This window comes from Pinus tabuliformis, chromosome 9 (assembly GCF_031772625.1).
Source record: "Pinus tabuliformis cultivar Carrire ecotype Pingquan chromosome 9, CPIR1, whole genome shotgun sequence".
In the NCBI taxonomy this organism is placed as follows: Eukaryota; Viridiplantae; Streptophyta; class Pinopsida; order Pinales; family Pinaceae; genus Pinus; species Pinus tabuliformis.
Window position 1 is genome coordinate 1,310,923,873 of NC_142307.1, and position 144,179 is coordinate 1,311,068,051.

Genomic DNA, 144,179 nt, shown 5'->3' on the forward strand with positions numbered 1-144,179 from the left:
CACCTCGTTCAGGAGGAAAACCATGTATACGATGTGACTGACGACGAATAAATTAAGCCAGGGTGAAAATTTATAAATTAGCACAATTATGTTAGTGCAAAAGCTCTATGTCCAAAACTACTGACTCAGAACAAACAAAACACACTAGAAAATTCCTAAGACGTAGTCACACACAAACCAAATAGAAATAAGTTGGTGGTGTGACAGTTATACTAGTGACCTACTTCCCAGCCCTTTTAGTTCTGAAATCGGTGCAAGTGCCCTTATTAGCCATGGGGCAACCTTCGAAAGTACTGAGAGAGTATGAACAATATTTATCCCAGGTATAGAGAAGGTGACCCCGACCCTGCACCTGTGTATGAGCCCTAAAAATATTAGCCACTATTGTTACCACTGACAATAATACATCCTAGGGGACACTCGCAGGCCAAATTTACACACAAGGGTAGGACACTTAGTTTATAAAGCTAACACTAAAACCCCTTTGAGAGTTGCCTCCCAAGTGGCCCCCAAGTGCTACAGCAAAATGTTAATAACATCGTTTATAATACGTGCAAATTCTATTATATCGCACCACCCAAAACTAAGTGAAATGGGTGATGTCACCTTGCCCAGCCCAAGCGTGACCTCATCCTTAACCCTCTTGTGAGAAGGGCTTCCGAGATTGCACTACTACAAGTGGATTTGTCTCCCTACTGCAAGATGCTAATTTTTTTTTGTAGTCTTGGAGCAGTTGACTTGCACACCTATCTCCAAGATCCTAGCCTAAACTAATGTTGGTGTACTACCAGTACAAAGAAAAGGATGAGTCTAGTTGCTTTTATTATCGCGTTAATTTTAAGTGGTTGTTTTTTACACAGTTGGGATGCGGCGTGAAACTTAGATGGTGTGAATGAATCTTGTTAGTAACCCTGATGCAGCTATATGCAAATTCTTCTTTTCACTTTAATGAATTCTAACTACAGGAGGGTAAGAGTTTTTCACAACACACCAATGCTTATGATAATGCACCTCTCACTAAATTATTAAATGCAAAAATCTCAAACTTATAAATATTTTGACCCAAAAACAAACCAAAAGCAAAGCAACTGAAAAGAGGCCAAAGAAAAGTCCCCAAGCTAGAACGCCAAGCACTTCAAAAGCGTCAAAGCTAGGAAAACAAAACCAAAGAAGCAAACACACTCAAGCAATGATAAAGAAAGCCAGGAGTGCAAGAGGAACACAATGTCAACAAGCTAGGGCTGTAGCACAATGGCTCACCAAAGGCCAATGTTCTACAAAGGTCAAAACCAGACCCTAGAGGCAGGAAGGCCTAAACAAGATTAAATGAGAGTGATAAAAAGAAATGGAAACACACTCACATGAAATTTTCTAGATGAAAATTGCACAATCAATCACAACACCACTAATTGTAACAAATTTAAACAAGAGAAGAACAAGATCACTTAGAAATAAGTGACAAATCCACACAAAGGCAAAAAGACCCGAAAGTGGAATATGAAATAGGTCTAAACAGTCACTGAAAATAGCCAAACATATCTGAAGATGAGATGTAGAGAAAAAAGACAAGTCTCAACCAAAACACCTAAAAGATCTTCAAGAATACCTTGAAAGACACTAGCTATGGAAGACCTCAAACCAAATGTTCAAAAATTGATCAGATCAAATAGAAACCAGTCACTAATCAGCAACATAAAATCATAAACAATGTAAACTTTGAAACGGGAACTGCTACGATTACTCGTTTCGTTGAGGTAGCAAAAAAGTCAACTGATTTTGAAAAGTGGTGATGCAGAATACACTTCTTCTTTTTTCAGAGCATATTTTTGACACTTTAAATTTTCTTATGTATCAAATATAAATATTTGTTTTTAAATGTTAGTGATTTTCATGTTGATTTTGAAACGTGTTGATGCAGCATCAACCCTTTTTTTTTAGAGGGCTTATTTTTGACACTTTAAATTTTCTAATGTATTAAGTGTGGATATTTTTTTTAAATGTTATATTTTTTGACACTTTAAATTTTTTTATGTCCAATTGTTTTTTAAATCATGATTACTTAACAAATTTTCTTGTTATCTTTTTTTTTTTTAAATGTTGATTACTTGAAAAAATGAATATAAATATATATATAACAAAAAAAAACAACAACAACATAAAAATTGTAAAAGAAAAAAAAATCTGGTAAATGATAAATCAAATAAAAATAAAAATAATTTAAAAAAAAAAAACTATAAAATTAAATAGATAAAAAAAGAAAAAATTTAAAGAAGAAGAAGAAAAGAAATAAATAAATAAAAGAAGAAGAAGAAGAAAAGAAAAGAAAAAAGAAAGTTAAAAACAAACTAGATTAACAAAAAAAAAAAACTAGAAAATTAACAAACAAACCAAAAAATTAAAAAGTTTTAAATAATTTAAAAACAAAATTAAAAAAACAAAAATTAAAAAAAAAAATACTAAAATTAAACCTTCAAATTACATTTAACTAAAATTAGGGCTGGTTCTCAGAATTGGCTCTTGGCCGCCCGGCAACCTGTGGGGGCGCATTTTTTTTCTAATGGTTTATTTTATTTTTATTTTTTTTAAATTTGAGTTTTTTTTTTAGGTTTATTATAATTTTTTTGTATCTTTTTAAATGTTTTTAATTTAATTTTAGTAGTTTTTTAATTTTTGTTTGTTTGTTTTTTAGTTTTGTTTATGAATTATTTAAGACGTTTTTTGGTTGTTTAAACCCGTCGGCCAAACTAGCAGGGCCTAACCCCAAGGGCATCGAGGGGAATTGACCCTGTAACCTCCCAATCGGCGAAGTACTTAACAACGGGGACTCAATCAGTTGAGCTAACCCTTGGGGCTGTGTTTTTATTTACTTAATTTTATAGTGTTTACGAGATTTATAGTATATATATATATATTATATATATATATATATATATAATAAAAAAACAGTTTTTGTTATTATTTATTTCTTAAGTTTTTTAATTCTTAATTTTATTTTTCTTTTTTAACATTTTTATGATTGATTTTTTCCTTGTTTTTTTTTAATCTTTTTTTTTAAGATATATTTTTATTTATCTTTTGTTATTTTATTTTTTTAACTTTTTTTTTGTTTTTTTTCATTGTTTTAATTTTTAAATTTATGTTTTCATTATTCTTTTGAAATTTTAATGTTTTTCGAAGTCATGATAAAATATTTTATGCCATTATTTCAAAATGTATAAAATTTATCCTAAAAAGAAAACCCCAAAGCTTATTTTATCAACACATGTTGAAAATTTACCCCAGGAAAAAAAGTGTTATTCCAACATCAACACTTTTTGTTTTCAGGGTGTTTTTTGCACAACTTTTTCACAAAAAATTGGTTTTCACAACCATTTTTAAAACATGTTGAAAATTTACCATAGAAAAAAAAAGTGTTATTCCAGCATCACCACTTTTCTTTTTTAGCACTATTTTTCGTGTTTTTTGGCTAGAGTTCCCATTTTGAGTTTATGGTTCCCGTTTCAAAGTTTACATTGTTCATAGACCCTATATATCTCTAATAGACTGAAAAAGGATAAGAGAATTAAGGCTTAAAACAAACCAGAAACTTGCCTTCACAAAACGAATCCAAATGAATGAAATGAGACACTAGAAGACAAATATGGGCCAAAACCAGTAAGCAGATAGAAAGCCAACATAGATCCAAAGTTCAAACAAAAATTTGTAAAGGATAAATTTAGTTTTCAAAGCTAGAATTCTAGTCACACATATCGGTCGTGCATCCAGAGACCGGTCGCTTGAATGAAACAACAAGTCAGTGACTAGAAAGTTACAGTCGCTTGTATGCAGTGTTATGCCAACACCATTTCTATTATGGGAAAATTTTACCAAAGCAAGCTTATTACTTTTAACCCAGTAGATCAGAGAATGATCTACCCAAATTTGTGTGTGATCATGAAAAAGATCTAAGATTTAAATCATAATCCTTTGTTATACGAACAAATACATTTAACACTTGCACATGATAAGATGGAGATCAGAATCTAAAACCTGGTATCCTTGCAGATCAGTGAAGTCTCTTGAGTCTGATGCAGAGAAGCACACTTACACTTGAATATTTCGTTCCACCTACAATAAAATAAGACCCTACACACAACACCATCAAAAAAGCAAACATTGACCTTTCTATAGAGGGCTTGTCAGCTTAAAACCAACGTATGCAAGCATAAAGCATATTCAAAACATGGAAATAGAAAAGGAACAAGTATCTATTAATCCAAAATGAAAGTACATCAAATGTATACCTTCCAGCAAAGGAGATCATATCCTCAAACTTGTAGTATGTGATGAGCCTCATTATTGAGTAATTATATGGGCCTTAATTCGCCTTAATCCACCTCCTAGCTTAGTCAAACCAACTATTCTCACAACTTCTTGCATACTTTTGATTATATTTCGTTTATGAAATGAGTTAGAGTTGGATATTTGGCTTTGTGGTCTAATGTGCATGTAATACAAGAATAAATGATAAAAGCAAGGAAAAATGCAGGTATAAAGGATAAAAACAAGGAACTATGGCAAAGACCTTGGTAAAGACTCGAATGGGACAAGGGAAAGTAACTATAGGAGGTAAATCCTCCTCATTTACTACCCCTCCATTCGAATATTCCACCATCAGCTCGGAATGCACACAACCATCACTTTGAAGACTAAAAGACAGCCAAGCAAGGGAAAGGGATAGAAAACAGATTATCTTAAGTTGAGAGCCAAGCCTCCTTAATGGAAAGGAAGTCGTTAGAGACTTCAAATGTATAAATAGAGAGGGTTAGGACCTCAATAGGATTCGGACTTCTATTGTAAAACTCTGTTTTATTTCTGAGCTGCAAAGACTTGTGCTAGTTTGCTCTGTAATCCATGGTTTTTATAAAAAGAATGAGTTATGTTTTAGCCGTCTCTGAGTTAACTCCGAGGGCTGAAGCTCTTAGGTTAGGGCCCAACCCAAGCAGCCAAATCTCCTCTTCATTGTATATATCTGCTAGCATAAGAGTTCTGTTTTGTTTATTTGCTTAAGTAGTTTCATGGTTTGCTGATCCATTTGCTCAAGTAGTCTTCTGGTTCTGATTCATTTGTTTAAGTAGCTTTCTGGTTCTGGTCATTTGTTTGAATAGCTTAATGTTTCTATTCATTTGCTTCAGTAGATGCATTGGCTTTAAGTTTACTTCCATTTGTGTTTTTTAATTCACATGTTAGTTAGAGAAAAAGATTACTATCAGGTTGTGCTTATGTGTCTCGGCCTCATCTCCTCCCTTTGGGACCATGACTTGAGGCAGAGACCCTTCAGCAACCCCAAAAACATAGGTCTCTAGTTCTCACATGGGCTATGGAGTTCGTTGTTTAAAACAGTTGTTTGTTCACCCACACTGGTTTTCTCTGTCATTTTCATTTGAAACTGCCTCCAGCACGTTCCTCATGCATCACTTCATCATCGTCTGATCACCAACAAACATTCTCAATCACCGTCTGATTCACTACTTTCTCCAATTTTTGCCTCGTGTGGATTCCACCTCTCACTTTATGAACTTTAAGGCCCCACCATTGATCTTCCTCACCTGATCTGACGACCATCGTGTCACCTCCACACCTTTAGGCGCTTTAAACCCCCACCGTTAATATGCCTTGCCTGATCCAATCACTTGATCGCCAACTAGTTTGGCTGATCTCCACCGTTGATCAACCCCGCCTGATCCAATGACTATCGCGCAATCTCGTGTGGATTAGTGCACGAATGTTATCCGCCCGAGAGCACATGAGAAAAATGGTTTTCTCATGCTATGTGTCACGCAGTAAGGCTAATCGTGTGAAATTTCCAAAAAATTACTTACAGCCTGAAGGGCATGTGAGAAACTACTTACTGCCTTAGAAACCTGCTCCCTCATTTCTGCACGTTTCTTTTCCCCGCGATATGATCTACGTTGTCCATCTCTTGACTTCACTTGCACGATAAGATCTCAGCCATCCATCACTCTTGTTAGCCTTGTACGTCTATCTCTTGAATTCACTCCCGCGATTAGATCTCGACCATTCATCTCCTTTGTTAGCCTTGTCCGTCCATCCCTTGACTTAACCCACGTGATATGATCTCCACCGTTCATCATGTGTGTTCATCTTGTTCATCCATCTAGTTGCTTAAGCCTTCGCGATAAGACCTCAATCGTTCATCCTGTTCATTAACCCTATTCACCCATCTATCTACGTAACCTCCTGCGTTCCAATCTTCGCCGTTCATTTTCCTTTCACCTGACTGATCCAACGGTTCTTATGCATTGTTGCTCCCTCACGTCCTACTTTCACTAATTTCAACCTCTGATTTCTTTTTCCGCTTAAAACCCAATTTAGCCTAAGTTTCTTTGTTACACCTTAGCCTAGTTTTGATGCTCTTTACTTCTGCAACTTAGATAATTAGCATTAGGTTAGTGTTAATTTAGCAATTTTGCTTAGCATAGATGTTTAATTGGTTAGTTAGGTTATGGTGTAAGTTTATCATTTCATGCTATTTTCTTCATTACTGCAGTAGAGTAGCTCTCTCTTAGAATAGGTTTGCTCTCCTTCCATCAAAGAATTAAGCTTCTTCTGACCCTATAGAAGTTTGGCTTGGAACCCCTGGGGTCTCTTGCTAGACAAATAGTGACAACAGGCAGGACCTTCACTTCTACTTGTGCATATAGCACTGTCACCTCCAAGTTTGTACGAACCCCGAGTTGATAAGTAAAGTTGGTAGCCCTGGGAGTTGCAGCATTATTGTTGCAATACCTAGGCTCATCACTTTTTGGTGTCGTTGCCGGGGAGGTGTCTAAGTAGAAGTAATTATTTCTTTCTTCTATTTCTAGCCTCCAAACTTTCTTTTCTTCTACTTCTAGTCTTCAACTTTCTTCCATTAGTTTATTTCTGCAAAAGTAGTCTAGTTTCTTTCTTTCTTTCAGTTTTCATTATCTACTTTCCTTTCCATTCTGCAAGTACTTTCTAGCTTTAACAAAATCTTACAAAAACCAACCAAAAACATTTCCTTTCATGCCTCGTAGGATTAGGGACACTTCAGGGAAATTCTTGTCAAATACCCCCACTGCATCCAATAGACAACCTTCTCTCTTCTTTAGTGACGGTGAATTGGAGGACCCATTAGGTGAGAAACCTTACCTATTTGAGGAACCTACAGAAGAAAAAGAAGAGGAAGAACCCATTCCTACTGAACCAATGGCTGGAAACCAAAATGACAGGAGAGATAGAGAAAGAATTGAGAGTGCCTTCCCCATCAGGGAAACCAATGGAGACACCAAGATGAAGAATATAAGCCCCTCTGCTCTACCTCATTTCCATGGCCTGACCACAGAGGACCCTAACACTTTCTTATTTGAATTTTTTGTTATATGTCAAACCTATGACTATATAGATGATGGTCAAAAGTTAAAACTATTCCCATCTACCCTCAAGGATGGATCATTGCGCTGGTTCATGGGTTTACCTAGAGATAGCATCACAACTTAGGCTCAAATGCAGCAGAATTTTAACAACAAATATAGGGACTATTGTAGGTCAAAGGACACTAAAGAAGAGATTTTTAGGATGACCATAGGCCAGGATGAATCCCTAGAAGACTATGAAGAAAGATTCCAACTTAGTTACAAAAGGGCCAGGTGCACACTTGACCCTGAGTCACTAAAGCTAGTCTTGCTTAGAGGAGTAAGGGAAGATCTTATAGATAACTTAACTATGATAGCAGGAGGAGATGTCTACCAATTACCCTATGAGGATATTAAGACTATCTTTAGAAACCATTCTAGGGCAGCCAGGAAAAGGGTAGGGGTAGTCAACGTATGGCCAGTACATCATCCTCTAACTTATCCATCAAGGGTGAAATTGGAAATATGCTGGAAGATTTCAAAAGCGACATGATGTAAACCCTTTCCTTGCAATTGGACACCGTGAACATCAAAAGGAAGCAAGAGGAAGTAGAGAGAGCCTTGGCCATCTTTTGTCCTAGATGCACCAGGAGGCATCCTAGGGACGAATGTCCATTGAATTGTATTAATATTTTTTTCAATCTATGAAGAAAACCACTCCACAAACAAGTTCCCTTCTTTACCTGGACTCAAAGCTATATATCAACAAGCTGAAGGGGTCACTGAGCAGCTTTGCTATATCAACCAAAGGAGACCTCTTGGGCCTAGACCATACCAGTAGGGTATGCAAGGGCCATCCCATGCATATTACAACCCCAACCAAACCGCAACTATACCTTCTTGGGGACCCCCTTCTCATCCTTCCTAGTATACACCCCCTCCTTGGTCCTATGCATCTCAGTATCAATCCTAGCCCGCCAGCCAATCATTTCAACCTTATGTTCAGCCACAACATCAGTGGAATACCCCACCTCAGGGGTGGAGGCCCCAATTCAACAATGTTCCAGCCCTATTGCCTCCACCACCTTCCCAACCACAACTACTGCACACTGCTCCACCTAAGCAACCCTAGATGTCTGCCCAAAAAAATCCAAACCCAAACAATAGGCAAGCTAAACAAGCATACAGTGGAGAGACATCATACCCAACTTATGTTGTAGAAATGTAGGAGATCAACCTAAGATTAGGGAGAATTCTCCCTGATAACCAACCTCCCTCTCCACATAGGGAGGTTGAGGAAGAAAAAGAGGAAAGAAACCTTAAAGTAAATCCACCTTTTCCTTAGAGATTAACCCAACCACTCTAACCTACCCCAGAAGAAACTAAACTTCTAGGAGAATTGAAAAATCTATGTGTAAAGATCCCCCTTCTCCAAGCAATCAAAGATGTTCCCATTTATAATAAGTTGATAAAGGAGAAGTGCTTCAAGCATCCAGGAAGAAGAAAAAGGTATGCCCCTACCATCAATGTCATTGGGCAGTTGTCTGACTTAATGCCGGGGCAGGTAATATGTCCAAAATATATAGACCTTGGAAGCCCTGTGGTAGATGTGCAAATCAATGGCACCATTTTCCTACACACTCTGATTGATCTTGGGGTTGCCATTAATGTTATAACCAAGGACACCATGCTCAAGCTCAACCTCCAAGGGTCATTAAGGAAGACCACAACAGTTCTTCAACTTGCAGACCGTTCCACAGTCACCCCTGAGGGAATTGTGGAGGATGTGATGGTCTCCATTGACTCTTGGGAATAACCTACAAATTTCCTAGTTCTACAGCCTAAGGCTAAAGTTACTGGTTACCCTATCATCCTTGGGAGGCCATGGTTGGCCACAACTGATGCTTACATTAGCTGCAAAGCTGGGAATATGACCATCAAGAATGGGCATATGTCCAAACAATTAGTCATATACCCTCCTGCTCAACCTACCCTAGAGCATGATTTACCTTTATTGTTGGAGGAGGAGGAAGAGGATGAGGTATATTCTACCCGAATTTATACTTTCGAAGCAATCATAGGAGGAGGATAGCAAGATGAGGATGATTTAATTGAACACATGCTCCAAATTCCAACTCCTAGTTCACTACCATTAGAAGAATAAGTAAGGGAAACCTAGAACAATCATCCAATTGACTTATGCTTGGCCAATTCCAACCCACTCCGTGTCAAAACCATATAATTTGGCCCAGAGAAGACTTTCAACATTAACCCATCTCTTTCTGCTTTAGAAGAGGAAAAGCTATGCCACATGTTGAGAGAAAACCTAGAAGCCTTTGCTTGGAGTTATAAATAAATGAAGGGAGTACACCCCTCAGTGTGCACTCACCACATATACATCAAAGAAGGTTGTCGGCCAGTCAAGCAAACACAAAGGAGGATGAATGCATATCTCAAAGATATAGTCAAAGAATAACTGCAAAAACTACTAGATGCAGGATTCATTTACCCTATCTCAGACAATGAGTGGGTCTCTCCTTTAGTGTTAGTTCCCAAGAAAAATGGGAAGTGCAGGATTTGTGTTTATTATAGGGAGTTGAACAAAGACACAAAGAAGGATCATTTTCCCCTACCCTTCATTGACCAAGTGCTAGATGGCCTAGCAAGGAAGAAGTTCTTTTCTTTCCTATATGGATTTAGTGGGTACAACCAAACCCAAATCTACCCGGAAGACCAGGATAAGACCACCTTCACCTGTCCTTGGGGTACTTTTGCATATAGGGTCCTCCCTTTTCGCCTATGCAATTCTCCTGCCACTTTCCAGAGAGCAGTCTTATTTTTTTTGCTGAATTAGTACATGATGCTGTGGAAATCTATATGGATGATTTTACACCTTATGGTTGTGATTTCCAAGAGGCCTTGACTAACCTAGGCAAAGTATTACACAAATGCATTGAAATGAATTTGTCTCTCAGTCCAGAAAAGTGTGAATTCTTAATGACTGAAGGGACTGTGCTAGGTCATTCAATATCTCAACAAGGACTCCAGGTGGACCCAAACAAAATAGAAATCATCCAAAGGGTCCCACCTCCACAAAAGTAGAGAGATGTCATAATTTTCTTAGGATTGGATGGATACTACCGAATATTCATAAAGGACTTCAGCAAGTTGGCCTCTCCTTTGTTTGGATTGTTGGACAAATATTTTGAGTTTATATGATCAAAGAGCTTCCAAGATGCCTTAGACATTTTAAAGGGTAAGTTAACCACTGCACCAATCCTTAGAGGCCCAAATTGGGCCCTCCATTTTCATATTCATGCTAATACCTCACACAAAGCCATAGGAGCAGCCTTAGGGCAGGAAGAGGAGAAATTGCCCAATGCCATCTATTTTATCAATAAGAACTTATCAAAGGCTGAGCTAAACTATATTGTGACCGAAAAGGAACTCTTGGTTGTTGTGCATTCATTGAACAAATTTAGGCATTACATTACATGCTATCAAACATTTGTGCATAATGATCATGCTGCAATCAAATATTTAATGAACACACCAGATGTGAATGCTAGAATCATAAGATGGTTTATTCTATTAGAGCAGTTTGATCTAACTATTGTTGATAAGCCTGGCAAGGAAAATGTTGTTGTTGATTTTCTATCTAGAATGAATCTGCCTATAGGTGAAGAAGGAATGGTGGATGACCAGTTACCAGATGAGCATTTGTTTGATATTTCAGTTCTCTCCCCATGGTTTGCTGATATAGCAAACTATCTAGTATCAGCACAGTTCCCACCAAACTTGCCCTCCAAAGAAAACAGCAAGAGAGTCAAAAAGATTGCCCCCTTCACCTGGATTGGGGGAATCTGTTCAAACTTGGCCCAGATAAAATCTTAAGAAGGTTTGTAAGGGAAGAGGAAGTCTTTGACATCCTTCTGACATGTCATGATGGGCCTTGTGGAGGTCACTTTCCAGCAAAAAGGACAACATTCAAAGTGTTACAAGCAGGCTATTATTGGCCTACTCTTCGTCAGGATGTGAAAAATTATATTAGTTAATGCGATCGGTGCCAGAATATGGGAAAGCCTACTCCAAGAGATGAAATTCCCCTACAACCTCAAGTGACTTTCGAGCCATTTGACAAGTGGTGCATGAACTTCATTGGGCCTATCAACTCTCCTTTAAAGCAAAAACAACACATCATTGTGTGCATTGATTACTTGACTAAGTTCCTTGAAACCAAGGCAATTAAGGCAGCAACAGAAGAGAAGGTGGTTGAGTTCCTAAGGGAGAATATATTCTACAAATTTGGGTACCCTAGAGAGCTAGTCACAGACCAAGGCAACCAATTTACCTGCAACATGATTGAAGAACTTCTTATCCATCACAAAATCAAGCATAGGACCTCAACTCCTTATCATCCACAAGCTAATTGGCAAGTGGAGGTGACCAATATGGCACTAGAGAACATCTTAACCAAGGTAGTGAGTAGTAGGAGGAAGGATTGGGCAGAGAGACTAGTTGAGGTCACCTGGCCCTATAGTACAACATGGAATACCACCACTGGATTTACACCCTATGAGCTGGTCTATGGTAAGGGGTTGTGTTGTCCATTGAATTTGAATATAACACATTGAGGATGGAAGCCCAACTAGATTTATATCTCAATCATGCATAGAAAGAAAGGTTGTTACATTTTAATGGCTTGGATGAATTCAAAATGTAGGCCCTCCTACATACAGAGATAGTTCAACTTCAGAGGAAGATCTGGCATGACAAGCACATCAAGGAGAAACAATTTCAAGAAGGAGACTAGGCATTGTTATATGATTCCAGGTTTAAAGACTTCAAGGGAAAGCTAGGGACAAGTTGGCCCGAACCTTATGTGGTGGAAAGATGCCATGACAATGGTTCAGTGCAAATCAAAACTATTGATGAAGAAACCATTACGTTGCTAGTTAATGGACACGGATTGAAAATGTACAAGAGGCCTTTATCAAAACAAGAGTTCATTGACAGTATCAATAAGACAGTGATGATGGTAGAGCAAGTTCCAGCTCCTCCCTCATCAGGTCACTGAAAAAGGAAAAAACAAAAGAATAAGGATTCAGGTGAAAACCTCCATGAGGCGCCTGAGTCCCATCTTTGGGTTGAAAACCTCATAAGGCGGCCCAAGGATGAGAAAAATGAAAAAGAGTAAGAAGATCCCTGGGTGAAAACCTTCCTTGAGGTGCCCAGGGCAGATATCTAGGGTGAAAACCTCTCTGAGGTAGCCTAGGTTTTTCTCTAAAAAAAATATAATAATAAAAGAAAAAAACATAATTTTTATTTGCAGGTGGGTGAAAAAGACAAGAAAAGAGAAAAGAGAATATCTAGAGGGAACCCTGCCTCACATATATTCATCTCCTCCACTCCTTACCATGCATCCCTCCATCAATTCTATTGTTTTTCACTTCATTGCTTCAATTCGGGTGAAGATGTTGTTTTCTAACAGAATCACCACAACCATTACCATCATCCCTGCATCCATATACACTCCTACTCCCTCTATCCATTCATTACAGCATCCTCACAGCACTAGCCAGCAACATGATCAAGAAATTCTAAGGGAGACACCAAACATTGCCAAGTGGTAATCCAGGAGCTCCACAACAACAACATCATCAAATCCAAGAGCTCCATAGTAGCAACAACATCAAATATTCAGTCATAGACACCTGTAAAGGCTAATAAACCATCAACAGGAAGCAGAGGAGGAAGAAGAATAACCATCAGCAGCACCTTTGATCTTTGACAACTACAGAATGCATCAAGACCATAGGTAAGTATCCCACTCACTCACTCATATGCATCATTTGATCAAAAGTTGTGAAGGTTAAGAGGTAGTTGGTTTATAAGAAAAAAGGTGGCAAAAAGGAAATTCTTTGATAAGGCAAAAGAGAATGCAAGAGTCCATAGATACAGTATTGTTATGGCAACCATTTGAGAATGATTGAAGAACTAAGATTTGGGGTAGAAACACCAGCGCACCAAAGACTCAACATACCCTATTTCTTGATGCAATCACTCATAGACTCCAACAGCAAAGTAAAGGAAGGAAATTCCCAGCAATTAGTTCACCATGGGTTGATCAGGATCCTCATTGAGGATGCCCTCCAAAACCTCAGGATCCCTATAAAATGGTCAGTCTTCAGAGACTTACCAGCAGAGGATGACATCAAAACCCTCATCTATGATGTTATTCCTTTTTTCAGTGAGGAGGAGGAAAACCAGAAGAAGATACAGAGCTAGATGGGATGAGATGAATAAAGAAGAAACTAATACAGAGGAACATGTTGAAACACAAGGAGGATGATGTTGAAACAGAAGAAGAAACTGATGGAGATGAGAAAGAACAACAAAAGGAAGAAGATAAGAAAAACAGAGAGGACAGCTGTAGGAAAAGGAAAACCAGCTAGCATGTATGGCCAGCCTCTCATTGGAGGCCATCCAGTGTAGGATGCCAGCTAAATCCTATACTCCTTACCTTAGAGAACAATGGCTGCAATTTTAGATTAAAACACTAGCACAAAGGAGCACCATGCCATTTTAGGACTGTAGGTAGTTTATTGATCTTTGTGATCAAAGTGCACTAGAAGATAGGGCCAAAATGGTTGAGTTTTACTTGTACAACATGGCCCTCACAGACATGAATATTTTGGATCCTAATGCAGAGCTAAGAGATCTAAAATTAATAGCTTTGGCATCATAGAGGAACCATGAGGATTCAAGGGCTGCAAAGATGAAAAGAATATTGGCCTAAGAGAAAAATGAACCTCTTTTCATCAAAGCTAAACAATCAAATCCCATGGCCCTAATCAACACCCATAATCTAATTGCAAATAATCCCCAACTAGCACTTAGATAGCTTACTGCCCAAGAGCAAGCAATTTCACATTTTGAGGATATGTTTAGGCTACTAAGAGATGATAATATACATGCCTACTAAAGGAGATGAAACACTGCCACACAGTTTGAAGATCAAAGAATATCACTTCCCTCAAAGGTTGAGAGAGGCACTCAACAAGACACCTATTTATAAGAAATCAATGCAAAGGTTGAAGGTCAATTGGATAGGCCTAAAACTTAGTCCACCACTACTCCTAGCGATGCTAGAAGGGAGAAAAGAAGAAGAGGAACGAAGGCAGTGGGAAGAAGTAGAAAGGAAAACAGGCTTCTATAAACAAGAAGAAGAGACCACAGTAGAAGAATGGGATGTCAGAGAGGCTACCAGAGCCATGAAGGACATGGACATTGACTATGTTGCTCAAAGGATGAGCAACACTTTCAGTAGGGGGGTGATGACGAGCCTCATTATTGAGTAATTATATGGGCCTTAATTGGCCTTAATCCACCTCCTAACTTATTCAAACCAACTATTCTCACAACTTATTGCATACTTTTGATTATATTTTGTTTGTGAAATGAGTTAGAGTTGGATATTTGGCTTTGTGGTCTAATGTGCATGTAATACAGGAATAAAGGATAAAAGCAAGGAAAAATGCAGCTATAAAGGATAAAAGCACTATGACAAAGACCTTGGTAAAGACTCGAATGGGACAAGGGAAAGTAACTATAGGAGGTAAATCCTCCACATTTACTACCCCTCTATATTCCACCATCGGCTCAGAATGCACATAGCCATCACTTTGAAGACTAAAAGACAGCCAACTAAGGGAAAGGGATAGAAAACTGTTTATCTTAAGTTGGGAGCCAAGCCTCCCTAATGGGAAGGAAGTCGTTAGAGACTTCAAATGTATAAATAGAGAGGCTTAGGACCTCAATAGGATTCGGACTTCTATTGTAAAACTCTGTTTTATTTCTGAGCTGCAAAGGCTTGTGCCAGTTTTCTCTGTAATCCATGGTTTTTCTAATAAGAATGAGTTTTGTTTAAGCCATCTATGAGTTAAATCCGAGGATTGAAGCTCTTGGGTTAGGGCCCGACCCAAGCAGCCAAAGCTCCTCTTCATTGTACATATCTACTAGCATAAGAGTTTTGTTCTGTTTATTTGCTTAAGTAGTTTCATGGTTTGCTGATTCATTTGCTCAAGTAGTTTTATGGTTCTGATTCATTTGTTTAAGTAGATTTCTGGTTTTGTTCATTTGTTTGAATAGCTTCCTGTTTCTGCTCATTTGCTTCAGTAGCTCCATTGGCTTTAATTTTACTTCCATTTGTGTTTTTTTAATTCATAGATTAGTTAGAGGAAAATATTACTATCAAGTTGTGCGTACGTGTCTCGGCCTCATCTCCTCCATCTTGGACCATGGCTTGAGGCAGAGACCCTTCAGTAGCCCCAAAAACACAGGTCACTGGTACTCGCATGGGCTATGGAGTTCGTTGTTTAAAGCAGTTGTCTGTTCACCCACACTGGTTCTCTCTGTCATTTTCATTTCAAACTGCCTCTAGCACGTTCCTCATGCATCGCTTCATTGTCATTCGATCACCAACAAACCTTCACAATCACCGTTCGATTCACTATTTTCTCCAACTACTGCCACGTGTGGATTCCACCACTCACTTTATGAACTTTAAGTCCCCACCTTCGTTCTGCCTCGCCTAATCTGATGGCCATCGTGTCACCTCCACACCTTTAGGCACTTTAAACCCCCATCATCGATCTACCTTGTCTGATCCAACGGTTGTCGCGTCACCCGATCGCCAACTAGCTCGGATGATCTCCACCATTGATTAGCCCCGCTTGATCCAATGGCTATTGCACAATCTCGCGCAGATTAGTGCACAAACATTATCCACCTGAGAGCACGCAATAAAAGTGGTTTTCTTGTGCTATGTGTCACGCAGTAAGGCTAATCGCGTGAAATTTCCAAGAACTGCTTACAACCTGAAGGGCGCGCGAGAAACTACTTACTACCTTAGAAACCTTCTCCCTCATTCCCGCACGTTTCTTTTCCCCATGATATGATCTCTACTGTCCATTTCTTGACTTCACCCGCGCGATAAGATCTCAGTTGTCCATCGCTCCTGTTAGCCTCGTCCGTCTATCTCTTAACTTCACCCATGTGATTAGATCTCAGCCATTCAGCTGCTTTGTTAGCCTTGTCCATCCATCCCTTGACTTAACCTGCGCGATATGATCTCCATCGTTCATCATGTGCGTTCATCCTGTCCATCCATCTAGTTGCTTAAGCCTTCGCAATAATACCTCAGTCGTTCATCCTATTCATTAACCCTGTTCGCCCATCTATCTACGTAACCTCTTGCGTTCCAATCTTCGTTGTTCATTTGCCTTTCACCCGACTGATCCAACGGTTCTTATGCACTGTTGCTCCCTCATGTCCTCCTTTCACTAATTTCGACCTCTAATTACTTTTTCCACTTGAAACCCGATTTAGCCTAAGCTTCTTTGTTACACCTTAGTCTATTTGTGAAGCTCTTTACTTCTGCAACTTAGATAACTAGCATTAGGTTAGTGTTAATTTAGCAATTCTGCTTAGCATACCTGTTTAATTGGTTAGTTAGGTTATGGTGTAAGTTTAGCATTTCATGATGTTTTCTTCATTACTACAGCAAAGTAGCTCTCTCTTAGAATAGGTTTGCTCTCCTTCCATCAAAGAATTAAGCTTCTTCTGACCCTATAGAAGTTTGGCTTGGAACCCCTGGGGTCTCTTGCTAGACAAATAGTGGCAACAGGCAGGACCTTCACTTCTACTTGTGCATATAGCACTGTCACCTCCAAGTTTGTAGGAACCCCAGGTCGATAAGTAACGCTGGTAGCCCTAGGAGTTGTAGCATTATTGTTGCAATACCTAGGCTCATCAGTATGGTGTCCTCTCCTAATATAGTAGAGCTCTCGCGCTATAGTCCGAATACTAGATCTAACCCTCTTTCCTCTCAGTGAGATTATATAGGATCATTCTATCCTTTGGGGGAATGTATCTAGACACCTAGGGGCTTGAGAAGTTGGAAACTTCTACAATAATGGACCCCTAGCTAACTCATACACAAGTGGGTCAAGTTGAACTCCTTGGTAATAACAAACTCTAGAAACCTTTTTCATAATTATGAGTTTTTTCTCAATTATCTCAATTATCTCAATTATGAAATAATTATTATCTCGTAATTATAATATTTTGGTAGATTTATTATGAGAAATGACTTAATCATGTAATTCCACCTTTTAATCATAGGATAAATCTCACATAAGTAAAGTAAAAGGTGAAAATGGATGCATTTTAGCTAAACAACTAAGGTAAGCTGATATTGGGTTTCTCTACTACAATGGAGTGGTAAATAGGGTTATAATAATTGGCATTGGAAGACATTTCTACAAGGTAACCTTCATAAATAAACATTTATAGATGGAAAACCACTCATTTTCTTGAAACGTCTCCCTCCTCAAATAATAATATTATTATGAGGTGGTTATTTCTAGGAAAAACACCTTCATCGTGGCATTTTAGAGCTAGTATTCGTGCATGCCTATAGGAAAATTTCACTACCCTTTTATGATTATTTTTCTTGTGAGAAAGAAAAATGGCATCTAAATTTTTCCTTTACATGAAGACAAGGGTGGAGGAAGTTGACATGTGGCACTAGAATTATCTTGAACATGCATCCAATCACTTTTCTATGGGCTATTGACCTAATTTGCCCACTTGGTAATTGTAAGTATTTTAGTTTGTTTTTATGGGAGAAGCTCATGAGGAAATAATATTTATTTGAAGAAGAGTTAGATATCGAATCTACATAAGGATTTTCTCTCTCCATTTATATGATGGTTTGATTGGTTGGAGATAATGGAAAAAAAAATTGTCTCACCTTTTCAAACTTATTGTGTAATATCATATATTCTTTAGTGATGCCTCAAGGGTATAGTGGAAAATAATTTGTACATAGAAAGTCTTCATTAAGAAAGAAGCTAGTACAAAGAAAAAAATGCAAGTAAGGTATGATCTATTGCTATTTCATTTATTTTGAGTTTTAGGCTAGATCTATTGTAGTGGGGGTGAATATCTTAATGTTTTACTTCTTTACCCTAGGTTCTTGTCTAAATTTTTGAATTTTTAATACTTAGTCTAAGTCCTTTAAAACTAGCCTCCTTGTGATTCTTGTGTAGTTTAGGTTTCTTAGTTTGATGCTCACTAAGCAGACTTCCAAGATGTTTGCGGAATTTAAACAATGTGATAAGAGGACAAATACTCAAGAGCGGATTAGACCCCATAGCCTAAGCAAGATGAGAACATATTCCATTCACTCATCATCCCAAGCCCATGTTTTACATTTACATCATATTTCCATCACAATTGTGGCTAGCTTCTCTTTACTTCAATTCCTAGTATGTGAAGTAAGCCTAGTTGACCAATTGGGAAATCCCCATTGAAAAGGAAACTTTTTGAAAGTCTTAAGTGTAGGGTACAAAGGTAAAAATGGCCAATGTCTTGAGCTCCACAAGTTTGGCACTCATATTTGGGACTTTGAGCAAAGTTGACGATTTGTGTGGTAACAATAAAGATGGGTTTCATAGCCCAAACCATAGTTCAAGACCCATGAGCCTGAAATCATTATTAAGAGACCTACCCATATTGCATTCAATACTTGAAATTGGACGAACTTTTCTCTTATCATCTTTGAAGTCCTTATTTAGGGCATGTATTGTGGTTTGATACACCATGCGTGGTCCATGAGCCTAAGAAGTATTACTTGGAGATAAATACATAGTTCTATTTAAAGTAGTTCGATGGGATTGTTGGGAGGTAGGTGTCACATTCTCTCTGCTCATGCTCAAATTCTTGATGAGACTTTGGCCTATTGTGATAAGGCTAAAAGGGAAGACACCCTCCATTTGTGGGTCCATCCTTGCAAGTGTGTCTATGGATGCCTCAACGCTTGTTAAGTTACAAGTTTCCTACCAGGCATTGCCTTGCATGTTGTTGGTAATAACAAATAGTTTATAGTGGCATCTAGCCAAATTTTTAACTTAGGCCTCACCCAAATAAGCCAAACTAGATGTCAATTCCCCTAGATTAAAAAAACATAGATAAATACACAAATTTGATTCTAAATCATAGCATGAGTTACATAACCCATCCATATTACATTTGATCATTGAAATCAAGCTCCTCTCATAATTATGTCGATAGGCGTCCCTTCTTGAAAATGGTTAGGCTAACCTTCGTCTACCCTTTTCATCCACACTTGACATCTTTCTTAAGCCAATTGTAGGGAAAAACCAACACGGTTTTATTCTAGTAAACCTCATTCCCTGGTCTATTGCCGATTTTTACATTGATAAGCGCCTTGTTATGCATATCACTTATGATTTTAGTAACACCTTGTTACGACTATGGTTGGAAATGAAGTTGTACAACCCCACATCAAAAAATAGTGAACGCGAGAATATCAAAACAATAAAATACATAACAAAATACAAACTTGATGCCTAGTTTTAATTTTCTTTCATTTCCAAGTTCAATGTCTAGGTTCCATCCATATTATAGTCTTACTTGTAACATTTCTTGCGTGTGGAAGCCTTTTGTCGACTCTCAACTCTTCTTAAATCTTGGCTATCAAAAAAATTGTGGCATCTATACTTCTTCTCAACTCCCATATTTTGTGTAAGAATCGAAAAGGAATGAGTTCAGCTAAACTTCTGGTTTTCGGTCTACAAGCTATCGGTTAAGACTTAAAAATGAATGAGTTGGTTTTCATTGTTTCTTAAATATGATGTTGGGGTTACTAATTGGATCATTAACTACTGTGAAGTCTAGCATAAAATGGACTTTGTGAATATGCTAGATAAGTTTTACTTGGTATAGTTTAAATTTTCCTTTAATTAAATTAATAGTCCAGTTTGTGCTATATTGGAATCCATGAAGGACAACTATGTTATATTTCCCTCAATGCAATTTGTATATAGTTCCCTTTCAATTTTTAAATATAAATTCAACTTTGAACATATGAACATGAAGAGTTACTGTGTGGGATTGTATATAGCTTTATAGTGTTTCCCAATCCTTTGGATGTGTATTTGTTCTTCAAAAGTGAGACAACAATGATGGAAATGTCAATGTGTATGCACACCTACTAAGGTAAGGTAGCTGGAAACCTTCTCAATGTCATTGCAACTTTCACAAATAGAGGTAAGGAAATTATGTCTTTCATTTCAACCCCTTGTTCTCTTATTTCTTTCCAACCTATACTTAAGAGTGAATGTTCTTCATTTTAAAGATATTTTAACCTAAAATTGATTCTCCATGATATATAGTTTCAAAGCACTTATTCTCTTTTGTTTATGGGCTAAGGTAGAGGATTTATATGTATATAACACTTCCATGGTATTAATATGTTATTGGGTAGATTTTTCTGTATTTAGTTTTTTATTTTTGTGATTGCTATTTAAATACTAACTAGCATATCAAAAGGAGAAAAAAAGAGAGATTATTTATACTCAAAGTAATCTTGATGTGTTATAGTGTTAATTTAACTTTAACATAAATTAACATAGGGTAGATTCGATTTTGTGCATATTCAGATTCAGGATCAATTTTTGGTTTGTAAGTTCAATTTTTAATTTTGATTTGCCAATGGGTTCCATTTCACGATAAATATTTAATTTCAATTTGAGCCTTGCTCATGCTTTACATAATTTGTTTAAGTGGATACTTACATGCAGATTTTAAAACGCTATGGGATCCCCTTTCAGTGAACTTGTTTTGATACATAATGGAAAAAAAAAAAATATATATATATATATATATATATATATAGATATAATTCATAATGTAATTTTTCTATTCTTAAATTTCTGAAATGGGCGATATTCATTCTTCAAGTGGATAGCACCAACTTTAATTACTTTGATAAAGGCATTAATCAACATGTTAGATTCGCTAATAACATAATGACATGCCTTAAAAATAATTTAAACTTTCATTTTAAAAAAGTTTTAAATTATATATATATATATATATATATATATATATATATATAGATATAAAAGTTATAATTATATAATATTTAAATTTAGCTTTTGATAATAATATTAGGCTTTATAATACAATTATATTAGCTTTTACACTAATAATTAGTAAGTTTTATAATAACTTTAATAATACATATTTAATTATTTAAATAATATTCAAAAACAAATTAATAATAATTTTATTAATAATGTTATTATTAATCTTAATTATAAATTTTAATGTTACTAACATCATAAATAATATTAGTATTATTCCTTGATGGGGTGGATCAGTAAGGGAATAATGAACTTAACTTTGGGGATAACGTTCGTCTCACCCACGTCCCACCAAGCAATCAATGCAGGGTGGCATGGAGGATGAGAGTTAAGTTTCACATGTATATCCATGGAATTCAAAATGTATTGAGTTCTAAAGAGTTCAGGAGTAAATTGTCTTAAGGTGGTGAATTTAGGCTGAGACAAGTTTTTTTCTATACCAAAAGGAGAAACTTATTGTAGGAGACCAATCTAGATTGTAAACTTTGGCTAGATTTTCTAGAAATACAAGTTCGGTATATGCTTGTTGGAGTGGTTGGTGGTCTTTGATGGCCTCCTTTATATTTCCTATAAGCTCTAGCTTTGATTATGCTTGTTTTTATCGGTAAGTGGTAGTCTTTGGATCCTACCTACTTCTACCATTATTTGAAAGTCTTGGGCCACCCAACAACCCCCCTTTCCTTTTCCAAAATGAGAAGGGTCCCCACATGTACATACACAATTTGTGACGATTTCTTCTTGATTTGATGGGTTTAAATATCTTTCATATATTTTATTTACTTATTATAAGGTTCTCACTATTTTCATGTCATGACTTTGGTTATTTTACTTTTTCATGTGAATGTATTATACCTTGTGGACATTTTGATAGTTGCTTGTGATTTCATGACGATAATTTAGGATGCTTTAAATCCCTAAATGGCGATTCTAAGTTCTACACATATTCAAGGTTGAATGTTTAACTTGATGTTTATCCTATGACATAAAAATCCATTCTATAAACTTTTATAACCTACTGATTTTGTGATTTGAATGAAATACCATAAATATTGCCTGAGGTATTCCTTACCATTGTTGAAGTCCAGGTCTAATTTAAACATCTTTACTCAACTCAATTTCAAATAAAGAAAATGTATTTCAAAATAGAGATAATAACCACCACATAATTCGGTACTATTTTGATTGTATACCCATATTCATGGCAGTCATTGTTGATGTAAAGGAAATTGCTCAAGATCACTAAAAAAACAAAAGTTTTGGGAAAGAAACACATGCCATCTCTCATAAATTTCACCATAAAATTTATATTAACCCTCAGAAACATGACTTACATCATCACTACCTCAAGTGTTTCTGCTACATATATAGAGAAAGAGAGTACATTAATTCATTTGGTCGAAAAGGTTCAAATAGTTTAATTTCTTCAATTCTCTTGTCTTTCTTCTCTATTTTTGCCGTAATAAATGTTCGGGATTGAAGACAAACTCACATTTGATGCATATTAGTCTGTTATTGGTCTAAACTTTTCAAGTTTTCTTTGGCCAGAAAATTTGTGTTTACCAATATAAGCAACAGAACATAAAGAGCTTAAGATGCTCTAAGACAAGATTTTCATTTAGGTGCTTAAAAGGCCACCCAAAGTTTTGGTTGTTTCTCTTTTGCTAGTTGATATTTACTTGACTCTAATTTGAAACTGTTGACAATAAATCCAATTAAAATGCAGGAGCTTAATAGCCAATAATAATTTTCCCAAAGCTTGAAGATGAAATTGTTGTCAATTGCTTGATGTAATCAGGGAGAACCTTTGGCACAAATGACTAAATCATTCATGCTCGACTTGATTTCTAGAATTAACTGCAACATAGGAAAGGAATAATAAGTTGCTTCACTCACTACTCCTCATTGGAACAATATTTGGTTGTTCATTAGGATGTATTTCTAGCATAATTCCATTGTTCTTTCCCAAAGCATTTACAAGAGATGTAGTCATTATTAATGAAATGCTAGGAGTATAGTGCCCTATTTTTCTGAGTATGTTTATCACATCACACTCATCAATTATCTATCAAAGGGCTATTGGGAACTGGAAAATATAAAGTTGTTGTTCATCTAAAGATGGTGGTTGACAAAGATTTAAGCCAATTATGTTATAATCAAAACTATTGCAAGTAAACAAAATACACATTTATCAAAATTGTTGAAGAAGCTAACCAACAAGTGCGGTTAGATTGGATGGTTGTTTACAACTCATAGAACATTTGTGTGAGCACTTAATATTAGAAATATCATATTAGGGAAACTATCTGATTCTTTACAAGAATAAATTTGTTGCAAGGGCCTTCAAACTCAGTAATGTTATATACTGACGAGTCTGCGTGAGATCTATGGGAGGTCTAAGCTAACATAGACAAGAAACATCAAAGATGTTGAAATTTCTAAGAACTTTTTATTGTTTGTGTGGTGAGTGAAACATTTATGGTTTATACAATGCCCTAATAGTGTAGTTGTGAGGTCTCTAGTTCTATAGAAAGTAAATCATCAAAATCTCATATCTCCACCTTTTCTAGTGGAAACACACACCTAATCTATTTAGAATATTTTAAAAACCCTAAAATTTAGGTTTAGTGCCTAATATTGGTGTATCTGTATTTATTATTTTAATTCTTGATTAAGGCATTTTCCCTAAGTTTTATTTGTGAATTTGTCACGGGGTTGTAACTTAATTCCATGGGTACACATGAGACTAGGCACTCCCCATTTTTCCACAAGGAAAAAACACATTAAAAAAAATTGATTTGCACTCACCTTAGCCTAAACCTTGTTCACACATGGAAAGTCACTCATGTTTTATTCTTATCCTTTGACAAAATATTTGAGGAGTTAGTTGAGCCTTTAGGTGACTAGGAATATTATTTACCCATGAACCCTAGGGTTTTGACCCTCAACCTCACCCACCTTATCAACTCATGCACACCTCCTAGGTGGTGTGCTCCACTATGAGTATATATCCACTTCTTGCATAATATTGTTCATACCTTTAATGTATGTGAAATGACTACTGATGCCTTGACTTAGTCAAAGGGTTCTCATTTACACATATTTTGAGATTGCATTAAATTGATGAAGGCCCATTTTTGTTAAGAGCACCCCTTCTAGGGTGAGAACTTCAATATTGACTTGGTCAAAGCGTGCACAAATGCACATTATTCAAGGGTATACTCATTTTCTCTCTTTTAGGGTGAATTCATGCATGGTGAAGGTTTAAATGTGAACATGGAGAAAAATTCAAAGTGGTCCATAAGGAATAAGAACCCCTAATGCATGAGATCATAAGACTAATGGTTGAAATGCATTACAATGATACTTAAAGCTCAAAATGGGAGGAAGGAACCAAGACTACAAAGCTTGATCGAAGGAACTCAAGTGTTGAAGTCTCAATTTTGCCGATAACATCCCTGAGGTGGGCATACCCATGCTCGGTCATAAATAAATGATGAACATGGCCGCCACAAAAATACACTACGGATCCATGACATGAAATGCTAGAACATGGCCACGAAGACATATACAGTGGATCCATGTGACTCAATAGATAGAGCATAGCCACCAGAAAATACAATGTGGATCTATGTCACAATATACATCAGTAGGACTATGGACACATGACAGACATAGAAGAGTCTCAAGATAATGCTCAAAGTACATGAATGATACATAATTCCAACGCAGCCTGGGAAGGATGCCATAGAAGAGTGAGATGTCCCTAATCCATAGTATTCGACATAACCCTAATGGTACGAATCTACATCATGCAAATAGATGTGCTGAGGTCGAACATGGTCAAAACCGTCTGATTATCGGCCAATGAGGTAAACCAGTAACAGACACAAGGGAATCCACCAACGAGGAAAATGGACCCCAAGGTACCTATTATAGTCCACCAAGTGTGAATAAATGAGCTGACGTCGAAAACTAGTGAATTCAACCAATCAGAAGCCAATGATGTAAACCCACTGTCGATCATGAGATAGCCTGCCACTAAGGCCTGCTAGCTCCAAGGTACTATTGGTTCCTAGATCAAGCTCCTGGAAAATAAGCTTAAGTTGACAAGAGAATATTCATTGAAGGAGGGTCTTGATGTATCCCCCATCAATCGACATGGAATAGACCAGGATTATGTGATGTATGAATTCATGAAGTGATGAAGTACAATTGACACAGAGATGGCCACCTCAAAAATGTCAATGGGCTACTGTAGAAGGACGACACAAGTTGAGACTTACCTTGAACACATAGGGGCACGACACAAGAGTGACTTGGCAACATGACTAATGAGAACCATGTGATATCATGTAACAAAGTAGGAGGCATTGAGGCATGCTCCATGTGACTCAAAGAATAACGATCTGGAGGATTAAACATAATCATATGTATGGTACAATTCCTAGGCAAGTTAAAACCCAACTATAATATAATGAAACAAACAGGTGTCATGTCCAAGGGAGATGTAAAGGATGTTGTCTTTTGATAAATAATGGAAATAAATGTTCCCTCCCTTCTCTTTCTATAACTTCCTTTTTTGTAAAGTTGTCCCCCAAGCCCGAAAAAGAGATAAAAATATACAAGGGAGAACCTCCTATCCATAGTAGACTAGGGTATTCCTTTTTCGTAACTAGTCTATCCCAGTGCAGAAAAGGGTTAAACTTATACTGGGTAGATAGCCCTTCAGGTACTTTTATAAGTGTGAAGGAGACAAGTCCATTCGACAATCTTTTCTAAATTAAGGAGTCTGAAAAAATCTTAAAGGAAACTCATCTTAGAGGAATAAGTGGTATAGAGGATAACAACTAGTTCTTGTAATGGTGGAAATACTCATGATAAAGAGGAAAAGAGGCTGGCTAATAATACCACTCATTTAGTAGTTCCTCCAAGAAAGGGAAAAACACCAAGTGAAGGCAGATGATAGGCCAAGTAGGTGATGATGATGGGAGAGAAACCAAGGCACAAACTAAAAAAATAGGCTGATAAAAACTAGCAATCACAAGGGAAAAAGTGTGGAATTCTCTTCAAGTATGGATAGAAATATGATGAAGAAGAGGACATGAGGCGCAAATTCTAGGTCATGGCTGGTCAGAAGGAAGGAATTCCGAAACAGAGTAAGAATGACTACATGGACACCAATACAATAAAAGGATGCTAGCTAGGGTATCCACGATCAGGTAATTTCTACTGCCAAGTGATGACATGCATAAAGGAGAGTGGCTAAAGTCATAACTTGACGGGGTTGGACCTAAGGCATAAACATGGCACTGATGGTCAAAATGCAACGATTATGGAAAAATGACCTACTCCTATATGCCAATAAGAGGAAACATACCTTAGGCCCATTAGATGTTGCAATAAAAATGTCACCCTATCCTATAAAAACCATCCAGAAATACTAGACCCATGGCTAAATCACATAATGAAAGAAATAAACATGGATGGGGTGAAAGCAAGGCCATATATTTTTTGGTTTTTTGTTTTTTTTTTTAATTTTTTTTGGATTTTTTAAGGCATGACAAATACCCGCATCACACACCAAAACCTAAAAAAAAGAGATAAAGCATCACACTCCTATGTACAATATGTACAAGCACGACACATTCCATTAGGTCACACTAAAGTGTGCCCACAACCGAGCATAGGCCAAGGGTATCTACACACAAACTCATGGAGGAGTGGAGGTACCATATGGCTTACCAATGTGGGGCCATGCCAAAGGAAGTCAAACTGATCACTCCAGAAAGGTTGACCATGCCAAGGACATTCTAACATAGTCATGCTCTCAAAATTATCCAACGGACAAAAGGGAGGATCAAGACATAAAGGAGGTACAAGGCACTCATCAACAGGTGGTAAGGATTTGGACAATTCATTGGCATGTTCGTTAGTAGAATCCTAAGACTTTTCTCAGTCTATGGGTGGTATTTCCAAGGATCGCTGAGGAGGTTCCCTCTTAGTCGATCCAAGATTTATGTTGCCAAGCACTTCTTGTTCCAAATCACGGAGACTAGAGGAAAAAAGAGGAATAATGTTCCTAATATTTTCAATGGGTAGATCCATGAATGCCGAGTTAACTTTTTGGAGAGTTTTGTTATCAAGGGATTCATGTGGAACAAGTGGAGTAATTGGCCATGTAGGCAAAGGATCCTGGTCATAGTCCATATTTGGATGGATTTTTTTACCAACGTTTGGAGGTATTGATGGGACTACTAGAGGGGCAATCTCTTCCACAATGTGTGGAAAAGCATACTTACTAGCTTGACCAACTTCCATAAGAGCTAGTGACACCACGCAAGGATCAGGAGGTCTACGGGGTCTAGAGGTGTCGAAAGAGATCATATGCATAGGAGATTTAGAAGAGGATGAAGGAATTTCAAGCGATGGTAACTGAGGAAATAACCCAATAAGATATGACTTTTTAAAAAAGCATATGCCAACACTCTGATGTTCACCAAGGTTAATTCCAACAAGTGGGACTGAGTTCCCCATATTGGAAATTTGGGTTGATGGCATACAGTAGTCAAGTTGATCAATGGTAACAATATTTCCTTCATGAGGAAAGAAAAGTACACAGAAGATAAATGAGACAATGACGGTCACCCCATAGAACCAACTACACCCAAGGAGTAGGTTATAGTCCAACGCAGCATCGATGACTTCAACATCAACATAGGCAATTTCCCCCCCCTAACTCGATGGTGAACTTGGAAAGAACTTCCTTAGGAACAAATTTGTGTCCATCAAAGGATTGAAGAGTATAATTGGATGTGGCGAGTGCCCGAGAGCCAAGAGCTTTCCAGCATGATGTTGATATGATGCAAGTAGAAGATCCATCATCCCCCAAAGTGTGATTAATATTATTATGGAAGATATGCATAGTAATCTGAAAGGAAATCAGGTGGGAAAGTTTAATGGAAGCCTTGTAAACATTAAAGGTGATGAGGTTTGAGTTAGAAGGGTCGACTCCACCCATTGTAGACAAAAAGGCCTTGTGTTGTTGAGGAAAAATTTGCAAAACCTTCAAGGCAGACATGGCATATGGATCCTAGGAAATATCTTCAACAATATTGTATTTTTTAGTGGCTCAGGCATAGGGATTTTGTGTTGTCTTATGAGCGACACCCTTGGGGGGGGTAAATAGGTTCCATAGGATTATGTAATGTGAGAGGTCCAATGGAAGTAGGTGGAGTGAGTGAGTCCTTAGGAGAAGAAATTGACTGAGGAATATCATATGACTTGGCTCATGTGGCCACATTCACAACTTCTTTGCACATAAAGACAAACAAACTATTAGTAGGATTGAGAAAGGGCCCCTCATTTCCCCCTTGCAGAGGTGGAGGAGGCTGGGAAACCATATATTGTTGTGGTTGCATAGGAAATGGATGAGTTAAAACTACATGATGTTGGGTAGATTGCGGTGGTACAAGGAGCCTATGAACTTTATCCATCCAAGGGAATTTGTGAGTAAGATGTTCACCTTGACAAATGTTACAAGGGAATTTAATATTTTAACAACGCTCTCTAGTGGCCCCTCCCTGATTCTCAGGTTTGGTTGAGTTTCCTGAGCAGTTTTATTTTTCTGTTTATTCTTCTTATTCTTTTTACCACCAGTTTGTTGGTTGCTCTTAGATTTTGTGGACATCACCGTAATAACATTGATGGATATCTCAAAAGAAGGTGTTTTAGGAGAGCTAGACGCACTTGTCAGGGCTTGTGATGTAATGATCAAGTGCTCAAGTTGAGCAAAAAATTGGCTCATGGAATCAGAAACAAACCCAATCACACCATCAACATATGGGCTATGAGTAGGTTTCGGTGGGTCAATGAAAGGCCTAGGGGCATTGGGCATTACTTCATAAAGCATGCCCAACTGTGAATAAATCAAACCCGGTTGTTGGGCAACTAAAATAGCTTTCTCTTCAATGATGACCCTAAACATGGACACATCTTTATCAATATGAGGTCTTAAATATCAAATGCACCATTTGCGTAAAATCTCATTGGGAAGCGTGGTTCTCACCAACCTCTTGCAACGACACCACTCATGAATATGATCAGAAATCCACATGGAACCATCTTGTTTAAGTTTGACAAGAGATCATAATCGATATCGTACCACATAGGCAACTAAAAGTGTGTCAAAAAAATTTGGGCTAATGATGAAAAGTCACTGTAGGATGTTGTGTCCAATCAACGTACCATTTCGCAACATCCCCAGTTAAAATATGTTAGAACAGGAGTAGCTTAATTGAATCGTCCACTAAAGAATTAGATGAACAAAATAGGTGATACATGGTGATATGAGTAGATGAATTCTCCCCAGACTTTCCTTCAAATTTGGGTATGTCAGAAGGAAATTTTGTGGGTATAGGTGGCCACCAATGATCATGTCTAATGGGGTCGTTGGTCAACTTAGCCTAATTTGGTAAATCAAAATAAGATATAAATGGATTATGAAGTTGACTAAACAAGTCATAGGTAGGAGAACTACTTGACCAGCTTTGAGGTCCCCCCATATAAGGATTATGATGTAGAGATTCTTGACCTTTGTAAGGATTTGTCCCATCATATAAAGCATGTGGGCCAGCATAACTAGTAAAAGGAGTTTCCCCCCTAGGGTAAGTGCCCCCAGAGAACAATGGACCCATGAGAGCATGGTTGCTAGCAGGGTTGTATCCAGGAGGAAAGGATGGACTGGCCCGAGTGGTAGCACAGACATAAGGAGGATAACTCATAAAGGCGAAGATATTAGTAGCAAGGTTTCCCCCTAGTAAACTACCCACTCCTGGAAAAGTGTTGAAAGGTGGGGCCCCTCCAAATAACAAACTATACCAAGTTTGTGACATAATAGAAGCGATGTTGCCCCTAGGATGAATAGGAACAACTGATGACACCCCCCCCCACACACGCACACATTTCCAAAAGTAACCACACCTAACTAAGGAACATGAATGGTAGGTTGAGCAAAGCTAGGTGAAAAGCCTCTTGACCCTATCGATTGACTAGGGTGAATAACCATGGTCAACATAGAGGACGGAGTAGGCATGGAAACATTTGGGAAATTTGTGGGAGCTATAGATGAAATTAATGGGATGCTTTAAGAAGATGTGAGAGGTGTAGATGGAGGAGTAGTTATGTCTCCACTAAGAGGTGGAAATGGTGACATGGCAACTGACACTGCCAATGGATAAGGTAAAGAGGTCTTAGAATCCACCATAGGATAGAAAATGGACAAAAGGATGTGAGTATAGGTATGTGTAGAACTATCAAGGTTCAACTACAACAATTAAGGTTCTAAACGATCGGTCAAAGGTGGATTAGCAGGACTAGCAAAATCGTTTGCTAACATTTCAATGGAAATCAGATCACTACAAGAAGGACCAAGTATAGATTCCACAACTATGGGTTAGTCAGGGTCTTGAGCAATAACATGCACTCTCCATGCAGGAGTAAAAATTCTACCTCGTTCAGGAGGAAAACCATGTATACGATGTGACTGACGACGAATAAATTAAGCCAGGGTGAAAATTTATAAATTAGCACAATTATGTTAGTGCAAAAGCTCTATGTCCAAAACTACTGACTCAGAACAAACAAAACACACAAGAAAATTCCTAAGACGTAGTCACACACAAACCAAATATAAATAAGTTGGTGGTGTGACAGTTATACTAGTGACCTACTTCCCAGCCCTTTTAGTTCTGAAATCGGTGCAAGTGCCCTTATTAGCCATGGGGCACCCTCCGAAAGTACTGAGAGAGTATGAACAATATTTATCCCAGGTATAGAGAAGGTGACCCCGACCCTGCACCTGTGTATGAGCCCTAAAAATATTAGCCACTATTGTTACCACTGACAATAATACATCCTAGGGGACACTCACAGGCTAAATTTACACACAAGGGTAGGACACTTAGTTTATAAAGCTAACACTAAAACCCCTTTGAGAGTTGCCTCCCAAGTGGCCCCCAAGTGCTACAGCAAAATGTTAATAACATCATTTATAATACATGCAAATTCTATTATATCGCACCACCCAAAACTAAGTGAAATGGGTGATGTCACCTTGCCCAGCCCAAGCGTGACCTTATCCTTAACCCTCTTGTGAGAAGGGCTTCCGAGATTGCACTACTACAAGTGGATTTGTCTCCCTACTGCAAGATGCTAATTTTTTTTTGTAGTCTTGGAGCAGTTGACTTGCACACCTATCTCCAAGACCCTAGCCTAAACTAATGTTGGTGTACTACCAGTACAAAGAAAAGGATGAGTCTAGTTTCTTTTATTATCGCGTTAATTTTAAGTGGTTGTTATTTACACAGTTGGGATGCGGCGTGAAACTTAGATGGTGTGAATGAATCTTGTTAGTAACCCTGATGCAACTATATGCAAATTCTTCTATTCACTTTAATGAATTCTAACTAGAGGAAGGTAAGAGTTTTTCACTACACACCAATGCTTATGATAATGCACCTCTCACTAAATTATTAAATGCAAAAATCTCAAACTTATAAATATTTTGACCCAAAAACAAACCAAAAGCAAAGCAACTGAAAAGAGACCAAAGAAAAGTCCCCAAGCTAGAACGCCAAGCACTTCAAAAGCATCAAAGCTAGGAAAACAATACTAAAGAAACAAACACACTCAAGCAATGATAAAGAAAGCCAGGAGTGCAAGAGGAACACAATGTCAACAAGCTAGGGCTGTAGCACAATGGCTCAACAAAGGCCAATGTTCTACAAAGGTCAAAACCAGACCCTAGAGGCAGGAAGGCCTAAACAAGATCAAATGAGAGTGATAAAAAGCAATGGAAACACACTCACATGAAATTTTCTAGATGAAAATTGCACAATCAATCACAACACCACTAATTGTAACAAATTTAAACAAGAGAAGAACGAGATCACTTAGAAATAAGTGACAAATCCACACAAAGGCAAAAAGACCCGAAAGTGGAATATGAAATAGGTCTAAACAGTCACTGAAAATAGCCAAACATATCTGAAGATGAGATGTAGAGAAAAAAGACAAGTCTCAACCAAAACACCTAAAAGATCTTCAAGAATACCTTGAAAGACACTAGCTATGGAAGACCTCAAACCAAATGTTCAAAAATTGATCAGATCAAATAGAAACCAGTCACTAATCAGCAACATAAAATCATAAACAATGTAAACTTTGAAACGGGAACTGCTACGATTACTCGTTTCGTTGAGGTAGCAAAAAAGTCAACTGATTTTGAAAAGTGGTGATGCAAAATACACTTCTTCTTTTTTCGGAGCATATTTTTGACACCTTAAATTTTCTTATGTATCAAATATAAATATTTGTTTTTAAATGTTAGTGATTTTCATGTTGATTTTGAAACGTGTTGATGCAACATCAACCCTTTTTTTTAGAGGGCTTATTTTTGACACTTTAAATTTTCTAATGTATTAAGTGTAGATATTTTTTTAAATGTTATAATTTTTGACATTTTAAATTTTTTTATGTCCCATTATTTTTTAAATCATGATTACTTAACAAATTTTCTTGTTATCTTTTTTTTTTTAAATGTTGATTACTTGAAAAAATGAATATAAATATATATATAACAAAAAAAAACAACAACAACATAAAAATTGTAAAAGGAAAAAAAATCTGGTAAATGATAAATCAAATAAAAATAAAAATAATTTAAAAACTATAAAATTAAATATATAAAAATACAAAAAAAGAAGAAGAAGAAGAAGAAGAAAATAAATAAATAAAGAAAAGAAGAAGAAGAAGAAGTAAATAAATAAATAAAGAAAAGAAGAAGAAGAAGAAAAGAAAAGAAAAAAGAAAGAAGAAGTTAACAACAAACTAGATTAACAAAAAAAAAAAAAACTAGAAAATTAACAAACAAACCAAAAAATTAAAAAGTTTTAAATAATTTAAAAACAAAACTAAAAAAACAAAAATAAAAAAAAAAAATTATAATAAACCTAAAAAAACAAAAAAACTCAAATTTAAAAAAAGACATTTAAAATTTTAAAAACAAATAAATATACTCAAAAAAAAAAAATCACCCCCATGGGCCGTTGGGTGGCTTAGGGCCGGTTCTCAGAATTGGCTCTTGGCCGCCCGGCAACCTGTGGGGGCGCATTTTTTTTTGTAATGGTTTATTTTATTTTTATTTTTTTTAAATTTGAGTTTTTTTTTAGGTTTATTATAATTTTTTTGTATCTTTTTAAATGTTTTTAATTTAATTTTAGTAGTTTTTTAATTTTTGTTTGTTTGTTTTTTAGTTTTGTTTATGAATTATTTAAGACGTTTTTTGGTTTTTTAAACCCGTCGGCCAAACTAGCAGGGCCTAACCCCAAGGGCATCGAGGGGAATTGACCCTGTAACCTCCCAATCGGCGAAGTACTTAACAAAGGGGACTCAATCAATTGAGCTAACCCTTTGGGCTGTGTTTTTATTTACTTAATTTTATAGCTTTTTTCAATTTTTTCCCCAATTTTTTTTATCGTTTACGAGATAAAATACATACATATATATATATATATATATATATATATAGATAGATAGATAGATAATATGTTTTTGTTATTATTTATTTCATTATATTAAATAAAAACCAGTTTTTTAATTCTTAATTTTATTTTTCTTTTTTAACATTTTATGATTGATTTTTTTTTGTCTTTTTTAATCTTTTTTTTTAAGATATATTTTTATTTACCTTTTCTTATTTTATTTTTTTAACTTTTTTTTTTGTGTTTTTTCATTGTTTTAATTTTTAAATTTATGGTTTCATTATTCTTTTGAAATTTTAATGTTTTTCGAAGTCATGATAAAATATTGTATGCCATTATTTCAAAATGTATAAAATTTATCCTAAAAAAAAAAACCCAAAGCTTATTTTATCAACACATGTTGAAAATTTACCCTAGAAAAAAAAGTGTTATTCCGACATCAACACTTTTTGTTTTCAGGGTGTCTTTTGCACAATTTTTCAAAAAAAATTGGTTTTCACAACCATTTTTAAAACATGTTGAAAATTTACCATAGAAAAAAAAAAGTGTTATTTCAGCATCACCACTTTTCTTTTTTAGCACTATTTTTCGTGTTTTTTGGCTAGAGTTCCCGTTTTGAGTTTATGGTTCCCATTTCAAAGTTTACATTGTTCATAGACCTTATATATCTCTAATAGACTAAAAAAGGATAAGAGAATTAAGGCTTAAAACAAACCAGAAACTTGCCTTCACAAAACGAATCCAAGTGAGTGAAATGAGGCACTAGAAGACAAATATGGGCCAAAACCAGTAAGCAGATAGAAAGCCAACATAGATCCAAAGTTCAGACAAAAATTTGTAAAGGATAAATTTAGTTTTCAAAGCTAGAATTCTAGTCACACATATCGGTCGTGCATCCAGAGACCGGTCGCTTGAATGAAACAACAAGTCAGTGACTAGAAAGTTACGGTCGCTTGTATGCAGTGTTATGCCAACACCATTTCTATTATGGGTAAATTTTACCAAAGCAAGATGATTACTTTTAACCCAGTAGATCAGAGAATGATCTACCCAAATTTGTGTGTGATCATGAAAAAGATCTAAGATTTAAATCATAATCCTTTGTTATACGAACAAATACATTTAACACTTGCACATGATAAGATGGAGATCAGAATCTAAAACCTGGTATCCTTGCAGATCAGTGAAGTCTCTTGAGTCTGATGCAGAGAAGCACACTTACACTTGAATATTTCGTTCCACCTACAATAAAATAAGACCCTACACACAACACCATCAAACAAGCAAACATTGACCTTTCTATAGAGGGTTTTGTCAGCTTAAAACCAACATATGCAAGCAGAAAGCATATTCAAAACATGGAAATAGAAAAGGAACAAGTATCTATTAATCCAAAATGAAAGTACATCAAATGTATACTTTCCAGCAAAGGAGATCATATCCTCAAACTTGTAGTATGTGATGAGCCTCATTATTGAGTAATTATATGGGCCTTAATTCGCCTTAATCCACCTCCTAGCTTAGTCAAACCAACTATTCTCACAACTTCTTGCATACTTTTGATTATATTTTGTTTATGAAATGAGTTAGAGTTGGATATTTGGCTTTGTGGTCTAATGTGCATGTAATACAAGAATAAATGATAAAAGCAAAGAAAAATGCAGGTAAAAAGGATAAAAACAAGTAACTATGGCAAAGACCTTGGTAAAGACTCGAATGGGACAAGGGAAAGTAACTATAGGAGGTAAATCCTCCTCATTTACTACCCCTCCATTCGAATATTCCACCATCAGCTCGGAAAGCACACAGCCATCACTTTGAAAACTAAAAGACAGCCAAGCAAGGGAAAGGGATAGAAAACAGATTATCTTAAGTTGAGAGCCAAGCCTCCCTAATGGGAAGGAAGTCGTTAGAGACTTCAAATGTATAAATAGAGAGGGTTAGGACCTCAATAGGATTCAGACTTCTATTGTAAAACTTTGTTTTATTTCTGAGCTGCAAAGACTTGTGCCAGTTTGCTCTGTAATCCATGGTTTTTCTAATAAGAATGAGTTATGTTTTAGCCGTCTCTGAGTTAACTCCGAGGGCTGAAGCTCTTGGGTTAGGGCCCAACCCAAGCAGCCAAATCTCCTCTTCATTGTATATATCTGCTAGCATAAGAGTTCTGTTTTGTTTATTTGCTTAAGTAGTTTCATGGTTTGCTGATCCATTTGCTCAAGTAGTCTTCTGGTTCTGATTCATTTGTTTAAGTAGCTTTCTGGTTCTATTCATTTGTTTGAATAGCTTAATGTTTCTATTCATTTGCTTCAGTAGCTGCATTGGCTTTAAGTTTACTTCCATTTGTGTTTTTCTAATTCACATGTTAGTTAGAGAAAAAGATTACTATCAGGTTGTGCGCAGGTGTGTCGGCCTCATCTCCTCCCTTTGGGACCATGACTTGAGGCAAAGATCCTTCAGCAACCCCAAAAACATAGGTCTCTAGTTATCACATGGGCTATGGAGTTCGTTGTTTGAAACAATTGTTTGTTCACCCACACTGGTTTTCTCTGTCATTTTCATTTGAAACCACCTCCAGCACATTCCTCATGCATCACTTAATCATCGTTTGATCACCAACAAACATTCTCAATCACTGTTTGATTCACTACTTTCGCCAATTGTTGCCTCGTGTGGATTCCACCACTCACTTTATGAACTTTAAGGCTTCACCATTGATCTTCCTCACCTGATCTGACAACCATCGTGTCACCTCCACACCTTTAGGCGCTTTAAACCCCCACCGTTAATATGCCTTACCTGATCCAACGGTTGTCGCTTCACTCGATCGCCAACTAGTTTGGCTGATCTCCACCGTTGATCAACCCCGCCTGATCCAATGACTATCGCGCAATATCGCGTGGATTAATGCACGAATGTTATTCGCCCGAGAGCATATGAGAAAAATGGTTTTCTCATGCTATGTGTCATGCAGTAAGGCTAATCGTGTGAAATTTCCAAAAACTACTTATAGCCTGAAGGGCATGTGAGAAACTACTTACTGCCTTAGAAACCCGCTCCCTCATTTCTGCACGTTTCTTTTCCCCGCGATATGATCTACGTCGTCCATCTCTTGACTTCACTTGCACGATAAGATCTCAGCCATCCATCACTCTTGTTAGCCTTGTACGTCTATCTCTTGACTTCATGCCCGTGATTAGATCTCGGCCATTCATCTCCTTTGTTAGCCTTGTCCGTCCATCCCTTGACTTAACCCACGTGATATGATCTCCACCGTTCATCGTGTGTGTTCATCTTGTTCATCCATCTAGTTGCTTAAGCCTTCGTGATAAGACCTCAATCGTTCGTCCTGTTCATTAACCCTATTCACCCATCTATCTACGTAACTTCCTGCGTTTCAATCTTCGCCATTCATTTTCCTTTCACCTCACTGATCTAACGGTTCTTATGCATTGTTGCTCCCTCACGTCCTACTTTCACTAATTTCAACCTCTGATTGCTTTTTCCGCTTAAAACCAAATTTAGCCTAAGTTTCTTTGTTACACCTTAGCCTTGTTTTGATGCTCTTTACTTCTGAAACTTAGATAATTAGCATTAGGTTAGTGTTAATTTAGCAATTTTTCTTAGCATAGATGTTTAATTGGTTAGTTAGGTTATGGTGTAAGTTTATCATTTCATGCTATTTTCTTCATTACTGCAGTAGAGTAGCTCTCTCTTAGAATAGGTTTGCTCTCCTTCCATCAAAGAATTAAGCTTCTTCTAACCCTATAGAAGTTTGGCTTAGATCCCCTGGGGTCTCTTGCCAGACAAATAGTGACAACAGGGAGGACCTTCACTTCTACTTGTGCATATAGCACTGTCACCTCCAAGTTTGTATGAACCCCAAGTTGATAAGTAAAGCTGGTAGCCCTGGGAGTTGCAACATAATTGTTGCAATACCTAGGCTCATCACTTTTTGGTGTCGTTGCCGGGGAGGTGTCTAAGTAGAAGTAATTATTGCTTTCTTCTATTTCTAGCCTCCAAACTTTCTTTTCTTCTACTTCTAGTCTTCAACTTTCTTCCATTAGTTTATTTCTGCAAAAATAGTCAAGTTTCTTTCTTTCTTTCAGTTATCTGCTTTCCTTTCCATTCTGCAAGTACTTTCTAGCTTTAACAAAATCTTACAAAAACCAACCAAAAACATTTCCTTTCATGCCTCGTAGGATTAGGGACACTTCAGGGAAATTCTTGTCAAATACCCCCACTGCATCCAATAGACAACCTTCTCTCTTCTTTAGTGACAGTGAATTGGAGGACCCATTAGGTGAGAAACCTTACCTATTTGAGGAACCTACAGAAGAAAAAGAAGAGGAAGAACCCATTCCTACTGAACCAATGGCTAGAAACCAAAATGATAGGAGAGATAGAGAGAGAATTGAGAGTGCTTTCCCCATCAGGGAAAACAATGAAGACACCAAGATGAAGAATATAAGTCCCTCTGCTCTACCTCATTTCCATGGCCTGACCACAGAGGACCCTAACACTTTCCTATTTGAATTTTTTGTTATATGCCAAACCTATGACTATATAGATGATGGTCAAAGGTTAAAACTATTCCCATCTACCCTCAAGGATGGAGCATTTGCACTGGTTCATGGGTTTACCTAGAGATAGCGTCACAACTTAGGCTCAAATGCAGCAGAATTTTAACAACAAATATAAGGACTATTGTAGGTCAAAGGACACTAAAGAAGAGATTTTTAGGATGACCATAGGCCAGGATGAATCCCTAGAAGACTATGAAGAAAGATTCCAACTTAGTTACAAAAGGGTCAGGTGCACACTTGACCCTGAGTCACTAAAGCTGGTCTTGCTTAGAGGAGTAAGGGAAGATCTTCTGGATACCTTAAATATGATAGCAGGAGGAGATGTCTACCAATTACCCTATGAGGATATTAAGACTATCTTTAGAAACCATTCTAGGGCAGCCAGGAAAAAGGGTAGGGGTAGTCAACCTATGGCCAGTACATCATCCTCTAACTTATCCATCAAGGGTGAAATTGGAAATATGCTGGAAGATTTCAAAAGCGACATGATGCAAACCCTTTCCTTGCAATTGGACATCGTGAACATCAAAAGGAAGCAAGAGGAAGTAAGAGAGCCTTGGCCATCTTTTGTCCTAGATGCACCAGGAGGCATCCTAGCGACGAATGTCCATTGAATTGTATTAAGATTTTTCTCAATCTATGAAGAAAACCACTCCACAGACAAGTGCCCTTATTTACCTAGACTCAAAGCTATATATCAAGGAGCTGAAGGGGTCACTGAGCAGCTTTTTAACATCAACCAAAGGAGACATCCTGGGCCTAGACCATACCAGCAGGGTATGCAAGGGCCATCCCATGCATATTACAACCCCAACCAAACCACAACTATACCTTCTTGGGGACCCCCTTCTCATCCTTCCTAGTATACACCCCCTCCTTGGTCCTATGCATCTCAGTATTAATCCTAGCCCACCAGCCAATCATTTCAACCTTATGTTTAGCCACAACATCAGTGGAATACCCCACCTCAGGGGTGGAGGCCCCAATTCAATAATGTTCCAGCCCTATTGCCTCCACCACCTTCCCAACCACAACTCCTGCACACTGCTCCACCTAAGCAACCCTAGATGCCTGCCCAACAAAATTCAAACCCAAACAATAGGCAAGCTAAACAAGCATACAGTGGAGAGACATCATACCCAACTTATGTTGTAGAAATGTAGGAGATCAACCTAAGATTGGGGAGAATTCATTCTGATAACCAACCTCCCTCTCCACATAGGGAGGTTGAGGAAGAAAAAGAGGAAAGAAACCTTAAAGTAAATCCACCTTTTCCTAAGAGATTAACCCAACCACTCTAACCTACCCCGGAAGAAACTAGACTTCTAGGAGAATTGAAAAATCTATGTGTAAAGATCCCCCTTCTCCAAGCAATCAAAGATGTTCCCATTTATAATAAGTTGATAAAGGGGAAGTGCTTCAAGCATCCAGGAAGAAGAAAAAGGTATGCCCCTACCATCAATGTCATTGGGCAGTTGTCTGACTTAATGCCGGGGCAGGTAATATGTCCAAAATATATAGACCTTGGAAGCCCTGTGGTAGATGCGCAAATCAATGGCACCATTGTCCTACACACTCTGATTGATCTTGGGGCTGCCATTAATGTTATGACCAAGGACACCATGCTCAAGCTCAACCTCCAAGGGTCATTAAGGAAGACCACAACAGTTCTTCAACTTGCAGACCTTTCCACAGTCACCCCTGAGGGAATTGTGGAGGATGTGATGGTCTCCATTGACTCTTGGGAATAACCTACAGATTTCCTAGTTCTACAGCATAAGGCTAAAGTTACTGGTTACCCTATCATCCTTGGGAGGCCATGGTTGGCCACAACTAATGCTTACATTAGCTGCAAAGCTGGGAATATGACCATCAAGAATGGGCATATGTCCAAACAATTAGTCATATACCCTCCTGCTCAACCTACCCTAGAGCATGATTTACCTTTATGGTTGGAGGAGGAGGAAGGGGATGAGGTATATTCTACCCGAATTTATACTTTCGAAGCAATCATAGGAGGAGGATAGCAAGATGAGGATGATTTAATTGAACACCTGCTCCAAAGTCCAACTCCTAGTTCACTACCATTAGAAGAATAAGTAAGGGAAACCCAGAACAATCATCCAATTGACTTATGCTTGGCCAATTCCAACCCACTCCGTGTCAAAACCATAGAATTTGGCCCAGAGAAGACTTTGAACATTAACCCATCTCTTTCTGCTTTAGAAGAGGAAAAGCTATGCTACATGTTGAGAGAAAACCTAGAATCCTTTGCTTGGAGTTATAAATAAATGAAGGGAGTACACCCCTCAGTGTGTGCTCACCACATATACATCAAAGAAGGTTGTCGGCCAGTCACGCAAACACAAAGGAGGATGAATGCATCTCTCAAAGATATAGTCAAAGAATAACTGCAAAAACTACTAGATGCAGGATTCATTTACCCTATCTCAGACAATGAGTGGGTCTCTCCTTTAGTGTTAGTTCCCAAGAAAAATGGGAAGAGCAGGATTTGTGTTTATTATACGGAGTTGAACAAAGACACAAAGAAGGATCATTTTCCCCTACCCTTCATTGACCAAGTGCTAGATGGCCTAGCAAGGAAGAAGTTCTTTTCTTTCCTAGATGGATTCAATGGGTACAACCAAACCCAAATCTACCCGAAAGACCAGGATAAGACCACCTTCACCTGTCCTTCGGGTACTTTTGCATATAGGGTCCTCCCTTTTCGCCTATGCAATTCTCCTTCCACTTTCCAGAGAGCAGTCTTAAGTCTTTTGCTGAATTAGTACATGATGCTGTGGAAATCTATATGGATGATTTTACACCTTATGGTTGTGATTTCCAAGAGGCCCTGACTAACCTAGGCAAGGTATTACACAAATGCATTGAAATGAATTTGTCTCTCAGTCCAGAAAAGTGTGAATTCTTAATGACTAAAGGGACTATGCTAGGTCATTCAATATCTCAACAAGGACTCCAGGTGGACCCAAACAAAATAGAAATCATCCAAAGGGGCCCACCTCCACAAAAGTAGAGAGATATCATAATTTTCTTAGGATTGGATGGGTACTACCAAATATTCATAAAGGACTTCAGCAAGTTGGCCTCTCCTTTGTTTGGATTGTTGGACAAATATTTTGAGTTTATATGATCAAAGAGCTTCCAAGATGCCTTAGACATTCTAAAGGGTAAGTTAACCACTGCACCAATCCTTAGAGGCCCAAACTGGGCCCTCCATTTTCATATTCATGCTAATACCTCACACAAAGCCATAGGAGCAGCCTTAGGTCAGGAAGAGGAGAAATTGCCCTATGCCATTTATTTTATCAATAAAAACTTATCAAAGGTTGAGCTAAACTATATTGTGACCGAAAAGGAACTCTTGGTTGTTGTGCATTCATTGAACAAATTTAGGCATTACATTACATGCTATCAAACATTTGTGCATAATGATCATGCTGCAATCAAATATTTAATGAACACACCAGATGTGAATGCTAGAATCATAAGATGGTTTATTCTATTAGAGCAGTTTGATCTAACTATTGTTGATAAGCCTGGCAAGGAAAATGTTGTTGTTGATTTTCTATCTAGAATGAATCTGCCTATAGGTGAAGAAGGAATGGTGGATGACCAGTTACCAGATGAGCATTTGTTTGCTATTTCAGTTCTCTCCCCATGGTTTGCTGATATAGCAAACTATCTAGTATCAGCACAATTCCCACCAAACTTGCCCTCCAAAGAAAACAGCAAGATAGTCAAAAAGAGCGCCCCCTTCACCTGGATTGGGGGAATCTGTTCAAACTTGGCCCAGATAAAATCTTAAGAAGGTTTGTAAGGGAAGAGGAGGTCTTTGACATCCTTCTGACATGTCATGCCTTATGGAGGTCACTTTGCAGCAAAAAGGACAACATTCAAAGTGTTGCAAGCACTCTATTATTGGCCTACTCTTCATCAGGATATGAAAAATTATATTAGTCAATGCGATCGGTGCCAGAAGATGGGAAAGCCTACTCCAAGAGATGAAATTCCCCTACAACCTCAAGTGACTTTTGAGCCATTTGGCAAGTGGTGCATGAACTTCATTGGGCCTATCAACACTCCTTTAAAGCAAAAACAACACATCATTGTGTGCACTGATTACTTGACTAAGTGCCTTGAAACCAAGGAAATTAAGGCAACAACAGAATAGAAGGTGGTTGAGTTCCTAAGGGAGAATATATTCTACAAATTTGGGTACCCTAGAGAGCTAGTCACAGACCAAGGCAACCAATTTACCTCCAACATGATTGAAGAACTTCTTAGCCATCACAAAATCAAGCATAGGACCTCCACTCCTTATCATCCACAAGCTAATTGGCAAGTGGAGGTTACCAATATGGCACTAGAGAACATCTTAACCAAGGTAGTGAGTAGTAGCAGGAAGGATTGGGCAGAGAGACTAGTTGAGGTCACCTGGCCCTATAGTACAACATGGAAGACCACCACTGGATTTACATCCTATGAGCTGGTCTATGATAAAAGGTTGTGTTGTCCATTGAATTTGAATATAACACATTGAGGATGGAAGCCCAACTAGATTTAGATCTCAATCATGCATAGAAAGAAAGGTTGTTACATTTTAATGGCTTAGATGAATTCAGAATGTAGGCCCTCCTACATATAGAGATAGTTCAACTTCAGAGGAAGATCTTGCATGACAAGCACATCAAGGAGAAACAATTTCAAGAAGGAGACTGGGCATCGTTATATGATTCCAGGTTTAAATACTTCAAGCGAAAGCTAGGGACAAGTTGGCCCGAACCTTATGTGGTGGAAAGATGTCATGACAACGGTTCAGTGCAAATCAAAACTATTGATGAAGAAACCATTACGTTGCTAGTTAATGGACATGGATTGAAAATGTACAAGAGGCCTTTATCAAAACAAGAGTTCATTGACAGTATCAATAAGACAGTGATGATGATAGAGAAAGTTCCAGTTCCTCCCTCATCAGGTCACTGAAAAAGGAAAAAACAAAAGAATAAGGATTCAAGTGAAAACCTCCGTGAGGCGCCTGAGTCCCATCTTTGGGTTGAAAACATCATAAGGCGGCCCAAGGATGAGAAAAATGAAAAAGAGTAAGAAGATTCCTCGGTGAAAACCTTCCTTGAGGTGCCCAAGGCATATATCCAGGGTGAAAACCTCTCTGAGGTAACCTAGGTTTTTCTTTAAAAAAATATAATAATAAAAGAAAAAAACATAATTTGTATTTCCATGTGGGTGAGAAAGACAAGAAAAGAGAAAAGAGAATATCCAGAGGGAACCCTGCCTCACATATATTCATCTCCTCCACTCCTTACCATGCATCCCTCCATCAATTCTATTTTTTTTCACTTCATTGCTTTAATTCAGGTGAAGATTTTGTTTTCTAACAGAATCACCACAACCATTACCATCATCCCTGCATCCACATACACTCCTACTCCCTCTATCCATTCATTACAGCATCCTCACAGCACCATCCAGCAACATGATCAAGAAATTCTAAGGGAGACACCAAACATTGCCAAGTGGTAATCCAGGAGCTCCACAACAGCATCATCATAAAATCCAAGAGCTCCATAGTAGGAACAACATCAAATATTCAGTCACAGACACCTGTAAAGGCTAATAAACCATCAACAGGAAGCAGAGGAGGAAGAAGAATAACCATCAGCAGCACCTTTGATCTTTGACAACTACAGCATGGCATCAAGACCATAGGTAAGTATCCCACTCACTCACTCATATGCATCATTTGATCAAAAGTTGTAAAGGTTAAGAGGTAGTTGGTTTATAAGCAAAAAGGTGGCAAAAAGGAAATTCTTTGATAAGGCAAAAGAGAATTCAAGAGTCCATAGATATGTCTAGTCAATTTAACGTCTTAAATTGCTCTACATAAATTATCAATCCGGGTATCGTAAACTGATGAAGTGTGGTGCACCATATGTGCTTAGTTAACCTTTTCCTTACTTCGTTGTTTTATAGATTTTATTTTGTTTTGGGTTTTTGTTTTTGTTGGTTTCCTAAAGTGTCTAATGCAAATGGAAATCCTATTCTAAGGTCTTAAGAATACTTTTAAAGAACAAGTATGGATAGAGATTTCAAAACAAGGCCTATGTCCCTAATGGTAACTTCCAAAACTTAGCACTTCAAAAGATCTTGAAACGTGTTATTGATGGAATTAGTACTTAAACAAAAGTGTAAATATGTAGCTACTTCAATCAAAATAAAATGCAATAACCAATCAATGAGCTAGTGACTATGAGACCCAATATCTTTGCTGTTGTATAAAAAGAAAACTGAAAAAAAAAAAAGTGAAAACTGAACTTAAAGCAACTCAAAGACTGAAAGCAAAGCAACTAATTCACACTACTTCAACTCTTCTGATCCTTTACCCTTCAGCTCAATCTACCTTATGGGAAGCAATCATGAACAAGTTAAGCAATATGATATCTAAATTGCATAAAAGAAACTAATCACACTACTTCAACTCTTCTGATCATTTACCCTTCAGCTCAATCTACCTTATGGGAAGCAATCATGAATAAGTTAAGCAATATGATATCTAAATTTCATAAAGGAAACTAATCACACTACTTCAACTCTTCTGATCCTTTACCCTTCAGCTCAATCTACCTTATGGGAAGCAATCATGAATAAGTTAAGCAATATGATATCTAAATTGCATAAAGGAAACTAATCACACTACTTCAACTCTTCTGATCCTTTACCCTTCAACTCAATCTACCTTATGGGAAGCAATCATGAACAAGTTGACTAATATGATATCTAAATTGCATGAAAGTAAATGAGCAAAACAAAACTGAAAGAAATAACAATGCTGGAACTAGAACTCAGAAAATAAATCAGCAGGAGGACAAGATGATTCTATCATGTCATTAGTCATTAAAAGGCTATGTACATCACTAATCTACAATCAACCGGTTTAACACACTTGCATGAATTAAAATTGCATGAATGAAAAATCTAATCTACCAACTTGAAAGCAATCAAATGACATAATGAAATCAAAGCAAAATTACAAAATGAAATCTACTCTACCTTACATTCTAATGTGCTCCATGACATCTACTTCACATCTCCTTCCATGTTGAGAAAATCAAAGCTTTATTCAAATTCTTCAAAAGTACAAAGTACAACAAAGTTCTCCAAAGCTTTCAAAAGCCATCAAGGAAGAACTACAAACTTAAGAACTGGGGACTAAACACTAACAAATGAAGGAGAGAGATCTCCTATTTATACAAAAAGATGAGAGCCATCTTATTAATGATAGTCCATGAATCTCTCTCTCTACCTCTAGAGTCTTAATCAAAATAGGAACTGATAAGACACATGTCTTTTTAGAGTTACAATACAATTAGGAGATGTGACACATATCCTCATGATCCTATGATTCTTTCCAACCAAATTCGAATTTGGCCTTAGGGTGCCACATAAGGGTCTTCTAGAAGCCTCCTTTCAACCTACACATGTCAACAATCACAACCCATTTGTTAGGTATAAGCATATGCACATTATTTTCTAATGTTTAACCACAAATTCACTTAAAAGGCTTAGAAATAATAAAGATTGGAAAAACATAAAGGTGGCCCAATGATAATGAAAGTGGGATGAATGTGGTGACATAGTAGTGAAATGGAGGTGATATAATGGACATAATAGTGAAAGTGTAATGGAAATGAATGACATTTTCAAGACTCAACATACCCTCCAACTGAAGCTATTGCATGTCCTCATGCAATATATATTACATTAACTCTTTTGATCCTTGAGCTTTGGCTTAACTTTGCATGATATCATTTGATAACTTCATATTTCTGCAAAGTGTTTCACTTGAATTGCAACATGGTTGGTTCTTGTGTTACAACCATTTTTTTTTTTTCCTTCTATTTTGATCTTTGAACTTTGCACAATGATATTTTGATTATTGTTGCAAAATATATCTTTATTGGATTGCATGATGGTTGGTTCTTGTGTGACAACCATGATTTTGTTTGTATCCAATTTATCCTTTAAGCACTTTTTCAAAAGTCATTGTATGCTCATAATAGCAATGCAATAATTAATATATGTTGGAAGTATGTGAGCTCCTGAATATGATATGGACATGGAAAGATATGAATATGAATGTATTCCCCCCACCAACTGATGGTATTGGCAATTTTATGAAATGAGGAAGAAAAATGTTTTTCCAACAATTATCATTCTAGCATTTTATGGAATTCTATGGTCAAAAGTTAGAAAATGACGTGCCTTCACTTACCCTTTGGAATGGATGAGTTGTATGTGTGGTGGCTGAAAAATTCTTATCATATTCTTCTTCAAGTGGCTGAACAAGAGGAGTCATGGATAGAGAGATAAGATGACTTTTTATTGCTTCTACTAAAACTTGTTGAATCTGCTCCAAAATGCTGAAAATAATAGTCTTCACGTCTTCAAAACTCATTGCCACAATTCCTACTATGTGAAAAGATGTTCTGATGTCAAACATAGTAGGAAATTGTTGGCTTAGTGGCCATTAATGTATGCCACTAGTCAACACGAGAACTCTCACCATTGATGACAATGAGAGTCAAGATGCCCAAACACATCTTGCTAGGTACGAATGAATTTGCTGATGTCGAGTCACCTAGAAGATCTAACGAACAAGGGACATTAATGTATTCCCATTGTTTGTTAGCATGAGGACTTGCCATTAAGGCATGCAAGCCTCAAGGTGTTTTTACAAAGAAATTAGACTCAAAGGACTATGGACTCAATAATTTGCATTGAAGCAGGGCTTATTTGTGGAATGAAAATTACAGGAAATGGAAGATGACAATGGAGAGTAGAAATGGAAATGGGCAATAAGCATATGAATGAGCCTCTTGCTTTTATTTGTGGGTTATGAATGGACAAAAAGAGATGGAAAGTGTATGTGAATGTAAGTGGAAAGTATGGAGTGGAATGAGGTGAATGGTTTATTATGAAGTATGGATGTGATGGAGACGATAGTATCTGAAAGTTTTTTTTCAAGTGTTTGGATCTGATTTTGCATCAGCATATTTCCTCTTTGTTGCTGATCATCCTCTTATGAAACAAATTGGTCTCTTAGAGAGACACCATTCTCTTGTAGTCATTTGTCCTTCTTCCTGGAACCTGCAAAAAAAAACTAATACTTCTTCTGCAATGGAATGTAAGATTATCAAAGGAGAGAGATGGCCAATCTCTCTAGTTATGATATTTACACACAAAAACTAAGAATTTGTATTAGTGAAACAAGTTCTCAAAGGAAAAATCAAAAGAATTTATACCTGATTTGGAATTAGTGCCTCAAGTTGATGTTGCTACTTTTCAGCAATTTATTTCATTATTTGCCATTTCAAACTTAGATGATGGATTTCTCATTCTGTAGATATTGTTGAGATCTTTCCAATGGTACTTAAATCATCAAAATCTGATTTTGTATGAAAAAGTTAGGTTGATTTGAACAATGAGGTTTTTCTGGCTGCGGAATTGGAGAACAGCTGCGGAATTGGACTTTAGCTGCGGAATGTGCACAGTTTCTGTAGCTAAAAATCTTGAATAAAAAGTTAGCCATTCATCTTTCATCATCAGTCCAAAATTAATCAATACCTTCAGAAAAGTGAGAAAATAACTTATTCATTTCATTGATTCAAAATTATTATTTTTTCTTGACATGCAGCGACTTAGTGTGGCGACTCAGTGTGGCGACTTTGTGATAACACTCAACTTGACTTCCCTTTGACCGGGGTCTTTTTCATCAAATTTGATCGAATGAATAGGACACCATCCATGTACTGACATTCCCCCAGCTACCCATGTGGCTTGTTTTGCTTGATGACACCTGCAACCTAGAGTTTAACAAAACAGCTGCGGAAAGTTGAGCCAGTTGCGGAAAGTTAAGCTAAAACAGTCGATCATCAATTTTGAATTTTTTTTTTCATTGTCTGCATGTAGGAACTCTGTGAATGGAGCAAAACAGTTTTATTGATGGACTTATAGTTTGATAAACAGCCTATAACCATAACCATCCGGCCCTTCCACAAACTTGGGCCCTTCCGGTTCTGCCCTCAACAACAGACCCATTCTTTCCTTCTTGTTCTAACAATTCATCTGCGTGAATGATGGATGAAGAAGATTCATTATGTGTTAGCGGGGAATTGACATGGTTTTATGGAGAAAAATACAGTGATGGTAAATGGAGAAACAGAGAACAAGTGGCAGGAATGGAGCGGAGTAGTGAAGTTAGATAGAAATTGCCAGATCAGTTTGGACTGGTTCACGTAATGGAGAGTTGTCTTCAATTGGATTGATGTTAACAGGTGTTTTGTTTAATTGGAACTGTTATTAATCGAGAGGTGGCAGAGCAAGTGCTTAGACGGGTGGCAAAATCAACAAACGGTTTTTTTTTTTTAATGACAGAGAGTCGTCTTGGATTGGAACTGCTGTTTAACGGGTTTTAATAAATTACAACGAGTGGCATATGGGTAGAGGACGTGGTGGCAAAGGGTGGAAGATGTGGTAGAGGCAGAGTAGGTGCCAGCACATAACAAAATTGGAATTCCCCTTCTTCAAGCGCGCCGAATTCAATCACACTAGTTAATTAACTCAAATTCCGTTTTTCTTCACGCGGCGGCAAAAAAGAGGCTCTAAAGAACTGAGGATTTCTCCCAGACCGCCACAAATTTCTTCAAACGGTTTCTGGGTTATCTAATTAACCCACCTGGAAAAAAAACCCATGTTTTATTTTCTTGAAATTCGTCTCTGTTTGGGAAAATCGAACGTTTGAAGTTAGACGTTTTTTCAGCTATTACGTTTTTCTGAGTTTTACTGTTCTGCAGGTGTATTACACAGGTTCAATAATTACAAGAAGCTCAAAATCATCATCAATTATTGCTTCCTGAATCTCAGGTTCAGCCACAACATATTGTTTCAATAACCGATTGCCAAATGCCCTAGATACAGCAAGAACACCTCCTACTCTCCATGTTCCAGCCCACATAACATTGCCCCCGGCTTGCTCAATACGCTCCCGTTCATCAACCCTGTTAGGCTTGTGATCTTTAGACAAAGGGACAGAGTTGAAGAATTGGGGCGACTGATAGTCACAGGTTTTTTATCTGAAACGTTTCCAAACAATTGCTGTAGTGGTTGTTTTTAATAATGATACCTTGCATTTTTAAAACAACGACTTAAGAATTTTGTTGAACTTACAGCTCAGGTCGTTTATATCACAGGTTTTGTAGGTGGCGGAAATCTAAGTGGCAGCAATTGAGCTTATTGATTCATTCTAACTCAGATCAATCTCCAAATAATTATGGTGAATGCTGAACTCATCCCCTGAAGTAGATCTGCAATCTGATGGATATAATGGCAGAGGAACTTGGCTCCAACAGTAAGAGAATTTGACCCCTGAAATAAGATAAAATTCAACTAACAAATGTGTCCTTCTGTCAGCAAATGTAATCAGCTTACATGCTCTCGCTCTTGGAGAAAAATGACTACTCTGCCCTCAATAATTTAATGGATCACCAGAAGCTACCTTCAAGAATTCAACCCTCTGTTTCTAACTGATACTGTAGTTATCCAAAGGTGAAATCAACTCAAAAATCTGCCACTAAATGATGAATGCCTCCTACAGGAATCAACCTCCAAAAATGCACAATTCGGTCCTCAAACAAGGAGCACAATCCACCTGAACAATAATAAATTTCAGCCTCTAAAAAGAAATTTCGAGGCCCCTTGATGGAGTTATCATGGATTCTTCAAATTTTCATTCACCTCCTCATTGTTACCTAATCGTTTTAACATTCGATCCCTTTTTTTTCTCACATATACAGTGCATTTTTTTTTTTATGTTGCAGGTTTATTTCAGGCCAAAGCTTGAACAGGGAGGCAGATTTACTTGTTGAAGCCACAGTGAAAAGCTAGGATTCAAGATGGCCATAATTTTTCTTCTTTTTTTTCTTTCTCTGAAATTGTAAATTTTTATAATAAGAATTAATGATTTTCAATTTCAGGCAGCAAAGTCTTCAAGAAAAACATGTTAAAAACAGGACTTTGACTGAGGTCTTAGGCTGGTTTTTCATTGATCTGAGCTGGGTGACTAGGATAGGATCCATGTCGGGACAATTCTGGAGATGCCCATGTGGTCGGTTTTTTCAATGGATGCTTGTAACCTGCTAAACCTTAAAACAGCTGCGGAATTCTCAACTAGCTGCGGAATCAGGGCAGTTTCCGCAGCTAAGTTGCAAAACCTTATTAAAACAGGATACAGTGTTTTGAAGACCACTACAAACCATAACCAGATAATTTTGGACAATTTGAACCTATCAAAGCAGTTGAGTTTCATTTTTTTTTCTTTTTTTTTTTTTATTGAATCAATTGAAATGTTGAAGTTTATTTTGTCTCCTTTTTTTTTCTTTTTTTCTTTTTTTTACATAACAATTCTTTTTCTGATCCTCCAGATCACACAAAGTGCAAAAGGAGAGCATACTCAAGAATTATTAATTTTTTTTTCAGATGTAAGAAATAAGGTCTCCTAATTACACTTCCCCGGCAACGGCGCCAAAATGTCTAGTCAATTTAACGTCTTAAATTGCTCTACATAAATTATCAATCCGGGTATCGTAAACTGATGAAGTGTGGTGCACCATATGTGCTTAGTTAACCTTTTTCTTACTTCGTTGTTTTATAGATTTTATTTTGTTTTGGGTTTTTGTTTTTGTTGGTTTCCTAAAGTGTCTAATGCAAATGGAAATCATATTCTAAGGTCTTAAGAATACTTTTAAAGAACAAGTATGGATAGAGATTTCAAGACAAGGCCTATGTCCCTAATGGTAACTTCCAAAACTTAGCACTTCAAAAGATCTTAAAACATGTTATTGATGGAATTAGTACTTAAACAAAAGTGTAAATATGCAGCTACTTCATTCAAAATAAAATGCAATAACCAATCAATGAGCTAGTGACTATGAGACCCAGTATCCTTGCTGATGTATAAAAAGAAAACTGAAAAAAAAAAAGAAAAAAAAAAAAAAAAAAAAAGTAAAAACTGAACTTAAAGCAACTCAAAGACTGAAAGCAAAGCAACTAATTCACACTACTTCAACTCTTCTGATCCTTTACCCTTCAGCTCAATCTACCTTATGGGAAGCAATCATGAACAAGTTAAGCAATATGATATCTAAATTGCATAAAAGAAACTAATCACACTACTTCAACTCTTCTGATCCTTTACCCTTCAGCTCAATCTACCTTATGGGAAGCAATCATGAATAAGTTAAGCAATATGATATCTAAATTGCATAAAGGAAACTAATCACACTACTTCAACTCTTCTGATCCTTTACCCTTCAGCTCAATCTATCTTATGGGAAGCAATCATGAATAAGTTAAGCAATATGATATCTCAATTGCATAAAGGAAACTAATCACACTACTTCAACTCTTCTGATCCTTTACCCTTCAGCTCAATCTACCTTATGGGAAGCAATCATGAACAAGTTGACTAATATGATATCTAAATTGCATGAAAGTAAATGAGCAAAACAAAACTGAAAGAAATAACAATGCTGGAACTAAAACTCAGAAAATAAATCAGCAGGAGGACAAGATGATTCTATCATGTCATTAGTCATTAAAAGGCTATGTACATCACTAATCTACAATCAACCGGTTTAACACACTTGCATGAATTAAAATTGCATGAATGAAAAATCTAATCTACCAACTTGAAAGCAATCAAATGACATAATGAAATCAAAGCAAAATTACAAAATGAAATCTACTCTACCTTACATTCTAATGTGCTCCATGACATCTACTTCACATCTCCTTCCATGTTGAGAACATCAAAGCTTTATTCAAATTCTTCAAAAGTACAAAGTACAACAAAGTTCTCCAAAGCTTTCAAAAGCCATCAAGGAAGAACTACAAACTTAAGAACTAGGGACTAAAGACTAACAAATGAAGGAGAGAGACCTCCTATTTATACAAAAAGATGAGAACCATCTCATTAATGATAGTCCATGAATCTCTCTCTCTACCTCTAGAGTCCTAATCAAAATAGGAACTGATAAGACACATGTCTTTTTAGAGTTACAATACAATTAGGAGATGTGACACATATCCTCATGATCCCATGATTCTTTCCAACCAAATTCGAATTTGGCCTTAGGGTGCCACATAAGGGTCTTCTAGAAGCCTCCTTTCAACCTACACATGTCAACAATCTCAACCCATTTGTTAGGTATAAGCATATGCACATTATTTTCTAATGTTTAACCACAAATTCACTTAAAAGGCTTAAAATAATAAAGATTGGAAAAACATAAAGGTGGCCCAATGATAATGAAAGTGGGATGAATGTGGTGACATAGTAGTGAAATGGAGGTGATATAATGGACATAATAGTGAAAGTGTAATGGAAATGAATGACATTTTCAAGACTCAACAAGATACAGTATTGTTATGGAAACCATTTTAGAATGATTGAAGAACTAAGATTTGGGGTAGAAACACCAGCGCACCAGAGACTCAACATACCCTATTTCTTGATGCAATCACCCATAGACTCCAGCAGCAAAGTAAAGGAAGGAAATTCCCAGCAATTAGTTCACCATGGGTTGATCAGGATCCTCATTGAGGATGCCTTCCAAAACCTTAGGATCCCTATAAAATGGTCAGTCTTCAGAGACTTTCCAGCAGAGGATGACATCAAAACCCTCATCTATGATGTTAGTCATTTTTTCAGTGAGGAGGAGGAAAACCAGAAGAAGATACAGAGCTAGATGGGATGAGATGAATAAAGAAACTAATATAGAGGAACATGTTGAAACACAAGGAGGATGATGCTGAAATAGAAGAAGAAACTGATGGAAATGAGAAAGAACAACAAAAGGAAGAAGATAAGAAAAACAGAGAGGGCAGCTGTAGGAAAAGGAAAACCAGCTAGCATGTATGGCCAGCCTCTTATTGGAGGCCATCCAATGTAGGATGCCAGCTAAATCCTATACTCCTTACCTTAGAGAACAATGGCTGCAATTTTAGATTAAAACACTAGCACAAAGGAGAACCATGCCATTTTAGGACTGCAGGTAGTTTATTGATCTTTGTGATCAAAGTGCACTAGAAGATGGGGCCAAAATGGTTGAGTTTTACTTGCACAACATGGCCCTCACAGACATGAATATTTTGGATCCTAATGCAGAGCTAATAGATCTAAAATTAATAGCTTTGGCATCATAGAGGAACCATGAGGATTCAAGGGCTGCAGAGATGAAAATAATATTGGCCTAAGAGAAAAATGAACCTCTTTTCATTAAATCTGAACAATCAAATCCCATGGCCCTAATCATCACCCATAATCTAATTGCAAATAATCCCCATCTAGCACTTAGATAGCTTGCTGCCCAAGAGCAAGCAATTTCACATTTTGAGGATATGTTTAGCCTACTAAGAGATGATAATATACATGCCTACTAAAGGAGATGAAACACTGCCACACAGTTTGAAGATCAAAGAATATCACTTCCCTCAAAGGTTGAGAGAGGCACTCAACAAGACACCTATTTATAAGCAATCAATGCAAAGGTTGAAGGTAAATTGGATAGGCCTAAAACTTAGTCCACCACTACTCCTAGGGATGCTAGAAGGGAGAAAAGAAGAAGAGGAACGAAGGCAGTGGGAAGAAGTAGAAAGGAAAACAGGCTTCTATAAACAAGAAGAAGAGACCACAGTAGAAGAATGGGATGTCAGAGAGGCTACCAGAGCCATGAAGGACATGGACATTGACTATGTTGCTCAAAGGATGAGCAACACTTTCAGTAGGGGGTGATGACGAGCCTCATTATTGAGTAATTATATGGGCCTTAATTAGCCTTAATCCACCTCCTAGCTTATTCAAACCAACTATTCTCACAACTTATTGCATACTTTTGATTATATTTTGTTTGTGAAATGAGTTGGAGTTGGATATTTGGCTTTGTGGTCTAATGTGCATGTAATACAGGAATAAAGGATAAAAGCAAGGAAAAATGCAGCTATAAAGGATAAAAGCACTATGGCAAAGACCTTGGTAAAGACTCGAATGGGAAAAGGGAAAGTAACTATAGGAGGTAAATCCTCCACATTTACTACCCCTCTATATTCCACCATCGGCTCAGAATGCACATAGCCATCACTTTGAAGACTAAAAGACAGCCAAGCAAGGGAAAGGGATAGAAAACTGTTTATCTTAAGTTGGGAGCCGAGCCTCCCTAATGGGAAGGAAGTCGTTAGAGACTTCAAATGTATAAATAGAGAGGCTTAGGACCTCAATAGGATTCGGACTTCTATTGTAAAACTCTGTTTTATTTCTGAGCTGCAAAGGCTTGTGCCAATTTTCTCTGTAATCCATGGTTTTTCTAATAAGAATGAGTATTGTTTAAGCCATCTATGAGTTAAATCGGACGATTGAAGCTCTTGGGTTAGGGCGCAACCCAAGCAGCCAAAGCTCCTCTTCATTGTACATATCTACTAGCATACGAGTCTTGTTCTGTTTATTTACTTAAGTAGTTTCATGGTTTGTTGATTCATTTGCTCAAGTAGTTTTATGGTTCTGATTCATTTGTTTAAGTAGATTTCTGGTTTTGTTCATTTGTTTGAATAGCTTCTTGTTTCTGCTCATTTGCTTCAGTAGCTCCATTGGCTTTGATTTTACTCCCATTTGTGTTTTTTAAATTCATAGATTAGTTAGAGGAAAAGATTACTATCAGGTTGTGCGTACGTGTCTCGGCCTCATCTCCTCCATCTTGGACCATGGCTTGAGGCAGAGACCCTTCAATAGCCCCAAAAACACAGGTCTCTGGTTCTCGCATGGGCTATGGAGTTCGTTGTTTAAAGCAGTTGTTTGTTCACCCACACTGGTTCTCTCTGTCATTTTCATTTGAAACTGCCTCCAGCACGTTCCTCATGCATCGCTTCATTGTCATTCGATCACCAACAAACCTTCACAATCACCGTTAGATTCACTATTTTCTCCAACTACTGCCACGTGTGGAGTCCACCATTCACTTTATGAACTTTAAGTCCCCACCTTTGATCTGCCTCACCTAATCTGATGGCCATCGTGTCACCTCCACACCTTTAGGCACTTTAAACCCCCATCATAGATCTACCTTGCCTGATCCAACGGTTGTCACTTCACCCGATCGCTAACTAGCTTGGCTGATCTCCACGATTGATTAGCCCCGCTTGATCCAATGGCTATCGCACAATCTCGCGCAAATTAGTGCACAAACATTATCCACCTGAGATCACGCAATAAAAGTGGTTTTCTTGTGCTATGTGTCACGCAGTAAGGCTAATCGCGTGAAATTTCCAAAAACTGCTTACAACCTGAAGGGCACGCGAGAAACTACTTACTACCTTAGAAACCTGCTCCCTCATTCCCGCACGTTTCTTTTCCCCATGATATGATCTCTACTGTCCATTTCTTGACTTCACCCGCACGATAAGATCTCATTCGTCCATCGCTCCTGTTAGCCTCGTCCGTCTATCTCTTAACTTCACCCATGTGATTAGATCTCAACCATTCAGCTGCTTTGTTAGTCTTGTCCATCCATCCCTTGACTTAACCTGCGCGACATGATCTCCATCGTTCATCATGTGCGTTCATCCTGTCCATCCATCTAGTTGCTTAAGCCTTCGCGATAATACCTCAGTTGTTCATCCTATTCATTAACCCTGTTCGCCCATCTATCTACGTAACCTCTTGCATTCCAATCTTCGTCGTTCATTTGCCTTTCACCCGACTGATCCAACGGTTCTTATGCACTGTTGCTCCCTCGTGTCCTCCTTTCACTAATTTCGACCTCTAATTACTTTTTCCACTTGAAACCCGATTTAGCCTAAGTTTCTTTGTTACACCTTAGTCTATTTGTGAAGCTCTTTACTTCTGCAACTTAGATAACTAGCATTAGGTTAGTGTTAATTTAGCAATTCTGCTTAGCATACATGTTTAATTGGTTAGTTAGGTTATGGTGTAAGTTTAGCATTTCATGATGTTTTATTCATTACTACAGCAGAGTAGCTCTCTCTTAGAATAGGTTTTCTCTCCTTCCATCAAAGAATTAAGCTTCTTCTGACCCTATAGAAGTTTGGCTTGGAACCCCTGGGGTCTCTTGCTAGACAAATAGTGACAACAGGCAGGACCTTCACTTCTACTTGTGCATATAGCACTGTCACCTCCAAGTTTGTACGAACCCCGGGTCGATAAGTAAAGCTGGTAGCCCTAGGAGTTGTAGCATTATTGTTGCAATACCTAGGCTCATCAGTATGGTGTCCTCTCCTAATATAGTAGAGCTCTCGCGCTATAGTCTGAATACTAGATCTAACCCTCTTTCCTCTCAGTGAGATTATATAGGCTCATTCTATCCTTTGGGGGAATGTATCTAGACACCTAGGGGCTTGAGAAGTTGGAAACTTCTACAATAATGGACCCCTAGCCAACTCATACACAAGTGGGTCAAGTTGATCTCCTTGGTAATAACAAACTCTAGAAACCTTTTTCATAATTATGAGTTTTTTCTCAATTATCTCAATTATCTCAATTATGAAATAATTATTATCTCGTAATTATAATATTTTGGTAGATTGATTATGAGAAATGACTCAATCATGTAATTCCACCTTTTAATCAAAGGATAAATCTCACATAAGTAAAGTAAAAGGTGAAAATGGATGCATTTTAGCTAAACAACTAAGGTAAGCTGATATTGGGTTTCTCTACTACAAAGGAGTGGTAAATAGGGTTATAATACTTGGCATTGGAAGACATTTCTACAAGGGAACCTTCATAAATAAACATTTATAGATGGAAAACCACTCATTTTCTTGAAACTTCTCCCTCCTCAAATAATAATATTATTAGGAGGTGGTTATTTCTAGGAAAAACACCTTCATCGTGGCATTTTAGAGCTAGTATTCGTGCATGCCTATAGGAAAATTTCACTAGCCTTTTATGATTATTTTTCTTGTGAGAAAGAAAAATGGCATCTAAATTTTTCCTTTACATGAAGACAAGGGTGGAGGAAGTTGACATGTGGCACTAGAATTATCTTGAACATGCATCCAATCACTTTTCTATGGGCTATTGTCCTAATTTGCCCACTTGGTAATTGTAAGTATTTTAGTTTCTTTTTATGGGAGAAGCTCATGAGGAAATAATATTTATTTGAAGAAGAGTTAGATATCGAATCTACATAAGGATTTTCTCTCTCCATTTATATGATGGTTTGATTGGTTGGAGATAATGGAAAAAAAAATTGTCTCACCTTTTCAAACTTATTGTGTAATATCATATATTCTTTAGTGATGCCTCAAGGGTATAGTGGAAAATAATTTGTACTTAGCAAGTCTTCATTAAGAAAGAAGCTAGTACAAAGAAAAAAATGCAAGTAAGGTATGACCTATTGCTATTTCATTTATTTTGAGTTTTAGGCTAGATCTATTGTAGTGGGGGTGAATATCTTAATGTTTTACTTCTTTACCCTAGGTTCTTGTCTAAATTTTTGAATTTTTAATACTTAGTCTAAGTCCTTTAAAACTAGCCTCCTTGTGATTCTTGCGTAGTTTAGGTTTCTTAGTTTGATACTCACTAAGCAGACTTCCAAGATGTTTGCGGAATTTAAACAATGTGATAAGAGGACAAATACTCAAGAGTGGATTAGACCCCATAGCCTAAGCAAGATGAGAACATATTCCATTCACTCATCATCCCAAGCCCATGTTTTACATTTACATCATATTTCCATCACAATTGTGGCTAGCTTCTCTTTACTTCAATTCCTAGTATGTGAAGTAAGCGTAGTTGACCAATTGGGAAAACCCCATTGAAAAGGAAACTTTTTGAAAGTCTTAATTGTAGGGTACGAAGGTAAAAATGGCCAATGTCTTGAGCTCCACAAGTTTGGCACTCATATTTGGGACTTTGAGAAAAGTTGACGATTTGTGTGGTAACAATAAAGATGGGTTTCGTAGCCCAAACCATAGTTCAAGACCCATGAGCCTGAAATCATTATTAAGAGACCTACCCATATTGCATTCAATACTTGAAATTGGACGAACTTTTCTCTTATCATCTTTGAATTCCTTATTTAGGGCATGTATTGTGGTTTGATACACCATCCGTGGTCCATGAGCCTAAGAAGTATTACTTGGAGATAAATACATAGTTCTATTTGAAGTAGTTCGATGGGATTGGTGGGAGGTAGGTGTCACATTCTCTCTGCTCATGCTCAAATTCTTGATGAGACTTTGGCCTATTGTGATAAGGCTAAAAGGGAAGACACCCTCCATTAGTGGGTCAATCCTTGCAAGTGTGTCTATGGATGCCTCAACGCTTGTTAAGTTACAAGTTTCCTGCCAGGCATTGCCTTGCATGTTGTTGGTAATAACAAATAGTTTATAGTGGCATCTAGCCAAATTTTTAACTTAGGCCTCACCCAAATAATCCCAACTAGATGCCAATTCCCCTAGATTAAAAAAACATAGATAAATACACAAATTTGATTCTAAATCATAGCATGAGTTACATAACCCATCCATATTACATTTGATCATTGAAATCAAGCTCCTCTCATAATTATGTCGATAGGCGTCTCTTCTTGAAAATGGTTAGGCTAACCTTCGTCTACCCTTTTCATCCACACTTGACATCTTTCTTAAGCCAACTGTAGGGAAAAACCAACACAGTTTTATTCTAGTAAACCTCATTCCCTAGTCTATTGCCGATTTTTACATTGATAAGCGCCTTGTTATGCATATCACTTATGATTTTAGTAACACCTTGTTACGACTATGGTTGGAAATGAAGTTGTATAACCCCACATAAAAAAATAGTGAATGCGAGAATATCAAAACAATAAAATACATAACAAAATACAAACTTGATGCCTAGTTTTAATTTTCTTTCATTTCCAAGTTCAATGTCTAGGTTCCATCCATATTATAGTCTTACTTGTAACATTTCTTGCGTGTGGAAGCCTTTTGTCGACTCTCAACTCTTCTTAAATCTTGGCTATCAAAAAAATTGTGGCATCTATACTTCTTCTCAACTCCCATATTTTGTGTAAGAATCGAAAAGGAATGAGTTCAGCTAAACTTCTGGTTTTCGGTCTACAAGCTATCGGTTAAGACTTAAAAATGAATGAGTTGGTTTTCATTGTTTCTTAAATATGATGTTGGGGTTACTAATTGGATCATTAACTACTGTGAAGTCTAGCATGAAATGGACTTTGTGAATGTGCTAGATAAGTTTTACTCGGTATAGTTTAAATTTTCCTTTAATTAAATTAATAGTCCAGTTTGTGCTATATTGGAATCCATGAAGGACAACTATGTTATATTTCCCTCAATGCAATTTGTATATAGTTCCCTTTCAATTTTTAAATATAAATTCAACTTTGAACATATGAACATGAAGAGTTACTGTGTGGGATTGTATATAGCTTTATAGTGTTTCCCAATCCTTTGGATGTGTATTTTTTCTTCAAAAGTGAGACAACAATGATGGAAATGTCAATGTGTATGCACACCTACTAAGGTAAGGTAGCTGGAAACCTTCTCAATGTCATTGCAACTTTCACAGATAGAGGTAAGGAAATTATGTCTTTCATTTCAACCCTTTGTTCTCTTATTTCTTTCCAACCTATACTTAAGAGTGAATGTTCTCCATTTTAAAGATATTTTAACCTAAAATTGATTCTCCATGATATACAGTTTCAAAGCACTTCTTCTCTTTTGTTTATGGGCTAAGGTAGAGGATTTATATGTATATAACACTTCCATGGTATTAATATGTTATTGGGTAGATTTTTCTATATTTAGTTTTTTATTTTTGTGATTGATATTTAAATACTAACTAGCATATCAAAAAGAGAAAAAAAGAGAGATTATTTATACTCAAAGTAATCTTGATGTGTTATAGTGTTAATTTAACTTTAACATAAATTAACATAGCGTAGATTCGATTTCGTGCATATTCAAATTCAGGATCAATTTTTGGTTTGTAAGTTCAATTTTTAATTTTGATTTGCCAATGGGTTCCATTTCATGATAAATATTTAATTTCGATTTGAGCCTTGCTCATGCTTTACATAATTTGTTTAAGTCGATACTTGCATGCAAATGTTAAAACGCAGTTTGTAAGTTCAATTTTTAATTTTGATTTGCCAATGGGTTCCATTTCACGATAAATATTTAATTTCAATTTGAGCCTTGCTCATGCTTTACATAATTTGTTTAAGTGGATACTTGCATGCAGATGTTAAAACGCTATGGGATCCCCTTTCAGTGAACTTGTTTTGATACATAATGGAAAAAAAAAAAATATATATATATATATATATAATTCATAATGTAATTTTTCTATTCTTAAATTTCTGAAATGGGCGATATTCATTCTTCAAGTGGATAGCACCAACTTTAATTACTTTGATAAAGGCATTAATCAACATGTTAGATTCGCTAATAACATAATGACATGCCTTAAAAATAATTTAAACTTTCATTTTAAAAAAGTTTTAAATTTTATATTTATATATATATATATATATATATATATATATATAAAAAGTTATAATTATATAATATTTAAATTTAGCTTTTGATAATAATATTAGGCTTTATAATACAATTATATTAGCTTTTACACTAATAATTAGTAAGTTTTATAATAACTTTAATAATACATATTTCATTATTTAAATAATATTCAAAAACAAATTAATAATAATTTTATTAATAATGTTATTATTAATCTTAATTATTAAATTTTAATGTTACTAACATCATAAATAATATTAGTATTATTCCTTGATGGGGTGGATCAGTAAGGGAATAATGAACTTAACTTTGGGGATAACGTTCGTCTCACCCACGTCCCACCAAGCAATCAATGCAGGGTGGCATGGAGGATGAGAGTTAAGTTTCACGTGTATATCCATGGAATTCAAAATGTATTGAGTTCTAAAGAGTTTAGGAGTAAATTGTCTTAAGGTGGTGAATTTAGGATGAGACAAGTTTTTTTCTATACCAAAAGGAGAAACTTATTGTAGGAGACCAATCTAGATTGTAAACTTTGGCTAGATTTTCTAGAAATACAAGTTCGGGATATGCTTGTTGGAGTGGTTGGTGGTCTTTGATGGCCCCCTCTATATTTCCTATAAGCTCTAGCTTTGATTATGCTTGTTTTTATCGGTAAGTGGTAGTCTTTGGACCCTACCTACTTCTACCATTATTTGAAAGTCTTGGGCCACCCAACAACCCCCCTTTCCTTTTCCAAAATGAGAAGGGTCCCCACATGTACATACACAATTTGTGACGATTTCTTCTTGATTTGATGGGTTTAAATATCTTTCATATATTTTATTTACTTATTATAAGGTTCTCACTATTTTCATGTCATGACTTTGGTTATTTTACTTTTTCATGTGAATGTATTATACCTTGTGGACATTTTGATAGTGGCTTGTGATTTCATGATGATAATTTAGGATGCTTTATAGCCCAATGTTATGATTCTCTTCCCAAAAACTTGACTATAAATCCCTAAATGGCGATTCTAAGTTCTACACATATTCAAGGTTGAATGTTTAACTTGATGTTTATCCTATGACATAAAAATCCATTCTATAAACTTTTATAGCCTACTGATTTTGTGATTTGAATGAAATACCATAAATATTGCCTGAGGTATTCCTTACCATTGTTGAAGTCCAAGTGTAATTCAAACATCTTTACTCAACTCAATTTCAAATAAAGAAAATGTATTTCAAAACAGAGATAATAACCACCACATAATTCGGTACTATTTTGATTGTATACCCATATTCATGGCAGTCATTGTTGATGTAAAGGAAATTGCTCAAGATCACTAAAAAAACAAAAGTTTTGGAAAAGAAACACATGCCATCTCTCATAAATTTCACCATAAAATTTATATTGACCCTCAGAAACATGAATTACATCATCACTACCTCAAGTGTTTCTGCTACATATATAGAGAAAGAGAGTACATTAATTCATTTGGTCGAAAAGGTTCAAATAGTTTAATTTCTTCAATTCTCTTGTCTTTCTTCTCTATTTTTGTCGTAATAAATGTTCGGGATTGAAGACAAACTCACATTTGATGCATATTAGTCTGTTATTGGTCTAAACTTTGCAAGTTTTCTTTGGCCAGAAACTTGTGTTTACCAATATAAGCAACAGAACATAAAGAGCTTAAGATGCTCTAAGACAAGATTTTCATTTAGGTGCTTAAAAGGCCACCCAAAGCTTTGTTTGTTTCTCTTTCACTAGTTGATATTTACTTGACTCTAATTTGAAACTGTTGACAATAAATCCAATTAAAATGCAGGAGCTTAATAGCCAATAATAATTTTCCCAAAGCTTGAAGATGAAATTGTTGTCAATTGCTTGATGTAATCAGGGAGAACCTTTTGGCGCAAATGACTAAATCATTCATGATCGACTTGATTTCTAGCATTAACTGCAACATAGGAAAGGAATAATAAGTTGCTTCACTCACTACTCCTCATTGGAACAATATTTGGTTGTTCATTAGGATGTATTTCTAGCACAATTCCATTGTTCTTTCCCAAAGCATTTACAAGCGATGTAGTCATTATTAATGAAATGCTAGGAGTAATAGTGCCCTATTTTTCTGAGTATGTTTATCACATCACACTCATCAATTATCTATCAAAGGGCTATTGGGAACTGGAAAATCTAAAGTTGTTGTTCATCTAAAGATGGTGGTTGACAAAGATTTAAGCCAATTGTGCTATAATCAAAACTATTGCAAGTAAACAAAATACACATAATCAAAATTGTTGAAGAAGCTAACCAACAAGTGCGGTTAGATTGGATGGTTGTTTACAACTCATAGAACATTTGTGTGAGCATTTAATATTAGAAATATCATATTAGGGCAACTATCTGATTCTTTACAAGAATAAATTTGTTGGAAGGGCCTTCAAACTCGGTAATGTTATATACTAACGAGTCTGCGTGAGATCTATGGGAGGTATAAGCTAACATAGACAAGCAACATCAAAGATGTTGAAATTCTAAGAACTTTTTATTATTTGTGTGGTGAGTGAAACATTTATGGTTTATACAATGCCCTAATAGTGTAGTTGTGAGGTCTTTGGTTCTATAGAAATAAATACTTTTTTTGACAATGAACAATTTAAAATAGAATAAGTCTAGTTGTATTCAGTTTTTTTAAGGAGCAGTTGATCTATTATTATATTCATTTTTGCAAGCAAATTGGCATTTGTATAGTCATGGATAGTTGGTCTTCTTCCCTGATATTTTTGTCATTTCAATTTAACATCCACTGCATTTATTGATTGTAACCATTTTAACCATCTCATGGGTGGGTTTATTAGTTTTAGAGCGTTGTCTCATCTTTATGATTTGGATTTTCTTTTTCTTTTTTAATAATGTATTCATTTAATGGTTATATGGGTTGCAATAATTTCCTTAAGCATTAATGTGTACTCTGGCAACATGGGATTATGGGATACGTTGCTCATTCAAGATGATGATGTTATCAGGTTAGAAGTTTGGTAAACCTTACATGGTGTCAAAGTCTCCTAGTTAAGAAATCCTCCAGACTTGTGTATCAATAATCTAGGATGGTCAATAACTCAACTATCTCCACTTATCTAACTTCAACCATTTGTATTGTAGAATTACATCTCCTTGTCAAACTTTCAAACTATATATATTCCCTTTTCAAACTTTGTAGAATTACATACATTCCCTTTTCAAACTTTGTAGAATTACATATATTCCCCTTTCAAACATTTTTAAGTTCGCCAATGTAAAAATTCTCAACTGAAAATTATAAATTGAGAGATGTAATGTCCATATTTTCACTCAAAAAAATTCAGTTTTTTTTTTAAATTAATAAATAATGTACTTTCTCATATTAGTGACATATAAAATCTTAAATTTGACTTGCACTTGTGAATCACATTCCTTTTGATGGTATTCAAGAAATGGATTATGACTGATTTCACAAATATAGTGGTAGCAATGTATGAAAAAATGTTTTCCCTTTTATTTTTTCTCCATAATGCACACTATGAATTTTGTTTAATGTATTTATCAGATGTATAAAAATATCAAATGCATTTAATTTGATATATCAAAATATAATTATAAATAATTTGTATGTTCATAAAAATATATTCTATTATATAAATAATTAATTTATTACTAGCTTGGTTGTAGAATGGTAACTTGTTTCCCTTGCTAAAGAAGACATAAAAATAAAATATTACTGCAACTTTACAGTAGCTTAACTCAAAAAGATTAAACAGTAAAGAATACAATGAAACCTATTATGAGGTTTTAGTTTATTACTAGCTTGGTTGCAGAATGGTAACTTGTTTGCAAAATTAATTTATTATTATAAATTTTATTAATTATGTAAGCCAAAGTAAAAAAATAATAATTTAAAATCCTATCTGTGTCTCCTTGCACCTTTTATGGAAATCACTAGTAATATGATTCATTTATAATCCTTTGGTATAGTGTAAACCACTTTACATGGCTTAGCAACCCAAAAACATTGTTTCCCATTTACACACACACATAGGGGAAAAAATATTTCTATATACCAGCCTAGATCCATCTTAACTCTGGATCTATCAAGTGTTGAGAGGGATCAAATTTCTCGAGGTGAAAACCTCTTTTTTGAGTGCAAAACTTGAGGAAAGGTTTGCACCTCAAGGGATTTGATCCCTTTCGACACTTGATAGATCTGGAGATATGATGGATCTAGGATGGTTTCAGTCGTGTGCAGCCAAGGAAAATCTATCGAAGATATGATTAATTTTATCAATAATATGTATATAGATATAATATTAATATAATCATTTTAAAGATGTTAAATATGTCGGAGATTAATATAGACATTTTAATTTTAAATTTGCTTAGTTACCTCAGTTTGTTGAGATGATAAATATTGTTAATAACTTTAATGATGAAAAACTATGAAATAAAAATTTTGAATGCAAAATGGAAATGTAACAGTGTTTAATGATATACAATGTGAATAATAAGATTAAAAACCAACATCTACATTGAAATCAATGCATCTAGTGCCAACAATCAAATAAGATTAGAAATCACCATCTACATTGAAATCAATGCATCTAATGAAAGCAATCAAATAGGATTAGAAATCAACATCTACACTCAAATCAATGCATCTAGTGCAAGTAAGCAAATAGGATTAGAAACCAACACCTACACTAAAATCAATGTATCTAGTGCAAGTAATCAAATAGGATTAGAAATCACCATCTACACTGAAATCAATGCATTTAGTGAAAGAAATCAAATAGGATTAGAAATCATTTACATTGAAATCAACACATCTAGTGCAAGCAATCAAATGTCATTAGAAATCAATATCTACACTAAAACCAATGCATCTAGTGCAATGAATCAAATAGGATTAGAAATCACCATCTACACTAAAAATCAATGCATCTAGTGCAAGAAATCTTCTTCCCTCTTTCCCCCCTCCATCTATATCTATATCTCTCTCCATCTCTCCTTCTTTGTCTCTCTATAACACCCCCCCAAACACACACACTCTATCACTCCATATCTATGAATCTCTCTGTCCCTCCCTCTCTCTCCATCTCCCTCTTCCTCCCTCTCTTCACCTTCCATCTATATCTCTATCTCCCTTTATCTCTCTATATCACCCCCAAAACATACACTCTCTTTCTCCAATCCATCTATTGATCTATCCTTCCTCCTCTTCCTCTCTCTTTCTCTATGTCTCTTCCCCTTCTCTCCCTCTCCCTCACTTCTATCTCTCTTCCCTCATGTTGTCCTCTCTCCCTCTCTCTCCACATTTCTCTCTCTATTTATTTCTTCTTACCTCCCTATCTCTCCCCATCCAACTCCATCTCTCATTCCCTCCCTCTCTCCACTCTCTCATGTCCTCTCTCTCTTTTTTCCTCTCTCCCCCTTTCTCCCCCATCTCTCGCTATCTCTCTCTCTCTCTCTCCAACTCTATTACTATATCCCTCCCTCCCTCCTTCTCTCTCCATCTATCCTTCTTTGTCTCTTTATCTCACCCCCAAACATACACACTCTCTCCATCTCTCCCTTGGCAATCCCTCTCTCTCTCCTTCTCACTCTTTATGTCTTTCTTCTTCCTGTTAGAGTTGGTCTGGTTAGTCCTCCGTCAAAGATCAAAACTCTTTATTCATTTCATTTTTAGGTGTCCCGCTCCATTCACTCAGCTGCATTCCGCTAGGGGCATGCCATGATCTGACGAAGAAAGTCATGCTAGTAATCTCCCCTCATGTCTGGCTCCTACTAGCTTATGTCTTTGTGTCAAATAATCAAAAAGTCCATAACAGTCAAGGTCTGGTCCTTTAAAAGACAAAAGTCATTTTTGGTCATTAGGTCTAGGGATTGATCAATTTGGTCTTTAATATGTCCAGTAAAGCCATGCAGGCTAGAGGGATGCTCTTGCAAAGTAATGATCCGCAAATTTCCATCATCTTATTGATAAAATTCGACGGTTCTTCAAAACTCTGTTTTGAAGAAAAGTCAAACAGTGCTATTGGTGACAAAATTTTCAAAAAGGGTCGACAATTGATTTCTTCAGGTGCAGTCATGGTTTCCGTGGCCAAGTGCTCTGTCATGCAATCCCTGCAAAAAAGTGTCGAAAATTTCATCGTTTGAGCCCAAAATTCAGAGAAAAGGTGAAAATCAGGGTTATATTAAAGTCAGTGAAAAGGTGTTGAACAGGACATTAGAAAAGTGGGTTTTTTGAAAAAGTTAATTTAAAACATGACCTCCAAGCTTATATACACAAATACCATCATGAAACAAGCTCATTGTGCAATCAAAGGCATTGGGAAAACATTGCAAGGTCGTGGGTTGAGGATTTGAGCGATTTGGAGCAGGTGTAGGTGATCTCTGGGCGCGCGGTGCACACAGGCAGGAGCACGGCACACTCACCGGGCGCGGTGCACACAGAACCCACCCACAGTTCAAAATTACCACTGGCACGGCACACTCAGAGCGCGCGGAGCACTTGGCTTTGTGCGCGACGCACAGGGATAAAGCGCCCAGAACCTACCAAATCCACTCAAATTTTTTGTGGAGCTCTTCTATTTGCAAGGTAGGCTACCTAAATTCAATTGTGCACCAATTTTTATGGGTAATATGATGATTTTATGCCTGTAATAAAATGAAAAAAAAATTCATAAAGCAAACACAAAGAAGACACCAAAGAAAACCATTATGCTAGGGTTTGTGCTACAGTGATATTGCTGCCAAGGTTATTCTTCCTACCCTACCCCTGTTCCTTATTCCCCTATGCCATTGTCCCCATAATCACTACCCTAACACTACCAAAATCATACTCCCTTTCCCCTCTTCCTATTGCTAAATAAATCCCAAACCCTACCTTACAAACCCTAAAACCTTACCTTGCCAAAAACTAAACCCTACCCTATCAAAATACCCCAAAGCCCCCTGTATATCCCTAAACAAAATTCTCCTATAAACCCCTATTCCCATTATATTATCCCCCTCCTAATACTCCCTTTTTAATTGTCCCCTTGGTGGCAGATTGTCAAAGCAACCTCTAGCTTCACTATAATCAAAGGGCAACCCAAATTCAGTTTACAAAACAGCAGTCATGGCATCCGAGGTTTCATCAGAATATGAGGAGGGGACCCACAGTGATACAGCTTCAGGAGAACAGTCCCCCAGGAGACATCACCGGAGTGACAAACATGTTAGAGATGAGCCAAACACCCTCACCGAGTTGCAGGCATACCCTCTTGCTATGTCATGTTTCCAGCACTTAGCATATTTTGAATTTTGTCAAAGGGTGGCAAATATCAGAGTTCATCATGAGTTGGCCCGTCTTTTTGCACTTCACCTACATGGAGGTCAGTCTATCTTGGCTGGGGTCACTTTCACATTGACACCCAGAGCCATATCAGTGGCAACAAGCATACCAAATGTTGGAGAACAGTGGCATAAGAAGAAGAAGGTGGAGAGGCATCATTATGAGCCTTACATTAAGGCCAGTTGTTTGAGTCAGCTCACGAGAGTTTTCCCATTCAGATTTTTGAGAGATGAGTATGCTCCGCTCATGAAATTGATCATGAAATACTTCAGTTGTGAGGGGAGGTTTTCTCGCCTTTATGCCTATCACATCAGGTTGCTCATGCACTTTACCAAGGTGCGAATGATGAACCTCCCATTTTTCATCTGCGGGAACATAGAGAGGATGAAAAATTTCATGCAGCACAAGACCCCTCGACAACAGCTTAATAGTGTTTATCACTTTGCTCTTATCCGGATTTTGGTAGATCATCAGTTGGGATTGCAGGGTATTGCTTGGGAGGACTTCATCTCCCGTGACTTCTTCAGCGCTCCACAGGTAGTATCAGAGGCAGAGCATGAGATAGGTGGCCCATCTCATCAGTATGAGCAACATGAGATTGCTACTATGCCAGTATACATCACCTATCAGAGAGGCAGTAGACCCTTATTTGCAGCAGCAAAGCGAGTGTTATCTCCACCCAGGGTGGAAGGGGCCTCGCTTCCGACATCGACATCACATGAGCAGGGCAGAGGTAAGGAGCCAGTGCAGGAGGAAGGTTCATCAGATGAACGAGAGACCGAATTCATTCTCCTCCATGATGATGAGACAGATACAAAACCAACAAATGCAGAGCTTACGGAGATCATCCAGGAGCAGCAATCAGTGATTGAGTCATTATCCCTTGACTTGGAGAGGGCCAAGTGGAACATGAAGTACCTGGAGCAGAGAAACAAGCAGCTTGAGGATCAGCAGGCGATTATGGAGCTGCAAAACATTCGTGAGCATTGCCAAGTTGCTCAAAGGAGAAGAGTTGAGCTCACATCATTGGAGCAAGAGATCAATGAGGATCGGGAGGCCCATCTCGAGAGCATGAACATGCACTTGGAGAGGCTGCTGGACAAGGCCGATCAGGACCTTGCCTTGCTGAGACACATGGCTTATCATTACAGGACACGAAATATGAGTGCAAGGGCCCAGATAAGGAGTTTGAAGGCGAAATTGAGGAAAGCAACAAGAAAGGCAAAAGAGGCAAAAGAGAAAGATCGGCTTCGAATCTTGGCTGAGGCTTCCTTGGCCCATCATAACACCCCATAGGGAACCTCCAGCCCAAATTTCAAGAAATTTGGGGAATTTTTGGTCACATGACAAATTTTTGGGCAAAACACAGGGTTTTTCTCCAGTGGCGCGACGCTAAAATTCTAGAGCTCCAAATGAGGAATGGTTTGCATTTTTGGATTCAGCATGGAAAATCACGACTACTGGTGCCCAGACAAGAAATTTTGGCAAGATATGAGTCTCCAAAAGGTCAAAAAACACCCAAAAATGGCCTCTCTGCCCCTTTTTTGACACACAGGAAGCAGTCTTGGGAGAATGAAGATTTGGAGGGGCAAATGAGCACCAAATTCAAAAATTCTAGTGGGGTTAGAAAGTAGACAGGACAGGCTTTCCAACAAGCCCACTTGGGCACATTTTGGACACCTGCAAGTGCCCCAAAATAGGCCCCAAAGTAGCGCGGCGCACACAGGAAAAATTGCCCAATTTGCTTCCTTTTCGTGAAATTTCGGTTCGCGACTTCTCCAAGTGGGCCTGCTCATCTACACTTTGTTTTTTTGGCACCAAAGGCGGCATTTAAAGTGTTTTTTTCTCTAGATTGGCTTATATCCAAGTGGCGAAGGAAGGCAAACGGTCACCCAAGCCAAATGTCATGTTTGTAGCGCTGCACCTGTAGCTGATGGTTGGCTCTCCATCTCCATTTTGCAATGATTCGAGTAACTCCCCAACCCTTGGGCATTCTATCTCTTCCTTACACATTCTATATATTGTATGCAAGCTATTTGCAAAGGGTTGGTTGGCTTGTAACTTCTGGGAGATTGTGGGAAAGAAACTTTGTTTCTTCACTGTGTAATTTTGACAGAGAATTAATGAAAGGCAGCGGCTCTGTTTCATGAGATTCTTGTGGTTGTGAGTGTAGCAAATGTGTCTCTTATGTTTTCATATGTATTTTGTTATGTTTCATAATTAATTCATGTTCATTTCCAGTGAAATTTTCTAAGTGAGATTAGGTAGAATTCAATTTTATTGCTCTGCTTGTGGGAAAATTTCATGTTCAGAGTTTTTCTTCTGTTGAAAAGGATTCATGTAACTATGCCCTTTTCACTTTCTTCAGCAATCTATTCATTCTGCGTTACCTCAAACTAAATTGATACATTTTCCGCCTACCTTGCCTCACGGAATAATCTGTGCCTTTGTATTAAATTCTCTGTTCTTTGCTGACTATTGGTCCCATACCATCCCAGAAGCTCGGTCATTCATGAAAATGGTTTCTTGTATCCCTATTCACTTACTAGCCTAAGATCAATATTTCATTGTAAGTCATCTCATACCGTTTTTTATTATCTATTCACTAAGCGTGACTCGGAGAGAGCCCTCTCCTGTTCTGGTAGGGCTAGCTACCAGACTGAGTGTGGTTTGTGGTTACCCTAATTTTTGCCTTCCTTCAGCCTAAGGCAGATTTAGGTGCTAACACTTCCCTCCCTCTCTCCACTTCTCACTCTCTATGTATTTCTTCTTCCCTCCCTTTCTCCCCCTCCAACTCCATCTCTTTATCCTTCCCTCTCTCCTCCTCTCTCTCATCCTTCCTCTCTCTCCCTTTCTCTCCTACCTCCCTCTCTCTTCCCCATCTCTCTCTCTCTCTCTCTGTCCTCCAATCCTCTCATTGTCTCCCTCCCTCTCTCCTTCTCCTCCCCCTATCTCTCCACTTCTATCACTCTATGTCTTTGTTTTTCCCTCCCATATATATCTCGAGTTAATATATATCATGATATATTAATATATATTGTAATATAACAAAATTGTATTAATCCAAAGTTATTAAATTTAATAATGTTAATATTATAAGATATTAATATGAATATTATATTTAATAATAATAATCTTTTAATATTAATATTAGGGTTAATAATGTTTTTTTGCATGGTATTAATAATAATTTGGCCCATGGTATTTGACCCATAGACTTCACCTAAATAAACCATGTTTTCTAAGGTAAGTATAAAGAGGTTTATGGAGTAAATACAAAAAGAGTTTTTATTTATTTAGGTTTATTTATATTTTTATTTATTTATCATATCTCTTTTATTTACCATGGTATTTGCCCATAGGCTTGGTATATAATTAGATGTTGATTTCTAATCCTATTTGATATATTTTTATTTATTTACTATTCCCTTTATACCTCTTTTATATTTATTCATTTATCACACCTCATTCAAAAATATGGTATTTGATCCATGGTAGAATTTGTCCCATAGGCTTCACCTAAATAAAACTTGTTTTTTAAGATATTGTAAATATAAAGAGGGTTGTGGAGTAAATATAAAAAAAGGTTTTATTTATTTACCATACCTCTAGTTTATCTAAAGTTTTATTTATTTACCATACATTTAGAGTAAGTATAAAAATAAATTTCATTTATTTACAATACCTCTAGTTTATTTATATTTTTATTTATATCTCTTTTCGAGTGTTCCTAAACCTCTTTATATTTAAAGTTTACATTACATTATAAATATTAAATGTTAAACCTTACATGTTAAATGTTTTTATTTTGTTTTTGTTTTAATATAATTGATAACTCAACATAAAAGATGATTCATTAATAAGACATGGATACTTTGAATAGTGCTAGATACCTTCAAATTTTAACTATGAAAAAACAATTTTAAGACCCTCTAACTAATATATAACTGAAATGGTAAATATATAATATTGTATTTTAAACAAATAAACATTTGCTATTGATTCCAGATTAATGATAAAAAAGGTTATTGGCTTCCACCATGAAACCATCCTAACAGAAAGGTGACTCACACATACATGCATAAATAGATATATACATCATTAATGTATGCATACATACATGGCATGACTCCAATAAACAAGCTGATAATCCAGTAGTTGACTTGGAGTCAGCGCCCATTTCATGACGAGTTGATTGTGGGGTTATTTTCAGGCTACAAGTCCCTCGCTTACACGGCCTTTTGCCACCAGATTTGATAACCTATTTCCATCGCCCCACTCTCACCCGTACCCGCTTTTTATGTTTGTCCCCACATGTCTGCCCTCAGCGTCCCGCCTCCTCAAGTTCAGTGGTCCATTAATTTCACTACCAGACACAGGCTCAGTCTCCACTTTGATCACTTAGGATTCTCCTCCGCAGGAATCCCCATAATTTCTTCAGTCGTCATTACAAGTGGTTTCCAATGATAGGAGATTTATTACTACTGTCAGAGAGATGGATTAGCTAAAATGAAACCTATTTTATTAGTTGCAAGTTTGAACACCAGAGAATGTAAAACTCAGTTAATTCAACTTAAAAGTTTTTTAAGTTGCATTTGTTTCTGTGCAAATGCGGCTGCCGGGCGTAAAAGGGATTTTGAACGCTTACTAGATTTTCAGTACTCATTACTGGCACGTCTCCTGTAATACCCAGGGGCCGGATCACTATTCCTAACGATATCATATAAAATAAATAATCGCCTCTGTATTTGGCAAGGACAAATTTCTGCAGACTCAGAGTTTTCGTGGAATTCGAGTACCTGCAAAGAGCAAGAGTGCAACTGTCAAAATTGCTAACTAAAGGAGCAAGACAGGTAGGTATACTGTTGGGTACGTGGAAATGGCAGAGAACTGCAAATTTAGCAGAAGCATCTCGTGCGGGAGATGAGATGAGAATGAGATCATGGAGATTGGAATTTAGGCATCGATACTGAGAATGTTGGTGCCAGGCTTTCCGTAAGAAGAGTACCTAGGCATACCTTTCACAGCAAAAACAACTTTACAGTAACAGCCATTCTAATTTCTCAGTCTTGGACCCTGCACTCGGGACTGGACTACTGACCAGTTCAGATGTCCGCCGCGGGGCATACGTTCAGTTAAAACTGGACGGGTTTTAAATGTGTATGGTTTATTGTATTATAATGTAATCTAGTTTTACATAATTTGGTGATAGCATTTTAATGTGATTTGATTGTTTTTTTTCGTTTAATAAATTTTTATAAATTTAGTTTATAAAAAAAAAAGAAAATAATGCAAATTATTTGGCAAAAATAGCTAAATACTACAACATAGTAATCTAATTCAGAAATTAGCTTATACAATTTAATTATTGTAATTTAATCATTTTCTTATTAGAATTGATGATAAGCTCATCCTTTTAACATTCTCTTCATTGAAAAGACAATGTGGAGAAACCATTGCTAATATATTATTATAGCTGTCGCTAAAAGCATCACATTCCAAAATGAATCTAAATATAAAATTTTGGTTAGCCTAAAATTTTATATTAAAAAACAAAAAACAGTCATTTCTATATTAATTTTTTATAGAAAATTCTATATTTAAAAAATGGAGTTAAAATAAAAAGTTTAAAAAATTCCGAAACTTTAAAATACTTTTTCTCATTCCCAAAATTAATTATGGATGATAATGATTACCAGATTGGACTATGGATTGCGATCCAATGAGGATCACTAGTGTGGAATGCAAATAGAGGGGTACATTTTCTATGGTCCATCACAAAGGTTAATTTAGAATAAATTTTCTGGTATGTGGAGATCACTTGAAACTTACTTTTAATATTCAATATTTCATTTTTTACAATAGACTTCAGCTTTGAGTTGTTGTTACTGATATTATTATATTTTACTTACATGTTTTCTGGAGTTGCAATATTAATAAATTTGAAGCATTTTGCTTCTCATTATTTCATTTTTTACAATAGACTTCAGCTTTGAGTTGTTGTTACTGACATTATTATATTTTACTTACATGTTTTGTGGAGTTGCAATATTAATAAATTTGAAGCATTTTGTTCCTTATTATTTTTGGACTTTTAATATCCAATATTTCATTTTTTACATTAGGCTTCAGCTTTGAGTTGTTGTTACTGATATTATTATATTTTATTTACATGTTTTCTGGAGTTGCAATATTAATAAATTTGAAGCATTCTGTGCCTCATTAGTTTAAATAGACAAGAAAGGTTAATGGTGAAAATAAATAAATAAGAATATTATTGTGACGTAAAGGTTTAATGATTTTTCTTTGAAGTTATGAATATAATCATCGTTCATTTCAATTTTTTAAAATTTTGAAAAAATAATAATATATTAATATTGATAAGATGTATATTTTTTATTTTTTTAAGATTTAATTTATTATAGCCCAATTATTTTTTTACAGTGAAAATAATTTTAAAAAAGAATGTGATTTTTTTGTTATTTAAAATGTATTTTTGAATCCATAAATAAATTCAATACCCTAAAAAATTTTGGACACTGAAATTTTACAGATTAAACAAGTTTAAAAAAATTCAAAAATTAGACTAACCAAAAAAATATCATAAAAAAAAAAAAAAAAATTATAACTTTTTTTAATATAGAAGTTAAATTATTATTTTTTATAATTTTTTTAATATAGAAGTTAATTTATTATTATTTTTTTTAATATTGAAACTTCCACAGTTGAATTTAATTAGAATTAAGTAACTATGCTATAAAGCGAATTGAATTTCAGTAAGGTTACGCTGAAAGTTGAGTCAAATTGGTTTTTGGAGGAGGATTAATAAAATAATTTCAAAATGTTGCATTGAGTGAACAAAACGCGGTTGTGAATCATATTCATAATACCCACCACTTCTATTTTTCTACCTATCCACGAGAACCCTAGGGCGGCGCGTCGTGATGGGCGAATTCAGCGGGATAAATTATGGCGGGAAAGCGGGGTTGGATGACGTTCGCGCCAATTTCAAATGGACCGGACGGACGACGGGCAGGTTGGGCAACCCGAGCATTCGGGGCAGCGTAAGTTCTCTCCTTCAATTCGCTGGACGTGGTTCTCTTGGAAAATGAATTCCTTCATTGATTAAATATTGAGACTTCGCTATCCAAGTCCTAGGATTCCCTTTATTGATTGGTGTGTTAATTGGGTCACATGATGAGGGAAAGCATTAAATGTTGTGCTACATTTCTTCAGTTTTCAAGTCATTGATTCCCTGCGGGACACGATTTGTTTAGGTATTCACGTGGCCTCTTCTCATTCCTTTAATACATTCTCGTTTAGATCCACCTATCTTCCTCCCCACGATTTGAAACTTGAAAGCGTCTTATAATTCTGATTTTTCAATGTAATTTTCCATTCGCTGGTATATGTAAATATAGGTTATTTATTATCATTATTTAAAGAAAATCACGTGATCTAAAACAAGAAGAGATGAGTAGAAGTAAAAGGTAATTTTTTAATTTTCTTCAATATTTTTAATCTTAATTTTTTATTTGTTTTTTAAATCTTTTTAAAAACAAATTTTTAATCTAACAAAACAATTTTATAACATCTTTCAACTCTTAATTTTTTGGTTTGAAACGACTCAACTAGACTATCTCCTATGTGATTTTTACCAAAAAAAAATTGTTATAAATAATAATTTTAAAAATAATTATATTAATTTTTTTGGTGTATTTTTTTTCAAGGTATTTTTTTAAGTAATTTTAATCAAATTTTAGTGAAGATTTTAAAATTTTTGAGTTGTTGTTTAATCTGTAAAATTGGAGTGCCTTCTAGTTTTTCAAAAAAGTATTTAATCTTAGATCTTAGACTTTTGTGATCCATATTGATAAAGAGATTATCTTTCGAACTAATTATATCATTGAATTTTGGTCACCCACTGATATGGTTCGTCTTCAACACAAAAGTGAAAAAACCAATCTTCTCAATTGTTTAAAGTATTTCGTATATTTCAAATATTTATTAATACAAATCACCTCTTCTACATTAAAATATTTTATCTTAATTATGATATCATAATTTAACATAAATAATTATGATTTTTTTTAATATTAATTAAACTGAGAAACACTCTATAACTTAGTATGAGAATTTTTGTTTTTAAATATTAATTATGGTAGACAATATCATAATTACAAATATAAATTATTATTATTTAAATTTATTTAAATATTATGATTATTTTTTTATATTTCATTAATAAAATTAAATCACAATACAAACACATTATAATATTTTTATTATTTATTTATTTTCAATATATTTTTTATTTGTTTCCTCTCATTATATTTTAATATTATTAATTTTTTGGTTTAAAACTTCACTACAACTTCTCATCTCATTTAATGTGTTACTGCAAAATATTATAAAGCCCCCTTAGCGCAACAACCATTTCACTATTTAATATTAAAAGCTAAATATTATAAAGCACCTCTTAGCACAACTACCATTTCACTATTTAATATAAAAGGAATATATATACTTTACTTTTAAAATTTGAACATATGATCGGTTCTTAAAAAGTCTTGCTTGAGTTAATCCCATTTTATTTAAATGTGAATAAACAAGAGGTTAAATACACATAAGATTAGCTCAATTAACTAGTATCATTTTATTTTATGTTAGTAATTTGACATATTGTGTAGATTTGATTCCCATAAAATTAGGCACATTGAGTCTACCATCCACTTTACATTAAGTACTATCTTGAATCTGAAGCTTTTAGTAAAGTTATTATCAAAGAAAATAAAAAGAATTCAATTTATAGAAGTTGTAATTACGAAGGTTTTATTTTTTCAATTATAAATGCGATCTCTTTCCATTAAGATTATGTTTCGTACATATGGCTTAATTCAATGGTAGTTTTTATTTATTAATTTTTGCTTTTACTAGGGATTATAGTAATCATTTCTTGATTTTGATTTTGATTATGATTTAGTTTGTCGGGAATTTTTTGTAATTTTAATTAAAAATATTGAAAATTTGCATTTTTTTTTAAATTGAAAAATATTTTTCTATTTTTTGAAAATTTTATTTCTAATTTTCCATTGGTTGAGTGAGATTTGATGTGACATAATTCCTTAGTAAAGGGCAATTTAATTTCGTTATTTGTCAATGTCTAATAAATCATTTTAAAATAAAAAAGAGTAATTTTGTAAATGACCATTCTATAGGTGAGTACTTTGACACTAACACTGCTAGTGCTTTGCCTAGGTTCTTTATGTAAGCAAAGAGGGGGGGCATATGCAGTCGTGGTCAGTTGTCCCTGGGTTATATTATTTCATTTTAAACTTTTACACATTAAGTTGTGTGGAATAATAAGTGTATGGAGCTAAGGATGTGTGAGGAATAAAGGATGCGCACAAGAGGGGGTGTGTGTGAGAGAATGAGTGTGAAAAGGGAATGAGTGTGCGGAGCAAGAACACAAACTTCCTTTGATAGTGTGACAATAGACACGATTCTATCCACAGTATCAGGCTTGGGCAAGTAGTTTGGAAAAAAACTCAAAAGAACTTAATGGCTAATCAGGTGGCGCCACATAATCCGAGTAGTGGGCCCATATTGCACATTGGTTAACTTGACAAAGTTATATCCCTTCTTACTTTATAGCTTGATGTGCTTTATCCATTGTTGATCGCTTTAGGGTGCTTTGGACTCCGCCACGTGCTCCTTGCTTTTCTCAACTATAAAACCTGGTGTGGTTCCCTACCTGCATGTGTGGAAGAGAGGGTATGTGCAGGAGAATGGGTGTGCATAGGGAATGCATGTGCGGAGCAAGAACACAAACTTCCTTTGATACCAAGAAAATAGATGCGATTCTATATGTGGTATCAAGCTTGGAGAAAATAGTTTGGAAAAAACCAAAAGAACCCATTGGCTAATTAGGTGGCGCTACATAATCCAAGTAGCGGGCCCATATTGCACATTAGTTAACTTGACGGAGTTAAATCCCTTCGTACTTTATGGCCTGATGTGCCTTATCCACAATTGATCGCTTTGGGGTGCTTTGGACTCTGCCACATGCTCTTCACTTATCTTAACTATTAAATCTGGTGTGGTTCCCTACATGCATTAGAATGAGCTATTAGTTTATTGATATTTTATTCAACGCATAAAAACCATAAATTAAGCATTTACGGCCAAACTACATTCTTATGAATTAGATGAAAATGGTAGTAGATTGGGCATTTTACCGTAACGTTTTTGTAGACCCTAGTAGTGAGATTTAGGAATAATAAAAGTAGTTAATTGTTGTTATATAAAAACAAATTCCATGGTTATGGAGAGATGTGGTGATAGGATTACATTCCATTTCTCTTTTTTTTGTTATAAGATTTTGTATGCCACTGGCATACTACAGTGCATCATGTGTAGTACGCGTAGATTTCCACATGGGCAATGGATGATGTGGATACTTGACATGACATAGAGTTCCCATGCAAGACTAGGAAAATTGTGGGATTGTGTCCCCAAGGGAAGAGATGCATAACGACATCAATTGCGTGGTGTGGAATGTGAAGTCTGCCTCTTGATAAAAAGCTAGTTTTGTTATGGAATAAAATAGGAGAGATCAAGTAGAGTTGGTGTGAATCTGCCTACACTTCTCTAGAAGCTTTGTACGTAGATTAGAGGTGGCAAAACTTTGACTCCTCTGTTTATTCCTTGAAGATTTGAATAAGTTTTTGTGGGTCAAATGCAGTCTTTAGATTTTTGAGAATTTTTTTTAATTGTAAGGGATTTTGTTTCGACAAGTTCTAAATATTATGTATTTGTGTTCCTGAAGTGTTGTGCGGGAGGTGCAGAAGTGTAGATGTCTCTTCCACTTCCTCTCTCTACACAAATTCAACTATCTAAATCAACAATGGATAATGTATAGTGAAATAAGGGTGGGCGATTAACCCGATGGGTGGGCTAGTCCCCACCACTATGTTGACGTGGGCTCATTTTATTCGATATCAGATTCCAAAGGACTTGTGCCAAAATTTCTTTGTGGATTATTAGATACACGATTTTGAAAACTACAAAGGAAATCTAACTGTATGAATGCGTCCAAGGTGGTTGAGTTGAGTTTGTCTTATTTGACTGGATGTGCTATGCACCAAATAACATATTTCTGGATACAAAGGGATTTAGTTACAAAATACGTAGAGTTGGGGTGGAACTTTGCAGAACTGAATCGAGGGGAAAATTTTGGCAACAAAAGTGTTAATTTAGAGGTGACGATGCAAAGAGAAACGAACATGATAATTTTCTTGAAATAAGAAAGCTCAAAGATGGATGCAACATTCACCAATCATTTCAAATTGCTTCTTTGTGTCCTCTATGAACCATATTCCAATCATGCTTACAAATAGGCAATGAACTACTTACTTACTGAATACCACTTACTCTCAGAGAGTGGGTATTCTTCCAAGTGATTACAATGATTGGTCGTGGGTTCAATGACTTTGATCATCCAACAGTAATCAATGTGTAACATCCCACCCCACATTTCCCCACTTTTACAAGCTCTCTAAGGTAACCGTGATCTGAGAGTTACTATGACATGACCCAACATCCAAGTTCTAGTTATGGAAGTGGGGTCTACCAATATGAAACTTAATACAACTTCCCAGGGACACTAGACGACCCAGATGTCTGACAACATCCACTACTGATCTTACCCTGAGTTGAAACTATCTCTTCGCCTAACCTCATAGCCTAGCTGCACGTATGCCAAGTTGTGCATGCAGCTAGAAGGCCCCAACCGCAGGCACAAGCCTTCCTCCATGTGGCTACCACCAAGATTTCTCAATTAAGAGATTGCAACTACGAAATTAGTGCCATATTTCCAGGGCTAGCCTACAAGGCATAGCCCAGAACTTTCCAAAATCAGGTCTACAAAAAACACAAGTGTACATAACCTATACTTAGGCTCAAATATTTCCCAAACATATGGTAAACATAGTAGCTACAGGTCATGAATGCATATATGATCATTGTCTCATTCATTTCACTAGAGAGTCATCAAGAAGGCTCATTGCCCTCTCAATCTAGCTGCATCAAACACTTGTTAGCTCATACATTCATATAACCATTCAGTGACTCATCAACCACGAACAATATCCATAACACGAGAACATCATTTACCTATGCCTATAACCAACATTTAACTATAATGAAGCCATGACTAAACAGTCATAAAATCAAGACAATAACCAATGCTTGTGCTTATTAATCTCAATAAGAAATAACATATAATAGCATATGCATAAATCCAACCAATTCAGGGACTTCCACATACCACCTGACCATAGATTGGATTGAATCAAATCTCTCTTTCAGCCAATCACCCCCGTGTTGTATTCAAAGCATAAATGTGGGATCTCATGGGATAAACCAAAACAAAAGTAACCAGGGAATCTAGAGGTTGAACTACCTCAACCCTCAACCATAGTGATTTCACCTAAACCAATCCAGAAATCACCAAACCAAAACAAGCTTGGATGCCTCAGAATCTCTTCACCACACCTAAAGGAATTTTCCTATCTCCACCCACTTGTCAAGCGCCTCCCTGAGAAAATATCCACCCCAAACCCTTGGAATTTTCCTGAGACCACCTCACCTAGATCCAAAATCTTTTGGTAGTCCAAAGCTCAACCAAGAATGAATCCCATCACACCATGGTTATCCAAGAAATGGAAAAGCAAGGTTGAAACCACTATCAATCCAAGAAAATCCCATGCCAATGACAACAAAGAAATCTTGTAAACCAAATGCATGCACCATGCATTCAAATCCTAGTAAGGAAATCACACATGCAACATGTTACCTGCAAAATATTCCTGTTGTATCTTCTCTTCCAATCTTCTCCCCGCACTCCCTTACTTTCCTTTGCTTATCCTTTGCTTACTTGCTTATTATCTCTCCTCTTAGAGATCAATTTATGAAACTGATCAAAAGTTGTCAATTGTTTCTCAAATGTCGTTTTATCATTGATGTATGATGTCTCTTCCTTTCCTTTTCCTCTTTTATTTCATTTTCCTTTATTTTCCCTCTAATTTCTCTTGCATGCATATTCTTGTCTCTTCATCTTCCTTTTCTCCTATTTTCCTTTATTTCTTATATTCAATTTCCTTTTATTTCCTTTTGTCAATGCTAATTTCCATAGCCATTAATCAACCATAAGTGATGTCCACTTTTAATGTTCTTCCCTCCATTCAGCTTGGAATACGTGTCCCATGACCTTGCTCTTATTTTTATCTTTATAATGTCCTTTTATTTACATGGAAAATTGACCCGGAGCTGTTACAAATACCTCCCATTTGGGGGAACACTGTCCTCGATGTTCTATGACATTTATGACCAAAACCCCACTGAAAACAAACCATACTACTTATTGGAGCTTTATAAAACAACTCATTGGAGTCTCTACAGTGACAAACTTCTGAAAACATGACAAACATACTGCTTATTATTGAGAAGTGTAGCAAGAAAGGCTCAATTTGACTTTGCCTTGGTCAAATTGAGAAAATTCAACAAGGGAAAGTGTATTTTTTATTTAAAGCCCACATGTGCATATATGATCAAGTCGACCCTAAAGCAAATTGGACACCCTTGGAAGGCTATAAATACAAGTAACCTCAACCTTATTTGGATATCATCATCATGGAACATTCTTCTCTTCTCTTCTTTGGTTTTGGCTCACACATCTCTAAGGTTGTTTGTGGAAATTTAGTTTGTATAGGTTTGAGATTACAGGGTGTGAAGCTCGCACGTGTCTAGGGTTTCTGGGTCACAACCACAAGCTTGTCACAGTAAATTTTTGGCTACAACAACATGCAAACTAGCTCATCTGTGCGGCTGAAGCCTTTCATCTACATGCACATCACATCATTTGTGTAGTTAAGACCTAGGGTTTGGTTTTATCAGTTGACTGTAGGTTTCACTCATTGACCACATGGTTTAGCAGTTAACCGCAGAAAATTTACTCTCTAAACCTATAACCAAAACTTTATAAGTTAAATTAATATTAAATTTTTATCCAAAAATTAAACTATTATAAGATATATTATTAAAAGTTGTTTTTAGTATATTTTAACTTAAAATAATAGAAAAATAATAATAATAATAATAAATAAATAAATAATTTCATACCCAATACAACTTTCGAAGAAAATTATTGTGAACCAAAGAAAGCATCTATTTTCTTTTAAATATAATAACTTCCTAATAAAAGATTCATTTTCATCTTCACGTGTGATTGCGATTCCTAATTTTGTGAAATTCAAGCTTTAAAGTTACTTTTAAAATGTGTAGAGAAATGTAAAAACATGTAGATTAATGGTCTCCCATTTCTTGTTATCAATTCATCAATGAATAGATATGTGCATATGCATAATATACCATTCGAATATATACATAATATATATTTAAATATATGCATTATGGAAATTCAAATTAATTAGTGATTTATTGGTGATGTAAATTGAATATATATTTATATGCATAATATAAAAAAGGGGCTTTACTTAATGAACGCTTAACATAGCATATGTGTTTGTGACATACTAAACAATATTTTAATTTAATTGTATATTGGAAAACGTATCTAAAAAATTTATTTTTTTTAAGATGAAAAAACTAATTGGAATTATATTAGAAAACAAAATTAGTTACATTTTGATTCTATTATGAAAAGATAAAGGCTCCTATCATAAAAAAAAACTATCATATATATTTTCTGAGTGATCACTTTACTAGCCAAAACATGCAAGCATCACAATAACAAAAGTCATCTCAAACATAGCATTTCATCAAAGATGTTATGTTTAATATAAACCAAAGAGGAGAAATATTCACTCAGCATGTTAGAAAAACAATCAAAATGATTCCAGACTCAGGAAATGATATGGGATTGTAGTGCGTCCTTCTTCACGAACTTTTCCATCAGTGAAGAAACTATAAAATATGTAGCCTTAAGCATCAGATAAACCAACTTTAAATAGAGAATTAGTTGTCCTATTTGACTCTCTGAAGATGTGTTATATGTCAAAACTCAGGGAAGCTTGAATTAGTGCATTGATGCAGTCCCGCTATCCTCGAAGATTTGGTGGATCAAAAGTCGTTGTACCCAAAATTCCATTTATGATAGTTTTTGACTCTCCGTAGACATGGATATGTTGCACATATTATTCCCTGGAAAACCAGAGAAGTTCCCACAGTGCCACAATTTTTGCCCTGGAATTTGTACCCATCCCACCATGCCAGTGTAACTTATAATATGAGTTTACACTCATTCGAAGCCATACTTCACATCCACAATGCCCCTACTCAACTGCTTCATAAAAAAAACCGCGGGCAAAAAAATCAAAGAGGCATGTACCGAGAAGATAGGTACTTGGATGTCGATAGGAGAGGTTCCAGAATCTCCAACCATGAAATAATTTTGGAACATATCTTGGTAATATTAATCTGTAGCCCTCGAAATATGTAATGATTTCGAGCCGTCCAAATTTCCAAAAAGATAAACAACAAAATGTATCGGTGTTAACCATCTCGGGTCATTATTTAGCCCCTTACCAATATGAACCTAATAGATCCCCCAATTAAAAAAACCCTACTTTCACTAGATATTGTAGGTATCCAATACCCTTTTATATTTTTCCATTAACTTTGAGTGTCATTTTTTATACCTTCCAAAATAAAATCTCTTTACTCTCTATTATATACTCAATATATTATGTCATTATTTCATCAATATATATCCCCCAATACGAACGCGCGAGGTAAGATATTTCTCCCCTCTAGTGAAGGCCCCATAAATGTACAACTCAAATTTATAAGTGATTTATTATTAGAAATAACAATTTATCTGATACTATTTGTTTTATTTAGAGTGTTTAAAGAATTAGATCAAATTGCAAATATGTTATCAAAATATGGTATCACAAGCATCATAAAATATAAAATTTCTTTTTAAAGATATTTAGTATTCTTTTTTTCTTCAATTTATTACCTTCATTTGTTTTCTTTTGTCTAGATGTTATTAAAGATAAAAATATAAATAATCATTCATGGTTGGATTTTTATGAGCTTGCATTTGAAATTTTGGATTTGTAAATGGAAAGTTTATAGAGCTAGAACAAATGATGTTTTTTTTTACTTCTATGATGATGGGAGGGGTGGTATATTCTTTTTTTTTTCAAGGTTTGTGGATTATTTAATATATGTCTTTTTAGATGTTTGCAACTATGTCTCTACATCTAAGGAATGTAATTTTTATTCACACTTGAATAGAAATCATAATTTAATTTTTTTGGATTTTTTAAACTTCTAATTTGAGATAGGTAATAAGGATTCGGAAAATGGAGGGTAAGTTCTTAAATGGCAAGGACTAAAGATTAAGGGGTTTTATGTTGACTTATTCCTTGTTTCTCGAAACATAAATTCTTGTTTTTTTAAACCATAATGAACTGGTAACTTATTGAAATAATTGGGACAAAGCCTTAGATCAAAACTTCCAACTACCACTATAACATAAAGAGTATATCCAACAAATAGCAAGCTAAATATACCAATACATTATAATGTAACACAAATCAAAATGTCACAACAACACTAAAAGAGATTTTATCAATTAAAATAATATAGTATAAAAAAAAATCATAACTATAAATAACCTACATTAACGTTTCAATTAAAATTAAATATTTTTGTAATTTAAAATACTATTTTATTAATGTAAAAGTTTTATATAATATGACAAAGGATATAGTTATTAAACTTAATACAGACATATATTAAATAAGAAAATAAAAGACCTTCCCACCGTATGTCTAGTTAACTAGCCCATACATGACTCGTTTATTACTCGTTTATTGACTAAACTACCATTATAAAGACTTTAAAAAATCCCATCGGGGTACAACTAATATATATGTATTTTGGCCTATCAACTATTATTTGGGTCATAGGCTATGAAGTGGAATTAGTTGAAAGTACAAAAATATGGATGCAACAACGTACATGGACAGAAAGCCAAAAAGTGGATTCCGTGTGACCAATTATTGGGGAGTTGATAAAAATATAAATTCCTACTCTTTAATATGAAAACACCATTAAAATCCTAGGATGGTAAAGGAAATCCTCCTCATGTAAGACCATTTAAAGTAGAAAGCTGAGCACATATTTTGTAATTAGTATCACTAATGAAAGGGCTCACCTTGGAATTGAAGTTGTTGGATGTAATTAATATCATTAATGAAAGGGTTTACCTTATGGAATTTAAGTTATTTTGAGAAATGAAGGGAAATCCTCCTTATGAAGTAAAACTCTGAACACATATTTTGTAATTAATATCATTAATGAAAGGACTCACTTTATGGAATTGAAGTGGTTTGATGTAATTAATATATTTAATGAAAAGGCTCACTTCATGGACTTTAAGTTATTTTGAGAAATGAAGTTATAGATCGGATGGATATAATGAATAATTTATTTGTAGTGTTGTTTAATTGTTAAATATTTTGGAGTTTTTACTGAAAAAAATTCAGTGAATTTTTTTGTTATTTAAATTAAGATTTTCATTATATATATAAATTTAATGCCTTAAAAAATATTTAGAGCACTTGAATTGTGGAGAATTCATAACTTAAATTTGTGATTCAAACAAATCTATATCAAATTTTATACAAATTTAATCATCAAATATACTAAAAAAAAACTCTCCAAAACATCTCACCGATAAATTAAAGCTTTATCCAACAATAAGAAAAAAATATTTTCTAACAACTTATTCATTACTCGCGAATGTAATTGGTCCTTTCACGGCATTGGTATAATGGGACCGCTCTGTACTATGGTTAACTCTGTACAATGACGAGGAAAACGATACAATGGAAACAACACACACCGTGTTATCTACACACTAGTTACCACATGACCGTAACTCACTTTACATTCCCTCACCTGCTAAAAAAAAAATTATAATATATCAAGGAATATAAAAATTTTATAAAGAATATTTATAATATAATGGGGATTATTAGGGATTGGGGGACTTGATAGAAAGATAAATTTCTTACTCTTTAATATGAAAACACCTTTAAAATCCTAGGATGGATAAAGGAAATCCTAGTAAAGTAGGACAACTTGAAGTAGAAACTTGAGATCTAGAAGTTGATATAAAGATAATTTTCTTACTTTTCCATATGAAAACACAATTAAAATTTTAGGATGGATAAAAGAATTGAAGTAGAAATTAATGAAAGGGCTCACCGTGTAATAAATTATTTACTTATGGTGTTGTTTAACTGTTAGAAATTTTAGAGTTTTTTGGCCAAAACTTGGTGATTTGTTTTGGTCAAATCCTCATTTATGTTGTTTAAACTGGGGTTTTCATTACATATATGAATTCAACACCCTAAAAAAACACCTGGGTCACTCGAATTGTGGAGAGTTCACAAATTAAACTTGTGATTCCAACAAATCAAATTCTAGGCAAATTTAATCAGTGAATATGTCAAAAAAAACCTCCAAAATATCTAATAGATAGACTACGACTTTATCTACTAGCGCAAAAAAAAACATTTTCAACAATTAAATCATTAATAGTGAACATAATTGGTCCTTTCATCACATTGATATAATGGGACCGCTATGTAATATGGTTAACTTTATACTTTGATGAGGAAAACGAGACAATAAAATGACACATGTCATGCTATCTACGTGCTAGTTACTACGTGATCACTATTCACTCTACGTGTTTACAGGAGCCCCTGCTTAAAATTGGTATCAGAGCCAATAACGTCTGGTTCATAAGGTTGGTATCTAAATCCTTATACTCATATAGAATGGAATCTTTCCGGAAATCTGTGTCTTTCCGAGAATTAGAAGAAAGAGATTCTAAGGCTGAAGAAAACCCTTTACGGGAAATGTTTGCTACTAGTTCCAGTAGAGTTTTAAATTCTGTTGAAATTTCATATGAAGAACCCCAACCTTCGGCTCGATGGGAACTACCAGCTATAGCTCCCTCAGAAGTATATAGTGACCTTTCAACTTTCCATTTGATAGCCGCTACTAGAATAAGCATCAAAGAGTCTGTAAGCCAAATTCAGGAGAATTCGGATAATATGCAGACTATATCTCTGTTGAAACCTAAAGAATTACAAGCAGAGGCAAAGAAACTAAAGACAAACTATTTGCACTTAGGATGCATTCGAGTAGGGATCAATGCCTTAACCCATAAAGGCCTAAATACTTTTGTGCTTGCTACTGTCAGGGATATGACGCACAATAAGTATACAGATTCCCTAATAGGTGGGATTGTTGCTCCTCTCTCTGATGGCCCAGTCTATTTCGACTGTTACCCAAATTTCTCTGTTTATACTTTTGACGAAACCATAGATCAGATACTGCAACTCCAGATCCAAACAACTGGTTTCGATATGAAGAAAAAGAGAAATAATATTGCCATCCAGACCAAAGGCTGTTTCCATCACACCAATACCCTTTGGCCAGCCATCCGCCATACACCCAGCAGAGACTCAAAGTCAAGCATAGTTGTCCTCACAGATGCCAAAAACCAGAAGATTGAGCATCAGACCATCCGTTGGGAAGACTTGACATTTCCAGAACACTGGGTTGTAAATAATCCTAAGCCTCTCATTCCGAAAAATATTACCTCCGCTGATATCACAGAAAACCTATCTTCTGCAGTTATTTCTTTTCCCAGAAGATCTACCATTGACCGGAGACGTATAGAGTTGGCCTGTAAACAATCCAAGTATTACAAAGATCCTTCCACTGTAGATACTGCTTGTTCTACTTCATCTTCTTGTAGACATAATTCTTTGTATGAATTAGCCCAGCTTGTAAATTATTGTTCTTTAGAGGTCAAATGTCCAGATTGTCAAGAACATGTAAATCTGCTCACTCTAGTTGAGTCTAAAATCCATAACAATCATAATCCCAGGAATGGTATTGTTCCTCCTTCCACATCTGTAAATTCATGCCCAAATCCCAAGTGCTCAAATATACCTTTCCCACATGAGCAAGATCCAGATCATGTACTCATGATGCATGAAATTGTAACATTAGAAGGAGAAGACCCAAGGTTGACTGAGATGATATGTCAAATGAGACCAGCCAAGCCCAGATATGGTTTGGGATATCTTGAGCAGGCCAATGGCCTGATACCAGAGTGCATATTTCGCCCTGTTCCTTCTGACTGCAAAAAGCCTGTAGTAATGGAAATGCATAAATTTTTCTCTCTTATGGATGGATGCTTGAAATCTGAGATTAGTGCCCAATGGATGAAAGCTATGTTAAATTGGGATCTATACACTAATCCTCAGGCTGATGAATTTGATCAAAATTACACTCCTGTAGAGAAGAAACAATTTGCTGAAGATTGGAAACACTATATGGAGATGAATAACACTTGGATATCTTTCTATTCATGGAAAGATAATATTGCTCCATTGAATGTCTTTACTGGTTCTACTAGTGCTTCAACAAGCAAACATGCCTGGACTGCATTAGATGGATCCAAGGTTGAAACTCCTACAACCTTTCCTCCTTACAAAGGAATTGTTATAGGGGAAAATCAAAATGCAACCAAAGCCATCCCATTGGTGCAGAAAGATGACAATGCTTTAGGTATTGAGGCCGCATACAGAAATCCAATGAACAAATAAATTGGACAAATACTACAATAAAAGGCTTAGAAATGAATGTAGCAAAATTAATAGAAGTCAAGGAATAAATTGATACTATCCAAGTGTCAATTAATGATGTAAATAGATGTTTGAACAATGTACAGTTTGAATCTAGTATGATTCATTCATATCTTAGAGATTATTTGAATAAAATAGAAGGAGTTGAAGAAAAGTTAGTTGATCATTTGGATACAACTAAAAAGCTTATAACTGGTTTAGCAGACAAAGTCGAAAATTTGAATTTGTCTAAAACTGAGAAACCAGTGCCAAACTCATTTTTGGTAAAAAGAAGCATAAGAATCCAAGATCCTGTAAAATCTGTAGATAAATTTCCAACATTATTTCCAAAAGAAGTAGCCACATCTTCAGATTCAGAGGCTACAAATAAAATCACTATTGCATCCTTGTTTAAGGATGAAGAATCATATACAGGAAAAGAACAGAAACAACAAGATACCCAGATCCTTCCCATATATGAACCTCTTGAACATAGGTTCACCAGATATCCAACACCTGACATAGAAGGGAAAGGAAAGCTTCCTGAAGCACACACATTTTTTGCAAATTCCCATAGAGAATGGAATATAGATAGCATGAGTGTTGGCCAAATATGCCAAATGATTGACATGATGTATACAGAATATAAACTCATGTGTCTCAGGGGGGAATCTAAAATAGATGTTTGTAGGACTATTATTCAGTGTTTTACAGGAACACTCCTCAGGTGGTGGGAGACAGAATCATCTCCAAAGCTCATAGAAACAATGGAAGCAGAAGTTCTTAAAGATGAGAAAGGAGATGTAATACATAATTCTGATGGCTCAGTTATCAGCAACATGATAGGGGCATTAACATCAATGATTCTAGAACATTGGTGTGGAAGTGAAACAGAAATTGCTGATAAAAATGAAGTTATTTTGATGAATCTAAAGTGCCATAAAATGTCCCAATATGAAGACTTCCATAGAGACTAGATGCAGAGAATCTATGAGGTAAAAGATTCAAAGAACCTGTTATGGAAACAGGTATACCTGGCAGCCCTGCCTTCTAGATTTGTTGATTACATTAGATTGCAAGAAGTCTTCCAATTACCCTTTGAGTCATATACATGGGGAGAGATATATGCTCTCATTACAAAAACATTGGTTAGTCTTTGTACTAGCTCAAAGGTAAATAAGTCTCTGGAAAAGCTTTCCAGACTGCCTGACAAGAAATCCATCTGCAGTAAGTATGGATTAACATTGGATGATCCTTTGGTAAAACGAAGGAAGGCTAAGAAAAGAGCCAAAAGAGAGTTTAAAGAAACTTTCTACAAAAACTGAAGAAATTATCCAAAGACCAAAAAGAGATATTCAAAGCTGAGGCAAGGCCAAGCCTCCAAAATAAAAAGAGGGTATTATAAATACATTCCCAGAACACATTATTACAATCCCTCTGACATCCACCTGCACACTAATAAGCAGGAAAAATGAAACAAAATTACTTGTTGGATATGTGGGAAAACTAGACGCACTTCCTCCCGATGTCAAGAGGGTGAAGATTCAAAGCTAAACAAGGGAAATAAATCCCAAATCTTTGCCCAAAGAAACAAACAAATAAAATAGGAAGGAAGAAGACCAATCTTATGCATGAAATTTGGTTCTCATGCTCACAGCACAAAACGCTGCCCAAATGTCACAATCAGAGATATAGCTCAGCAACATCAAATAGAAGAATCTTCTTATGAGTCTTTCAGTTCTTCATCTGCAGAAGAACTCCATGCTTATATGGAAAAATATTCAGACTCTAGTTCTTCAGAATGCTCATGTTCTGACTCTGAAGAATGTGCTTGTCAAATTCAATATAATTCTGATTATGAATATTCCAGTGAATCTAGTTATGAAGAAGGGGAAAAGCCTAAACCCAAAAAAGAAAAAGTCCTTATGGCCGCAACAGAAGAAGAAGAGCTGAAGATCCTGTCCCAGATCAGTGCCATGGAGGATGGAGAGATGAAAAACCGCCTGACCGAAGCTTTTATCGATCAACTCAAAGCAAAAGCTTCAAATAATTCAGGTAAGAAATCTTTATTTGTTGATGCTTCTTTTGAATGTAACAAAAAATCATTTCAAAGGCATCAGCAGAAACCTGACAGAGTAAGATCACTTACTCTAGGAGAAGTTAGTCGAGAGATTCATAATCTCAAGATAGAAATTTCTGCAATAAATACTCAAATTGCATAAATGAGAAAAGAAAAACATGTTGCAAAAGAAGAAGATGATGATCAGCCATGGAATACTACCTCATATGGTAGTAACCAAGAAGTTCAAATTGCTGAAGGTATGAAAGATCCAAATTTTGGATTCAGAGATATGAGACTATTAACTATCTCATACCAACAGCACCATGTTCTGATAAATAACTGCATAAAAGGGCAAATGTTTGAAATGATTGCTCTCATTGACTCAAGAGCAAATATTAACATTCTAAATATGAAAAATATTCCAACAAAACATTGGGTGACTGCAAAAAGAGAAGTGGTAGGTTTGGGTAATAAAAAACTCAGATATGAAGTACCCAAAGCATCTATTTGTTTTGATAGCCACTGTATTTATTTGAAATTTGCAGTAGCTGACATTCCAGTAGACTACATACTTGGTAATGTCTTTCTTGCAGCAATAGAACCTCATGGGTCTCTCAGACTCAAAGGAGGCAAGGCTAGATATTTTATTTCTGTCCCCAATTCCAAAGGGACAAGAAAGAAAATTGAACTTCCATATATCTCCAATCCCAGAATTTCTACAATGGTACACACTGTGCAAGATCTAGATAGAGCTGAAGCCAGTCTAATAGATCTAAAAGATTTGAAATCAACTCTAAGAGTAGAAGAACATATTAAATCACCCCAGGTCAAGACCAGAATTGGAGAATTGAAGAAACAATTAGAAGAAGAATGCTGCTCAGAGGAACTTAATGCCTTTTGGTACAAGAAGCATCACACAGTCAAACTCCCTTACAAGGAAGGATATGCTGGTAAGCCTTGTAAGAGCAGAGCTATCCCAATGATCCAAGAATACAGAAATCTCTGCGAGAAAGAAATTCAGCAGCTCCTCAGCAGAAGATTGATCAAAGAATCTGACAGTCCTTGGAACTGTTATGGGTTCTATGTGAACAAAAGAGTTGAACAAATCAGAGGCATCCCAAGGTTAGTCATCAATTACAAGCGCCTAAATTCAGTCTTAGCTGATGACACCTATCCAATACCACACAAAGGAGATTTAATCAAAAGGATAGCAGGAGCTAAGATCTTCTCAAAGTTCGACTTGAAAGCAGGATTTTGGCAAGTAGCCATTGCTGAAAATGATAAATTCAAAACTGCCTTCAGTATACCAGCAGGACATTATGAATGGAATGTCATGCCTTTTAGGCTCAAGAATGCACCATCAAAATTTCAAAAGGTAATGGACAATATTTTTGACTGGCTAATTGTATATATTGATGATGTATTAATATTTTCCAAGAATATTCAGGAACATTTTAAACATGTAAATATATTTAAGAATTTAGTTAAGCACAATGGCTTGGTGCTTAGCAAGAAGAAGATAGAGGTCTTTCAGACCACCATCAAATTTTTGGGTCATACAATTTGCAATGGGCAGATATCTCTGCAGAAACATGCTTTAGAGTTTGCAGACAATTTTCCAGATGTCATAACAGATAAGAACCAACTGCAAAGGTTCTTAGGTTGCCTCAACTACGTCAGCAATTTTTACCAGGACTATGCCAGTGACAGAAGGATACTGAACAAGAGGCTAAAGAAGAATCCTCCAGAATGGACAGAAGTCCATACAAGAGTAGTCCAGAACATCAAAGCAAAGGTAAAATCCTTGCCTATCTTGTATGTTGCTGATAATCTTGCTTACAAAATTGTTGAATCAGATGCAAGTAATATTGGATGGGGTGGAGTCTTGAAGCAAAAATTTAGAAAAGATGAACAAGTTGTTTAGTTTGCTTTTGGAGTGTGGAACCCAGCCGAATTAAATTACTCCACAATAGAGAAAGAGGTCAAGGTAGCATGGAACTGCATCAGTAAGTTTGAAGTTTATCTTATTAATAAACCTTTTTTATTAAGGACTGATGCATCTGCTCTGCAGAAGGTGTTAACAAAAGACATCAAGAAGGTTGGAGAAGCCAAGTTTTCCAGATGGCAAGCTTTATTTGCAAACTTTGATTTTCAGGTAGAGCATATCAAAGGCAAAGACAATAATCTCCCTGACTTTTTAAGCAGAGAATACATTGAACTAAGAGATCATGTCATGAAGATTGTCACCGAATGGGACCATCAACAGAAACAAGAAGTCTTAAGGACTATCCCAGATGACCAAGACTGGGAGACCTATAAGAGAAACTGGAGACCCACTTGGCAGCTAAGAAACACAAAAGTCTTAGACACCAACTTGCAGCCTCACACTGACATTCAACACTTTGTCCGAGAAAGAAAAGTGTACCCTAAAGGAGGCAAGTGGATTCATGATATGATATATGACAAAGCAAGGTGAGATGTTGACATTGCACAACGGGCTTTGGAGTGACATTGCCACTATTTGGTACCATGGTGGACCCAACACAGGAATATATGAAAGGTATGTCTGCATCTACAGGACAAGAGACCTCTGGAACGAGCTAGGACATGTCAGGACCCAACCTGCATCTAGGTGGCCGAGAAATGATCCCAAGATCATTTTTCCAGATACAGTGTACAACTTTGCAGACTACAAACAGCTCTAGTGGGACTTCCTCAATGTTGACGATAAGGTAGGAACCCACTACACTAAATTAAAATTCAGTACCATTGGTCACTATCAGGGATATCAGCAATGTAAATGGTTCAGAGATTGGTGGACTGATTATGGAGTGAGCAGAACCGCAATGGACCCAGTATGGCATGAAAGATATTGTAAAACCCATTGTAATATATGTAATCATCAAAATACAGAATGTATGCATCCTGCTTACAATACTGTCAAAGAAATGACAGAAAGAGAATGGACGACCTACAGGTCATCTCCCTATAATAAATCCCTAGAAGAATATATGAGAGAACATATGGAGTGGCTTGTATTAACTAAAGTCCAATACTAGATTGTACTAGGGAAACCAATGATTGTCCGCAGGATTTACACAAAAGCCTGGGATGAAATGTTGTATAAAAGAGGTAGATTCCCTGATTTAACAGTATTTTGACGGTTCTCATGGGCTTTCCGATAAAAGTATCCATATTGTAAACACAAGTACCAGTCCGAGGGGCTTAATTGTGACCAGATTTCTCGTGGGCTTTGCTGTACTAAAGCCTCCACTATGTAAATAGTTCATGCACTATTTTCCCGTGGGCTTTTACGAAAAGCATCCACTTTGTCTTCTCGGGTCTATCTTTTCTCGTGGGCTTTGATAAAAGTATCCACTATGTTCTGTCAAACCCACTTTCCGTAAGATTTACTTTTCGGACGAGAATCTACTATCATATTTGCTTTGGCATTACCCGAAAGCAATCATTCCATCCATCGGATTGGAATCCTTGTGCGGACGTTGCCCTAACACTATCCGAAAGTTATGATTTCGTCCAACTTTCACGGATGGCCTACAGTAATGTTTGTCCCCCCTCTCTTCCTATAAAATGAGGGTAAGGCTCATTGTTGAGGAATTCGCATTTCGAGTCAGTTAGAGTCTTGGTGTGTTTTGAGTCGAGTGCCTCTCATGCTCTGCATCTGCGGACATTCTGTCTAATCTGCTTGCAACACGAGAAGAACTCAAGTCCTTAGGTGATTTGGGAGCCTACGCATCAATGTGCTTGGCACTGGTGAGAACCTAAAGTGGCCGAATTATTTAGAGAGTCGTCCAGTCTGTAAATGAGTTGTGTCATATTCTGAGGCAGAGCCTATCTATCGCCAGGTAGCCTTCAGTAATGCTTGTTCCTTGAGAATGGCATAAAGTCCGATAAATGCGAAGATAGTCTATCGCTGTAAATAATCTCTTTGTAATCACTTTATCCATTCTGAAATAAAATTAGTACACCATTTTGCATCTGAATACCTTGTCTGCGCTTTAGCATTGTCTACTGCGGTAGTAGTTGTCTCTGTGCTTTCATCTAAAGTTCGTAGGAAGTTCGCAGGAAGTTCACCAAAGGAACGAAGGGACGCCAAGGCCATTGTTAGGCGAGGAAGCCATTGTTGAGAGCGTAAGAGTGTGAAAGTTCTGAGTAGGTTCACCACTGGTTCACAAGGAGTTGTCTATTAGAGCCGAACGAAGAGACACAGCAAGTAGCAAGCTCGTGACAGGAGCCCTATAGAAAACAAAGAATATTTATAATATAACGGGGAATGTGAAAAAAATTGTAAAGAATATTTATAATACAATGGGGAGTATTAGTGAAAAAATTGTTTAATTTTTTTGGGTTTATATTTCTAAAGCAATTGAGAAGGATTTCTTAAAATCATAAGTTTAAGACATGTAATTTGCAGAATTCGAGTTCCCTAAAGATTTTTTTAAGGCACTAAATCTATGTATGCATGTAAAAACACATTTTAAACAACACAAAATCATATTTTTGCTAAAAGTTGTATTTTCCAAATTCAAACAAAAAAAAAATTAAGGAATTAGACAATACTTATAAGAACCAGGAGTTTCCAGGTTCAAATCCCTTGAGTTTACCTGTGTCGTTTGTTGGGAAAACATGGTTCACCTAGGGGTTATAGTGGTAGTGGATGGAATCGACCCTATGTCACGCGAGTACGAGACCGATCCCGTTGTCAATTCTTCTAGTCAAAAACTAAACTAAACTAAACTAAAAACTATACCTATAATAAATGGATAACGTAATTTTTTTTTTTTAAGTAACTGAGAATTTCGTTAATATAAAAAATTGATATGATAACCTACTAAGATTACAGCAATAATGTATGATCCAATTCAGTTTCCAAAAGACATAATCTAAAAGTCTTATTTCCCCTTTCTTATTTACATAATCTGGTAACTCAATTTATCATAAACAGAGGGGAAATCCCAACATTGATCCAGTTATAAATGAGCCAAAACTGGCCTACCAAAAATAAAAATTTACATATCATTAGATTTCATGTTTTATTGAGAGGCTAATGTTCTTTCTGATTACGCTGATTGACCCTTGAAATGACCATTTATTGCACCTTTTCCGACAATTTCTCTAATTTTGTTCAAATTGCATCCATTCCATCCTCCAACCTTTGAAATTTAAGTTGGGTGCTCTGGAGGTTCTCCAGAATAATGGACATGTCCTTCTGAACTTGAACGCATACATGTTTCTAGTTTTCTTCTTCTTCTCCCAAAGCCATTAGAGAAGGATGGTTTAGTTCCCAAACAAATTATAAAATCTAAGAGGGAAATGAGGCAACAATTACCACTGAGCTTTGTGCATATAGAGGGTTGTTTCCCTAGGAAATAAAATGCTAGCTAACACCAAAAACCTAGACCTATACTAAATTGAAGACCTTAACTAAGATGATACTACGGGTTCTCATTGTTAGAAACCAAGACAATACTGAGAGGGGGGGTGAATCAACATTGTAGGAAATTTAAAAAAAAAAATTGACTAGTAAAGAATACTAGGACACCAATAAATACTTCGGCAACAATTTATAACAACATCATAAGAATGAATACAAGAAGCACAAATTGAATACACAAATTCTTCAAACTTCTCTTCAATTGTTTCACAAAGCCAAGCTTCTACTTGTTGTACAAAGTTCTCTGGCTGCAACTAGAAGGAAGTTGTTACTCCCTAATTTATCAACTACAATTGAAAGGAGCTACAACCCCTAACTTATCAACAACCACTGAAAGGAGATCCAACCCCTAATTATTTACCAATAACTACTGGAAGGAGATACAACCCCTTATCTGCAAGCTACCAATTGCTTGACCTCAATGATCCATCTTTCATTCCATTTTCAAACTCAAATCATGAAGGCCACTTCCTTTCACAAACAAATAAATTTATCCTTAATCAGACACCCCAATCACCATCAACAATCTTTGACCACTAATCAATCCACCAACATTCAGTAACACAACTAACACAATACACTCATCTTGAAAATTTGATTATACTTATATAGAATTTGGACTGATATTTTTAGTTCTAAAACTTTAGTCATCTTGCACTTGAATTTAACTTTCCATAGGTTTTGATCTCATTAACTTCTTGTTTTTCTAATTCTGGAATTTCCTCTTGATGTCCACAATAATTCTTCTAACACTTCTTCTCTATCTCTACAAGAAAACATGAGTTAAACTACTCAATTCTACAATTCTGGAGTTTTTACAAAATTTAGTAGAGGTTTTCTAAATTTGGCTAACCTCCAAATTTAGCAATTCTACTAAATGAGCCTCCAAATACATCCATTCCTCCAATAATGCTACCAAATTGTTCATGCCTTTTAGTCCTCCACTGTTTTAACTCTGAAACCCAAAATTTTGGTATAAACGCCAAATTAACCAAGATGTTGACCTGTGCATGCAAAGTCCTTAACTTAGGGCCATAGGTGCTATAGCACCATTTACCACCCTTGGTATTTGTGATGCTTGGTTTATGGCCTAGGGAAACCCCTCCTTCCAGACTTGGTCCAAATATATTAAAAACAATGTTTTATTCCCTGTATGCTACTTTGCCCTAATATAAAAGCATGTACACACGGATCAGTAAATACCCAACCCGCATATATGTGTTAAAACACTTAAAAAATTAAATTTCCTTAATTATGGGTGGAGTTCACGGGTTTACCTGTTGATTACCTCCTATTGCCATGGCCCAACTATTTCCCAACTAAAAAACTAATTGGGAGAAGTATAAATAGACTTCTATTGGAAGGCATAAAAGGAAGAGAAGAGATAGGGTTATTATACTGAGATTATACGTGACTGAGTCTGATGAATCCCTGTGCATCATGCACTTCCCCAAGCTTCAAGAAACCCTTGTTTCCTTGATTATAGATATTCTCCCTCTTGTTTGAGATATCATGGTGTTGGTTATGGAAGAAGATTGTTGAAGGTTGGGATAAGACGAATCTGGAGGACAGTTCCGCTTGGAGCCGGAAGAAGACTCAGGTGAATTCTCTCCATGTTATTTATAGCTTACTGCAATAAAAGAAATGTTTTCTTGTTTCCGAAATTAACTTTGTTTATGCATCAAATTATGTTGTAATTCATATATGAATGTTGTTTTGATGTATGATCAATCATTTGTTTATATGATATAAAGTCAAATTTTACGAATATTCTTTACTTCTATACTGCTATGTATGTTCGAATTGAATGATTTTCAGGTTTGAAGAACATCGAGAGTTGCAGAGGGTTTGAACCCTGTGGGACCTACTCGAACGAAGGAAATCTGGGTACGGTCGCTCTTACGTAGTTTGATTATATAAGCATTTTGCCTAAGTTGTATGAGTGTTTCTTGTTGTAGTTTTCTTCTGCTCCGTTGGGGTTCTAACCCAAAGACCTAAGGTACTTATTCCCGAAACAATAGGTGCTTAATCAAGACTGTAGATCCACTTGACTTTTTAACCAAAAAGCTGCTACATATAACCACCACATTAGGGGAATTGTGAGGTCTAAAATGGGCCTCCTATGGAAATTAAAATAATAGTGGAAATAATAAAATAAGATTATATTACATCATCAAATTTTAGAGGGAGAAAAGGAAAAACTACTTTTCAACTTGTATTTTCAACTTATCTCCCTATGGATTTACTCAAATTTAGAGTAGCAATACTGATTGGATGCATAATTTGATTCCTCATCCAAAGAGTACCCATGTTGCATACTTTCGGTGGACCCTGCTACATGAAAAATGAGAAATACATGAAAAACGTGATTGCAATCATGTTTTTTCATGTATTTTTCATTTTTCATGTAGCAGGGTCCATCGAAAGTATGAAACATGGGTACTCCTTGGATAAGGAATCAAATTTTTCATCCAACGAGTGCCCCCACTTGAAATTTGAGTAAAACCTTAAGGAGATAAGTTGAAAATATGAGTCGAAAAAGTAGTTTTATTATTTTATTATTTTTTAAACTTTTTACTTTTATACTCCAAAAATGGTGAATCATCCCCTATGTTTGACATCATCAACTTGAATCCTATTGGTTCTTATAAAGTTTATTTTGGTTGTACATTTTTCTTAGGAGGCCCATTTTAGACCTCAAAATTCCTCTAATGAGCTGGTTCCAATTCTCTTAGCCCTTAGGTCTTATCATTGTTCATATAACTTGCACCCCTATGGTCATGTAACTACCCCTCCCACATTTACCCGCTTTTACAATATCTCAAGGGGTAAATATGAGTTGAGTGTCACTATGATATGATCTAAACTCAAAGTTCTAGTTATGGAAGTGGGGCCTACAAACCAAAAGTAAACTAACATCCCTCAGAGACTACAAATCACTCAGGAGCCTACCAACCACCCCAAGTGATCAATCCCTAAGATAAAACTCTTTTTTCACTAGGTTTACTCCCCAACCACACACACAACACTGCATTATTGTAGTTGGGAGGCTATAATCACACCCACAAGCCTATCTCTATGTGGTTATGACCCAAAATCCACTATTTTGTGCATGTGGTTGTGAGATCTATTCCACTTATTCAAGCTAGCCTCTAGACCACTACCCAAAGCTGCATGTGACTTTCGAGAATCATGAAAATGATGATAACAATGTTAAACAATCAAAGATTGAGTATGATGTTGACCTAGACATGCCTAATACATGATAGAAATTTCGTCAAACACATGGTAAACATAGAAGAAACAAGTCATGAATACATATATGATCATAAAATTTTGTTCATATAACTTGCACCCCTATGGTCATGTAACTACCCCTCCCACATTTACCCGCTTTTACAATATCTCAAGGGGTAAATATGAGTTGAGTGTCACTATGATATGATCTGAACTCAAAGTTCTAGTTATGGAAGTGGGGCCTACAAACCAAAAGTAAACTAACATCCCTCAGAGACTACAAATCACTCAGGAGCCTACCAACCACCCCAAGTGATCAATCCCTAAGATAAAACTCTTTTTTCACTAGGTTTACTCCCCAACCACACACACAACACTGCATGCATGTAGTTGGGAGGCTATAATCACACCCACAAGCCTATCTCTATGTGGTTATGACCCAAAATCCACTATTTTGTGCATGTGGTTGTGAGATCTATTCCACTTATTCAAGCTAGCCTCTAGACCACTACCCAAAGCTGCATGTGACTTTCGATAATCATGAAAATGATGATAACAATGTTAAACAATCATGCCTTTGAGTCCAATGGAACCAGCTATGCCTTTGAGTCCATATGAAATTGCTTATGAGGCTGTCCTGTCTTTTACCGACTCGCGTTCAACCGAAATCGACCAAATGAATGTGGTCAGTGAAGAATCACTTTTCACCTCAACCTTAGAACGGATAGCGTTTCCCGAAGTCGTGTCATCTAACGAGCAACTTCGTGAAATCCTAAGTGTAGATGATCTACCATTGGAAGATCTCCATCACAGATCTTCGTTTTTACCTAAGGATGATGCTTTTGAAAATGATTTTTCATCTATCTTTACCGCTGAATATGTCAAAGACGCTCAGGATCCAACGAAACATTCTGATTCAGAGTTGAATTTAGGGAATATTTCTCGTACTATTCCCATTGATATTTCAGTGAAGCCCGGAAAGAGTCGATTGTGCGGACACAACCAACCTCCCTAGGAGCCTAAGACTCTCTAGTGACAAACAAGACAAACAAGAGCAATCCTTCTCTAAATATGCATTTACTATATAAGAAATCAAGTGTTTAGATCCTACCTGTAATCCAACGCTGTTGTAGCAGTCCAGCTCCTCTGATCCGGATGAGCTCCTCCTTCACTTTGAAACCTGCATACACTAACAATCAAACGATTAAATAGCACTTGATAATCTCATAGAATAAAACATATTAAACACATAGACCAAGGAGTACATGAAACAACTCATAAATAACAAGTTATTGAGAAGAATGGACTCATTTGCATTAATAGGTAACAAAAGGAACAAATACAACCTGAGCCTTGGTGTTGTGCAAGTCCCTCCCAGGGTCCATCAAGAGTTCTCCTTTACTTTGACAAAGCTCACCCACTTCCAAATAGAACAAGCAAAGATGGCAATCTCTCCTCACAAGCTTCTAAATGGGAGTTCTAATTCCTGCAGCATTTACCCTTAGAAATGTATAGCTTTTAACCTCCTCTCCTTCTGGCCCAATGCCTGTATTTATAGTGCTCAAGAGGAAGTTAATCAGGTCCACCATCAATGGGATAATCCCCTCTTTGGATGGGATAGCTCCCTTATTGATGGGATAAGTTCCTCTTTGGTAGGAGTGCATGAACCATCTGGAGGCGCTCAATACACGTCGAACAACCTTCTAGAATGCTCTAGAAATGACCACAAGTGACTTTTTAAAGATGAAACTTGCGCATTTTAACCTTTACAGGGGGACGCACCTGCCCCTTTACATACAGAGCGTCCAAAGACGCAGCTTTTGTGAACATTGGGTGCGTCCCCGCAGGTAAGGTTGAGAGAACCTGCGTCCCCAGAGATAAATACATTTATAAAAGACTTTCTCTCTTTTGGAGTTTGACATGGAGAGCAGAGGCATAAGACTTGCCTAAGAGGATAGCATGACTGTTGATTGAGCCATACTAACTGTAAATAGTCATGGTGACATTTTTTAGTGTAACAGATTGCCCCCTAAAGTGCGAAGTCTGTAATAGATTAGGGTTTTGTATTATCTAGGAAGGGTGAAGCGCTTTATCATTTCAAGGATTATCTCGTGGAGAGCCTGGTCAGAACCTGCAATTTTCAACCCAAAATACATGTATAAGATTATATCATCACTGAGGTAGGCATTCCCATACTCAGATTAAAACTTTAACTAACAAACTAACTACTCTGATACAGGAATAATCTTGCATTACATCATAATCATAGACTTTTGTAGACACAGTATGGGCACAGCCATCTGTTTATGATTAGTCTACTTAGATAATGAATACAAAACTCCTCGCAGCCTGGATGGTGGAAACTAGATCCAGGGTCTTCATTTCTACTTCTCGAATTGGTACGATTCTAGCCATGCGAATAAATGAGTTGATGTCGAACATGGTAGAAACCACTTGATTACCAGTCGATGATGTAAACTGTTAACAAGCGTGAGAGAGACCACCAGTAATGTCAATGGTTCTCAAAGTACCCAGTACAATCCATGAGATGTGAATGAATGAGTTGATGTCGAACATTTCACGGAATCCTTCGATCGAAAGTCAATGATGTAAACTGACGTCAAAGGCGAGAAACCTGCCATTGATGCATGCAGACTTCAAGGTACTGACGATTTCTAAGTCATCTCTCTAGATAATGTGCTGATGTCGATAGAAAGCGACCCGTTGCAGGCAAGCCCGCAACACGAAATCATTGTCAAGTTGAAGAAATGTTGCTGTAAGGACTGACTCAGGGATGGTCAAATGGATGACAAGTATTTTGCAGATGAAAGTTTTGCTTGCAGACCTCTTGAACACATAACGACACGACAGATGGCTTGGTGATGAATAACTCAAAGTTAATCCCTGGAACCCGGCTGAAGACTTTCAAAGTGGTTTGATCAACTGTGAGGTAAAGGATTTCCCAACCCAGGTGAATGAAAAGTGTCGTGTTCAAGAGTGGTAATAAAGTTTCTTCTGAGACAAAAGATAACAAACAGGTTCATTCTTCTCTCTTTTCCCCCACCATTTCTGGCAAGTACCTCTTTATTTTTAACAAGCTTGAGGAGGATAACATATGCTTGATTATAAGCTCATCCTTCGGATGAGTCCATCCTAGTTTTGATTCGAACCCTAGGAAGGAGTGGTTCGTTCCTGTTTGTAATTGAACAGGTCCTTTACTGTGAAATGTTTAACGAGCCCAGTATAGGAGAAACTCGGCGTTTTTCAATTTTAGAGAGTCTGAAAAACTTAAGAAGACTCCAAGTTGAACTTTTTCGTAGATTTGTGTCCCTCAAGCCCGAAAAAGTATAAAATAATACCTGGGGGAACCGCTTGATCTTGCGACCAAGGAGTACTTTCATAATTAGTGCCACTGACCTGAAAAGTAAAAAGCGATCAAGGGCACGTCGTTTTATTTCCGTATCGAGTTTGAAACGACAAAAACCCGGCAATCTTTTCCTGATTTTACGGTCAGAAAAGAGCTATAAGGGGACCGTCTTTTAATTCCGTTTTAACGAGTGTAAAAGAAACGCTCGGCAATCTTTTCATTTCTTAGGAGTCAGAAAAGGGCTTAAAAGATGACTCTGATATTTTGGTTTGTGAAAAATGACAATTTTCCCTCTAAGTCCCTTTGTCCTGCACAGAAACAACACATTACTCATACCTGTTTAAGATAGGTAAAAATACATCGAAAAACATCCTTCCATGGTGAAAAACGAACAAATTCATCCAAAAAACCTATAAAAAGACTTTTTACCATGTCATTTTTACCATTTTACTGTTGAGGTTGAAAAAAGGGCTTTTGGCAAGAAACTTCCCGTGGTCGCTGCGGAAAATACGACCGTCAGAATCGAACGCCGTCTCTTCCAGGTATTTTACAACATCTTACTCTTCAATTTCATCCGATTAAAATTGTATTTTAGGTTTTAGTTTTGTTTTTTGGGGGGGTTTAGGTTTCAAAATGCGCTCTGCGGTGGACGCAGGTGCCCTTCGGGTGACCTGCGTCCCCCGACTTTTTCCTATACAGGAAAATGGTCGGGGGACGCAGCCCACCTTCAGGCCAGCTGCGTCCCGACGCCCTGTGTTCTAAACGCGGGGTGCGTCCTCCGTGGAATGCGGAATTTGAAACCCCAATCCTCACAAATAACCATTCAAATTTCCCCAAATTAATTCTAATCATTGTTTCTTGGTGTGTAGGGCACTCACCATGTTGGATTGGAGAGAAAGAGAGCACGAGGACGTTGATTTAGCTGCAATTGAACATCAACCTTCCATTGATGCCCTAAAAGCATGCGGGTTATATAAATACTGGGCCATACCAGGCATGAGGGCTCAGGTAAGATTCTTAGAATGGCTGGTTGAGAGATGGAACGTTCAAGAAAAATGCTTTTACATCGGAGGGCACCAGCTCAAGATAGAGCCCTCTGATATATACTTTCTCACTGGCTTGCCGAATAGAGGTGAGCAACTCAATCTAGCCGGGACTAGGCCGGGTGGCCAATCCCTTGCTAGTCTCCGGGCAGATTGGTGCATACCCAATGCACACCATGCGAAAGGCGTAGAAATCAAACACATCTCTCTGCGTGAACTCAAAGTTATAGCTTTCACGGTTACCAGAATTTGCGGCGCAGCCGCTTTACATATTGCTTCCGGGTCCCAAATGCGGATGGCGATTGACTGTTACCAAGGCACCATTTTCAATTGGTGTGATGCTGTGTCGACTAATATGAAGAGCCAACTGACTAGGGCAAAGAACGGACGACTGAAGACCTTTGGATATGGGCCTCTAGTCGTGAGCTTTGCCTTAGGGAGAGTTCTGATGCTGATCCCTCAGCAACTCACTGTTGATATCTTGGGTCCTCGGGAGCCAAAGCTGGTACGATGGGTTGCGGTGATGGCCCGGCATCCTGACGAGGGCGCGGCGGTTGTTCGATTCACTGATAGTTATTTTCACTGGTTAGAGGACCAGGTTTTTTCGATCCAGGACTTTCCGTACGCCGGAGTAGATTTTCGAGGTGATCCGGACACGGTTCTTCCACAGGGAGAACAATGGGATGACAGAGGTACTTTATTTTTCACAAGTTTTCAAATTATGTATTTTTTTGTTTTTTATATATATCGCCTCAAAACTGACAGTAAAAATTTTCAAAATGCAGATGTTGGTCCACAGCGCCCAGCCAACCTCCAGCCTTTTGAGAGGCGACATCCAGTTGCACCGGTACCGGCCCCACAGGACGCGGCTGCAGAGACACTAGCTGAGTTGGAGCATGATCTAGAGCGTCTGACGGCGGATATGCCTGAGACTACCATGGATGATATTCCTATCAGACTTCAGCGCTATGTAGTCGCTGTCCCTGGACCGTTTAGGAGGTTTTTGCGTAAGGTAGCCCGTGCAGTGGTGTCGTATAGGGAGCACCACCAGTGATTGGCTAGTCACTTTGTAGACACATGTGACATTTTTGACTTTTTGTACTTTATCATTTTTGCCGATCATAAGGTGTTTTTCAACCTATGATTGAAGACGATGTATATTTTTTGACACACTCCTATCTATATATATATCACTATTACCGGCTTATCTTGTTTAACATATGTGATGAAATGTTTTTAAATTTACTTGCATGATTTATCATAAATGTCTGTCCAACATTTGAGAAGCAATTGCATCTGCTAATGTATTTAAAGACCTTGGAATATGCTGATATTCAATGTAATCAAATTCACGTTCCAAGAGACGCACTCTCAAAAACAACCTTAATAACACAGGATTTCTAATGGCATATACTCTATTAAGCTGTAATACAACAAGTTCAGAATCTAACCTCACTATCAAACGTCGAATTCCAAATGAAATAGATTCGGATAATAATTCAACCACTGCACTGTATTCTGCAATGTTGTTCGTTGTTTGACCGAGGCTTACCCCATGCATAGAAACTAACTCGTCAGAGGGCGAATAGATAACCCAAGCTGCGGAAGAGATATTCCGTGTACTACGACAAGCACCATCAGCAAATCCAATGTATGTTTGGAGAGGCGTCGACATCTGCAATATCAAGAGTAAAACCAAGATAAGCCAGAATAACGACGAAAAACACACTCTCTAAGCTAAGCACACTGACTAACTAACAAACATACTAGCTAGAAAGAAAACCTAATCTAACTAAAAATTCTCCATACCCACCATTTAAGCATAATACCTCTTTAGGTAAAGTCCATTTCTGGGTTTACCCAAAGAGTCCCCATCAAAATCAACCAGCTCATAAGCCCCTTTTGCTAGCTTTTGCTTTACAATGTAGGGTCCATGCCACATAGGAACGAATTTTCCAGCACCTAGCTTATCGTTAGCTTGATCATATAATAGCACTAGGTCTCCCTCCGAAAAACTTCGAGGGGTCACATTTCTATCATACTGAGCTTTCATTCGCTTCGCGTGAGTCTCGATTGCCAATGTAGCGTCACGTCGAGTCTCATCTAATTTGGCTAAGTACAATAAACGTTTCTCCTCTTCGGAAGTAGCTGGAAGTAATTCGACAGCCATTTGAAGTGATGGGATTTCGCATTCAATGGGTAACACAGCTTCCAAGCCATAAACTAGCTGGAAAGGAGTGAACCCTGTTGAAGTTTTCACGGAGGTTCGGTATGCCCATAGCGCTGAAAATAACATGTTGTGCCAATTCGACCGATGAATACCAATGGTTCGTCGGATCATGATAACTAGAACTTTGTTGATAGACTCAACCAAACCATTGGCTTGCGGATAATAAGGAGTAGAGCTATCGTGGCGCAAACCAAGCTGGCTTGTAAGCTCAGTCATCATGATGTTTCGAAAATGGCTCCCATGGTCAGTAATGATTGCTTGTGGGACACCAAACCTAGTTATAATATGATTGAATACGAAAACTGCAGCTGTTTTGCCGCTTGCGTCGAATGTAGGCATCGCCTCGGCCCATTTAGTAAAATAATCAACCGCGAGGATGATATACGCATGCCCCCCGGCCGAGTGAGGGTTACAAGTAATAAAGTTGATACCCCATTTGGCGAATGGACCAACGGCAATTATAGGGTGGAGAGGAGCAGGTGGTGCGCGCATCTTGCGATCAAACACTTGACAGTTGTGGCACTTCCGGACTGCAATGATACAATCTTTAAACATAGACGGCCAGAAATAGCCAGCGCGCAACACCTTCTGAGCTGTGGCATACCCAGACATATGACCGCCACATGCTCCAGAGTGACAATCATTCAAAACCCTCTCAGCCTCTTCATGAGTTAAACAACGTCGAAAAACTAAGTCTGCCCCCCGGCGATAAAGTGTATCTCCAATAATTTTGTATTGCTGGGATTGAAAACGAATTTTTCGACGTTCCGCTTTGGAAGCTTCAGGCCGAAAGGTTTGGGTTTGGAGATAGATGATTATATCTCCGTACCACGGATCTACAGTACTGATAAGAAACAAAGATTCGTCCGCAATGGACTCCTCTGCCACAGTCTCTGTGTCAGCACACGGGAAATCACACATCAATTCCGCAAAAACTAAGGATTTCTTAGACTTGGACTTCTCGAACTCCAAGTCGAACTCTTGCAGGATAACGATCCATTTAGATTACTTGCCCCCTAGCAGTTGTTTTGTCAAAATATAAATCATAGGGTTGCAATCCGAAATAACTGTAGTTTTACGGAGAAGAATGTAGTGACGAAAACGCTGGACAGCTTGAACGGCTGCCAGGGCCAATTTCTCCACATGCGAATATTTTAACTCAGTGGGATTTAAGGTCCTACTAAGATAATATATCACATGTTCCGCTCCGAATTCATCTTCTTGAACTAACACCATTCCAATGGTGGAATGCGAAGCTGCGAGGTATAAGAAGTAGTCCTGGTTGTAGTTGGGAGGATGCAACAACGGTGCATGGGTCAAAGCGTGTTTAAGTGCATCAAAAGATTGTTGGGCAATCTCGTCCCAAAAGAATTGAGCGTTCTGTTTCAACAACCGTGTAAAACCTTTAGTGACCTCGACGTAGTTTGGGATGAATCGGCGTAAAAAGTTCGCTTTCCCTTGCAAACTTTGGAGTTGGCGCAAACTCGAAGGAGGAGGCAATTTGATGATAGCTTCGACCTTCGAGGGATCGACGCGAATGCCGGCTTTTGAAACAACAAATCCCAGCAATCGACCTGTTTCTATACAGAAAACACACTTGTGGGGATTCAACCGAATTCGATAATGCCTACACCTCATAAAGATTGCTCGTAGGTGGACAAGGTGATCAGCTCGATGTAAAGAATGAGCAGGCAAATCATCGAGGTACGGTTGCACAATGTGCTTGATGTCATGAAATGCGTAAGACATCGCCCGTTGAAAAGTGGCCCCGGCATTCTTAAGCCCAAAAGGTAATTTGCAATAAGCAAATGTCCCCCATGGACAAATGAATGCCGTTTTTGGTTGGTTGGCAGGTAGAATATTGATTTGATTATAGCCCGAAAAACCATCCATAAAGGAAAACATTTCACTTCCGGCACAATCATCAATAATTTGATCGATATAAGGCGTAGGATAGTTGTCTTTTGGACAAGCTCGATTTATATCCCTATAGTCGATACAGATTCTTATTGTTCCTTGTTTCTTGTTGACCGGAACAATATTCGATACCCAATCCATTAACGGGATCGGATATATGAAACCTGCTTTCAACAGCTTTTCGACTTCTGCTTTAATCGCAGCCGCTTTTCGAGGGTGAATCTGACGCAACCGTTGCCGGACGGGTTTAGCGTCCGGGTAGGTCTTTATTTCATGAACAACAATGGCAGGATCGATTCCTGGCATTTCCTCGTAAGACCAGGCAAACACATCGCGGAATTCTTGGAATAGGGCCTTGTAAGTTTGGATTTCTTCTTCTGTACATGCGGCACCTATATGAATGTTTTCCTCAATTCCGGGCTTCACTGAAATATCAATGGGAATAGTACGAGAAATATTCCCTAAATTCAACTCTGAATCAGAATGTTTCGTTGGATCCTGAGCGTCTTTGACATATTCAGCGGTAAAGATAGATGAAAAATCATTTTCAAAAGCATCATCCTTAGGTAAAAAAGAAGATCTGTGATGGAGATCTTCCCATGGTAGATCGTCTACACTTAGGATTTCACGAAGTTGCTCGTCAGATGACACGACTTCGGGAAACGCTATCCGTTCTAAGGTTGAGGTGAAAACTGATTCTTCACTGACCACATTCATTTGGTCGATTTCGGTTGAACGCGAGTCGGTAAAAGACAGGACAGCCTCATAAGCAATTTCATATGGACTCAAAGGCATAGCATCACCGAATGAGTCTATCTCAGATTCAGATGGGACAATCCAAGGATCATCATAAATAATGTTTTCTGATGTAATCATATGAATTGTTGCAAATGAAGGATCTACGCTGAGTGGAGGGAGAGGAAAAGTTCCCAGTAAACCGGAATCTTTAACTAAACCTACGCCAACGTCCCTATAAGGGATTGTCGTCTTACCGACATGCTGGATACTCTCTGAAGAGGCTGGGTCGGATGAAAAGTATGTCAGCTGATCAATAGTCACGATCTTACCGTTATGTGGAAACTTAATTACTCTAAAGACCAATGAAACGACCGCCGTCATAGCATATGACCAACTTCGACCCAAAAGAAGGTTGTAGTCTAGAGGGGCATCAACCACTTCCACATCCAGACTAACGGTTTTACCTTCGACCCCTATAGGCAATTCCTGTAGAATACCAAACGGACGGAACCCACGGCCATCAAAGGCCTTAAGGATGGTGGGGGATTGGTTCAACGAAGGAGAACCAAGAGATCTCCAACATTGAATCGACATAATACACGTAGAGGCTCCCTCATCAATCACAGTCCGATGAATAGGCCTGTTTTTTACTATCACTGGAATTTGGAAAGCCATTTGATGGGGGAGACGTGGTGTACTATTTTCTAGATCGAAGATTATCAGGTTCGGGTCCTGAACATCAACAGCTCCGATAGCCGACAAAAGTAATTTTCGTTGTGCTGGGCATGATTGCAGCACTTCTAATGCCGACATTGCTGAGGGTGAAACAGCTAAGTCCTCAACAATGTTGTAATTCTGGGCTGCTCTCGCATGTAGATTGAAAGCAGACCTTCGAAGTACACCCTTGGCGGGCGGTTTAATTACTAAGTCCGGGTTAGGTTTCTCGATCTGTAGTGGATCGGAACCGGGAGCTGAAGTTGATGGGTTAGAGTGAGAAGATTCTGCTTCCTTACCATCAACAGGAGCCTTACTACCATAATCTTGCGATCGAGTCGCAATCCTCACATGAGACATCATCAAAATGGGTTCTTCACTGGCATTCGAGGAAGAACCTATCATCTTATTCTCCTGCTCCGGGAATGGATTTTTTAACACAGCAGGAGTGGGAGAACCTTTGACTATTTTCACAACCTCGGCCCGATGAGGGCAATCTCTCGTAAAATGATCCTCTTCACAAATAAGACAAGGATATCGAGGTTTGCGCTTTTCGTCATTGGTTTCCGACTTTTCCGTTTTCTCCTTCGGAGCCTTGTCTGCTTTGGCCTTCTTCTTTCCTTTCTTCTTTCCACCGTTTTTTGATTTAGCCGTAGATGTCTCTACAGCGTGAATATCGGCGGTAAGTTCAGGAGAAGACTCTCCTGTCGGGGAATCAGGCAAAGTGATAATAGGAGTAGTTGAAGCCTTGGAAGACTTCTTCTTGCTCTTTGTATTCATGATACCAATCATACCATCAGCGGCATGAGATCCCGAAGGAGCAGCAGCAATTTGATTCGATTTTGGAAGATCCGGAATCTTCTCGTGTAACGTACCCGACTGAGTATAAACTAAGTCAAGGTATTGCGCCTGAGCAATGACTTGCTCCTCAGTAACTACTCCGGCCTTAGCTACATCTTCAGTAATCTTCGGTAATAATGATTTAACAAACCATTCAGCTAAGATTTGGTCCGGGATAAAAACTTTCACTAGCCTTCTTCGACGTCTCCACTCATGAATGTGATCAGAAATATACGTGGACGTCGATTGTTTTAGTGAAGTTAATAACTCCGTGCTGTTATCGTATCTGACCGGCAACTGAAAGTGAGTTAAGAACGAGGTAGCTAACTGGCTAAAATTGTAAAAAGAGGCCCGTGGTAACTCAATGTACCACTTGGCCGCGAGACCAATGAGTGTACGCTGGAAAAGACGTAAGCGGATCGAATCATCCGAGATAGAATTTGAAGCACACCAGAGGTGGTAAGTCATCACGTGATTGGACGGATCCTCTCCAGACTTACCTTCGAACTTGGGTATATCACTGGGCAACTTATTTGGCATTGGCGGCCAGAACTGAAGATATTGAATTGGATCGTTCGTTAGGCGCGTCAAGTCTGGTAAATCCAAAGTTGCGATAAACGGTAACTGCCGGTTAGGATCTCTAAAACTCTAGGTCACAATACCAGCCCCAGGAGGAGGATATCCAGGATAACTAGGAATAGGAGTCGCATTTGGGATATTATATTCTCCTAGAAAACCAGGATTAACCGGACCGTACTGGGGTTGTTGAGGTTGTTGATAAGTGTACCCAGGATACGGTTGATACTGGTAAACCGGCTGTTGGACAGCTTGCCCATGTTGGTACTGTCCCTGGTACGGAGGTTGAACAAATTGAGGTTGAGTAGTGACAACCGTACTTATACCAGGCTGACCTACAGGCATCTGGACCGTGGTTTGAATCGTAGATCCAGACAACGGTAAAGATGTCTGAGGAGTGGTCACAGGGACAGTAGAAACTGGAGCCGTCGATACTCCAGAAGTAAGTATGGTAGATGTGGCGGTAGTTGCAGCAGCCGTTTGAGATGGAGTACTAGGTGCGATTGGCGGCTGAGTAACTACCGAAGTTACAGAAGTTTGAACATTTGACTGGACAGGTTGCGGTTGCTGGGGTGGACCAGAAACTACGGGTTGTCCAGCTTGAGGTACCGACTGTATACTTGGCTGCAACACCTGTTGACCCTATGATGGATCCCACACTAACATTCCAGGGTATTGACCCGTAACAGGTTGAGGATACTGAGATCCATAACCGGATTGAGGATAGGATTGATAATTGTAAGGTGCAGTTCCTATACTTGGAACATATGATTGACCTTGAGGTGGTTGATAACCTTGACCTGAGTATTGACCTTGAGGTTGATAACCTTGAGGTAAATACGGATACTGGGGTTGACCTTGACCTTGAGGTTGGTACCCTTGAGGTTGATACCCTTGGGGTTGATACTGAGGTTGACCCTGGGGTACATATTGAGGCTGGGGTTGACCTTGAGGTATGTATTGCACCATAGGCGCGTACTGACCTTGAGGTTGCCCCCCAGACACAAATGATGTACCTTGAGGTTGCCCCCCAGGCGGTAATTGGCCACCTTGAGGTTGGGAAACGGGAACTGAACCTGACATCATGTAAATGTCTCCTACACCCAATGGTATATTACCAATGTTTCCAACTAATAACCCATGATCAACGGGTTGAGGAGATGCCCCCGCAAAGGTACCAGAAAGAGATTGATACCCAGTGGGAACAGAAGGACCGCCATGTAAGAAAGATTCAGGACTTTGAGTAAACACGGACGACTGACCAGACATATTTACAGGAGTATGAATACCTCCAGGTGGAAAAGGAGTACGAGGTGTAGAAAAACCTAGCCCAAAGTTGTCTAAATAATTGGTTAACGAAAGGTACCAAGTAGTACTTCTAGGAGGACTGTAAAAGATAGATTCACGCTCCCTTAGATCAATAGTAAGTTGATCTTCAAGGTTAGAGACGCCTATTTCTTCCTCTGGAGCAAGTTCTTCGATAGCAATCAAACCAGTAGGAAGATTTTCGGTGATAATTATTTCTATTCTCGGTGAATCAGGAACACTAGAAGTCGGAGTAACAGGTTCAGATATTTCAGGTTCTTCGCCTGTATCACTAGCAGACGAAAAACTACCAACAAGCTTAGAAAATGTAACAGCTTCGGGATTATAACCTGTCTCTAAACCTTGGTAATCTGAATGGACTACCAAGGAAGATTCTCCTTCTTCAGGTGAACCTACTCTACTGCCACTAGGAGGAGTTACAAGGACCTTTAAACCTTCTAGATTACCCGGGTCGTCTTGAGGAGGTGATTCCCTAAGCCTACGGGATCTTCTCAACAATTCGGCCACAGAAACAACTTCAGGAGACTGGCCCCGAAGTCTACGGGACTGTCTCGGTAATTCCGCCACAGCTAAAAACTTTTAACTACTACACACGAAAACAAAATAAAATTTCAAATCAAACCACCTAAAGTCTCTAAAGAACCAAACAAATTTGAATCACACGCCTAAAGAATCTAGGGCGTCAAACCAAGCACAAACAGTAGCCTTCCAGACCGAAAGCGCTAGTTGGTGATGAAGCCCAATATTGCTGGATTCAGTACAGAAGTGGCGGGTGGAACAGTTACCCTGGCAACCTGCTTAATGAATAGACTGGACCAAGTTCCTCCACTTTAACCGTCTCGAGTGAAGTGAACCCCCTAGAAAATCCAAGTGAGTCTAGCCGACGTTTGCTCCAGGTACAGTGGGACCTTCCCTCCACCGTCACCTCGGTAGAATCCTAAAGATAATGGTCACTAAGGTTACCAACCGTAACAAATGCACCTGGGGGAACAGTCTAAACTCCGACAGCACGCAAGGGCAGAGTAGCAAGCTCAATCCCCTTACCGGCTCCTTGACAATAATCCAAGGTTTACCGACAAGTGACCCCTGGCTCCTCGACAATGGTTAATTCGAGGTTTACCGTTTGTAATACGTGCGTGTCTGGTGTCGTTCCCAACGAGGGGGGATTGATCCCCTCACTGGTTCGGACACGAGCTCGTGCTTCTCCTTTAAGAGGAGCTTTCCCAGAGTACAAATGAGACAATTGGATTTATTCTATCACAAGATAAGCTACTTGTTTGGTTTTGTTGTCTTGGAGAGTTAATTACTCACCTACTCCAAGACACTAGCCTGATCTAAATTGGTGTTTCAGAGCCCTAGTAAATAAAAATTACTACATCGATTTTACTTTAAGCGTTAATTTTATGGTTTTTCTTAAAGACAAAAGGTAGCGGAAGTGAAACCAATGGTGTGTAGACTCGACTCAAACCACTACAAAGATGCACCTAAGATGATTTACGCTACTTTTCCCTTTTTCAATGAAATTCTTAACTAAGAGAGTTGAGAGAATGCAAATTTTAGAGAAAACAACTTTCTTAATAAAGACAATCAAAGAAACAATTCTCTTATCTTTTCAAGCATACAAACATGACCACTCTTTACGTGCACGAAAAACTCTTTTTCTTTCAAAACTTTTCAAAGCTACTTGAAACAAAACTTTTCAAAGGAGTTGTTTTTGTATTTTCTCTTTTTAATAAAGCATATAAATCTATTGTAACGAAAATCAATCTTAAAAGTTATAAAAACTATGAAAACTTGACTCACAAGCAAATCAAAAAGGAAATTACTCTAAGCAAACCTAACAAGGCAAAAGCTCACAAAGATGATTCTAGGTTGTTTTACTTGACCAAAATCAAATCAAGGACCAGCTAATGCAGAATCAAAAGACTAGTCAAAACAAAACTCAAATCTTTTTGTTCTTTTTGTAAAATGGAATTCAAAACTTAATCAACAAGTACATCGAAATTTGCCAAAGAGACAACTCAATGGTAAGTTGCTCACACAGGTAGACTTTATGACAGGTCTGACCTCTAAGAATGTTGACAAAACCAGAGAGATCTAAGGCTTGACAACCTCTACCGCCAAAGTCACTACAAGACCTACTCAAAAAACAAACCCTAGGGCATAAACTTCTATGAAATCCACTAAAACACTCAATGCTATCGAAACCAGTTCAGGTGAAGATTTTTTACAAGAGACTAATGAATCTGGGCAGTAAAAACTAAGAAAAAGCAAAATCTAAGAGAAAAAATGCAAAAAATGGAATTTTCTCAAATTTTACCAGGGGACGCAGGCAACCCGTTAGAACAGGTGCGGGCCCGCTCTGTGTACACAGTGACAGTGCGTCCAGGGACGCACTGTGCAATGCTCAGAGGGTGCGTCCTACTGAAAAACTCAAGAAAAACCAAAATGAATCTAACCCTAAGCTAACCCAACCAAAAACAAAGTCACAGAGCCAAAAACCAGAAAAATAAACCAATTTTCTCAGAGCAAAGTTCATACAAAGGAAAAGACTTTCACATTAATGGAGTCCCTAGTGGAGTCGCCAATTTGTCAGGCGGAAAGAGTCGATTGTGCGGACACAACCAACCTCCCTAGGAGCCTAAGACTCTCTAGTGACAAACAAGACAAACAAGAGCAATCCTTCTCTAAATATGCATTTACTATATAAGAAATCAAGTGTTTAGATCCTACCTGTAATCCAACGCTGTTGTAGCAGTCCAGCTCCTCTGATCCAGATGAGCTCCTCCTTCACTTTGAAACCTGCATACACTAACAATCAAACGATTAAATAGCACTTGATAATCTCATAGAATAAAACATATTAAACACATAGACCAAGGAGTACATGAAACAACTCATAAATAACAAGTTATTGAGAAGAATGGACTCATTTGCATTAATAGGTAACAAAAGGAACAAATACAACCTGAGCCTTGGTGTTGTGCAAGTCCCTCCCAGGGTCCATCAAGAGTTCTCCTTTACTTTGACAAAGCTCACCCACTTCCAAATAGAACAAGCAAAGATGGCAATCTCTCCTCACAAGCTTCTAAATGGGAGTCCTAATTCCTGCAGCATTTACCCTTAGAAATGTATAGCTTTTAACCTCCTCTCCTTCTGGCCCAATGCCTGTATTTATAGTGCTCAAGAGGAAGTTAATCAGGTCCACCATCAATGGAATAATCCCCTCTTTGGATGGGATAGCTCCCTTATTGATGGGATAAGTTCCTCTTTGGTAGGAGTGCATGAACCATCTGGAGGCGCTCAATACACGTCGAACAACCTTCTAGAATGCTCTAGAAATGACCACAAGTGAATTTTTAAAGATGAAACTTGCGCATTTTAACCTTTACAGGGGGACGCACCTGCCCCTTTACATACAGAGCGTCCAAAGACGCAGCTTTTGTGAACATTGGGTGCGTCCCCGCAGGTAAGGTTGAGAGAACCTGCGTCCCCAGAGATAAATACATTTATAAAAGACTTTCTCTCTTTTGGAGTTTGACATGGAGAGCAGAGGCATAAGACTTGCCTAAGAGGATAGCATGACTGTTGATTGAGCCATACTAACTGTAAATAGTCATGGTGACATTTTTTAGTGTAACAGTTGAGTGTCACTATGATATGATCTGAACTCAAAGTTCTAGTTATGGAAGTGGGGCCTACAAACCAAAAGTAAACTAACATCCCTCAGAGACTACAAATCACTCAGGATCTTACCAACCACCCCAAGTGATCAATCCCTAAGATAAAACTCTTTTTTCACTAGGTTTACTCCCCAACCACACACACAACACTGCATGCATGTAGTTGGGAGGCTATAATCACACCCACAAGCCTATCTCTATGTGGTTATGACCCAAAATCCACTATTTTGTGCATGTGGTTGTGAGATCTATTCCACTTATTCAAGCTAGCCTCTAGACCACTACCCAAAGCTGCATGTGACTTTCGAGAATCATGAAAATGATGATAACAATGTTAAACAATCAAAGCTTGAGTATGATGTTGACCTAGACATGCCTAATACATGATAGAAATTTCGTCAAACACATGGTAAACATAGAAGCTACAAGTCATGAATACATATATGATCATAAAATTTTGAACTTCATCTGAGAATCACCAAGAAATATCTATGCCCTCTCTAGTTAGCTGCAATAACACTTGTTAGCCCATGAATTCATCAACCATTCAAGAACATATCAAATCATGAGAGAATCCATAGTAAGAGCGTGTCATTTAACCAAGCATATAACCAACATATAACTAGAATAGAAACCATGAAAAATCAACCATAAGTTCAACATGATAATCAATACAAGTGCTCATAGATCACAATAGGAAAATAGCTCATATTAACATATAGAATTTCAACCAAGTCAAGGACTTCCACATACCACCCGACCATAGATTAGGTTGAACCAAATCTCTCTTTCAACCAATCACCTCTGCACCATATTCCAAGCATGAATGTGGGATCATATGGGTTAAACCAAAAATTAACCAACTACGGCTTCCAGAGACCAAACCACCTCAACCCTCAACCATAGTGATCTCACCTATACTGTCCAGAAATCACTAACATCAACCAAATTGGTCACTACCCAAGTTGTCCAAGGCTCGAGGGATTCAATCTCAACCCACAACCTCCGGAGACCCAAGCCGTAGGAATTTACAAGGTAAGTTCCTTAGATAGAACACCAAAGGACACCACTCACAAACAGATCACATATCAGTACACCATTATTCTTGACATGGTTAAAACCCTCAAAGAAGGAAACAGTCCATGACCTGAGCCAATGCGGCTACTTTAGGAAATTTATTAATGTAAAAGAAAGAAAATTTACATAAGCTTCTCTCATGAACGGTCACCTAACAAATGACCCTCCATGCTCTTTAAATAAAGATCATGGACCAATCAGGTGTTAAGCCACGGATCAAGTATCGGTAATACCGAGGAGAGAATGAAAAGTCAGGTCACTTCATGTCTAAAACATATTGTGACCGTCAAATTGTAAGTTACAAAAGGTACATACTAAATAAACAGAATTTATCTAACTATACACTAGACCAAGTTATATTTAATTATTTCCTATGTGTCAGAATATCCTAACATCCCCCCCTAAGAACAACTTTGGATAGGATTGAAGGATGTAAAAAGATGACAGATAGGAGAAGGAAGGAGGAATTAGAACCTATCCCCCCTTAGTGACAACTTCCTTAACTCCAATAATAAATCAAAGTTTAGTAAACTTTGACTCTGTGAGAGCCTTTGTAAAGATGTCTGCAACTTGATCATCGATTGAACAATATTGCACTTCAATAACATGATCATGAATGAGCTTTCTTACAAAGTACATGTGTAGTTCAATGTGTTTTTTGCGCTGATGTTGGACTGGATCTTTGCATAGTTGAATGGCACTTTGATTATCACACTAAAGTGTAGTCAAATGTTGCTGCTAAAAACCAAACTCTGACAGGATCTGACGAAGCCATAAGGCTTCCTTACTAGCTTCAATGGCACCACGCTACTATACTTCTGCTGAAGAAAGAGAGATGGAACTTTGTTTCTTGCAAGACCATGTAATAGGTCTAGAACTAAGGGTGAATACATAACCTGCAGTAGACTTTCAATCATCAGGGTGACCATTCCAGTCAGAATCAGTGAAACCAACCATTAGAGGAGATGCTTTTGCACTGTAATGAATCCTAAACTAAATCGTAACTTGAACATAATGAAGTATCCTTTTAGCTACTTTCCAATGACTTTCAGGTGGTTTTTGCATAAACCGAGCAACAAGGCCAACACCAAAGGAAAGGTCAGGATGGGTATAGGTCAGATACAAAAGTTTTCCAACAAGTTGAAAGTATAAGGTAGCATCAACTTCAAAGGAAGTACAAGTGACTGAAAGTTTGACTCCAGACTGAAAGGTAAAAGGGGCTAGCTTACAGTATTCCATGTGAAAGTGGCATAGAAGATCACATGCATACTTGGACTGGGAAATGGAAATACCTTCTTTGGATTACAAGACTTGAAGACCAAGAAAATAATGCAAGTGTCTGAAGTCTGTCATTTCAAACTCCCTTTTAAGGCTAGACTTCACATGGTTTATAAGGTTAGTATCACTACTAGTAAGGATAAGATCATCAACATAAAGAACAAGAATGATAAGGGACTTACCCACTTTCTTGGTGTAGACAGTATTGTCAGAATGACACCTAAAAAACCCAGTATCTAAAAGAAAGCTATCCATTTTGGCATACGAAGGCCTAGGGGCTTGCTTGAGACCATAAAGGGATTTCTTAAGCTGACATACAAGGTTAGAGTCTTTTTGTATAAATCCAAGAGGTTGTTCCATATAGATTTCTTCATGCAAGTCCCTATGTAAGAAGGTGGATTTAACATCCATTTGACAAACTTCCCATTTGAAAGAGGTAGCAAGGGAAAGAACAAGGCGGATAGAGTTTGTTTTGGCGACAGGGGAGAAGGTTTTTGTATAGTCAATGCCTTCAACTTGTGAAAAAACCTCAGCAACAAGACGAGCTTTATGTTTATCAACTTTTCCATCTGGTCCAAACTTGTTTATGTAAACCCATTTGCATCTAATAAGATTTCATCCCTTTGGTAGAGGAACAAGGTTCCATGTATCATTTTCCAATAATGAAAGATATTCTTCATTCATAGTTGCCTCCCAATCTGGATGGCCTGAAGCTTCTGCAAAGGTGTTAGGCTCATAAGTCACTAAAGCTTGAGCCAGTAAAGAAGAGGCTCTATTGAACTAAAATGTGTACGATGTTGGTCTGTAGGATCACTTGCAAGAGCACCTGTTGCATCCCGAGTAGCACAAACCCATTTTGGAAGTTTAGGAGATGAAGGAGGATCCCGAGAAGGTGGGGGAGGATTGTCATCCTCAGTATCATCATATAAAGAAGGAATATTTTCAGAAGTAGAAGAGATAGAGAAAGGTGGCACAACCGTCGAACTAGGCTCGTAGGTCGATATATTTTCATCAAAATTTACATCTCTTCTAATGATTATATTTTTGGATTTAGGTTGAAGAAGTCTATATCCTTTGACATCTTCAGAATACCAACAAAAGGTACATTTTTTCACTCTTAGGTTTTAAGGCTTTCTATTTCTCATATGGAATATGGGTCCATGCTTCACTTCCAAAAGCACGAAAGTGACTTACATTGGTTTTAATTGAGCTTCATGCTTCTTTCGGAGTGATATTCTTTAAAACCTTAGTAAAAGTGTGATTTACTATGTAATTTGCACAGTTAATTGCTTCTGCCCAAAAATTAAGACTAAGTCCTTTAGATTGAAGCATACAATTAGCCATTTCCTTTAAGGTGCGATTTTTACTTCAGATACACCATTTTGCTGTGGGTATATGGAACAATATGTTGCAATTGAATTCCACGCTGAGTGCAAATGTTGATGAATTTTTTGTTAACATATTCTCCGCCATTATCAGATCTTAGCTTAAGAATTTGATGTCCAGATTGTTTCTCAACAAAGGCCTTCAAGGCTAAGAACATGTTAAAGACTTCACTCTTGAGTTTTAAGAAATATACCCAAGTGCGTCTAGAGAAATCATCAATGAAAGTTAAGAAATACTTGTAAGCAGAGAATGAAACAACTGGAATTGGACCACAGAAATCACTAAGCACAAGATGTAAGGGAGTTGAGGCGTGCCAAGAGGCACGTTTTTTAAAACTATCCCGACGTTTTTTTTCGAGTACATATCTTGAACAAACACAATCTCTGCAAGATACCATAGGAAGAGGTGTCACCATATTTCTTTTACATAGATTTTGAAGGGAGTGATAGTTTAAGTGACCAAATCGCTCATGCCAAAGTTTGTTCACTTCATCATTATAAACAACAAATACCCAGGGAAGAGTTGATGACCCAAAGTTGTTAAACTTATACAACCTTGTAGAATCATCAACAATGTTAGTAGCTAAAATCTGTCTAGGATCTCTTAGGTCCTTAATTACAACATCATGAGGTGAAAATTCAATGGTTTTACCTTCACTTGAATGAGTTAACTGATATACAGATTGAAGGTTGTAGGATAAGGTAAGAACACATAATACATCATTAAATCGACCATTGTGTAGATGAATAGTTCTAGTCCCTACAACACTAAGAGATCTATCATCACCAACATATATATTTTTGGTGTTACAATCATTTAAAGAAGGAAACATGGCTTTGTTTTTTACCATGTGATAAGACGCTTCATAATCAATAAGCCACTCATGAGAATGAGAAGAAGAAGATACATTTAGTGCATAACCAGATCGATATGCTTGACAACCACATGCAGGAAGTGTTATTCTTGAAGATGAAGTTGAAGTTGAATAGTGCTCCAAATGGATGTTATGCTTCTTCATTGCTGCTTCCAAGGCTTCCATCTCCTTAAAGAATTTGGATTCTAAGTGGCCATCAAAATTACAAAAGTTGCAATGTCTTTCAATCTTCTTCCCTTTGTTTTTAGTTGCCTTATCATTTTGTTGAGTAGATTTTTCATTTTGAGACTGAAATGGCTTAGGACCCTTGTTTGGTTTAGGACCATTCTTTTTAGGATGTCGCGTCTTAGGATTCTTTGTATTTGGTTGTTGTTGGGATGCTAAGGATTTCTTAGAAGAGTTTCTAGTATTAAGAAGACCAAGATGTAAGAGTTTTTCTTGTTCTCTTATTAAAGAATCACAAAAGACATCAAAAGATGGGGACTTGTAGTCTTATCCTTGAGAAATACAGGTTTATCTAGTGGAATGGAAGGTGGAAACAAACATAGAGTAGACTGGTCCTAACTTAGTAAGAATGGAATAGATAAGGCTACCATCTTCCTTCTTAACCTTAACACCTTCCAAGAGAAGTCTAAGAGTCTTGAACTTGAACAAAAAATATTCAATGGAAGAAAAATTATTGGGGTCTAAAGTAAGCAACTCATTTTCAAGTTGATGGGCTCTAATTTCATTTTTAGCTCCAAAAATAGTACTAAGCTTTTTCATTGCTTCATCGGGGGTATCAATTTCTGCGATATGGAATTTAAGGTCTGGAGAAATAGACATCCCTATCGACCCACATGATTGATCTTTCTTATTTTCCCATTTGGATTGTTTATATTCATTTTGAGGTTTAGACTCTTGGCCTGAGGCTATTCTATAAAGACCTTTACTTCTAAGTAAATCCACCATGTAGGATAGCCATTGCAAGTAGTTGGTGCTGTCAAGAATAACTAGGCACGACTTTCCATTTTAAAAGAAACTAAAGTTGTATACGCTGAAACTAAGTGTTATAATGGTAAGATCTCAAAAAATTAGGCCGATTAAAAAAATGGCTTTGGGTGAAGAGGTTATGGCTTTTTGAAGAAAGGTTGTTGAAGATGCCAACAAGCCACATGAAGTTGGGACATTGATAATAATGTTATATTAAACCCCCCATACCGCCCCCCTCCCGCTTACAAATTTAATATAATTATCTCACATTTAAAAAAAGATTACTTTATATGACCCACTTTTGTAAATAAGTGAAAGTCACTTTTACAATGGTACTTTATGAACTATACACTAAATTGTAACTTAAATAAAAGATAAAGTGACTTTAGAATTATAAGTGACTCACTTTTTATAATGGGTGAGAATACTTTTACATAAAGTAACTTTAAAACATAAGTCACATGTGCTTTTTGAAAAAGTAACTCAACAAAAAGAAAGACTTGAACTCAAGGCCTCATGAAGTAACTTTAGACCAAGTGAGTTAGTAAAAAGATTTAGTATTTGTTGGAAAGGAGGAAAGTTTTTTTTGTTTTTTTTTTTTTTTTTTTTTTTTTTTTTTTTTTTTTTCGGCTCACTTAAGCTTTGGGGTGTTTTCTTACTTGAAAAACCCATTTTTGCCTACAAAACAAAAAAAACAACCACACAAACCAAACGAACAAGCAAAAGTATCCAAGCCTTATGACGTAAATTTAGATTTGACCGGATACTTGATATTTTCCTCAATGCTTTTGATTTTCTGAGATCACACTAAGGTGTAGCAGAAAAGAGCATACATATGAGAAAAATCATTTCTTTCTATTTCTGGTTTGCCCAGATTGCACAGAGTCACGGCACAAAGAGCATATGCAGAAATGAAAGGTATAGATTCGGTAATAAATTTTTTATATATCACTATAAACCAAAATAAACAGAGAGACAAATAACTATAACTGCAAATAAAGACCACATGCCTCCAAATCTTAAAAAAGACGTAGCTAGGGCTACCAGAAACCTTTTCACATGAAACGAAAGGGTTTCTTCACTGGAACAAATGCTCCTAACATAATAAAGCATTGCTCTCAGCCCAAAAGCAGTAAAAAGCAGTAGATCTAGGAAGCGACAGTTGGATGCAGTTGTATCGACTTCGGATTTGGATCACCAACTGATGCGGCCCTCGAATGCCTTTGATACCATGTAGGAATTTACAAGGTAAGTTCCTTAGATAGAACACCAAAGGACACCGCTCACAAACAGATCAAAGATTAGTACACCAGTGTTCTTGACGTGGTTAAAACCCTAAAAGAGGGAACAATCCATGACCTGAGCCAAGCAGCCACTTCAGGAAATTTATTAATGTAAAAGAAAGAAAAATTGCGTAACTTCTCTCATGAACAGTCACCAGATAAATGACCCTCCATGCTCTTTAAATAGAGATCATGGATCAATCGGGTGTTAAGCCATGGATCAAGTATCGGTAATACCGATGAGAGATCGAACCATCAGATCACTTCACGTCTAGAACATATCGTGACCGTTAGATTGTAAGTTACAAAAAGTACATACTAAAGAAACACACTTTACCTAAATATACAGTAGACCAAGTTATACTTAATTATTTCCTATGTGTCAGAATATCCCAACACAAGTTGTTACAGGGCTCTAGAGAATTACCATCTCAACCCACAACCTGTAGGGAGCCTGAGAACCAATTAAAAATACAAATGGGGAACCCACTGCATCATGGATATCTAGGAAATGGCAAGGCAAAGTTGAAACCATTATCAATCTAGGAAAATCTCCATGCCAATGATAACAAATAACCAAGGAACACATGCATATACCATGCATCGAAAAACTAGTAAGGAGATCACACATGCAACCTGTTACTTGCAAAGTAATCCTGTTGTAGTTGTCAATCCAACTATCTCCTTGCACTCCCTTGCTTTCCTTTGCTTTCTTCATCCAAATCCAAGTGAATGATATAATGCTCGAAGAATACTCTAAGTGTGATCTAAGTGTATGAGAGAATGAGAGTGTTGAACGAGAGAACCAAAACTAAACTGACAAAAGATGTGGATTGTTTCTCTGATGCCATTTTATCATTGATGTCTCATTTTTTATTCATTTTCCTTTATGTTTCCTCTAATTTCTCTTGCATGCAAATTTGTGTCTCTTCATCTACATTTTCTTCTATTTTCCTTTATTTATCATAAGTAAATGCTATTTATTGCCTCTTTTCCTTTTCCAATGTCTTTGCCAATTTCCATAACCATTATAAAACCACAAGTGATACTCACTATAATGTTTTTCCACCATTAAAATTGGAATATATATCCCATGACCTTGGTCTTATTTATTTGCATGGAAAATCAACCAGGGGTTGTTACAAACCCCTCCCAATTGGAGGAACACCATCCTTAGTGTTCCATGATGCTTATGACCAGCAAAACATGATGCCCATGGAGATTTATAACACAACTCGATGCAGTATATATAGCATGTTGCTTATTGGAGATTTACAAAATAGCTCATTGCATTATTTACAATACACATGCATATATAAATATAAATTAAAACACATAAACCAAACACATCTGCTCAACCAACAATTAAAGAAGGGTACAAAGCCAACATCTGGTCAACCATATCCCACATAGCTTCATCAGGCCCAAAGTGCTTCCACTGCACTTTAACTTTCTCTATTGCTTGGTTCCGAAGCATGAGTTGTTTTTGTTGCAAAATGCATTATGGCTCTGGTTGGAACTCTCCCTCTCGTTCCACCTACAATACAGACCAATCAATCACATGATCAACATCCTTGACATATCGCTTAAGCAATTAAACAAGGAAAAATCATGGACTTTTATTGTTGGTGACAGTGCAAGTCAGTAGGCCACTAGTCCAATCCTCTCAAGGATCTCAAAAGGTCCATAATACTAAGATTCCAGCTTGGTACATGATCCAATCCTCAAGGAGCTCCTCTTGGGCTTGATGCACAAGTACACATTCTCCCCAACCTGAAACTCCTTGAATTCTCTATGTTGATCTACAAAATTCTTCTTCCTATCACATGTTGCCTTTAAATTCCTTTTAATAACCTACATCTCCTGCTCCATCTCAGCCAACATATTTGTTCCAATCAACACTGTACTCACTAGATCACTCCAATTGATAGGATTATTACAACTCCACCCATAAAGAGACTTAAATGGAATCATCCTCAAAGATTCCTGATACCCATTTTTATATGAAAACTCTACCAGTGGAGGATACTCCTCCCACCTCCTCTGTTGATGCATCACATACATCCTCTAAATATCCTCAAGGATCCTGTTAATGCTCTCTGTCTCTCCATCTATCTGCGGATGATAGGATGTACTGAAAGCTAACTCTGTCCCTAAGCCTACAAACAACTACTTCCAAAAATTGGAAGTGAATTTGGCATCTTTGTTTGATATAATATTCTTGGGAACACCATACAAACTCACTATCTTCCTGATGAAGATTTGATCTATCTCACTAGTTGAATTTGTAGACTTCACTACAATGAAGTGAGCTACCTTGCTCAACCTATCAACCACAACCATGATAGAATCATGTTGCTCTAATGTCCTCAGCAATCTTGTAATGAAGTCCATGGAAACGACCTCCCATTTCCATTCCAGAATCAAAATAGGCTGTAACAAATCAACTGGATGCTTACATTTTTCTTTCACTTGCTGACAGTCCATACATATTTCAACAAACTCAACCAAATTTTTCTTCAAATTCGTCCAATGATAAAACTTCTTAACAAATGTAAAAGTCTTCTGATATCCTAGGTGGCCTGAATATGGCTTGACATGAAACTCACTTAAGATAAGCTTCTTGAGCTCACTGTTATCTGGCACATAAATCTTGTTTCTAAATCTCACCAAGACATCTGTTGTGAGGTGATACTCCTCATCCCTATAACTTTGATTATGTTGTTGAAATATTTTCTTCATCTACTGATATCTCTCATCATGTTTCCCTGCATGCAAGATCCTCTCTTGTAAATCTATCCCATATGAACTCACAACTGAAATATGATTCACCTACTCTCTCATATTGAGAGAATCTGCAACCTTATTCTCCTCACCCTTGATGTACTTGATCTCAAATTCTAACTCATTAAGGGAAGCCAACCATCTAACTTTCCTAACATTTAGATTGGGTTGGTCAAACAAGTACTGTAGCCCACTATGATCACTCATCAAGATGAACCTCCTACCAATAAGGTAATGTCTCTACATCTTCAATGCATTAATGATAACTTTCAACTCAAGATCATGAGTCGCATAGTTCTTCTCATGCTCATTTAGCTTCCTTGACTCATATCATAGCACTAACCCTTCCTGCATCAAGACTCCACCAAGTACTTCCTTGCAATCATATGTACGAACCACAAACTCCTTATCAGGGTTTGCAATCTTAAAAATTGAAGCATTTGTAAGAAAATGCTTCAACTGCTCAAAACTAGCTTCACACTCGTCAGTCCATTCAAATTTCTTCCCTTTACTCGGCAAAGATGTGATAGGATAGTCAATCCTTGAGAAGTTCCTGATGAACCTCATGCAATAGCCTACTAGTCCCGTGAATCATCTGACCTCATCCATGTTCCTAGGAGTTGGCCACTCCATGATAACTTTAATCTTTTCTAGGTCAACTACTATCTCTTCCTTGGGAACAACATGTCCCAAGTAATGAATCTGAGACTGAAAGAAGTTGCACTTGTTGAGTTTGGCATATAACTTGTGCTCTCTCAACAATCTCAAAATTGTTTCCAGGTACTCTGCACACTCTTCCTCATTCTTAGAGTATATTAATATATCATCGATTCAAAAACTTGTCCAGGTAAGGACACAACACACTATTCATCAAACATATGAAGGTGGTTGGAGCATTGATAAGACCAAAAGGAACCTCCACAAAATCATGATGTCCATACCTTGTAAAAAATGAAAAACTTGTAAATATATTCTTCTTTGATGTGCACCTTATGATATCCTAATCTCATATCAATCTTTGAAAACATTGTTTCTCCCTTCAACTGATCAAACAAATCATCAATCTATGGCAATGGATACATATTCTTGACAGTCACCTTGTTCAACTATCAGTAATCAATGCACAATTTGAGAGTGTCATCCTTATTCTTTATAAACAATACTGGTGCACCCCAAGGCGATACACTTGGCCTTATGTATCCTTTATCAATAATCTCCTTAAGATGCAGCTTCAATTCCACCAACTCTTTAGTAATCATCCTATATGGTGCCTTAGATGTTGGTGTTGCTCCTGACATCAACTAAATTGAAAATTCCACCTCTCTATGAGGAGGAAACTCTGGAATCTCTGTAGGAAACACATTGTGAAATTGCTGCAAAACATGATACCTCTTCAGTACTTCATCATTTTCAACATCCTTCCCTTTCTCACTGGAAATATGGACTGCAAACAATACACATCCCTTCCTATAACTGCCCTATGCCTGAATAGTTGTAACCATTCTCACTGATATAGGCTTCTTCTTTCCCTACAAAATTATCCGTTCCCCATTATCATCCAAGTAATCAACATCATTTTCATAGTAGTCTACCTTAGTCTTGTCAATGAAAAACCAATCCATGCCCAAAAACATACTATAACACAAATGAAGAAAATTTATATGTGTTGATGTAAGCATACCATTCATCTCAAATGCACAAGATCTCACCCAATGATGAACTCTTCTCTTTATCCCTGTAGCCAACTGCATCAACCAAGATTCTGCATGCACTTCTTTATTCAAGCAACACTTATCCACCACGTCAAGACTGATATAACTATAATTATATCTAGGATCAATCATAATGGAAACAACTTGATGAAAAATCTTACCTTCCATATCAATAATGGATGCCTGATGATCTTCCTACCTATTATCCATTGCTTCATAAATCTGAGGAATACTCTAACCAACATCTCCAATTATTTGTGCCTCCTGAGCACTATAAATTTTAGGCCTACCACCCTGGTGTGATGGGTAATCACTCATGTGATGCTCTCCACCATAAGTCCAAGACCTCAAAGGATTGCTACCACCACCCATATTCTTCTCCTTGGGTTGAGATCCATGTCCTCTCTCAACTGCATTGAACTTCTTATAAGGTGCTACGTGCTCCTTGTCACTCAAATCTCGAGGTATTCCTCACTTCTAAGGTTGTTTCCCTTTAGTATTCTCATTACTTTTCCAATCCTACTTAGGCTTAGACTTGTGCTTAGACTACTCATAGCAATGCTTCAGCTTCTCGGTGACTTCCTCCAATAGCTGAGGTTAATCATACTCAATCTAATCCTTAAATTCTAAAGGAAACCCACTAATGAACCTTTGGACCTTTGCCTTCTCATCCTTGAGGTAGGGAATATAACTCAACAACTATAGAAACTTAGTCAAGTACTCTTCATCTATCATGGAACCCATCTTGAGCTCATAAATTCTTTGCCTTTCTATCATAATATCTCTTAGACAAGTACTTCTTCATTAAGAGTCTTTTAAGATCATGCCAACTCAACTCCTCTTCCTTGATGATTCTAACACGCTTCACATCTTCCCACCAAATATTTTATTTTCCCTTAAGACTAAAGATAACTATCTTAGCTTTCATATTATTTAAATAATCATTTACTCTAAAGAACTTCTTTATCCAAAACAAACATGCAGTTGAAGCAAATGTTGACAAATGCTCTAGCTGTAAAGCTTGCAGATCTAGATAAATATTTTGTGGTGTGTATAGATGCTTGCAAGAGAGGACTTGGTGGAGTCTTGATGTAGGAGGGACAGGTGGTATGCTATGAATGAAGGAAACTGAATGAGCACAAGCAAAATTATGTGACACATGATCTTGAGTTGGCAGAAATCATGCATGCATTGAAGATGTTGAGGCACTATCTCCTTGACGGGAGGTTCATTTTGATGAGTGATCACAGTGGGTTGAGGTACTTTTTTTACCAACCAAATCTAAATGTTAGGCAAGCTAGATGATTGGCCACACTCAGTGAGTTTGACTTCGAGATCAGGTACATCAAGGGTAAGAAGAATAGGGTTGTAGATTCTCTTAGTAGAAGAGTATAGGTAAATCACATAACAACTATGAACTCATATGGGACAAATTTACGGGATCAAATATTACAATCAGGATAGGAGGATGGTAGGTACAAGGAGCTTAGGCACAGGTTACAACAACAGGGTATAGGTGAACAAGATGTGGATTTTCATCTCACAAAAGATGGTTTGGTCAAATTTAGGGATAGGATTTGTTATCACCTAGATTGAACCTCAGGCTGAAGGAAGGCAATGCCAGGGTAACCACAAACCACGCTTAGCCAAGTAGCTAGCCCTACTAGGCCGAGAGAGGGCTCTCTGCGTAAGGATCTCATCCAATATGACTGGATCAGGAAAAGGATATTAGGCTAGGTATAGTAGCACAAATTTTGATTTGATTTTGAAGGGGTTTTGCTGGATCAGGAGGAGCTGGATAGTTAGGGCTAGGGAATTAGGTTAAAATTGCAGGGTGTTCAATGGTGCAAGGTAGGTATCAGGCATAACACTGTAGGGATTGATTGGTGAGGTGTTTTAAGACTGGTGAGAAGCTAGGAAGAGCATGTGATTACCATGGATCCTTCCTAGACTATAGATAACATATAATGGTGAATATTTCCCCAAAGCAGAGCAGTGATGTTATGAATTCTGCCTATCAACTTGAAAATGTTCACTTAGAAGAAATGAAATGATTAATGAAGTACACAAAACATATTAACATATGATAACAAGAGAAGAAACTGAACTAAACTCCATACCATATGGATCCCAAAGAAATAGCTACAATTTTTATTAATCTCTTGCTAAACTGCTACAAAATGATGTACAATCAAGGCATAAACATCCAGCTGAGTCCAACCCTTTACAGTGAGAAATAAGAAGAAGATATAGGCATTTTTCAACCTCCTCCCATCCTCAGGGGTCGAATCCATAAGATGAGGAGCTAATCTAACCAACACTGAACAAGAAACTGGAATATAGGCATCCTAACAGCTTGCCTCTAAAAGTGAGAAAATTGATTCATTTGTGCTCAAACTGACTTTTAATCTAATCAATCTACCCTCTACTACTAATTATCCATCATATTTACAAGCCAAGTCATAATTTACAATAGTAAAATATCCTCCATGAGAGAAAATCCATGAACACAGTCAAAACACAGAAAAGTAGCCATCTTGTGCAAAATTTGCCCTACACGCAACACCAATGGCCCAATGTGCAACGCCACTTTCAGGTCCTTTTTGGAAGCCTTCCTGGCATCCAAAGTGAGTTCATGATATCTCATTGGAAAGGTCTTCAAGTATATCTTCCAAAACACCTGGAATTTCTTCATTTTAAGCTCATTTGACCCCTCAAAAGTTGATTCTCCCAAGACTGCTTCTGTGTGTCCAAAGTGTGGTTGAAAGGTCATTTTTAGGGTGTTTTTTGACTTTTTGGTGAACCAGTTCTGCTCCAAAACTTAGAAAATCCATATGGTCCATGTACTCATCGCTTTGAATCCAAAAATGCAAGCCATTTTTCCATTGGGTGCACCTTGAGCTAGATTTTTTGTGTGTGCAATTTCCAAAATTTGCAAAAAACAAAATCTTCTCCAAACCTGACCAAAATTGGTGAGAAGCACCATCATCAAGCATCTTGATGAGCCAAGGAAGCTTCAGCAAGAAACCTAAGCCTATCCTCCTCTTTTTTTCCCTTTAGAGCCCGCCTTAGCCTAGCTTTCATCTTTTTGACCCTCATGTTGCAAATTTTCTTTCGGGTCCTGTAATGGTAGGCCATGTGCCTGATCATCTGGTTGTCCCTATTGGTCTTTTGCAATAGCTTCTCTAGATGAAAATTGACTCTCTCAAGCCAAGTCTCTCTATCATCCTCAATTTCCTTCTCAATAGGAGTCATAGTGACCTGTGCCTCCTTGTCACCTTTTCGTTTCACCTTGAGAAGTTCCAGCTCCATGAGGACCTGCTTGTCACTCAACTGCTTGTTCTCTTGTTCCAAATATGTGATGACACACTTGTCTCTCTCCAAATTTTCCATCAATGCTTGGACTTGAGCCTCCTTTTCCTGTATGATGATGTCCTTTATTATTTCTTCATCCTGAGCCTCTAAGTCAATTATTTCCATGCCATGATGAGTATAATATTGCTCCGGCTCATCATGCTTTGTCAAATCAAAGTCTCTCTCTTTCTCCTCATCATCAAAACTTTCCTCCGGCATCTTTTCTTTCCCTTTGTGCAACTGCTACACCCATACCTGTTGTGTTGATGAAGAAGGAAAATCCCCTTTCGCATCTTGTGGAGATATCATTTGCCTATGAGTTGATGAAGAAGGCAAGGTCCCTTCCAAACCCTATGGAGCAAACACTTGCCTATTAGCTGAAAACAATCTCCTTGTGCCCCTCTAATATGTCATGTAAGTCCCGGGCACCTCGATAGCTCTAGTCTCTTTGGCCTTCTCATCTATCTTCACCTGAGCAGTGCTAGACGGTCCTCTTGATTCTTGGGACACTGGTGGAGGAATTTGAGGATCCCTGAAGATGTCATGAGCAATAAATGTCTCCAAAGAGATGTTGAGGAGGCTAAGATGATGAAGCACAATCATCTTGATCAGGGAATAATGATAGAGACTACTCATCTGCTGAGGGTATGGTTTTTTCTGCACAAAATGGGCCATCTTCTCAATATTCTTGAACAAGAAATAAGGGAGGTTTAACATCCTCACCTTGGTAAAATTCATGAGAAGCCTGATGTGATAGGTGTACAGTCTAGAAAATCTACCCTCACAAGTGAAATATTTCATGATGATTTTCATCATGGGAGCGTACTTGTCTTCAAGGAACCTGAAAGGAAAAATCATTTTTTCTTCATTTCTATACCTGGGTTTGATATAAGGCTCATAATAGTGTTCATCCAAGTCCTGTGCCTTGTACCACTTCTCCCATTTTGGAATCCTGGTCGCATCCGCAATAATGGAAGGTGAAACTATAAATGTCACCCTAGCAAGAGTCACCTTGTTATCCTGAAGATTGGCTACAAAAAGCCTGGTGAGCTCAGGGTGGTGTTGAACTCTCTCTACCTGCGCACAGAACTCATAGCACCGTAGATGTCTGAAACAAGTGACAGCCAACTAAGAGGCTTGCAATTCTCTGAGGTTTGATGGCTCTTACCTGATAATTCTGCCTCCCTTGTGTGGTTTTCTCTGATGTTGAGGTTTATCTGTCGAACTGTCACTGTCAGTGTTTTCCTCCTCCTCATAGTCTCTGTCTTCTCTGTCCATGTTTGCAAATTTTGAGCCTGTTCACTCCTAGAAAAGGGATGAAGGGAATGAGTAAGAGTGATTTAGGAGTGGGGGAATGAGAAATAACCTTGTGAGGTATTTTGGTGGGCTAGAAAATGAATGGGAGGGTACGAATTATGAAAATGGGGGAGAGGGGCTTAGATCATTTTTTGAAACATAACTTGTGGGATGAAGGATGAAGGGGTATAGAATGTTATGGAGTGATATAGGGAAGGGGTTTAGGGTTTTAGTGATAGGTGGTGGGAAACATAGAGGGGATTAGGGTTTCTAGAATTTAATTGAGGGAGAAAATAGGGTTTCACCTTTGTCATGGTAAACTCCTTCAAACACTACAATTGCAACTTCAATGATGAGGTATAGTGAGGGCACTTACTTGTTTGAGAGATGAGAGGGTTCTTTGGAAGTTTTTATGAAGTTTGGAGGCTTTCTAGTCTTTGCTGCTCAACGCACAGTGCCAACTACAGACGCCCCTCCCTGAACGTGCAACACAGTGCAATTTTTCACCGCTGAAACCTCCCTATGCGCAGCACCCAACTCAGACGCGCAGCGCCACCCCCTGAACGCGCAGTGCCACCTGCACTGCCTGAAACGCGCAGCTCCAAACTGCAGAAGCGTAGTGACACTTCTCCACTGCTCCAAACGCGCAACACCAACTTCCAGAAGCGCAACGCCACTTCTCCTTAGCCCAAAACTCACTCAACCTCTCCTCTTTTCCTCAATTTTTGACTCCTTCTTTGCCAAATGACAATGATGAACTTGAAAATGAAATGTGACACCTTATATAGGAGTAGATTTTGATTTTTCACTAGAAAAACCCACTTTCTAATGTTTCTTGACCTTTTCCAAATCTCTATTTTTAATTCCTTCCCTTCTTTGTTCCTTTTTAGGTGAATGATGCTCAACTTAAACTGTTTTTTTTTTGCAATGTTTCTTTGTCTTGTAGCAAGGAGAGATGCATTGGTGCAACCGAGATCATTTATTACATAAATTGCTATAGCTCCAAATACCACCTTATGTATTTGTTATGCTTGGTTTATGGCCTAGGGAAACCCCTCCTTCCAGACTTGGTCCAAATATTCAAAAAACAATGTTTTACTCCGTGTACGCGACTTTGCGCTGTATTAAATGCATGTACACGCGGGTCAGTTTATACCCAACCTCGTATATGTCTTAAAACACTTTAAAAAATTAAATTTCCTTAATTATGGGTGGAGATCACAGGTTTTACATGTTGATTACCTATTAGTGCCTGTGGCCCAACTGTTCCCAACTGTTTCCCAACTAAAAAACTACTTTGGGAGAAGTATAAAAAGACTTCAATGGGAAGGCCTTAAAGAGGAGAGAAATAGAGAATTACTCTGCTGAGATTATCCCCTGATCAAGTCTGAAGATCCCTGTGCTTCAAGCACTTCCCCAAGTTCATGAAACCCTTGTTTCCTTGAGAGTTGATATGCTTTCACTTGTGGGAAATATCCTTGTGTTGGTTATGGAAGGAGCCTTTTGAAGACCGGGATTGGACAGACCTGGAGGACAGTTCTGCTTGGAGCCGGAAGAGGAAGACTCAGGTGAACTCTTTCTATGTTTTGATTATAGTTATCTGTAATAAAAGAAACATTGTCTTGTTCCTAATATCAACTTTGTTCATGCATCTGATGTTATTGTTATGGTTTATATATGAATGACTATTTCAATGTATAACTAACCATCTATTTATATGCTATAAAGTTGATTTCACTATAATGCTTTATCTATATGTTGTTGTGTGTCTTTGAATTGGTTGTTTTGCAGGTTCAAAGATCGAGAGGAGTTGCAGAGGGTTTGAACCCTGGCTGGAACTACCCGAACGAAGGATCCCCGGGTATGTACATCCTCGCATAGTTTGCTCGTTTAAGCATTTTTCCTGAGTCATTTGCTTGTTTCTTGTTGTGGACTACTCTACTCTGCTAGGGTTCTGACCCAAAGCCCTAGGGTACTTTATCCCTTAAGATAAAGTGACTTAAAATTACATAAGAAATACAAATTAACTCAAAATACTCTGTTTTCACCTCAAAAACATGTTTTTTGAGGTGAAAATTACATTAGTTAAAAAGATAATTATATAGTGACTATGACCTACAAGCCATCATGCTTGACTTATTTATCATCCTCATACCCTTGCTACCCTTTATTTACACTTTTAAATCATGCTCTTGACCTTGGAAATGAAACCATAAGACCTAATGAAAACATGCCCTGTGACCTAAAGAAACCATGATTGAAAATTGACCATGAAACCATAACTGAAGACAACCTGAAGAAGGGTCAGCAAGTATACTCTATGAGGGAGAAATTAGATTTTCTAAAGAGAAGACAACCATCAGTGGATCAATTTGACATGACCTAATGAAATGATGTAAAAATTTTAGTATGGGACCCCTAAAATGAAAATGCAAAGAGCAAATTTGATCCCTGATGGAAGTATGCAAACATTGACACTAACATTGGCCTTATTTGGGATGGCAGCTCCTTAGAGGTGTCAAGAACACCGTAGACCAAGTGCCTCATCCATTGGGAAATACGGTCAAACAAACAAAAGACTAAAATAAGAAAAATGACTCTGTTAGTGCCTAGATTTACCTCAGGTTGAAAAGGTAGGATCCAGGGCCAACATCAAACCACGCTCAGCCTGGTAGCTAGACCTACCAGGTCAGGAGAGGGCTCTCTCTGGGTAAATATCAGCAAATGATGATCTATGGGGCTTGAGATGACTGAAATATCTTCTGATTTTAGGCTAGGTATATGTGCAAGAGAGTTTGATTTGATAAAATGGAGTTTTGTTGGCTCAGATGGAAAGATAGATTTTGGGTGCGGGGATTGAGGCTCAGTCCTGCAGAGATCTCAATGGGGCAAGGTAGGCAATTGTTTTTGGCACTTAAAATGAATAATATGGAAGGAATAGAGAAGTGAGGTGTTGAAGAGGGCAAGAGAAATCATGGATCCTCCCCAAATAGCTGAAAACATCAAGAAACTAAAGCAAACTTCAAGTAGAGCACTGCAATTTCAATGGATTCTACTTACACTCTTGTTTGTTTAGTTCAGAAGAAACAAGATAGAGAATGGCATACATGAAATATAAGCAAATTCACAATTACAAAGAAAAGAACTGTACCAAGACAAATTGCCACATGAATCCCAAAGAGTGTTGCAAATCCTAGTCTCAATTCCTTAGCCAAAATGCTGATATGAATGTACAATGAAGCTCAATGCTTTCTCAAGAGTCCAACCATGCTAATGACTGAAAAAACATAAGATATAGGAAAACAAAAACTCATCCTAGCGTCTAGGGGTCGAGCTCATGAGTTTAGGAGCTGATCCAATTGATTCTAAACTAAAAACTAGAAATTAGGCAACATAACAGCATGCCTCTAGAAACAAGGGAACTGATTCATTCAGTTTCAAACAACCTTTAAACTGATGAATCTACCTCTACAAGTGAAAATTTAACATATTTACATCATGATCAATCAATTTTAATCAAATTACATCACAAATTTTCCATTAGGAAAGTGAAAAAGTCAAACTAGGCAAAGCTAGGCGAAAAGCAGAGCAAAACTTGGTAAAACTGGCAATTTTTCCCCTATGCGCCACCCCTGATTCTCTATGCATCACGCCTGTTTGGACCCACTTTTGGAGGCCTTTTCGGTGTCCAAATTAGCTGCAAGTGTGCTTGTTAGAAAGGTTTTCCTGTATACTTACCAACCCAAGTGGAATTTTTCAATTTGGCCTCCATTTTCCCCTCCAAAAGTCCATTCTCCCAACACTGCTTCCTGTGTGTCAAAATAGGGGCAGTGAGGTCATTTTTTGAGTGTTTTTGACCTTTTTGAGGGCTCAAAACCTGCCCAAATTTCTTGGCCATAGGTAGGAAAGCATAATTTTCCATGAAAAATCCAAAAATGCTGAGTTTTTGTGCTTTGGAGGCTCCTAGCAAAAGCGAGCGCCACGTGGCGCGGCGCATAGGGCAGAAAATCCTGTTTTTGTGCCAAAAAATTTCCAAAATGCAAAAATTGCTCCAATTTTTTTGAAATTTGGGCTGAGTCTTCTTCATCAAACATGGTGTTGGGCCAAGGAAGCCTCAGCCAATATCTGAAGTCTATCATGCTCGTTTTGCCTCTTTGATGCCTTCCTTAATTTTACCTTTAAACTCCTGATTCGCGCCTTGCAAACTTTGTTTCTCGCCAAGTAATGATATGCCATGTTCCTCAATATGTTTTTCTCCTTGTTGGCCTTCTCCAACAATCTCTCTAAGTGGATGTTGGCTCTCTCAAGCCAAGACTCCCAATTGGCATTGATCTCTTGCTCAAGTGAAGTGAGCTTCCCCCTCCTCCTTTGGGCAGCTTGGTGATTCTCGAATATGTTTGCCACCTCTATGAGGCCTCCTGGGTGCATGTACCTCTGTGGGAGAGTCACTGTGTGTCTCTTCTTCATGATCATATGATGGATCAGATGCCATCTCTGCTAGTGGATGAACTGTCTTGGAGCTGCCTTGATGAGAAATAGGTGAGCTGTGATGTGTTGAACTGTCTTGATGGTGTGTTTTGACTTTTGCAACCAAGGGGAAGAGTGATACAACGATAGGGGGAAGAACAAATAGTGAGGGATTTAGAGACTGCAGGGATAGGGTATATTTAGGGAGATAGGGAATTAGGAAATGATTTAGGAATTTTTGGTATGGGGTTAGGGTTTGGGAGTTTGTATTTGGGTTTTAGGAAATGGGAATTGAGGTATGGGATTTAGTGAATTTAGGGGTGTGTTTTGAGGAATAGGGAAATCAAGAAAAAAAAATGGAGCAAGGGAGTGGTGAGGTGTGAGGGGATAACTTAGTAGAAAACAGTCAATACAAAACGCTAGCACTGTTTGCTTTTGAGAGAGAGGCAGGGTTTGATTTTCCTTTTTCAATACCATAAACCAAACACCATCAAACAAACACCAACATGGAATAAAAAATTATGATAGAAGCTTCAACCTACTTGTATCAAGACAAATCCACGCGTTTTGGGCGATTTGATGAAGTTTTTGAGAAAATCGGGCTTGGCAGCTCTATGCACCGCACCTCAATCCCAATGCGCTGCACCTTCTCTATGCGCCGTGGCAGTGTATTTTTGCACTGGAAATTGTAGCCCAATGCGTCGCGCCAGTTGCCCAATGCGCCGCGCCACCACCCAGTGCATAGCGTTTTTTGTAGGAGACTTTTGGAGGCCTTCCTAGTGTCCAAATTGGGCGCGGGATAGCGTGTTGGAAAGGTATTTGAGTCTACTTTCCAACCCAACTAGAAATTTTAAATTTTGAGTTCATTTTACCTGTCAAAAATCAAATCTCCCATGACTGGTCAAAATGTGCCAAATGAGGCTACCTCAAGGAACAATGCTGTTGCAGTCAACGTTTGAAAGACTTTAGCAACTCCAAATTGAGCTCATGATAGCTCATTGGAAAGATCTTTGTGTCTAGTTATCATTCGACTCATAAAGAAAGTCATTTGGCCAACCAAGCTAGGAGAAATGTTGATTTTCCTAAGGTCACTTCAGAGGTGCATCAATTCTCCTGAGGCAACTGTATTTTTGAATTTTGTCTAAAACCATGACACTTGTGTAAAAATTGAAGGAGGTTTTTTTTTCTTGGCCTATTGTGGATTAAAACCTCTCTCAGTTTCCCCAAATTCATCTTTTATTTCTCAGAAACGTCATGGGAGTAAAACCTATCCCGATGTGTGGAACAGGGGATTTGTCGAAATGAAGTGAAATGAAGGGGATAAAGGGCTTCTAAATTATTGAGAAAATTTTTGGAAATAGGGAGGGATGTTAGGAAGCATGGGAAAGTTTAATTTCAAATATTGAGTGAGGGGAAGGAGTCCAAAAGGGCAAAACACAGGGCTAGCCTAGAAAATTGTCAAGTTGTAGCAAGAAACTAGGGTTTGTGCGAAAATGAGGAATTTGGGAGATCTCAGTGACGGGAAGTGTTTAATAAGGTGCATTAAGGATAGGGGAAGGTGTATGAACATCAGGATACAATTTTTGCTGATGCTTTGACCATCCAAGAGAAATTACCTTCAAAACCCTAGGAGAGGGAAATGAACCTTACCTAGGCACAACTGAAGCATGAACAAGGTGTAAAATAACCCAGTGGAACTTGACATGATGATGAAAACCCTCTGAATGATGGTACACGCATATAAATGGTGACATGGACCGACATTTGGACAACTTTGAAAGGAGTAAAATCAAACCCTAGACCTAATACCTAGTGACCAAATTTTACTTGAAGACTCACTGAAATAACAAAATTTGACCTTGACACCTTAAAATCACTTTGTAAGAGCATGTTTGATCACTGGAGGAAGGCTTCAAATACTGACACTAACATTGGTCCAATGGGGATGGTAGCTCTTTGGAGGTGCCAAGAACTACAGAGCTCTGGGAAAGCAGGCAGTGCCTTCGTCCATTGGGCTATGGAGTCAAAAACTCAAGCTGAAATGCATGACTGAAAACTGACGACTTGACGACACAAATTGACTCTCACTCAACTAAAAATTGACTCAATACTTAAACACAACCGACAAACTGGAAATGATGCTCAAGGTAGAGCTTATTCATCAAAACCTACTCTAATAGTTTCATTCATCGCCTGATCAAGTGAAATGAAGCAACCAATGCAACCAAGTAAGCATTCTGGTTGCTGTTTGAATTCTCCGAAAGTGCTTGCTTATGAACAACAAGAGAGAACTACTGAAAGGCAACTCCCATGACAACTTGGAAACAAATTCGTTGAATGATATGGATTCTCTATCCGCCTCCAAAAACACTGCATAAGGATCTCAAAATTCATGCACACTGGGACTTAGCTCATCCAATGGATTACTTCTCTTCTCTTCATACCATAAATGAAAACTTTGATCTGAGCTTTGTGATGAGACTCTTGCTGAAAATGACAAAGAAACCTGTTGCAGGATCAAGTTTGTATTAATACTTTTGTCAAGCTCACAGATAGGAGAAGGACTTTGACTATAGACATTATCCAACACATCAGCTATTGGATCATGAAAAACTTGAAAAGACTGCTGCAAACCATTTTCTATTGGTTCCAATGAGATTGCATTACTTTCTGCATTCTTCTCATTTGAAGATATACTATGCAGTTTTCCCTTCAGAAACTGAAATGATTCAAAACAAAATGGTACGGAATCATCTTGTATCATTTGATCATATGGTTCAGCTTCCAAATCTTCATTTGCAACCTGACATTCAATGGCATTCGGGGGCTGCAAATCTGGATATGAGAAGTCTTGAACAAGGTTTTCATTACCCTCAAAAAGTTTCAGATCAAGACTTGTTGACAGTTGATTTCTAAGCACATGAATGTTGTCTCTGATGAACTAAAATGAAGCAAAACAAAAAGGAAAACATCCTTCACTTACTTCAAAATTTGCTGCACTTTCCTCGTCACTGTCATAGTTGATATGCATCGGCTGATTATTGTATTCGAGCCGCTAAAAATGAACTTCCTCCTCCCACAAACTAGCTGCTGATTTGTCTGCAAGATTAGCTTCTGTTTGGAGAACATAATCATCATCATATTGATCAATCTGAGGCAAAACATCAGTATAAAAGACATCATCAAGCATACATGTCATATCAATAGATCTCTCTTCTCCAAGATGATTTACAAAATAATCATTATTAGATCTATGACAACTAGGATAAGAAAGAAGATGTTTTGGATCAGCAACTTGTTCTTCTTCAATCAGTGAGCCATGGGTTTGAACATTATACTCATTCCTTGTGATGATCTTTTGCATCATCTCTTCCACTGCACTTACCAAAATGTCAAGCTTTACCTCTAGAGATCTCGATTCCTTCGAATCTATGTTTTTCATCTCTTCTTCCTTCATATTTGCCCTTCTGATCAGCAAATGAGCCTCTACATCTACTGCATTGTTCTTCATCTCTTAAAGTGATGCAAGATTCCTTTCTCTCAGCTGAAACTCCATTTCCGAATCAAAGGCACCCGGGTAGTGCAAGAGAGCGGATCCAAGAGGAGGTCTTATATTAACTGGCATTGAATAATAAACTTGGTTAAATCTGGCAGAAAATTGTTGTATTGTCTCCCCTGGCAGTCTTTTCAGCTGGTTATACTCTTCTATAATCAAGAAAGGGTTTTGTCTTACCACCCACCTGTCGAGGAAAACTTTGACGAACTGCTGGAAATCTGAGATGCTCGCATCAGGCAGGGTTTTGAACCAACTCTTGACTTTGCCTTGAAACGAAAGAGCAAAAAGCCTAATACTAACATCTTCTTCATCAACTTCAAAAAGGTCAAGAAAAGACTCAAAATTTAATACATGTCTCTCAGCAGTGATGTTGTCGCGTTCACCATCAAATCTTGGTAGATATAGATCATGATTTTTAGGGAAAGCATGGGATATAGGAGGTAAAATCATAGGTTTGTATCGATCTGGAATTTTACAAGGTATAGGGGTATGTACAGAGGGTATAGAATCAGTCTTCATCTCTTGAGGCTCATCAATTTGATGATGGTCATCGCAAGCTTCAGAAAAAGTGTCTTGATCAAGATCAAAGGCATGCAAATCTTTGGTATTTACAATCTTCAAAGGGAAGGAATCAAATGCAGGCCAAGGATCTTTTCCCAAATACAATATACTTTGCAAAGCCTTCTTGACATTCTTGGGAAAAGAGAAGAAATAATTTAGAACAAAGAACAAAATGTCTTGGATGAAATTCCAACTTGAATACCTGATCTTTCCATATTGTCCTTTCATGTTTTTATTGGTCAGGATCATCCTCCAGTGGAGTCTTGATCTGATCTCGAAAATGATTTGGAATCGTTAGGTGAATGATTTCAGCCTTGTTGTGTCTGATCGTTGTCCACCATCAACAATCAGATCTTAACTTGATACATGATACTGGGGAAATTTTCAAGTTAGATGTTCAGCTTATAAGACTAGACCGGAGATTGAATAAAGTAGCTTTTATCTACTTTCACTAATGCAAAGCAAAAGAGTTTCTAAGGCTACTTGGCTAATCTTCAGACACCGTCTATAGTTTATGAAGCAAGAACACTAATAAACGAATAAGATTTTCTTCCCCAGTATGGTCGCCATTATGTTAATGCCTAGATTTACCTCAGGCTGAAAAGGTAGGATCCAGGGCCAACATCAAACCACGCTCAGCCTGGTAGCTAGCCCTACTAGGTCAGGAGAAGGCTCTCTCCGGGTCAATCTCAGCAAATGATGATCTATGGGGCTTGAGATGAATGAAATATCTTCTGATTTTAGGCTAGGTATATGTGCAAGAGAGTTTGATTCGATAAAATGGGGTTTTGTTGGCTCAGATGGAAAGATGGATTTTGGGTGCGGGGATTGAGGCTCAGTCCTACAAAGATCTCAATGGGGCAAGGTAGGCAATTTTTTTTGGCACTTAAAATGAATAATATGAAAGGAATAGACAAGTGAGTTGTTGAAGAGGGCAAGAGCAATCATGGATCCTCCCCAAACAGCTGAAAACATCAAGAAACTAAAGCAAACTTCTAGTAGAGCACTGCAATTTCATTGGATTCTACTTACACTCTTGTTTGTTTAGTTCAGAAGAAACAAGATAGAGAATGGCGTACGTGACATATAAGAAAATTCACAATTACAAAGAAAAGCACTGTACGAAGAAAAATTGCCACATGAATCCCAAAGAGTGCTGCAAATCCTGGTCTCAATTCCTTAGCCAAAATACTGATATGAATGTACAATGAAGCTCAATGCTTTCTCAAGAGTCCAACCATGCTAATGACTGAAAAAACATAAGATATAGGCAAACAAAAACTCATCCTAGCCTCTAGGGGTCGAGCTCATGAGTTTAGGAGCTGATCCAACTAATTCTAAACTGAAAACTAGAAATTAGGCAACATAACAGCATGCCTCTAGAAGCAAGGGAACTGATTCATCTAGTTTCAAACAACCTTTAAACTAATGAATCTACCTCTACAAGTGAAAATTTAACATATTTACATCATTATCCATCAATGTTCATCAAATTACATCAGAAATTTTCCATTAGGAAAGTGAAAAAGTCAAACTAGTCAAAGCTAGGCAAAAAACAGAGCAAAACTTGGTCAAACTGGCAATTTTTCCCCTATGCGCCGCGCCTAATTCTCTATGTGTCGCGCCTATTTGGACCCACTTTTGGAGGCCTTCTCGGTGTCCAAATTAGCTCCACGTGTGCTTGTTAGAAAGGTCTGCCTATCTACTTTCCAACCCAAGTGGAATTTGTCAATTTGGCCTCCCTTTGCCCCTCCAAAAGTCCATTCTCCCAACAATGCTTCCTGTGTGTCAAAATAGGGGCAGTGAGGTCATTTTTTGAGTGTTTTTGACCTTTTTGAGGGCTCAAAACCTGCCCAAATTTCTTGGCCATAGGTAGGAAAGCATAATTTTCCATGAAAAATCCAAAAATGCTATGTTTTTGTGCTTTGGAGGCTCCTAGCAAAAGCGAGCACCATGTGGCGCGATGCATAGGGCAGAAAATCTTGTTTTTGTGCCAAAAAATTTCCAAAATGCAAAAATTGCTCCAATTTTTTTGAAATTTGGGCTGAGTTTTCTTCATCAAACATGGTGTTGGGCCAAGGAAGCCTCAGCCAATATCTGAAGTCGATCATGCTCCTTTTGCCTCTTTGATGCCTTCCTTAATTTTGCCTTTAAACTCCTGATTCGCGCCTTGCAAACTTTGTTTCTCACCAAGTAATGATATGCCATGTTCCTCAATATGTTTTTCTCCTTGTTGGCCTTCTCCAACAATCTCTCTAAGTGGATGTTGGCTCTCTCAAGCCAAGAATCCCAATCGGCATTGATCTCTTGCTCAAGTGAAGTGAGCTTCCCCCTCCTCCTTTGGGCAGCTTGGCGATTCTTGAATATGTTTGCCACCTCTATGAGGCCTCCTGGGTGCATGTACCTCTGTGGGAGAGTCACTGTGTGTCTCTTCTTCATGATCATATGATGGATCAGATGCCATCTTTGCTAGTGGATGAACTGTCTTGGAGCTGCCTTGATGAGAAATAGGTGAGTTGTGATGTGTTGAACTGTCTTGATGGTGTGTTTTGACTTTTGCCACCAAGGGGAAGAGTGATACAACTATAGGGGGAAGAACAAATAGTGAGGGATTTAGGGACTGCTGGGATAGGGTTTAGTTAGGGAGATAGGGAATTAGGAAATGATTTAGGAATTTTTGGTATGGGGTTAGGGTTTGGGAGTTTGTATTTGGGTTTTAGGAAATGGGAATTGGGGTATGGGATTTAGTGAATTTAAGGGTGTGTTTTGAGGAATAGGGAAATCAAGAAAAAAAATGGAGCAAGAGAGTGGTGAGGTGTGAGGGGATAACTTGGTAGCAAACAGTCAATACAAAACCCTAGCACTGTTTGCTTTTGAGAGAGAGGTAGGGTTTGATTTTCCTTTTTCAATACCATAAACCAAACACCATCAAACAAACACCAACATGGAATAAAAAACTATGATAGAAGCTTCAACCTACTTGTATCAAGACAAATCCACGCGTTTTGGGTGATTTGATGAAGATTTTGAGAAAATCGGGCTTGGTAGCTCTATGTGCCGCACCTCAAGCCCAACGCGTCGCACCTTCTCTATGCGTTGCGGCAGCGTATTTTTGCACTGGAAATTGCAACCCAAT